This window comes from Arvicola amphibius, chromosome 9, assembly GCF_903992535.2.
Source record: "Arvicola amphibius chromosome 9, mArvAmp1.2, whole genome shotgun sequence".
Classification (NCBI taxonomy): Eukaryota; Metazoa; Chordata; class Mammalia; order Rodentia; family Cricetidae; genus Arvicola; species Arvicola amphibius.
Window position 1 is genome coordinate 63977372 of NC_052055.2, and position 144179 is coordinate 64121550.

General features: G+C 40.6%; 1 protein-coding gene and 1 pseudogene across 1 annotated transcript; one reads left to right on the top strand and one right to left on the bottom strand.

Moving 5' to 3' along the window:
• Nucleotides 1–31844: 31844 nt before the first annotated feature.
• On the top strand, nt 31845–110462 carry Efhb (EF-hand domain family member B). Its single transcript, XM_042055749.1, has 14 exons — nt 31845–32708; nt 44445–44507; nt 45331–45474; nt 47817–47997; nt 60948–61058; nt 64127–64271; nt 85040–85216; nt 88858–88941; nt 89601–89668; nt 94328–94482; nt 100623–100830; nt 104000–104212; nt 104719–104900; nt 110289–110462. Exons 1-14 carry the CDS (start codon nt 31845–31847, stop codon nt 110460–110462), a joined length of 2769 nt encoding a protein of 922 aa, XP_041911683.1.
• LOC119823546 lies at nt 83522–84891 on the bottom strand (annotated as a pseudogene).
• Nucleotides 110463–144179: the final 33717 nt, after the last annotated feature.

Genomic DNA, 144179 nt, shown 5'->3' on the forward strand with positions numbered 1-144179 from the left:
ACCATTTACTCCAGCAGGCAAGGGGTCACAGAAAATTAAGGGTTTGAGGGTCCACAGTCCCTAACAGCTCCCCCTTTTTATATAATCAACCTGTCCGGCTAGGGGATCAACAGTGCTAGCCACAACCACCATCTGACTGATGGCAATTCTGGCTGCTTTGGTGGGATCATAGCAGTGACAATAGTGTCACTATAGCCACGATGATCCCGAAGTCTGGTGGGGGCAGGTGAGATGGCTCTTGCACCAGCTGATTCACTGGGATAAGTACCAAGCCTGGAACCCAGACTACAGAGGGCAGTCAGTCGTCTTGTTCACCCAACAGCTGCTTAAATGACAGGAAACTTGAGAGCAGTTAGGGTCTGAATCATTCAAGGTATGATTAGTTACAGGCAGCTGTGTGAGAAGTCTTATTTTGGCTCCGGTTTAAACTGCAAGGTATTTTCAAATTTGTGGCATTCCATTTGCTATGCCATTAAAAAAGGTAGACTCCTGCACAGCCAAGGGGTCTGAAAACACAAACTGCCAGATTAAGTTCCATATACCAGTAATATTATTGTGCCCCAATTAATGGGAAATGGCTGGCTCTACCATAGCCCAATCAATGGATAGAAGGTATAACCATACGGGACTATCCAGGCCCACTGGCATCAGCAACTGTGGATTCTGATAGGGGCCCATCGTACCTGTTGGCTATGGCTGATGGTACAAGCCCAATGGCCTCCCGAAGCTGCTTCCCGATCCCACAACCTTCAGTAAACAATCATTTAGGGAACTTGGACAGAGTTCTCTCCAAACTCTGATTCCTGCTTTTTATTGGTAAAGTAATTTTTGAAGGTGTTCACAGTAACCTTTTGGGGATCTTGGTCCATAACATACCCTTAAACTCAAATCTTAAAGTCAAGATACCTTTATGCTGGTTTATCTTAGCAGTCCATACAATAGAATGCCTCTTCTGTGTATATTTCACTTATATTGGTGTAGCAGGAAAAAGGTGTTTCGTAGTAGGACCTCCTAAAAGAGCTGCAATGTGGCTGATTTTTCTTTATTTCTATTACTTTTTCGCAAGTTTTGCCATCCTCTTTAAAAACTTGTTTATATCCAGGTACCCTGATTTTTCAGTAGTACCTGCAATTCCTTTTTGAGAGCTAAACTTGGAAGAATCTGCTCACCCTCTCACCTTTACTTTATTACTTTTCTCTATTACGTTTCTGCTGGCCAGTCTTCTGGAGGGCCACTCTCAGAGTGTCCTAGTTCCCAGTCTTGCTGGGGCCTCCACCTGTAGTGCCTGCAACTACAGGACGGTTTGCAAGTCAGGCAAGGGACTGGAGATTAAAACACACAGAGACACGGCCTCTCTTGAAACAACAATGTCCATTTATTGTGTTTCAGGGCACAGCTTATATTGTGCTCTTCCCTGACCAATGGCCACGCACCAGCCCTGGGAATTTTTCAGCTGCAAGCTCACCAGAAACCACTCCCCTGCCATCTGTAATCCATGAGGGGTCTCAGTGCTCAGAGCAGTTGCAAGCACATGAAAACAAGCTGTTTACTCTGGCAGGCAAAGTTGTCATAGAAAATTCAGGGTTCTAAGGGTCCGTAATCCCCAACAATTTACTTTCTCAATACTTCTCTTCTTTCCTTAACCACTGGTGCTTGACCCTATATTAAAATAGGCTTATTAAACCCTACTCCACCCATAAGATAAAAAGCGTGATGAATGTTTTACTTAGATAACCTCACAGAGCCAAGAGATGTCTCAGAAGATAAGGATATTTGCTGCTAAGCTTAATCACCCTGAGTTTGATTCTTAGTACCCACATGATAGAAGGACAACTCTCACAAGTTGTCTTCTGACTGTCATATACTCACCTTGACATTTTATGCCTTCTACCCCAAAAAGAAAAGACATGTTTAAAAACTGAATTAAAATTTTATAAAACCCCACAAATAACATGTTAGACTACAGTTCATGAATTACTATGATATTTCTGTTATTCTAGAGCAGTAGTTCTCAAACTTCTTTGCTGTAGAATAATCCTTTTGTACACTGTGAAGATTTGTCACTCAGATTTGTTTAATAAAGAAGCTGACTGGCCAATAGCTGAAAAGGATAAGGTTAGGTGGAAGAATTAAACTGAGAATGCTGGAAGAAAGAAGGGTAGAGCTGGGGAGTCATGGGCAGACATAGAGAGAAACAAGATGTGAATGCCTTACTGATGAAAGGTACCAAATTATGTTGCAAAGCATAGGTAAGAAATATGGGTTAATTGAAAATGTAAGAGTAAGCTAGTAATAAGCCTGAGCTATTGGCCGAGCATTTGTAATTAAAGTTAAGCCTCCTGTGTTTATTTGGGAGCTGCTGGTGGAACAGAAAAACTCTGCGAACACTTCTAATGCTGTGACACTTTAAGGCAGTTCCTCATGTAGTAGTTACCCCCAATCATAAAATTATTTTTGTTGCTACTTCCTGTTATTTTGCTACTGTCATGAATAATAATGTAGATATTTGTGTCTTCTGGTGGTCTTAGGTGACTCTTGTGAAAAGGTTGTTTGACCCTCAAAGAGTTGCAACCCACAGGTTGAGAACTACTGTTCTAAAGTATTGCATACTCATTCATTTCTATCGGCTGATTTTGTCTTTATTTAGTTTGTCTAGTATTTATTGAGTTGATTCAATTAGAGCAGAGACTTCCACATGTTTCTAATGGGTTCTATCTAATAGTCATTTTAAAGAAAATGAAATGTCAAGATAAGGTTTTGCTGTTGAATTGCCACTCATACCATATCCATCTTTCCTTTTTTTTGGACCACAGATGACTAGAGAGAATTAACAATTGCCCATATTTTAGTATCTAATATGAAATTCTACTAATTAATAGAATTTGTTAAAGCAAGCTATAAAATGGATGGACCTCACTGCAGTTATAATGACTTAAAACACCAGGTTTAGTGTGTATACTGCCTTCAACTCTCCAGACAATCATAAATTCCCTGTTCCTGGGCTTCTATCAACTACTCAGAGCTTCCATTTCATTTTCTCTCTCTCTCTCTCTCTCTCTCTCTCTCTCTCTCTCTCTCTCTCTCTCTCCCCCCCCCCCCTCTTTCCCCCTTCTGCTTGCTTTCTTTCTCTCTCTCTCTCTCTCTCTCTCTCTTTCTTTTCTTTTCTTTCTTTTTTTTTTTTTAACAAGGTCTCACTATATAGCTCTGGCTGTACTAGAACTCACTATGTTAGACCAGACTGGTACCGCCTGTTTCCAGCCAAGTCTAAACCTTAACTGCGCTGTTATCATGGTAATTACGATAGTTCCTGCCTGAGGTCAGCACAGTTCAGCATGGCGGAGCAGAGCCAGAGCCGCTCCTGTCTCAGTCATTTGGTGCCCCTGAGCAGCACACAGTTCCAGGCACACAGCAGTCGACATTGGAGCCGCACTCAAGCAGTTTAATTCTGAGACTGAACATGCAGCACAGAACCTTTTTCATCCAAGTTACAGCCAAATCTGATGCGCAGTGTACTGCGCAGTCCTGAAACAATCTCTCTATGATGCGGCAGAAATCCCCCATGCCTCTCCCGATAGCCTAAGCCTGATTCTGCCATCTGCCCAGGTGCAGGACAGGGAGCAGGGAGCCATCGGCCAGGTCTCAGTGCACTCTCCTTCCGATCCCAAGGGGAACACAAATATCCAGGCCCATAAAAGCCACTGAAATGACTTTATAGCCAGAGTTTGCACTGGCAGCACAGCACCAGAAGCCGCGGTTTTAAAATGACTCAGCTTTTCCTCTGCTGCTATTGCTGAAACAGGGAAATCTCTCTACAGCACGTCCAGGCAAACAGCAAAAAGCTTGTGTTAAACTCTCTCTCTCTCTCCTTTATTTAAAAGCCCTCTCAGGTTTTTAAGTGGATTTAGTCACCACGTTGGAGCACCAATCTGTAGAATGAAGCGGTGGGCTGTGTCCCGCCACCCAGCTAGCTTTACCCAAAATAATTACACGGAAACTGTATTCATTTAAATACTGCCTGGGCCCATAGTTTCAGCCTCTCTTATTGTCTAATTTTCACATCTTCCTTTAACCCATATTTAGTAATCTGTGTAGCACCACGAGGTGTGGCTTACCAGGAGGAGATCTTAACCTGCGTCCATCTCAGAGAGAAGCATGGAGACTGCCTAACACGACTGCCTGAAGCATCTCCCCAACTCTCCCAGAATTCTGTTCTGTCTATTCCGCCTACCTAATTTTCTGTTCTCTTAAAGGGCCAAGGCAGTTTTCTTATTAATAATAAAAGTAACACACAAACACTCCTCCATCAGACCTGCCTCTCAAGTGCTAAGATAGTAGGTGTGTACCATTGTGCCCAGTTTTCTTTAATTTATCTTTACTTCCTGTTTAGCTGCAAAACTAATCTTTGCATAGAAGAAAATGAATGGTTGCATTTTTTTGTTGTTTTGAGACTGTTTTACTATATAGCCAACTGGGATTATTAGACATGTGTTACCATGCCCATTCACATTTACTTTTACTATTTATCTATATATTTTGAGGACAGCCTCAAGTACATAGCTTAAACGGAGCTGTAACTCCCCCAAACCCTGTTTTTTAACTTTCCTAGAGCTGAGGTTGAAGGTATGAGCCACCATGCCCAGGTGACTTATCTTCATCTTTTATTTTTTGTGACAGAAGTAATGAAGCTCAGGTCCTTCACATATTAGGCATTCTACAACCGAGCTAAACCTTTTTTTTTGGTTTATTTTTTTTATATTTAAAAATTTCCATCTCCTCCCCTCTTCCTCCCTCTTCCCTCCCCTCCCCTCCACCCATACCCCCCCCCCTTTCAGGCCAAGGAGCCATCGGGGTTCCCTACTCTATGTTAAGACCAAGGTCCTCCCAACTCCCCACAGGTCCAGGAAGGTGATCAACCAAGCTGAGAAGGCTCCCAGAGAGCCTGTCCATGCAGAAGAGTCAAAGCTCAGCGCCTTTGTCCTTGGCTTCTCAGTCAGCCTCCACCGTAGGCCACATTCAGAGAGTCTGGTTTGGTCTCATGTTCCATCAGTCCCAATCCAACTGGAGTTGGTGATCTCCCGTTAGTTCTGTTCCCACCGTCTCCATGGGTGAATGCACCCCTCACGGTCCCTGACTTTCTTTCTCATGTTCTCCTCTCCTTCTGCTCCTCATCAGGACCTTGGGAGCTCAGTCTGGTGCTCCAATGTGGGGCTCAGTCATTTTCTTCATCTATCGCCAGGTGGAGGTTCTTCATATTTTGTAGTTATTAGTCCTCTATTGGATATGGAGTTGGTAACAATCTTTTCCATTTGTAGGCTGCCACTTGTTCAAATGACAGTGTCCTTTGCTTTACAGAAGCTTTTCAGTTTCACAAAGTTGTAGTGAGCTGTGGGCCGGCTTCCTGCCACCCGGCTCCGGGCCACCGGCTAGCTTATGCCCCCAAAATAATTACACGGAAACTGTATTCTTTTAAACACTGCCTGGCCCATTATTTCTAACCTCTTCTTGGCTAACTCTCATATCTCTTGCTTTAAACCCATATCTAATAATCTATGTAACACCACGAGCCGTGTCTTACCGGAGAATATTTAGCATGTCTGACCTTGCGGCTGGCTTCATAGCATCTCTCTCACTGAGGAGAGGCATGGCAGTCTGTGCCAGAGAGGAGAGGCGGGGCAATTGTCTGAGCATCTATCTCACTTCCTTTTTCCTGTTCTGTCTACTCCACCTATCTAAATCTTGCTCTATCAAAAAGCCAAGGCAGTTTGTTTATTAGCCAATGAGAATCCTCCATCACAAAGTCCCATTTATTAATTGTTGTTCTTAGTGCCTGTACTACTGGTATTCTGGTCAGGTGTCTTTTCCTGTGCCAATGAGTTCAAGGCTATCCCCCACTTTCTTTTCTATCAAGTTTAGTGTACCTGCTTTTGGTTTCATGCGGAGGTTTTTTATCCGTTTGGAATTGAGTTTTGTGAGGGTGACAAATATTGATCTATTTTCATTCTTCTACATACAGTCATCGAGTTTGACCAAAGCATTTGTTGAACATACTACCTTCTTTCCAATTTGTATTTCTGACTTCTTTATGAAGAATCAAGTGTCATCTGGGCGATGGTGGTGCACACCTTTAATCCCAGCACTCAGGAGGCAGAAGCAGGTGGATCTCTGTGATTTTGAGGCCAGCCTAGTCTACAAAAGCTAGTTCCAGGACAGGGCCCAAATCCACAGATAAATCATGTCTCAGAACAACAACAACAACAACAAAATAATCAAGTGTCCATCAGTGTGTGGATTTACGTGGATTTATTTCATGATCTTTGATTGGAATTTTTTTGATCAACATTCCTGTTCATGTCCATACTGTACAGTTTTATTCCTATAGCTCTGTAGTACAACTAGAAATCAGAGATGGTGATACCTCCAGCAGTTCTTTCATTGTGCCGGATTGTTTTAGCTATTCTGAGTTACTTTGTTTTTCTATATGAAGTTGATATTTGTCCCTTTTAAATCTATGAAGAATTGTGCTGGAAATTTTGGTGATTATTGCATTGAATCTGTAGATTGCTTTTGGTAGGATTGTCATTTTTACTATGTTAATCCTACTGATCCATGAGTATCGGAGATCTTTCCATCTTCTGATACCTTCTTTAATTTCTTTCTTCAAAAACTTGAAATTTTTATCAAACAAGTCTTTCACACTCATAGTTAAAGTTACCCCAATACATTTTATATTATTTTGTTGGAGGAGGGCCTGCTTGTTTGGTTCCCAGCTGCCCGGCTACCTTATACTCAAAATAATCACACAGAAACTGTATTAATTTAAACAATGCTCAGCCCATTAGCTCTAGCTTCTTATTGGCTAGCTCGTACATCATGATTTAACCCATTTCCATTAATCTGTGTATCCCCATGATGTCATGGCCTACCAGCAAATTTCCAGCATGTCTGACTCTGGAGGTGACTCCATGGCATCCCTTTCTGCCTTTCTTCTCCCAGCATTCTGTTTAATTTTTCCCACCTTGCTCTGTTCCCATACAGCTCTGCTATAGGGCCCAAAGTAGTTCTCTTATTAACCAGTGAAAGCAACACATAGACAGAAGGACCTCCTATACTATTATTTGAGACTACTGGGAAAGGTGTTGTGTCTTTGATTTCTTTCTCAGTTCATTTGTAAATGGATGGCTACTGAATTTGATTTAGATTTACTGATTTTTGTGTTTAGCTACTATTCTGAAAGTACTTATCAGCTGTCCTTGGGTCACTTAAGTATACTGTCCATATCATTTGCAAATAAAGATACTTTGACTTCTTCCTTTTCAAGTTGCATCCCCCCCTTGATCCCTTCAGTCTGTCTTATTGCTCTAGTTAAACTTCATGTACTATATTAAATAGATATGGAGATAGTGGATAACCATGTATTTCTTATTTTATTTATTTATTTAATTTTGGTTTTTTGAGACAGGGTTTCTCTGTTTAGCTTAGGTTGCCTGTCCTGGAACTTGCTTTGTAGATCTAGCTGGCCACAAAACTTCACAAAGATCACCTGTCTCTGCCTCCCAAGTGCTTAGATTAAAGGTGTACACTGCCACCACCCGACCCATGTCTTATTCTGATTTTAGAAATTGCTTTGAGTTTTTTCTTCATTTAATTTGATGTGGCTGGAGGCTTGCTGTAAATTGCTTTTATTATGTTGAGGTATATCCCTTGTATCCCTAATCTCTCTAGGACTTTTACCATGAGTGGTATTGTATTTTGCAAAGGCCTCTTCTGCATCTAATGAGATGATCATGTGATTTATTTCTTTTAGTTTGTTTATACAGTGGATTATATTTACTGATTTTCATATATTGAATCTTCCCTGCATCTCTAGGATGAAGACCTATTTGATCATAATGGATGAACTTTTGTGATGTGTTTGTGGGTTTGTGTTTGTAAGTATTTTATTGGAAGTTTTGCACTTATATTCATAAGGAAGTTGGTTTCCAAGTCTCTTTCTTTGGGTTTTTCTGTGGTTTGGGTATCAGGGTAACTATAGCCTTATAAAATGGATTGGGCAATATTCCTTTGGTTTCTGTTCTGTGGAATAATCTGAAGAGTATTGGGTTAACTTCATTTTTTTTTTTTTTTTTTACAATCTGGTAGAATTCTCTTCTAAAACTAAGGTGCCCAGGGCTTTTTTTTTGGGGGGGGAAGACTTTTAATATCTTAATTTCTACTTCTATTTCACTGGGTGTTATAGATTGCATATAGATTGGTGTTTAAATTGTATATCTGATCTTGATTTATCTGTGGTAAGTGAGACCTATCAAGAAAATTAATTATTTCTTTTAGATTTTTTTCCCCAATTTGGTGCATTGTTTTTAAAATATGACCTTATGATTCTCTGGATTTCTTTATTGTCTGTTGTTATGTTCCCCTTTTCATTTTTGATTTTGTTAATTTGGGTATTCTCCATCTTTTAGTTAGTTTGGATAAGGATTTGTCTATCTTGCTGATTTTTCTCAAAGGACCAACTCTTTGTTTCATTGACTCTTTGTATTGTTTCTGTTGTTTCTATTTTATTTTTTTTTCTCATTTTTTTATTAAAGATTTCCATCTCCTCCCCTCCTCCTCCCCTTCCTTTCCCTCCCTTCCACCCATACCCCCACTCCACCCCTCTCCAAGACAAAGAGCCATCAGGGTTCCCTTCACTATGTTTAGTCCAAGGTCCCCTCCCAGCTACCCCTAAGTCCAGGAAGGTGAGCAACCAAACTGACAAGGCTCACAGTGAGCCATGTCCATGCTGTAGAGTTCATGTTCATTGCCGTTGTCCTTGGTTTCTCAGTCCTCCTCCACCATCAGCCACATTCAGGAGTCCGTTTGGTCCCCTGTTCCATCAGTCCCTTCCAACTGGACTTGGTGGTCTCTCCCGTTAGCTCTGTCCCACCGTCTCAATGGGGAAACGCACTCCTCATGGTCCTGACTTCCTTGCTCATGATCTCCCTCCTTTTGCTCCTCATCAGGACCTTGGGAGCTCAGTCCCGGTGCTCCTATGTGGGGCTTCTGTCAATTTCTCCCTCCAATGCCAGGTGAAAGGTTCTATGGTGATATGCAAGATATTCATGAGTATGGCATAGGATCTGGACATTTCTCGCACCCTCTCCTCAGCTGCCCAAAGGACCTAGCTGGGGGCATCTTCCAGGACACCTGGGAACCCCTCTAGAGTCCAATGTCTCTGCCACCCTAGAATGTGGCGCCCTTAGTACTAGATGATATATTTCCTTGTTCCCATATCCACCCTTCCTATATCCCAACCATCTATTCCCCAAGCTCTTCCCATCCTTCACTTCACACTTTTCTCTCCCCATCCCCCCTAGCCCCATCCCAACCCCACGCCCCATGTTCCCATTTTTTGTCCGGCAATCTGTCTACTTCCAGTATCCAGGAGGATAACTATATGTTTAAATTTGGTTCACCTGTCTTATATAGCTTCTCTAGAGATTTTTTACGAATTATTAGGCTCGATGTCCTTTATTTATGGCTAGAAACCAATTATGAGTGAGTACATCCCATGTTCATCTTTTTGGGCCTGGGTTACCTCACTCAGGATGGTGTTTTCTATTTCCATCCATTTGCATGCAAAAATTCAAGATGTCATTTGTTTTTTAAACCGCCGAGTAGTACTCTAATATGTATAATATTCCACACTTTCTTCATCCATTTCTTCCACTGAAGAGCATCTAGGTTGTTTCCAGGTTCTGGCTATTACAAATAATGCTGCTATATTCATAGTTGAACAAATGCTTTTGTAATATGATTGGGCATTCTTGGGTAAATTCCCAAGAGTGGGATTGCTGGGTCCTGGGATAGGTTGATCCCAATTTCCTGAGAAACCTCCACACTGCTTTCCAAAGCGGTTGCCACAAGTTTGCATTCCACCAGCAATGGATGAGATGAGGTACCCCTTACTCCACAACCTCTCCAGCAAAGGCTATCATTGGTGTTTTGATTTTAAAGCCATTCTGACAGGTGTAAGATGGTATCTCAACGTTGTTTTTAGATTTGCCATTTCCCTGATTGCTAAGGATGTTGAGCATGCCCTTAAGTTGTCTTTTGGCCATTTGAACTTCTTCTGTTGAGAATTCTCTGTTCAGTTCAGTGCCCCATTTTTAATTGGGTTAATTAGCATTTTTAAAGTCTAGTCTCTTGAGTTCCTTATATATATTTTGGAGATCAGAACCTTTGTCTGTTTGCGGGGTTGGTCAAGATCTTTTCCCAGTCAGTAGGCTGCTTTGTGTCTGTAGTGACAGTGTCCTTTGCTTTACAGAAGCTGCTCAGCTTCAGGAGGTCCCATTTATTCAATGTTGCCCTTAATGTCTGTGCTGCTGGGGCGATACGTAGGAAGCGGTCTCCTGTGCCCAAATGTGTAGAGTACTTCTCACTTTCTCCTCTAACAGGTTCAGTGGTGTTCAGATTGATATTGAGGTCTTTATCCCATTTGGACTTGAGTTTTGTGCAGGGTGATAGACACGGATCTACTTTCATTCTTCTACAGGTTGACATCCAGTTATGCCAGCACCATTTTGTTGAAGATGCTTTCTTTCTTCTCCATTGTGTGCTTTTAGCTCCTTTATCAAAAATCAGGTGTTCATAAGATTTGTGGTTTAAGATCTTTTGAAGTCAGGGATGGTAATGCCTCCAGAAGTTTCCGTATTTGTATAAGATTGTTTTTGGCTATCCTGGGTTTCTTGTTCTTCCATATAAAGTTGATTATTGTCCCTCTCAAGATTTGTGAAGAATTTTGATGGGATCTTTAAGGGGATTGCATTAAATCTATAGATTGCCTTTGGTAGTATTGCCATTTTTACTATGTTGATCCTCCCAATCCAAGAGCAAGGGAGATCCTTCCATTTTCTGGTGTCCTCTTCAATTCTTTCTTCAAAGACTTAAAGTTCCTTGTCAAGTAGGTCTTTCACTTCCTTGGTTAAGAGTTACCCCAAGATATCTTATGCTATTTGGTGGCTATCGTGATGGTGACGCTTCTCTGATTTCTTTCTCTGCTTTCTTATCCTTTGTATATAGGAGGGCGACCTGATTTTGGAGTCGATCTTGTATCCTCCCACGATACTAAAGGAGTTTAATCAGCTGTAGGAGTTCTTTGGTGGAGTTTTTCGGGTCGCTTATGTACACTATCATATCATCTGCCAAATAACGAAAGTTTAACTTCTTCCTTTCCAATTCGAATCCCTTGATCCCCTTGTTTTGTCTATTGCTATTGCTAGAACTTCAAGCACTATATTGAAGAGATAAGGAGAGAGTGGACAGCCTTGTCGCGTTCCTTGAATTAGTGGGATGGCCTTGAGTTTCTCTCCATTTAATTTGATGTTAGCTTGTCCGGCTTGCTGTAAATAGCCCTTTATTATATTTAGGGATGACCCCTGTATCCCCTAATCTCTCCAAGACCTTTATCATAAAGGGGTGCTGATTTTGTCAAATGCTTTTTCTTGCATCTAATGAGATGATCATATGGTTTTTATCCTTCAGTTTATTTATATGATGGATTACATTGATAGATTTTCGTATGTTGAACCAGCCCTGCCATCTCTGGGATGAAGCCCTACTGATCATAGTGGATAATTTTCTAATGTGTTCTTGGATTCTGTTTGCCAGTATTTTTATTGAGAGTTTTTGCATCGATGTTCATGAATGAGATTGGCCTGTAATTTCTCTTCTTGGTTGAGTCTTTGTGTGGTTTAGGTATCAGGGTAATTGTAGCTTCATAGAAGAATTTGGTAATGACTGTTCTGTTTCTATATTATGAAAATAACCTTAAGGAGTAGAGGTATTAGGTTTTCTTGGAAGTTCTGGTAGAATTCTGCATTGAACCCATCAGGTCCTGGGCTCTTTTTGGTAGGGAGGTTTCTGATAACAGTTTCCAATTCTTTGCGACTAACAGGACCTATTTAGAAGCATTTACCTGGTCCTGGTTTAACTTTGGTATATGGTACTTACCTAAAAAAGTGTCCATTTCTTTTACATTTTCCAATTTTGTGGCATACAGGCTCTTGTAGTAAGATCTAATGATTCTCTGAATTTCCTCTGTGTCTGTGGTTATGTCCCCTTTTTCATTTCTGATCTTATTAATTTGCATGTTCTCTCTCCTGTGCCCCGTTTGATTAGTTTGGCTATGGGTTTGTCAATCTTGTTGATTTTTCTCCAAGAACCAGCTTTTTGTTTCATTGATTCTTTGGATTGTTTTCTGTGTTTCTATTTTGTTGATTTCTGCCCTCAGTTTGATAATTTCCAGTCTTCTACTCCTCCTAGGTGAGTCTGCTGCTTTCTTTCTTTTAAAGCTTCAGGTGTGCTGTTAAGTCTCCAATGTGTGCTTTCTCCGGTTTTTTTTTTTTAAGTGGGCACTTGGTGCTATGAATTTTCCTCTTAGCACTGCTTTCATAGTGTCCCATAAGTTTGAGTATGTTTGTGTCTTTGTTTTCATTAAATTCAAGAAAGACTTTAATTTCTTTCTTTATTTCTTCCTTGACTCAGCTGTGGTTCAGTAGTTTACTTTTAGTTCCATGAGTTTGTAGGCTTTCTGGGGATAGCATGTTTTGTTGAATTCTAATTTTAATCCAAGGTGATCCGATCAGATGCAGGTGGTTACTAATATGTTTTTTGTAACTGTGGAAGTTTGCTTTGTTACCGAGTATGTGGTCAATTTTCGAAAAGGTTCCATGAGCCGCAGAGAAGAAGGTATATTCTTTCCTGTTTGGGTTGAATGTTCTATAGATGTCTGTTAAGTCCATTTGGTTCATTACCTCTATTAAGTCTCTTAATTCTGTTAGGTTTCTGTCGAATTGACCTGTCCATTGGTGAAAGAGGAGTGTTGAAGTCTCCCACTATCAGTGTGTTTTGGTGTTGATGGCTGCCTTGAGTTCTAGTAATGTTTCTTTTATATAAGTGGGTGCTTTTGTATTAGGGAGGGCATAGATATTCAGGTTGAGACTTCATTCTGATAGATTTTTCCTGTATGAGTATAAAGTGTCCCTTTCCATCTCTTCTGATTGATTTAGTTTGAAGTCAACTTTGTTGGAAATTAGTATGGCCACAACCAGCTTGTTTCTTAGGTCCATTTGCTTGATAAACCTTTTCCCACCCTTTACTCTGAGTAGATGTCTGTCTTTGTGGTTGAGGTGTGTTTCTTGTAAACAGCAGAATGTTGGATCCTGTTTTCGTATCCAGTCTCTTAGCCTGTTGCCCTTTTTATAGGTGAATTGAATGAGTCCATTGATATTAAGGGATATTAATGACCAGTGGATGTTAACTCCGGTTTGTCATTTTTTATTTGGTAGTAGAGATTGTATGTTTCCTTTCTTTGAGATGTGCTTGTGAAGGGGTACTAGATGTCTGAGTTATTTTGGGCAATGCTGGACTCCTTTGTTTGTGAATTCCTTCTATTACTTTCTGTAAGGCTGGATTTGTGGCTATGTATTGTTTTAAATTTGTTTTATCCGGGAATATTTTGATTTGTCCATTTATAGTGAATGAAAGCTTGGCTGGGTATAGTAATCCTGGGCTTTGCATCCATGGTCTCTTAGTTTCTGCAAAAACATCTATCCAGGACCTTCTGGCTTTCATGGTTTCCATAGAGAAGGTCAGGTGTTAGTCTGATAGGTTTACCTTTATATGTTACTGACCTTTTTCCTTTGCAAGCTCCTTAATATTCTTTCTTTATTCTTTTTTTTCTTTCTCATGGTTTATTTTTTTTTATATTTAAAAATTTCCATCTCCCCTCCCTCCTCCTCCCCCCTCCCTCCGCTCCTCCTCCCCCCTTCCTGCCCCCTTCTTCTCCCCCTTCCCTCCCCCTTCCCTCCACCCATACCTCCCCTCCTCCCTCTCAAGGCAAGGAGCCATCAGGGTTTCCCCACTCTATGCTAAGTCCAAGGTCCTCCCAACTCCCCCCCAGGTCCAGGAAGGTGATCGACCAAGCTGAGAAGGCTCCCACAAGAGCCCGTCCATGAAGAACAATCAGAGGCCCAGCGCCAATGTCCTTTGCTTCTCAGTCAGGCCCCGCTGTTGGCCACATTCAGAGAGACGGGTTTGGTCGCATGATCCATCAGTCCCATTCCAACTGGAGCTTGGTGATCTCCCTTTAGTTGCTGTCCCACCGTCTCCATGAGTGAACGCACCCCTCACGTTCCTGACTTCTCCCCCTCCATGTTCTCGCTCCTTCTGCTCCTCATCAGGACCTTGGGAGCTCAGTCCAGTGCTCCAATGTGGGGCTCAGTCACCTTCCCCATCTGTCGCCAGCTGGAGGTCCCTCACGGTCCTGACTTTCTTTCTCATGTTCTCCCTCCTTCTGCTCCTCATCAGGACCTTGGGAGCTCAGTCCGGTGGCTCCAATGTGGGGCTCTGTCATTTTCTTCATCTATCGTCAAGTGGAGGTTCTATGGTGATATGCAAGAAATTCATCAGTATGGCTATAGGAACTGGCCTTTCAGGCTCCCTCTCCTCACGGCCCAAGAACTAACTGGGGGCGTCTCCCGGAAAACCTGGGAACCCCTCTAGGGTCAAGTCTCTTGACAACCCTCAGGTAGCTCTTAAATTAAGATATATGCTTCCCTGCTCCCATATCCACCCTTCCTATATCCCAAGCATCCCATTCCTCCGAGGTCCCCCCATTCTCCCCTTCACATTTTTCTCTCCCATCTTCCCTTGGCCAGTCCTCGCCCACCCTCAAGTTCCCAATTTTTGCCTGGCGATCGTGTCTACTTCCAATATCCAGGAGGATTACTATATCTTTTTTGGGAGTTCACCTTCTTATTATCTTCTCAAGGATCCCAAATTTATAGGCTCAATGTCCTTTAATTATGGCTAGAAACCGATTATGAGTGAGTACATCCCATATTCATCTTTTTGGGTCTGGGTTACCTCACTCAGAATAGTGTTTTCTATTTCCATCCTTTGCCTGCAAAATTCAAAGATGTCATTGTTTTTTACCGCTGAGTAGTAATTCTAGCATGTATATATTCCACAGTTCTCTTCATCCAATTCTTCCACTGAAGGGCATCTAGGTTGTTTCCAGGATCTGGCTATTACAAATAATGCTGCTATGAACATGAGATGAGCAGTATGCTGTTGTTGTATGAGTTGGGCATCTCTTGGGTAGATTCCCAATAGTGGAATTGCTGGGTCCTGGGGTAGGTTGATCCCGAATTTCCTGAGAAACCACCACACTGCTTTCCAAAGTGGTTGCACAAGTGTGCATTCCCACCAGCAATGGATGAGTGTACCCCTTACCCCACAACCTCTCAGCAAAGGTTATTATTGGTGTTTTGGATTTTAGCCAATCTGACAGGTGTAAGATGATATCTCAAAGTTGTTTTGATTTGCATTTCCCTGATAGCTAGGGAGGTTGAGCATGACCTTAAGTGTCTTTTGGCCATTCGAACTTCTTATGTTGAGAATTCTCTGTTCAGTTCAGCGCCCCAATTTTTAATTGGGTTAATTGGCATTTTACCGTCTAGTCTAGCGACCCAAAAACTCCACCAAAGAACTCCTACAGCTGATAAACTCCTTCAGTACGTGGCAGGTTACAAGATCAACTCCAAAAAAATCAGTCGCCCTCCTATACACAAAGGATAAGGAAGCAGAGAGGGAAATCAGAGAAGTATCACCTTTCACAATAGCCACAAATAGCATAAGATATCTGGGATTATCTCTAACCAAGGAAGTGAAGGATTTATTTGACAAGAACTTTAAGTCTTTGAAGAAAGAAATTGAAGAGGATACCAGAAAATGGAAGGATCTCCCCTGCTCGTGGATTGGGAGGATCAACATAGTAAAAATGGCAATTCTACCAAAAGCAATCTATAGATTCAATGCAATCCCAATCAAGGTCCCATTAAAATTCTTCACAGAGATTGAGAGGACAATAATCAACTTTATATGGAAAAACAAGAAACCCAGGATAGCCAAAAAAATCTTATACAATAAAGGTACTTCTGGAGGCATTACCATCCCTGACTTCAAACTCTATTACAAAGCTACAGTATTGAAAACAGCTTGGTATTGGCATAAAAACAGAGAAGTTGACCAATGGAATCGTATAGAAGACCCGGATCTTAAACCACAAACCTACGAACACCTGATTTTTTTTTTTTTTTCTCATGGTTTATTTTTTTTTTATATTTAAAAATTTCCATTTCCTTCCCTAGGAATATCTTTCTTTAGGTTTGGAAAGTTTTCTTCTATAATTTTATTAAATATATTTTCTGGACCATTGAGCTGTAATTCTTCTCCTTCTTCTATGCCTATTATTCTCAGGTTTGGTCTTTTTATTGTGTTCCAGATTTCCTGAATGTTTTGTGATGAGAATTTGTTGGATTTGCTGTTTTCTTTGATCAGTGCGTTTATTTTCTCTAAGGTATCTTCAGAATCTGAGATTCTTTCTTCTATCTCTTGTATTCTGTTGGTTATGCTTGTTTCTGTAGTCTCTGTTAGTTTACATAGATTTTCCATATCCAGCTGGCCCTCGGGTTGTGTTTTCTTCCTTGCCTCCATTTCAGTTTTCAAGTCTTGCACTGTTTCCATTATCTGTTTGATTGTTTTTTCTTGGTTTCCTAGGATATCATTTACGGTTTTACTCAATTCTTCAACCTTTTTTGTTATTCTTCTCGTCCATTTCCTTAAGGGAGTTTTTCACCTCCTGTTTAAGGGACTCTATTACTTTCATAAAGTCAATTTTTTTCTACTTCTTCTTGATTAGTGTGTTCAAGTCCTCCTGTTATAAGTTCGCTGGGTTCTGGTGCTTTCATGTTGTTTTTCAAATTGTTGGAGGAATTCTTGCATTGGCACCTGCCCATTTCTTTCTCTGAAAAGTCCCCTTTGGGACTTCTTTTAGAAGTTCAATTCACCCCAATGAATTCAATTCACTCACCCCAATGAATGATGGATCCTCTGGCAGACTGTCAGGTCTCCTTGCAGGCCAAGCAGCTCACTGACAAAGGGCCTACCTTGCTGCTGGCAGACTAATGAAGGAGGGGACCTCCCACCGGCCTGGGCCTGGGTGCACTCAATTTCAGGTCCCTGGCGCCCAAACAGGCTGAGCTGTGGAATTTTGTGGCCCCAAAGACGGGAGGATGGGGGGGTTCTGGGTGCAAGCTGGGAAGGGACAGGAAGAGAGAGGCAATATCCGGGGAGAATAACCCCTGCAGGAAGAGCAGGAAGTGTGCGGGTGGGGGGGGGAGTTGGGGAATGTCGGTGGTCCCTCTCCGGGCAGCTGCCTCGGTTCAGGCACTCGCTCTTCACTCACCCCAATGAATGATGGATCCTCTGGCCGACTGTCAGGTCTCCTTGCAGGCCAAGCAGCTCGCTGACAAAGGGCCTACCTTGCTGCAAGCAGACTAATGAAGGAAGGAGGGGGTCCTTTGTTACAGTGCAGAGCTCACGAGGCTGTAAGTGTGGCTGGAAGGCCGCCGGGCGGGCTCCATTCGGTGGCGTGCTGGCCCGGCCGCTTCCTCCTCGCTCGGGCCTCTCCCTGTTTGTTTCTATTTTATTGATTTCCATCCTGAGTTTGATCATTTTCTGTGGTCTGCTCCTCTTGGGTGTGATTATTTCTTTTTGTTCTAGAGCTATCAGGTGCACTGTTAAGTCACTAGTGTGAGAGTTTTCTTCAGTTTTTTTTCTTTAAATGTAGGAACTTAGTGTCCTCTTAGCACCATAAGTTTGGGTATATTGTGTATTAATTTTCATCGAATTCTAGAAAGTTTTTAATTTCTTTCTTTGTTTCCATCTTTTTTTTTTTTTTTTTTTTTGGAAATTATCACTGTTAGCTCATTTTATTTTTTATTTTTCTCATGGTTTATTTTTTTATATTTAAAAATTTCCATCTCCTTCCCTCCTCCTCCCCCTCCCTCCCCTCCTTCTCCCCCTTCTCTCCCCTCCTTCTCCCCCTTCCCTCCCCTCCCCTCCACCCATACCTCCCCTCCCTCCCTCTCAAGGCCAAGGAGCCATCAGGGTTCCCCACTCTATGCTAAGACCAAGGTCCTCCCAACTCCCCCCAGGTCCAGGAAGGTGATCGACCAAGCTGAGAAGGCTCCCACAGAGCCCGTCCATGAAGAACAATCAGAGCCCAGAGCCATTGTCCTTTGCTTCTCAGTCAGCCCCTGCTGTTGGCCACACTCAGAGAGACGGGTTTGGTCGCATGATCCATCAGTCCCATTTCAACTGGAGTTGGTGATCTCCCATTAGTTCTGTCCCACCGTCTCCATGAGTGAACGCACCCCTCTCGTTCCTGACTTTCTCCCTCATGTTCTCGCTCCTTCTGCTCCTCATCGGGACCTTGGGAGCTCAGTCCAGTGCTCCAATGTGGGGCTCAGTCACCTTCCCCATCTGTCGCCAGCTGGAGGTTCCCTCACGGTCCTGACTTTCTTTCTCATGTTCTCTCTCCTTCTGCTCCTCATCAGGACCTTGGGAGCTCAGTCCGGTGCTCCAAGGTGGGGCTCTGTCATTTTCTTCATCTATCGTCAGGTGGAGGTTCTATGGTGATATGCAAGAAATTCATCAGTATGGCTATAGGAACTGGCCTTTTCAGGCTCCCTCTCCTCAGCTGCCCAAGGAACTAACTGGGGGCGTCTCCCTGGAAACCTGGGAACCCCTCTAGGGTCAAGTCTCTTGACAACCCTCAGGTAGCTCCTTAAATTCAGATATATGCTTCCCTGCTCTCATATCCACCCTTCCTATATCCCAAGCACCCCATTCCTCCGAGCTCCCCCCGCTCTCCCCTTCACACTTTTCTCTCCCCATCTTCCCTTGGCCCAGTCTTGCCCAACCCTCAAGTTCCCAATTTTGCCTGGCGATCGTGTCTACTTCCAATATCCAGGAGGATTACTATCTCTTTTTTGGGAGTTCACCTTCTTATTATCTTCTCAAGGATCCCAAACTTATAGGCTCGATGTCCTTTAATCATGGCTAGAAACCGAATATGAGTGAGTACATCCCATGTTCATCTTTATGGGTCTGGGTTACCTCACTCAGAATAGTGTTTTCTATTTCCATCCATTTGCCTGCAAAATTCAAGATGTCATTGTTTTTTACCGCTGAGTAGTATTCTAGCATGTATATATTCCACAGTTTCTTCATCCATTCTTCCACTGAAGGGCATCTAGGCTGTCTCCAGGATCTGGCTATTACAAATAATGCTGCTATGAACATAGATGAGCATATGCTTTTGTTGTATGATTGGGCATCTCTTGGGTAGATTCCCAATAGTGGAATTGCTGGGTCCTGGGGTAGGTTGATCCCGAATTTCCTGAGAAACCGCCACACTGCTTTCCAAAGTGGTTGCACAAGTGTGCATTCCCACCAGCAATGGATGAGTGTGTCCCTTACCCCACAACCTCTCCAGCAAAGGTTATTATTGGTGTTTTGGATTTTAGCCAATCTGACAGGTGTAAGATGATATCTCAAAGTTGTTTTGATTTGCATTTCCCTGATAGCTAGGGAGGTTGAGCATGACCTTAAGTGTCTTTTGGCCATTCGAACTTCTTCTGTTGAGAATTCTCTGTTCAGTTCAGCGCCCCATTTTTTAATTGGGTTAATTGGCGTTTTACCGTCTAGTCTCTTGAGTTCCTTATATATTTTAGAGATCAGACCTTTGTCAGTTGCAGGGTTGGTGAAGATCTTTTCCCAGTCAGTAGGCTGCCTTTGTGTCTTAGTGACAATGTCCTTTGCTTTACAGAAGCTGCTCAACTTCAGGAGGTCCCATTTATTCAATGTTGCCCTTAAAGTCTGTGCAGCTGGGGTTATGCATAGGAAACGGTTCCCTGTGCCCATTTGTTGTAGAGTACTTCCCACTTTCTCCTCTATCAAGCTCAATGTGTTCAAATTAATATTGAGGTCTTTAATCCATTTGGACTTGAGTTTTGTGCATGGTGATAGATATGGATCTACTTTCATTCTTCTACAGGTTGACATCCAGTTATGCCAGCACCATTTGTGGAAGATGCCCTCTTTCTTCCATTGTGTACTTTTGGCTCCTTTATCAAAAATCAGGTGTTCATAGGTTTGTGGTTTAAGATCCGGGTCTTCTATACGATTCCATTGGTCAACTTCTGTGTTATTATGCCAATACCAATCCGTTTTCAATACTGTAGCTTTGTAATAGAGTTTGAAGTCAGGGATGGTAATGCCTCCAGAAGTACCTTTATTGTATAAGATTTTTTTTGGCTATCCTGGGTTTCTTGTTTTTCCATATAAAGTTGATTATTGTCCTCTCAATCTCTGTGAAGAATTTTAATGGGACCTTGATTGGGATTGCATTGAATCTATAGATTGCTTTTGGTAGAATTGCCATTTTTACTATGTTGATCCTCCCAATCCACGAGCAGGGGAGATCCTTCCATTTTCTGGTATCCTCTTCAATTTCTTTCTTCAAAGACTTAAAGTTCTTGTCAAATAAATCCTTCACTTCCTTGGTTAGCGATACTCCCAGATATCTTATGCTATTTGTGGCTATTGTGAAAGGTGATACTTCTCTGATTTCCCTCTCTGCTTCCTTATCCTTTGTGTATAGGAGGGTGACTGATTTTTTGGAGTTGATCTTGTATCCTGCCACGTTACTGAAGGAGTTTATCAGCTGTAGGAGTTCTTTGGTGGAGTTTTTGGGGTCGCTTATGTATACTATCATATCATCTGCAAATAATGAAAGTTTAACTTCTTCCTTTCCAAATTGAATCCCCTTGATTCCCTTATGTTGTCTTATTGCTATTGCTAGAACTTCAAGCACTATATTGAAGAGATAAGGAGAGAGTCGACAGCCTTGTCGTGTTCCTGAATTTAGTGGGATAGCCTTGAGTTTCTCTCCGTTTAATTTGATGTTAGCTGTCGGCTTGCTGTAAATAGCTTTTATTATATTTAGGAATGACCCTTGTATCCCTAATCTCTCCAAGACCTTTATCATAAAAGGGTGCTGAATTTTGTCAAATGCTTTTTCAGCATCTAATGAGATGACCATATCGTTTTTTTCCTTCAGTTTGTTTATATGATGGATTACATTGATAGATTTTCGTATGTTGAACCAGCCCTGCATCTCTGGGATGAAGCCTACTTGATCGTAATGGATAATTTTTCTAATGTGTTCTTGGATTCGGTTTGCCAGTATTTTATTGAGAATTTTTGCGTCAATGTTCATGAGTGAGATTGGCCTGTAATTCTCTTTCTTGGTTGAGTCTTTGTGTGGTTTAGGTATCAGGGTAACTGTAGCTTCATAGAAGGAATTTGGCAGTGACTCTTGTGTTTCTATATTATGAAATACCTTAAGGAGTATAGGTATTAGGTCTTCTTGGAAGTTCTGGTAGAATTCCGCATTGAAACCATCTGGTCCTGGGCTCTTTTTGGTAGGGAGGTTTCTGATAACAGTTTCTAATTCTTCGCGACTAACAGGACGATTTAGAGCATTTACCTGGTCCTGGTTTAACTTTGGTATATGGTATTTATCTAAAAAACTGTCCATTTCTTTTACATTTTCCAATTTTGTGGCATACAGGCTTTTGTAGTAAGATCTAATGATTCTCTGAATTTCCTCTGTGTCTGTGGTTATGTCCCCCCTTTTCATTTCTGATCTTGTTAATTTGCGTGTTCTCCCTCTGCCATTTGATTAGTTTGGCTAAGGGTTTGTCAATCTTGTTGATTTTCTCCAAGAACCAGCTTCTTGTTTCATTGATTCTTTGGATTGTTTTCTGTGTTTCTATTTTGTTGATTTCTGCCCTCAGTTTGATTATTTCCAGTCTTCTACTTCTCCTAGGTGAGTCTGCTTCTTTTTTTTCCAGAGCTTTCAGGTGTGCTGTTAAGTCACCAATGAGCGCTTTCTCCGTTTTCTTTAAGTGGGCACTTAGTGCTATGAACTTTCCTCTTAGCACTGCTTTCATTGTGTCCCATAGGTTTGAGTATGTTGTGTCTTTGTTTTCATTAAATTCAAGAAAGACTTTAATTTCTTTCTTTATTTCTTCCTTGACCCAGGTGTGGGTCAGTAGTTAACTGTTCAGTTTCCATGAGTTTGTGGGCCTTCTGGGGGTAGCATTGTTGTTGAATTCTAATTTTAATCCATGGTGATCCGATAAGACACAGGTGGTTACTAATATTTTTTTGTAACTGTGGAAGTTTGCTTGTTACCAAGTATATGGTCAATTTTCGAAAAGGTTCCATGAGCCGCAGAGAAGAAGGTATATTCTTTCCTATTTGGGTGGAATGTTCTATAGATGTCTGTTAAGTCCATTTGGTTCATTACCTCCATTAAGTCTTTCAATTCTCTGTTAGGTTTCTGTCTGATTGACCTGTCCATTGGTGAGAGAGGAGTGTTGAAGTCTCCAACTATTAGTGTGTGTGGTTTGATGGCTGCCTTGAGTTCTAGAAGTGTTTCTTTTACATAAGTGGGAGCTTTTATATTAGGGGCATAGATATTCAGGATTGAGACTTCATTCTGAAGGAGTTTTCCTGTTATGAGTATAAAGTGTCCCTTTCCATCTCTTCTGATTGATTTTAGTTTGAAGTCAACTTTGTTGGAAATTAGTATGGCCACACCCGCTTGTTTCTTAGGGCCATTTGCTTGATAAACCTTTTCCCAACCCTTTACTCTGAGTAGGTGCCTGTCTTTGTGGTTGAGGTGTGTTTCTTGTAAACAGCAAAATGTTGGATCCTGTTTTCGTATCCAGTCTCTTAGCCTGTGCCTTTTTATAGGTGAATTGAGTCCATTGATATTAAGTGATATTAATGACCAGTGGTTGTTAACTTCAGTCATTTTTAGTAGTAGAGTTTGTGTGTTTCCCTTCTTCTAGTTGTGCTGGTGAAGGGTCGCTAGATGCCTGAGTTATTGTCGGCGTTGTTGGACTCCTTGGTTTGTGATTTTCCTTCTATTACTTTCTGCAAGGCTGGATTTGTGGCTGCGTATTATTTAAATCTGTTTTTGTCCTGGAATATCTTGTTTTCTCCATCAATGGTGAATGCAAGCTTTGCTGGGTATAATAGTCTAGGCTTGCATCCATGTTCCCTAAGTGTCTGTAGCACATCTATCCAAGCTCTTCTGGCTTTCATGGTTTCCATTGAGATATCAGGTGTAATTCTGATAGGTTTCCCTTTATATGTTACTTGACCTTTTTCCTTTGCAGCTCTTAATATCTGTTCTTTATTCTGTATGTTTTGTGTTTTGATTATTATATGGCGTGGGGATGCTTTCTTTTGATCCAGTCTATTTGGTGTTCTGTAGGCTTCTTGTACCTTCATAGGAACATCCTTCTTTAGGTTGGGGAAGTTTTCTTCTATAATTTTGTTGAATATGTTTTCTGGGCCTTTGAGTTGTAATTCTTCTCCTTCTTCTACCCCAATTATTCCTAGGTTTGGTCTTTTCATGGTGTCCCAGATTTCCTGAATGTTTTGTGTTAAGAATTTGTTAGATTTGTTTAGTTCTTTAATCTGTGAGTTTATTTCCTCTATAGTATCTTCAGAGTCCGAGATTCTTTCTTCCATCTCTTGTATTCAGTTGGAAATACTTGTCTCTGAAGTTTCTGTTCGTTTACTCAGAGTTTCCATTTCCAGTCGTCCCTCAGATTGTGTTTTCTTCAATACCTCCATTTCATTTATCAGGTCTTGTAATGTTTCCCTTACCTGTTTGATTGCTTTTTCTTGTTTTTCTTGTTTTTCTTGGGTATCTTTGAGAGATTTATTTATTTCGTCTACCTTTTTGTTTGTCATCTCCATTTCTTTATGGCAGTTTTTTACCTCCTGTTTAAGGTCCTCTATTATTTTCATAAAGTACTGTTTAATGTCGGTTTCTTCTATATCTTCTGGGGTAGGGTGTTCAATTCTTGTTGTTTCGGGATGTCTGGCTTGTGGTGATGTCATGTTGCCTTTCATGCTGTTGGAGGAGCTCCTGCATTGGCGCCTGCCCATCTCTTCCTTCAAAAGGAGCGCGGAGGTGTTTGGTGTCCCCAAAGAATGATGGATCCTCCTGCAGACTGTCAGGTCCCCTTGCAGGCCAAGCAGCTCTCAGACAAAGGCCTACCTTGCTCCGGGCAGTCAAATGAAGGAGGGGACCTCCCACCGGCCTGGGTGCACTCAATTCCAGGTCCCCAGAGCCCAAACAGGCTGAGCTGTGGGATTTTGTGGCCCCAAAGACGGGAGGATGAGGCAGGGGGAGGGGGGGGAGGATTCTGGGTGCAAGCTGGGAAGGGACAGGAAGAGAGAGGCAGTATCCGGGGAGAATAACCCCCCAAAGAATGATGGATCCTCCTGCAGACTGTGAGGTCCCCTTGCAGGCCAAGCAGCTCTCAGACAAAGGCCTACCTTGCCCCAGGCAGTCAAATGAAGGAGGGGACCTCCCACCGGCCTGGGTGCACTCAATTCCGGGTCCCCAGAGCCCAAACAGGCTGAGCTGTGGGATTTTGTGGCCCCAAAGACGGGAGGATGAGGAAGGGGGAGGGGGGGAGGATTCTGGGTGCAAGCTGGGAAGGGACAGGGAGAGAGAGGCGGTATCCGGGGAGAATAACCCCTGCAGGAAGAGCAGGAAGTGTGCTGGTGGCAGGGGGAGTTGTGGAGAGTCGGTGGTCCCTCTCCGGGCAGCTGCCGCGGTTCGGGCACTCACTCCTCACTCACCCCAAAGAACGATGGATCCTCCTGCAGACTGTCAGGTCCCCTTGCAGGCCAAGCAGCTCTCAGACAAAGGCCTACCTTGCTCCGGGCAGTCAAATGAAGGAGGGGACCTCCCACCGGCCTGGGTGCACTCAATTCCAGGTCCCCAGAGCCCAAACAGGCTGAGCTGTGGGATTTTGTGGCCCCAAAGACGGGAGGATGAGGCAGGGGGAGGGGGGGAGGATTCTGGGTGCAAGCTGGGAAGGGACAGGAAGAGAGAGGCAGTATCCGGGGAGAATAACCCCTGCAGGAAGAGCAGGAAGTGTGCTGGTGGCAGGGGGAGTTGTGGAGAGTCGGTGGTCCCTCTCCGGGCAGCTGCCGCGGTTCGGGCACTCACTCCTCACTCACCCCAAAGAACGATGGATCCTCCTGCAGACTGTCAGGTCCCCTTGCAGGCCAAGCAGCTCTCCCTTTGTTTCCATCTTGACACATTTTTCATTCAGTGGAAAGCTGTTCAGTTTCCACTAGTTTGTAAGCTTTCTTTTGTTGATACCCAGCTTTAATCTGTGATGGAATAATAGGATACATGGAGTTATTTAAATTTTCTTGTGTTTGTTGAGATTTACTTTATCTAAATATGTGATCAATTTTGAAAAAAGTTACATGAGGTGCAGAGAAGAAGATATATTATTTTGTGTTTGGGTGAAATGATCTATAAGTATCTATTAGGTCCATTTGGTTTATAGCATCTGTTAGCTCCAGTATTTCTGTTTAGTTTCTGTCTGGGTGACCTGTCCATTGGTGAGAGGGGGGAGTATGTCAATATGTGATTTAAGCTGTAGTAGTTCTCTCTCTTTTTCTGTTTGTTTTGACCGGGTGTCTCTACATATTTCTGGCTATCCTGGAATTCACTATATAGAACAAGCTTCAAATTTACAGAGATCCTCTTCCTCTTCCTCTGCCTCCCCAGGGCTGAGACTAAAGGTGTGCACCACTGTACCCAGCAGTAGTGCTTCTTTTACAGATATGGATGGCTTTGTGTTGGGGCATAGATGTTAAGAACTGAAATGTCATCTTCTTGGATTTTTCCTTTGATGAGTATGTAGGGTCCTCTTCCCTTTCTATTAGTTTTGGTTTGAAGTCTATTTTATTAAATATTAAAATGGCTACACTATCTTGTTTCTTAGGTACATTTGTTTGGAATGTGTTTTTGCAATTCTTTACTCTGAGGTAATTACTATCCTTAATATTGAGGTGTATTTCTTAGATGTAGCAGAACGGTGGATCCTGTTTTTGCAATCCTTTCTGTTAGTCTATGTCTTTTTACTCCGGCATTGAGACTCTTGGTATTGAGAGATATCAATGATCAATGATTATTAATTTCTGTTATTTTGTCTTTGTTGTTGTTGTTGTTGGTGGTGGTAGTTTATGTGTGTGTTTCCATTCTTTTGATTTTGCTGGTCTGAGATTATGTATTTCCCATGTTTTAATGGGTGTAATTAACCTTTTTAGTTTGGAGTTTTCCTTCTAGACCTTCTGTAGAGTTGGATTTGTATATAGATATTTTTTAATCTGACTTTATCATGGAATTAATTTCTTTCTTTCATATTTTTTTGTTTATTTTCAAGTCAGAGTTTCCCTGTATATCTCTGGCTATCATGGAACTCATTCTGTAGACCAGGCTGACTTTGAATTAACAGAAATCTGCCTGCTTCTCCCTCCTGAATGCTGGGATTGAAGGAATTTGCCACCACTGCCCAGATATCATGGAATATCCTATTTTATCTATCTATGGTGACTCAAAGTTTTTCTGGGTATAGTATTCTGGGCAGGCACCTGTGGTCTCTTAGAGTTTACAACACATTTGTCCAGGCCCTTCTGGTTTTTAGAGTCTGCACTGAGAAGTTGGGTGTAATTCTGATTGGTCTGGCCTTCATATGTTACTTGTTCTCTTTCCCTAGCAGCTTTCAATATTCTTTCTCTGTTCTGTATGTTTAGTGTCTTGATTATTATGTGCCAAGTGTATTTTCTTTTCATCCAATCTATTTGGTGTTTTGTATGTTTTCTGTACCTTTATAGGCATCTCCTTCTTTACGTTAGGTAAATTTTCTTCTATGATTTTATTGAAAATATTTTCTGGGCCTTTGAGCTGATCCTTCTCCTTCCTCTATTCTTATTATTCTTAGGTTGGTTGGAAGAGGGAGGCACTCCAACTTCTGAGCCAGTTTTTAAATAATGTAGAATACCATAAAGCAATATTTTAATATTAAGCATACCCTATAAAACTGAATCCAGTTACAGAGGGAGAGACAAAGCAAGCAGAGTACAAAGAAGTCTTAGAGATAAGAAATTTTGGATGCAGGCCAGGTGTGGCAGCACAGAGAGTTGCGGACAGCAGAATGGGGTTTATGGTGCCCGCCAGAGTTGCACATCAGACACCCACATCACCCCAGGCCGGCAGTTAGAGAGTAGCCCCAGCCAGACTTCTATAGACAGAGATCAGAGCCAGTTGGGAGATAGGGCAACCTGGAAAAAGACATCCTTCAGAAGCAGAGTGAAGGAAAAGTGTCTCAAACAGGAGGGCATAGAGAGGTTCCTGATGTAGCCATGCAACTTAAGTAGCAGCTTCCTGTGAGCCAATGAGAGGGAAAAGACAGAGTAAAGTTCAGTGGGGCTAGAGCTAGTGTAGAGGTAGCCAGGAACAGTCTACCTTACAGAAATCCTGAAGATTTCATGGAGCTCACAGAAAGTTTGGTTGTGCTGAGCTATATTCCCATCTCTGCAACAAAACTTGAAAACACAAATCCATCTAACAGACAACGGAGAACAATAGAAAAACACAGTACAGCAACACAATCGGAAACAAACAAACAGATGAACTCAGACATGGTGACCTCCTTCACTCAAACCAGAAGGACAGTCTGCCCCAGAGACTGGGACTACAGTGTTGTCAGAGCTTGCTTTCTGTCTCTTCAAATGTTTAGACTCCAAACAGAATAGAACAACTCACCAATTGCCCAAGCTTCAGTAGTATGTTGGCCGGCAATTCTTTTCAATTTGTAACTTTGGGCCAGTTGCAGTCTGGGATCCCCAGGGTATATCAAGTCCACCTTGGACATGCTCCCTCTGGAGCCTAGCTCAGACCCCTGGCCCTGAGTTTGGGGTTTCCCAGGGATCTCACTGGGACCTCCAAATGTTATGGAGTTTATAACCCCTGGGAAGACTGTAGACTCAATCCAATTGTAATTAAAAAATTTGTAGATTTTCTTCTAGCAGGATGAACAATCTTTGAGCCAAATTTGAAATTGCTGTGTAGGAGGAGTATGGGGAAGGACTTTTAAAGGGGAAAAACACACAAAGACCGTCACTATTTTTGTAAGTAAGTAAAACTGGATGTGTTCAGCCAAGTTAAGTGATTAAGGCAACTCAAAACAATCTTTGGGTGTCTGTGAAAGAAGTTGCAGAAGCCCCCCAAAAAACCAGTTAGTCGTATTGTAACAAGTAGATAGATTTCTGGATGGGGGTCCCTGAGTCAGGCAAGGTTACTGGGAACTCATCTTTCAGGGACTGGAGTCAGAGACAAACAGCCAGGGGGTACCAAGATGGAGCTTATTTAGCCATTGCAAAAAAAAATATTTTCTCAGACTTTGAGCTGCAATTCTTCTCCTTTTTCTATTCCTATATTTTCTTAGAATCCCAGATTTTCTGGATGTTTTGTGTCAGGACTTTTTTTTTAGATTTAAAATCTTCTCTGATAAATGTATTTGTCCATTTTTTTCTATTGTATCTTCAGTGCTTGAGATTCTTTCTTCCATCTTTTGTATTTTTTTGTTTTTGTTTTTTTCATCTTTTGTATTTTGTTAGTAAACCTTGCCTCTGCAATTCCTGTAAAAACTCTTAATTTTTTTATTTCCAGAATTCCCTCAGTTTTGGTTTTCTTTACTGATTCTTTATTATTATTATTATTAATTATTATTATAATTATTAAAAATTTCTGCCTCCTCCCCACCTCTCATTTCCCTCCCTCTTTACTGATTCTATTCCATTTTCAGGTCAGGTATTAAACAGTTTTATATATTTCCTTCTACTGTTTGTATTTTCCTGGATTTCTTTAAGAGATTTATTAATTTCTTCTTTAAGGACCTCTATCATCTTCATATAGGCAATTTTAAGGTCTTTTTTTGTGCTTTAGCTTTGTTGGAGCATTCAGGGCCTGCTGAGGTAGGATAGCTCAGCTCAAGAGGAGACATAGTGTCCTGGCCATTAATGACAGTTTTTACACTGACATTTAGGCATCAGGGGTAGAGATGATTATAGGTCTAGATAATGATTTTTAGATGTGTCTCTGTTGGGTAGGTGTTTTGTTCCTTGGTTTCTGTTTCTTGTCTGGATTTTTGGAGAGTATGATGGCTGTGCGCTTGATAGGAAATATTCTTTGAACCTGATAGTTTTGGCCACTGGAGGTTCAAGATAAAATGTGTTTCTGGGTATTGATAGTTGACACTTAGGAATGAGGTTATGCTATGGGTCTGAAGGGGTTTGCAATGGGGAGGAGAGCAAAGTGTTCAGTCAGGATCTGCTTATTTGTCTGCTTGGAATGGGAAGACAGTGAGTAGGGTGTGCTATAGAGATGAGACTGGGGTTTGACTCTAAAGGAGCAGAAGGAGAGGGGAAGATCTACAGGCAGCCCACCTGTTTTCCTGGCAGGAGTGGTCTGCCTGCTGGAGTTAGAGCAGTAAGGGAGAGGGAGATTAGGAGGGGAAGGTGTGTGGAATCCACAGGAGCTGTGGGTAGAGGGGAAGGGGAGCTGCAGTTGGTATTCTGTCTTCTTCCTTCTTTGTTTATTCAGTTAACAGTCTTTTAATTTTTTTGAAATTTAATTCATTTGACATGTGGGGTTTAGCATGCAGAGAAATAAGTTTCATCTTGACAATTTCTTCCATGTAAATTTTATCCTGGCCGGGAGATGGTGGAGTACACCTTTAATCCTAGTAGTTGGAGGGGGGCAGAGGCAGGCAGATCTCTGAGTTTGATGTCATTCTGTTTATAGAGCAAGTTTCAGGACAGCCAGGGTTACACAGAGAAACCCTGTCTTGAAAAAACAAAAAACTCAAAACAAAAGGGCAGTGTGTGTGTGTGTGTGTGTGAGGAGTTAGGGCGATGGTTCAGTGGTTAAACTTCATAGAGCTCTTGCAGCACATCCACGTTCCCAAGTCAGCAGCTCACAACTTCCTGTGACTCTAGCTTTGGAGGAATCCAAGACTCTCTTCTGGACTCTGCAGGTACCAATGTTGTACTCACAAGTATACACACACACACACTTAAACAAAAATCTTTCAGTCTTATATATAATCTTAGTTACTATAGAAGCCGAAGAAGCAGGATTACAAATTCAAGGCCAACATGGGCTACACAAAGAATTCAGAGCCACCTTAAGCAACTGAGACAGAGCTGGGTATAAAAAGGCTGGGGTATAACTTAGTGATTGAGTTCTAACCCCTTCTTCAGGAGAAAAGAAACTGATTGAAGCTCTGACAGCACATAAGTATAACCTTACTCCTCAGAAACTGATACAGAATTTTAAGGTAGAGGCCTGCTTGGATTACAGTATATCTCACTCTGAGGAAAAAAAATATGCAATTCTAATTAATGGACTATCCCACCTTTAAAAGCAGTAAAATAGAGCTGTCATGTTATAAAATACAGTATGTGTTACTGTGTTACAGCTCAACTGTTTTGGTGGAGATAGGGTCTTCCTATGCAGGTTAAGCTGGCCTTGCATGTGCAGCTACTCTCTTCTGAGTGCTGAAGTTACAGTCTTGTGCCACTATGCCTGGCCTTCAAACTTTAACAGAGACACTTAATATAATTTGAAGCCTAGTTGTCTAAGAACTTTGAAATGCTACTATAAGAAGAAGATATTTGTATAATCCTACTGTGAAATATAACTTTCTAGAATTTAAAATAGTTTAAAAATTTTTTATTACATTTTAATTTATTTTGGGGTGAGAAAGGTTGCATGGGGCCCATGTGGAGAGCAACTCTAGGGAGTCAGTGTGTGGGTCCTGCAAGCAGAACTCCGGGTGTCAGATTTGGTAGAAGGTGCTCTTATGTGGTGAGCTGTCTCTCTGGCCTTGCAGCCCTTCTTTAGCGCTGCAGATAGAGCTCAATAGAGGAGAGGCTGTCTGGCTGCAGTGTCAACAGTAGGGAGAATGAGTGTGTGTGTGATTTAAAATTTTTTTTTTTTGTAGGCATTGTGGTTATGAGATAGAGTATCACTCAGTAGCCAAGTAGCCTTGCTGGCCTGGACCTCCTTTGTAGACCAGGCTGGCCTGGAACTAACTCACAGAGATCCTCTGGCCTCTGCCTTCTGAATGTTGAGATTAAAGGCATGTGATAATTGGCAGTGCCCATTCCTGATTCTTTAACACTAAGATAACTCTAAGCACTGGAGATAATTGTGGGCAAGGGAACACCTAAAAGAAGCTATCGCCACAAAGTATTTAATCCCAGATCACCAGTGAAGAGGCCAATAGCCTTCAGAACTGAATCTATTTCTCTGTCTGTTTCTCGTTCCTCTTTCCCTATTTCTTTTACCCCAAGCTGGCCTTGAACTCATGACTATCCCTCTGCTTCAGTCTCCTGAGTTTTGCGATTGCAGTTATACACCATCATACCTGGCACAGTCTATTAAAACCACCCTAACAGGACTGTATAACTTGGGAAGCTGAAGAGAACTCCACAAACATTAGGTTTAGCATCCCAAAGCCACATCACCTCAAGTTTTTTTGGCTTTCTATAGTAAAAAGAAACCCGGAGGTGTGTGGATTCGGTATGGACACAGACTGATATTGGGGAGATGGCTCAGCGGTTAAAATCTTTCTCCTTTTGTGGAGAATTTGGTTGGCTCTTAGCTCTCTCACTTCCTTGTTACTTCAGTGTCTGAGTCCCCAAAGCATGTGGTTTCAGGGGACACACACACACACACACACCCACACACACACACACCCACACACACACACTCGCACACACATAATTTAAAATAATATTCTTAAAAAAAACGAAAAAGAAGCCGGGGTTTGGGGAAAGAAAAGGAGTGAGTCATTATGAATGAGAGTTGGGCGGGTTGGGTTACCGCGAATTACTCGCCAAGCCCCTCCCCGTTTGTTTCCCAGGTAACGAGGTAAACAAACTCTACTCTCCTTCCCTAAGGTATAACGCAGCAGACGGCAGGCAGTACAGGGAGAATGTGTTCATTCGTGAGAGTGGGGTCCCCTAAAGCTTTGCAAACTTCCCTAGAGCCAAATACAGCTTCCCCGTTAAAGATGAATTCCCTGGGAAGGATGAGGACACCAGAAATCATGGAGGTTGGACTCACCCAGGAAAAAAAGGACGACTTAATAGATAGGGCACTTGGGGATTCAAAATCTTCCACAGACCTGGGGCTTGGAATGAGACTAGGACAAAACCCAAGGTGGAGGGAGAGGATGGCATCACCAGAAACAAAATCGCCGCCTTGCCATGCTCTTGGAGTAGGATTGGAAAGACGTAATCTTTCTAGAACACCTATGGAGCCGGATAATTTAGGACGCCAGAGGGGCTCCCCTTTCCAGGGACCAAAACCTCTGGGTGTGTTACCAGGAAGAGTGGAGTCAGAAAAGGAGGGCCTTCTGCCTCGGTTTCCCTACGGAGGGACACTTCAGCCTCCTTTGGGTACAGAGTTTGCAAGTCCACAGGCGGCGGGAAGCACAGGGAGGCCTGTCACCTGTGGACCTGCAAGGACGGAGGCTATAGCAGAAAAGCAGCCTGTTGTGGGTTTGGAATTCAGAAAAGGACTGGAAAAAGAGCCCAGCTGTGTTGTGGTGAACCCCTATGCAGAGAAGCCCTCGGAGAAGGTAGACATTGGGTTGCCACAAACCCAGGAACCAGGTGAATCCAAGAATGCAGAGCCTCAAATAGGCTTAGTAACAGAACCTTGTGAGTGCCCCTTTGCCCAACAACCTGAGGAGGAAAAGGAGCCCACTGCCATGGAACCTGGAGTGGAGGCTCCAGCACACATCAGACCCATATATTCTGGAAAATTCTTTGACCGGATGCCTTGCTTGCCAAGTGTAAGTTCATGTTGTTGTGTTTGTTTTTTGTTTTTCCTAGAATTTCCCCTTGTATGTGTGGTAGCCATGTCTTACTGAAACGATACAGTGGTGAGGCCTGTTTGTGTTTGGAGAGACAAATAAAGTTTTCGCTGGGATTAATTAGGGTTTCTATTGCTGTGATGAAACATCATGGCCAAATGCAAGTTGTGGAGAACAGGGTTTGTTTTTCATATACTTTAATATCACAGTTCACTAGCAAAAGAAGTCAGGGCAGGGTCCTGGAGGCAGGAGCTGATGTAGGGAATGGAGAAGTGCTGCTTACTGACTTGCTCACCATGGATTGCTTAGTCTGCTTTTATAGAGAACCCAGGGTGACCAGCCCAGGGATGGCTGTACCCACTCTGGGCTGAGCTCTCCTCTAAACATCACTGAATAAGCCTTACGGACTTGACTACAGCCTGGTCTTAGCTGAAGCTCCCTCTGCTTTGAAGACTCTAGCCTTTGTCAAGTTGTCATAAAACTAGCCAGTTCAGAGTATTACTTTTTTTGGGGGGGGGTTGGTTGTTTTTCAAGACAGGGTTTCTCTCTGTTACAGTCCTTGCTCTCCTGGAACTAGCTCTTGTAGACCAGACTGGGCGCGAACTCATAGAGATCCGCCTGTCTCTGCAAGGTGTTGGGTGGCTGGGGGCAAGGGTTCCACCTTTGGTAGGCTTTCTGAGGGTGGGGACCTGGAATGGGAGGAGTGGGGCCAGGTGTCCAGGTGAACATCTTGGTGGGGTTTGGAATGGAGCCCAAAGCTGGAGATTCTCAACAAGCAGCACTCCTCCATGGCCTCTGTATCAGCTCTTGGTTCCTGCCATGTTTTAGTTCTTGTCCTGACTTCCTTCAATGATGAACTGTTGGAGGGAGGGCCCACTTGTTTGTTCTGGTCTCCTGGCTAGCTTAGCCCTGAAATAACTACACAGAAACTGTATTAATTAAATCACTGCTTGGCCCATTAGCTCTAGCTTCTTATTGGCTAGCTCTTACAATAATTTAACCCATTTCTATTAATCTGTATATTGTCGCCACGTGGCAGTGGCTTACCAGGAAAGATTTGGTGTGTCTGTCTCTGGTGGCTCCATGATGTTTCCCTGACTCTGCTTTCTTCCTCCCAGAATTCAGTTCCGTCTTCCTTGCCTACCTAAGTTCTGCCCTATCAACAGGTCAAGGCAGTTTCTTTATTCATTAATGGTAATTACAGAACACAGAGGAAATCCCCACATCACCTCCCCTTTTCTGTTTAAAAAAAAGGAAGGTTTTAACTTTAACATAGTAAAATTACATATAACAAAACAAGTATCAAATAAGAATTGCAGTTACAATATTTATATCTCATTTATATTTTATCTTAACTAAGGAGAACTATAACTATAAATTCTTCAGCTCCATCAAAGACTCTAGAAGGATATGATATTACCTAAGTAAACAGGAAGTACATTGTAAGCAACTTCTAAAAATCTAGAAATGACAGCGACATCTTGCTACCTGGACAATCACCCAAAGTTTTTCCGTACTGTTGGGGAATCCATCTTCAGCCTACAGGCCCATAGTATTCGGCAGACTTTTCCATGAAGCAGGACAAAAGACAGTTCAGTCATTTTCTTCTGTATCCTACAGAATGTCTTGCAGACTCTTTCATGATGCAGGAACTCCAAAGGATCATCTCACCTTTAGAAAAGTTCAGCAGTCATTTCTCTGTGGGTCCTCCATGTCCAGTGAAGCAGTCCAGGCAAGAGCAGTTTCTTGCCCAAATGGCTAAAAAACTCCATAGAGAGCCTCTTCAATGCCCATCATCCTTTTGAAGTAGCTTGGGAACCAGATGATGACATAAGTCACAAAACAATCCCACACCAGTTCAGAATTATGAATAATAAAAGGGTTATTTATTTAAGGGAAAACCTACAGATCACTGTCCTAGCAACAGTCCTCTGTGCGAATAGGAATAGAGTCTAGCAGCTGGAAGTAGGAACCGGAAGCAAGAGAGCGGGTACACATTTACCGCTGCTTTTACAGTATAAGAGACCATGCCCAAGTGGGCTGGTATCTTAAAGGCTATTGGCTGAAGGAGCAGAATGTGCTCCCACAGCACTATATATATTAATATATTATTAATATATTCAGCTGGTTTTGGAGTTGGACAATGGCTCTGTACTTCTCTAAATCCAAGCTTGTTGTTTAAAAGAACATTCAAAGTTTCTGTCTCATATGGCGGGGCATGTGGTATAGGGCAGAAGGAAGACTTTAGGAAAAATTTTACTTTCTCCATGCTTATTTTGTCTATATCGTATTCTTCATTGAATGTATGTTTATATGAATGATGTTTAAGTTTTTCACAATGAACAATAGATTTTTTATTGATATTTATTGAGCTCTACATTTTTCTCTGCTCCCTTCCCTGCCTCTACCTTCCCCCCTTCAATCCTCTCACAAGGTCCTCAAGATCCCAATTTACTTAGGAGATCTTGTGTTTTTCTACTTTCTACTTTCCATGTAGATTAGATCTCTGTATGTCTCTCTTAGGATCCTCATTGTTGTCTAGGTTCTCTGGGATTGTGGTTTGTAGGCTGGCTTTCTTTGCTTTATGTTTAAAAACCACCTATGAGTGAGTATATGTGATAATTGTCTTTCTGTGTTTGGGGTACCTCACTCAAAATAATGTTTTCCAGCTCCATCCATTTTCCTGCAAAATTCAAGCTGTTGTTATTTTTTTCTGTTGTGTAGTACTCCATTGTGCAAATGTACCACATTTTCCTTATCCATTCTTCAGTCGAGGGGCATTTAGGTTGTTTCCAGGTTCTGGCTATGATAAACAAAGCTGCTGTGAACATAGCTGAGCACATGTCCTTGTGGCACAATTGAGCATCCTTTGGGTATATACCCAAAAGTGGTATTACTGGGTCTTGAGGAAAGTTACTACCTAATTTTCTGAGAAATCACCACACTGACATTCAAAGGGGTTGTACCAGCTTGCATTCCCACCAGCAGGCAATGCAGAAGTGTTCCCTTTTCCCCACAACCTCTCCAGCATAAGTTGTCATCAGTGTTTTTGATCTTGGCCATTCTTACAGGTATAAGATGGAATCTCAGAGTTTTGATTTGCATTTCTCTGATGACTAAGGATGTTGAACATTTCCTTAAGTGTCTTTCAGCCATTTAGATTCCTCTGTTAAGAGTTCTCTGTTTAGGTCTGTATTCCTTTTTTTTATTAGATTATGTTTCCTTTTGGTGACCAATTTCTTGAGTTCTTTGTATATTTTGGAGATCAGACATCTGTCTGATGCGGGGTTAGTGAAGATCTTTTCCCATTCTGTAGGCTGTTGTTTTGTTTTGTTGACCATGTCCTTTGCTTTACAGAAGCTTTTCAGTTTTAGGGGGTCCCATTTATTAATTGTTTCTCTCAGTGTCTGTGCTACTGGTGTCATATTTAGGAAGTGGTCTCCTGTGCCAATGCGTTCAAGTGTACTTCCCACTTTCTCTTCTATAAGATTCAGTGTGGCTGAATTATATTATATTGAGGTGTTTGATCCATTTGGACTTGAGTTTTGTGCATGGTGATAGATATGGGTCTATTTTCATTTTTCTACATGTTGTTATCCAGTTATGCCAGCACCACTTGTTAAATATGCTTTCTTTTTTCTATTTGATATTTTTTTGCTTCTTTATCCCATAAATTTGGGTATGTTGTGTGGTCATTTTCATTGAATTTAGGAAGTTTTTAATTTCCCCCTTTATTTCTTCCTTGACCCATTGATTATTCAGGTGAGCATTGTTTAATTTCCATGTTCCAATTAGTATTGTTGTTGACTTCTACTTTTAATGCATGGTGATCTGATAAGGTACATTGGTTTATTCTATTTTTTTTGTATTTGTTGAGGTTTGTTTTGTTACTGAGTATGTGGTCAGTTTTTGAGAAGGTTCCATGCGGTACTGAGAAAAAGGTGGTTTTTTTTTGTTTGGATGGAATATTCTATAGATGTCTGTTAAGTCCATTTGAGTCATAACATCTGTAAGTTCTCTTATTTCTCTGTTCATTTTTTGTCTGATTTACCTGTCCAGTGGTGAGATGGGAGTGTTGAAATCTCCCACTATTAGTGTGTGGGCTTTAATATATGATTTAAGCTTTAGAAGTGTTTCTTTGACATATGAGGGTGTCCTTGTATTTGGGGCATAGATTTTCAGCATTGAAATTTCCTCTTGATGGATTTTTCCTGTGACTAATATGAAATGTCCTTCTTTGTCTCTTTGACTGATTTTAGCTTGAAGTCAATTTTGTTAGATATTAGGATAGCTACACCTGCTTGTTTCTTAGGTCCATTTGATTGGTATATTTTTTCCCAACCTTTTACTCTGAGACGATGTCTGTCTTTGAGGTTGAGATGTGTTTCTTGTATTCAGAAGAGGGATGGATTCTGTTTTCGTATCTAATCTGTTAGCCTGTGCCTTTTTATGGGTTAGTTGAGTTCATTTACATTAAGGGATATTAATGACCAGTGGTTGCTTGGTTTTCATCATTGGTGATGTTAATTCGAGCATTTTTTTTCTTCTTTGGGATTTGCTGTAATGAGATCATCAATTGTCTGTGTTTTTGTTGGTGTAGCCATCTTCCTTGGGTTAGAGTTTTCCTTCTAGTATTTTGTGTAGGACTGGATTGCTGGCTAGGTATTGGTGAAATCTAGATTTGTCATGAATATCTTGTTTTGTCCTTCTATGGTGATCGACAGTTTTGCTGGGTATAGTAGTCTGGGCTGGCATCCATGGTCTGCATAATGCTTGACCATGACCTTCTAGCTTTCATTGTCTCAACTGAGGAGTCAGGTGTAATTCTGATAGGTCTACCTTTATATGTTACTTGGACTTTTTCCTTTGCAGCTCTTAGTATTCTTTCTTTACTCTGTATGTTTAGTGTTTTGATTATTATGTAACTAGAGGACTTTTTATTTGGAACCAGTCTATTTGGTGTTCTGTAAGCTTCTTGTATCTTCATAGGCATATCTTTCTTTAGATAGGGAAAGTTTCCTTTTATGATTTTGTTAAATAAATTTTCTGTGCCTTTGAGTTGAACTTCTCCTTCTTCTATACCTATTATTCTAAGATTTGGCCTTTTCATGGTGTCCCATATTTCATGGATATTTTGGGTTAAGCTTTTGTTAGATTTAATGTTTTCTTTAACTGACAAGTCTGTTTTCTCTATTATATCTTCAGCACTTGAGATTCTCTCTTCCATCTCTTGTATTCTGTTGTTCATGCTTGCATTTGTGGTTCCTGATCTTTTTCTCATGATTTCTGTTTCTATAATTTCTTCCTCTTGTGTTTTCGTTTTATTTTTTTTATCTCAGTTTTCAAGTCCTGAATAGTTTCTTTTACATGTTTGATTTCTTTTTCTTGGTTTTCTTTTAGTGATTTGCTGATATCTTCCAATTTTTTGTTTGTTTTTTCCTTCATTTCCTTAAGATAATTTCTCATTTCATCTTTAAGAATTTCAAACATTCTCTTGAGGTTATTTTTTAGATTATTTTCTTCTGGTTCATCCATATTTGGTTGTTCAGGTCTTGCTTTTGTAGGGTCTTTAGGTTTTATTGTGTTGCTCTTTGTGGTGTAGCATGTGATCTTACCTTTTATACTCATCTTTTTCTCTAATAGGTGTGGTTGGGGCTGTCTGAGATTCTGTTGAATAATCTTTTAGGTGCCGCAGAATCCAAAGCTCAGATGGTTGTTCCTTGTGGTACAGTCAGTGTCACAGTTCTAGTTACCCGTTGATTACTCCTGTTCCTGGAGGTAGCTCAGTGCTCCTGTGCTTTGGTCTGCTCCCTTGGAATTTGCTGTCTCAGGTCTACTTTGGCCTAAGCTGCTGGCTTTGATCTGTTTCTGTAAATCTTGGTCTGGATATCCTCCTGTAGAAGTCCCTGGCTTGGAGTTGGACCTGTTGTGGTAGAGATCGCTGACTCTTGATCTGATTGCTGGCTCAGTCCTGATCCCTCGTGTCCCGGGACTGGGTTTGCTCCTAGCTTCTGCTCCTGGTGGAGCTTGTTCTCTGTGTATCTTAGGTAACTGGTTCAATCCCTAACAATAGATTTTCCTACAGATCCTTTTCCTGCAGTAATATTTGATGTTTCCAGGAAGAAAATGGGGCCCTACAGCAACAACTCCACCTAGTTGAGATGACATTGTGAAGCTGACAGTGCTTTTTTGGGTACCAGCTGCTGAAATGGTGCACCTTCTCATGACGTTCTGGCCAGAAATTCAAATAAGAACTTTGGAAAACAAAAAAGAAAAAAAAAACTTTATTAACTGCTCAGAAATTTTTGTAACTATACTAGACAGTAATTTTGGAATTTAACCACCACTTAATTTTCGCAGGATTCCATTAGGAGATATGACAGTGGGAAGCAATTCTAGAGAATGACATGCCCTATCCCAAAAAAGTTTGTTCTTAGGGTTCTGAACATTGTTTAGGGGTTGTTGATTATCACTAGTACTAGATAGAGAGTTGGGGTGAAAACTATGTTTGGAAAAAAAGGGATAATAATAGTGGGTAATAGACTGAATACTTGTGAGCTATTTTTATGGATAATTTACATTACATTGGTATTGTTTTTGTATATTAATACAAGTTCAAGTTTTATTTGTTAGTTTTGTTAACATTATTTGTACACCTATGCAAAGTTATTCTGTCAAATTTTATATATGCATGTTTTTAACTCTGTTTAGGACATTTTTGTACTTTGATACAACTTTTAGGATATACTTTCATATTGCATTATATATTACTCATACCTCTGATCAAGATACTTATAGTTTACATTTTGAGGTCATTTTCTTCATTTGTTGCACATTTGTTTACAGATTATTTAATGTTCTGACATGAAGTTTTAGTCTTTAAGTTATACAGATATTATTATAGTTCAATAGTTGTTCATGTTTGTTGTACATACAGTCAGATCAATTAGGTTTTTTAGCTACATAGAGATTATATTCTGTCTATATAGGTAATCTTCAACCACTTCAAGGATTTAAATAACTTAGATATTTAAATAACTTAGAGTTCTGTTGACATGAGACATGATTGCTTCTGACAGTACCAATCTATACCCGAGAGGATGTTGAGCATTGAAGACACTCCACTCAGAGTTTGTTTTCTTCTTGGCAAAACTGGCCTTTGGGCAAGGAATTGCCCATATTTCAGCCACTGACAAGGTACATGGTATCCAGAAATGGATAAGAAAGACTATCAAATCTTGCCAAGACAGGGTAAGATGATTTTGAATAAATTCCTGCCTCTGAAAATGGTCTGTCAGTTATGCTAGGCCTTAGCCAAAGTTGGTTGCTTCAATGTTGCAGATGAGACTTTGAGTGATTGCTCAGGTAGCCAATTGTCTCCATCATATATTGCTTGATTGTACTTCCTGCCTGCTCAAGTAATATTATCTTCCTTCTCAGGCCTTCGATGGGGTTGAAGATTAGATAGTCATAGTTACTGTACTCTTATGATCTAGCCAAGCCATTTCCTATACAATATAGAATAGATAGGATAGAATGTTTATTAAAATATTTAGCATATGTTCCTTGCTTAATGTTGTTTATGCTGGTTGTAATTTTAATTAAACTTATATCTGTTCCTAATGTATATAGTTTGTATTTGGTTTGGAACTCTCTTATTTAAACAAAAGGGGGAGGTGCTGTAGGAGTACATTCTGCCCCTTCAGCCAATAGCCTTTAAGATAACAGCCCACTTGGGCATGGTCTCTTATACTGTAAAAGCAGTGGTAAATGTGTGCCCACTTTCTTGTTTCCTGCTCCTGCTTCTGGCTGTTAGACTGTGTTCCTATTCATTCAGAGGACTGTTGTCTAGGACAATAATCTGTAAGTTTTCCCCTTAAATAAATAACCCTTTTATTATTCATAATTCTGAACTGGTGTGGGATTGTTTTGTGACTTATGTCATCAATGAAAAGCAATATGCAAGTGTAAGCTGAAATAAATCCTTTCCTCCCACTCTTGCTTTTTGGTCATGGTGTTTCAACAAAGCAATAACAACCCTAATGAAGACAGTTTCCAAAGTGATTAGTTCTAAAATGTCTGCTTCTGCCACCTTCCACCCTTCCCTCCACCCACTTACCCTTCCTTCATTCTTCCTTTTTCCCTCTTCTTCCTCCTTCTTCTTTCTTCTTCCGCATCCTCCTTCCTTCTTATTTTTCTTCTTTCTTCTTTTTCCAAGACAGGGTTTCTCTGTGTAACAGCCATGGCTGTCTTGGAAGTCACTTTTTAGGCTAGGCTGCCCTGGAACTCGGTTTGTAGACCAGAATGGCATCCAACTCACAGAGATCAACCTGTCTCTGCCTCCCTGGTGCAGGGGACTAAAGGCATACACCACCACCTGGCCTTTTTTTTTTTTTTAAATCTATCTGTTATTTGTTTGTCTGTCTAGTTTTTTTGAGTAGAATCTCATTTTACACAGAAGTGCAGGCTAGCCTGGAACTCAGTGTATAGCATCTCAAGCTTGTCTGGAACTCACAACATTGCTTCTGCTTCAGCCTTCCTAATTGACAAGATTATAGTTGCTAGCCATCATGTATGCATGGCGCATTCTCTCTCTGAACCTCTCTTCCCTGCCATTCCCTCCCCACTTACTCTCTCTGTAGCCCCTATTGTCTTCAAATTGGCAAGCTTCCTGACTTAGCTTCTTTAAAAGGACAAGAAAGAGGTTAAGGAGACAGTGACTAATTGGATGAGGTGGCTCAGGCTTGTAACCCCAGCTTTCAGGAGGCTGAAGCAGGAGGATTTCCCTAAATTTAGTATAGACTGGCTATAAGATGAGAAATTGTCTCAAAAAAACAAAAGAAAGCAAAGCAAACGGTGACTAACAGTGCTTAAATATAGCTAATAGGGCCTCAAATTTAGGGTAGTCTGACTATAGGAAAATAGTACCAGCAGGGTTTAAATGGGCCAACAGAAAGATGAAGCCTACACCTTTCTATGATTCTTCCACCAAATGTCCTTTTATACAGTTGTTTTTGAACATTAAAAAATGGTATTTGTTCCATTTAGCTAATAAAAACAAATTTCACTGTATAATACAGAACTTTTTTGTTTGGTGTGGGATAGAACCTCTACAAGATTGTTTTCACTGAATTATTGCAGAGGCAATCTTTTACAATGCTATTTTAGTTTATGAACTCCAGAAGTATGAATTCAATTATTAGAAGAAAGATTAACTAAGAATGTGGCACATCATTTATAGGCACAGAGGTTCATAAAAATAAGTGAGCCTCAGATTGATTATTAGACTCAGGGACACATGACTACTTAATGAAAGAGGTTGTGAAGCTGGCCACTGTTTCACACCTGTGAATCTCAGCTACTCAGGAATCTGAGGTAAGAGGATAGTAAATTCAGAACAGCTTGGTCACTGTAGAGATAGGAAAAGGAATTGGGGGAGAAGAAAGAGAAGATGGAGGAGGTAGGCAGGAAGGAGGCATACACACATAGGCAGAGAGAGGGGGTGAAACGGAGGGGATGGAAGTGGAGGGGAGGGGAGGGGAGAAGGGAGGAGAGGAGAGAGAGACTACAAGGAACAATAGATTGTGGAACATAACTAGGAAATATTTCAGGAGAAATAATGCAAGACACAGGTCATTTTGGTAGAATCTGTGCACACTTCACCTGTCAACTTGACACAGTCCGGAGAAATGTTTCTCAACCTTCTGAATGCTTTCACCTTTAACAAGGTTCCTCTTGTGGTGACCCCAACCATAAAATTATTTTGTTGCTACTTCATAAGTGTAATTTTGCTATTGTTATGAATCACAATGTAAATATCTGATTTACAAACTATCTGATATGTCACCCTTGAGAAAGGGTTGTTTGACACCCCCCTCCTCAAGGGGTTGCGACCTATAGATTGAGAAAGGCTGGTTTAGATTACCTTAGAAGGGAATCTCTGTTAAAGCATTGCCCAGATTAGATTGACCTGTAGTACCTGTAGTCACACCTGTAGAGGGGTTGTCTTGGTTGTTAATTGATGGAGAAGGACCCAGATCACTGTGGGCTGCTCCATTCCTTGGGTAAGTAGGAGGTTCTGGACTTCATAAGAAAGCTAAGCCTGAGCTAGTGGGCCAGCAAGCAGTATTCCTCCAGGGTTTCTGCTATACTGTCTTGACACTGAGTTGCTTGGTCAGAGGTAGTGGTGTGTAAAACAGCAGGCAGGTCTGCTTGGGTTTCTGCCCCAACTCACCTTGAGGATAGGTTGTCATCTGAGAGTGCAAGCCAAATAAACGCTCTTCTCCCATACATGGATTTGATCAGTGTTTTATCGCAGCAACAGAATGAACCCAGAAGTCTGTTTCTGCAGGGTCATCTCCATGGACTGTTCTCAGGTGCTGAGAGTTGCTCTTGCTGGGTTTGGGGATATTGCATAGGAGAAAGTCAATAGCCCACTTTTAAGCAGAGCAAGAGTAGGGAAGAGGACTTGATTTTTATTACCCTCTACTCAAAATACTTCAATGAGTATTTTGGGTGATTTATTTTGATTCTTAGAGGATATTTAATTTTTTTTAAAGATAATTTCTTCTGTATCCTAGGCTAGTCTTAGACTTTATGTAGCTGAGGATGACCATAAATATCCAGTCCTCCCGCCTTTACCTCTGAAGTACTGTAACTGCAGGTGTGTCCCAGCTTGCCTGGTTTCTGCATGACTTCATGGATGTTAGACTAGTACTATACTATCTGAACTACATCTGTAGCCCTTGTCCCTTTTATTTGTTTTGGACAGGATTTTGTTACTGTAACTCAGGCTGTCCTTGAACGCTTGGGAATGTCCCTGCCTCAGACTCTCAAGTGCTGGGATTACAGGAATGAATCACCATGCTGAGTCTCCAATTCTTTAAATTTTTAAAAGAGCAGTGTACATATAAAAATATCAGCTACTTTGAAATGAAAGGCAAAGGTGTGTGTGTGTGTGTGTGTGTGTGTGTGTGTGTGTTGTGTTTCTGGGAGTTCATTAGATAAAACCCAAGTTAGAAACAAGTGGGCAAAGCCAAGTAAGATTTTATTCTCTTTAGGGACTGAGCTACAAATAATATGCCTTCACATATCAAAAATGTCTTTTCTGGGTTTATGTGAGAGTTTGTGCAAGTCTAGAGGCTGAGGCAGGGGAATTGTGAATTAGGAACAGCTTGGGCTATGTAAGAAGAGCTGTATCTTAAAAAATTGTATTGGAAACAGACAGATACACTCATATATTTGGACATGAAAAAATTAACCTGTGAAAAATGTTAGGATTGTTTGTGGCCGAGCATGGTAATGCTTGTAATCCCAGCCCCAAGGAGATTCAGGCAGGAGAATTGCTATGAATTTGAGAGAAACCATCTGTCAAAAAACAGACAAAATGCCTTGTTGACATGATACACACGTGCAGTCCCAATCCCAGCACCAGGGAGGTAGGCAAGGATTAGGAATTCAAAGTCACCTAAACTATAAATCCAGTCCCAGACCTAAACAAAGCAGAAAAAGAAACCCTGTTGGAGGCAAGTAAATGAAACTGGAAATTCTATTTCTGCCTTTTGTTTGTTTATTAATTACTTAATTGTTTATTTATTTTATTGTGGTTTAAAACATCGTTTGTAGTATTTGAGGCACAGGCCTAGTTTGATGTAAAGTCGGTTCTTTTAAAATGACTTTTAAGCCCTAAAATGATCAATGTTTTCTCCCTCTAAGGCAGGAAAAGTTAAGCCAGTTGGATACAGAGTTGCAACCTGTTTGACGGAAAAACTTCCCAGGGTGAGCACTCCCCAGTCTTTCTTTGTACCTTGAGTAAGAGCTGCAGGAGACTGGACCGTCTTTCTCTTGAACCAGTGCACAGATTTAATGCGGTCAATTTTGAACTTCTACTGTATTTTATTGTATTTTGAAGATGTCTGTTGATTTTTCCCAAGAAAATGAAAAAGTTTACATTTCCTGTAGTTTACCAGAAAAACTCTAGGATTCAATGTGTATCAGTAGAAATAATGAGATAAACTGTAACCTGGATGTGGCCTGTTTACACATAGACACAGATGCACATACCTGCAATGATATATACCACATATATGCAGAGAGCAATGGAGGCCAGAAAAGGACATTAAATCATTTGGAGCTGAAATGGTAGGTAATTATGTCTGAGCACCTGATGTGGGTGCTGGGAACAGAACTACTCAGCCATCTCCAGCCACCTAAATTATAATCTTATAAAGTATTTTGAAGTTGATTTTTATTTTATGTGTATGAGTGTTTTGTCTGCATTTATGACTGTGTACCATGCGTGTGCCTGGTGCTTACAGAGGTCAGAATAGATTGCCAGATCTTCTGGAACTGGAGTTGCAGAGTTCTAAACCACCATATGGATGCTGGAATGGAATCTGGGTTTTCTATAAGAACAACAATGCTTTTCATGACTGAGCCATCTCTTTAGCCCCTCAAATTATAATGTTTAAAGTACTATATTTCCATCAGTAATCGGATTTTAGGGAACATGTCCTCATTTGGAGGTGATGTTCAGAGAATTTTTAATTGGTGTTTTAGAACTTGTGCTTCGTGGTCTTATTTCCTCTTTTACCTTTTCCAGCTTACTACTCCCCCAGAAGCAAAGAAATATTTCAATTTCAGATATCCACCTCCTGGAGAAGGAAGAGTATTTTATGGCAGAGCAAATGATCCCCAAATTGCACCTTATTTGACACATGGAATAAGAACTAAATTTTCAATACCGGTAAACCTTTCTTTTTCTTCCTTATTAATTTACATTGTATTATTAATTTACCAAGTTAGAAAGTTGCACAAATAAAGGTACAAGTGAAATTCATAATTCCTGTGGGTATTTTCTTTCCTCATTCTGTTCTCTAAAAACTCTAATCTTGTCCAATGAACTGGGTTTTCAAGCAGTAGCAACTAAGAATGTGTGAAAGAAACAGCAGTTAAACCTCAGACTTAACTGTTCCTCAGATGGTATGAGGCGGTGGCGTCCCATTTCCCCAGTAAAAAGAAAAGTCACACCTTGTTAGCCTTTAAGAGAACAGGACTGGCTGTTCTTGCCCAGAGGCACAATAGAGAGTATATATAGATCCTAAGTGGACATGGGATCAGAAAGTATTTGGTACTGACTGCCTGGTTATAATTGTCTAACTTTATTATTTGCCAGCCATCTTTCTTTCTGTATCTGTTATCTGCCTTTTATTTAATTTTATTTATTTATTTTTTTGGTGAGTCTAAAGCTGGAACTCAGGGTCTTTTGTGAGCTGGCTATATACTACTTACTATTGAAGCCAATCACCAACCTTCTATTTGATCACTGATTAAACTATTTTTTGTCTGTTTGTTTAAAAACCTTTCCCCACAATTGTGTGTATATGTGTGTAAGTGTGTAAGTGTGTGAGTGTGTGTGTGTGTGTATACATGTGCTACAGCGTGAGTGGAGTACATGCATGGAGGTCAGATGAGAACTTGGGGGAGTCAATTTTTTTCTTCCATCAAGTGATTTCTGGGGAATAAGCTCTGATCTTCCTTCTTGGCAACAAGCTCCCTTACCTTTAAAAAATTAATTAATTAATAATTATGTGTGTGTCACTGTAGGTGTGTGATATGTGTGTGGGCATGCATGTAGGGAGGACAATAGAGATGATTCTCTCTTTCCATTTTTTACATGGATCCTGGGGATCAAACCTAAATGGGCAGGTTTTTGTGACAAGTACTTTTATGTACTTTATGCTTTCTTGTGGGGATCACCAGTCTACAAATAAGAAGACTTATTATTAATTTTGAAAGCTGGGCTTTAGCTTATGTTGTCCCACTAGCTTTTATAACGTAAATCAACACATTTATAATTAATCTTCATTTTGTCTCATGTCTTTTTACCTTTCTTTCATTCTATATGTCTGCTCTCAACCCCTCCCCCATATTAATCTCCTCTCCAGCTTGATTAACTCCTCCTTTTACTTCTTTCCTCTGCCTGGAAGTCTTACCCCTCCTGTCTAGCTATTGGATGTTCAGCTCTTTATTAAACCAATCATAACAATATATCTTCACAAGATGTATAAATATCCCACAACACCTTTACTTGTGACTGCATCTCTAAGGCCATTTTTTTTGTTTGTTTTTGAGATAATGTACTGTGTCCAGCATCTCTCTCTTCTTTCTCTTCCTATCTCCCTGTTTCTTGCTTTCTATCTTCTTATATCTTTCTGTATGTTTGTTTTGTTTTGAGACAGGATTTCTCTGTGTAGCCTTGGCTGTCCTGGAACTAGCTTTGTAGGCCAGGCTAGCCTCGAACTCAGAACCACGTGTCCCTGTCTTCCGAGTGCTGGGACTAAAGACATATGCCACTATACCCTGGTGCTTTCTATTGTTTTATCTTTTGCTATTTGCATTTTTTTACTCTGTAGTCCAGGCTGGCCTCAATCTTCCTGTTTATACTACCCAAGTGCTGGGATTACAGTATTACAGTGTATTACAGTACTGTGTCATCAAGCCCAGTCTGGGATGCATATGGTTTGTGTCCTGTGATTGCCATGCCTGCTGTTCTTGAGTGTTTGAGTCAATCTCTTGGGAACTCCTCACATAAGCCTTTTAGTATTACTGTAGACTTTTTAAGTACTTTGAAAGATTTTATTTATTTACTTATTTATTTAGCACTGAGGATAGAACCCATGGTCTTGTGACTGTAGGCAAGTGCTATGTTGTTGAGCTATATCTCTATGTCTTTTTCTTTCTTTCTCTTTCTTTCTTTTTTTTTCTGAATCTAGGGCATGAACTTACAGTACCACGAATACTCTAATACTGAATCATATCTCCATATGGCCTTGAACTCTCTCTGTAACCTAGTCCATCCTGGATCTTGGTATCCTTGTGCTTCAGTTCCCCCAAGAACTGAGATTATAGTCCTAGCTGAATGTTCTAGATTTGGTATGTTAAAATTTTCATTACTGATTTTGAGGGTTCATAGGAAGGTGAGCAAATCCAATGATGATGACAAGATATCACTTTAATCATATTTTGTTCTCTTTTCATTTTTATATATACTTGTTTTGATACTTGTAAATTATATAATTTCTTTAGGTGAGCACATTGGTAAACCCACAGCCCATTACCACATTTCAACAGAAAATTAAAGACAAAAAAGAATCTATATATTTTAGCAATCAACGGGCACCACTGGGAAAATCTCATGATCAAACACCAGGATTGCCTAAAGGAATGGATATAATCAACACGACATTTGGGTCACCAATTATCAGAGGTAGTAAAACTAAGATGGGGGGAGGAGGAGATGGGAAAATATGTTGTATAAAATTGGATTAGCTATGTCACTTGTATATTTTTTGTTGATGGTATGAAGAATTGTTAAGAATGAAAGATGCGACCAGGCACAGGTGGTGGCCCTTGCCTTTAACCCTAGCACTTGGGAGGCAGAGGTAGGCGGACCAGGTTTATTACACAGAGAAACCCTGTCTCAACACACCCACCAAAAGACAAACAAACAAACAAAAAAGAAAAAGAAAGAAGAACAAAAGCTGCTCATCATCTTGAAACAGGCTCCGTTTTCTGGTTGGATCATTCTCATCCTTAGCTAGCCTTGTTTATGGTGGACATGACATCCTCTCTGCCCCTAACTACAAGCCCAATTTTGCATCTTTGCAGGGTAAAATCTCACTACCTAAACATACATATCTCCCTACTTCTCAGTATAATGGTAGTCCTGACTCACTTAAAAATCAAAGCTGACATTAGAGTTGGACGGTGACTCTATTTCTCTAAGTCCAAGTATGTTGTTAAAAAAGAAAAAAATTATGAGTTTCTGTTTTATATCAGGAGGAAGATAAAATCTAGGGACTAAGGTTACCAAAACTCTCCTTTCAAAAATCTTGCTTCTCCCTATACCTATTTTTGTCTCTATGGTACCTTTCTTTAAACACATGTCTATAGAAATTCAAACTTTCCATTTTGATATGAATAATGTTTAAGTTTTCCACAATGAACAATACATTTTCTAGAGTAATCTTTGAAGTCTTAAGGAAGAAGATGGGGCCCCACAACAATGATTTCACCTGGTTCATATGATGCCATTAGGCTGACAGCACCACTCTAAGATTGGTTTTGGGCTACAAACTGCTCAAGATGACTCTAAAGTGGCTAGCTGACATTGTGTACCTTCTTACAAAATTCTGGGCAGAACTTCAAATAAGAACTTAAAAAACAAAAACCCTACCAACTACTCAGATACTATCTGCAATTATATCAGACAGTAATTGTGAAATTTAACCACCATTTCAGTTTTTACAGGATCCCATAGACTTAACATTGCCCCTATGACAGTGGGAAGTAATTCTAGAAAATGACATCTCCTCTCCCAACAAAGTTTGTCCTCAGGGTTAGGGACAATTGTCATCTGTTAGGGGTTTGTTATAAGTTGTATGTGGTTGGGGGTAGAAATGAAGTAGGCTCAGGGATCCCTTTTGAAAAAAAAAGGAATAGATGGGAAAGGAATTTTAGGTAAATTAGTGTATCTACTTGTGATCTATTAGTTATAGGCAATTTACATTGGTATAGATTCTTGTATATTGATGCAAATTCAAATTATATTTGTTATATTTAATATGCTCCCATTTCTGTTTACAATATTTGTGCAAAGTTATTATGTCATAATGTATGCATACATGTTTCTAACTCTGCTTAAGATATTTTGTATATTGATGCAATCTTAGGATATTTATCATATTGCATTTCTATCTCTGATCAAGATATATATATATATATATATATATATATATATATATATATAATTTACAGTTTGAGGTCATTGTCCTCATTTGTTGCACATTTGTTTAAAGATTATTTAACTGTAATTTTTTAGGTGTTAAGAATTACAGGCCAGTAGTTACCCATGTTTATCATACTTAAAGTTAGACTATTCAGGTTCTCTAGATGCACAAAGGTTGTATTCCACATGGATAGGTAATCTTCAAACATTTCAAAGAACTATAGAGAATGGCATTTTAATAACTCAGGATTCTGTTGCTGTGAGACACAATTGCTCCTGGCAACACCGATTACTCTCAAGAGAATGCTGGGCACCAAAGACACTATACTTGGAGCTTGTTTTCTTCTTGGCAAAACTGGCCTTTGGGTAAAGAACTGCCCTTGCCTTGACTACTGACAAAATTGCACAGTGTCCAATCTGGACAAGAAGGATACAAGCAAAAATGACTGCTGAAACTTGCCAAGATAGGGTAAGATAGTCTTTCAAAATTTCCTGCCTCTGAAAAGGGTCTGTTATATATTGTAGGACTTAGCCAAAGTTGGTTGCCCCAATGTTGCAAATGAGACGTTGGGTGATTGTCCAAGTAGCTGGTTGTCTCTGTCATTTCTTGCACCATTTGGAAGTTAGTTGATATACTTCCTGCTTACTCAGTTAATATTATTTCCCTTCTCAGGTCTTTGGTGGGGTTGAAGACTAGATATTCATATTTACTTTCCTCTCATGACTTAGCCAAGCCATTTTTAATATAAGACTTAGACTTTTCAGGGTAAAATTATTGAAGTAATCTATGCTATTTGCTAATTACCTGAGACTGTACATCTAACATGTGTTTCTTGCTTGATATTGTTCATCCTGGTGGTTGTTCTAATTTTTTGCGTGTTTTTACCTCTTTTTATGTCTGAACAACACTTAATATTTGTTCTTATTGTCAATAGTTTTTTTTTAATTATAAATGATTGGCTGATAGCTTAGACTTGTTACTAACTGACCCTTTTTCACTTTTTTAAATTGATTTTTATTGAGCTCTACATTTTTCTCTGCTCCCTTCCCTGCCTCTTCTCTTTCCCCTTTAGCCCTCCCCCAAGGTCCCCAAGCCCCAATTTATTCAGGAGATCTTGTCTTTTTCTACTTTCTACTTCCCATGTAGATTAGATCTATGTATGTCTCTCTTAGGATCCTCATTGTTGTCTAGGTTCTCTGGGATTGTGGTTTGTAGGCTGGCTTTCTTTGCTTTATGTTTAAAAACCACCTATGAGTGAGTACATGTGATAATTGTCTTTCTGTGTCTGGGTTACCTCACTCAAAATAATGTTTTCTAGCTCCTTCCATTTTTCCTGCAAAATTCAAGATTTTTTCTGCTGTGTAGTACTCCATTGTGTAAATTTCCTTATCCATTCTTCAGTCGAGAGGCATTTAGGTTGTTTCCAGGTTCTGGCTATGACAAACAAAGCTGCTGTGAACATAGTTGAGCACATGTCCTTGTGGCACAATTGAGCATCCTTTGGGTATATACCCAAAAGTGGTATTACTGGGTCTTGAGGAAAGTTACTACCTAATTTTCTGAGAAATCACCACACTGACATTCAAAGGGGTTGTACCAGCTTGCATTCCCACCAGCAGGCAATGCAGAAGTGTTCCCTTTTCCCCACAATCTCTCCAGCATAAGTTGTCATCAGTGTTTTTGATCTTGGCCATTCTTACAGGTATAAGATGGAATCTCAGAGTTTTGATTTGCATTTCTCTGATGACTAAGGATGTTGAACATTTCCTTAAGTGTCTTTCAGCCATTTAGATTCCTCTGTTAAGAGTTCTCTGTTTAGGTCTGTATTCCTTTTTTTTATTGGATTATGTTTCCTTTTGGTGACCAATTTCTTGAGTTCTTTGTATATTTTGGAGATCAGACATCTGTCTGATGTGGGGTTAGTGAAGATCTTTTCCCATTCTGTAGGCTGTTGTTTTGTTTTGTTGACCATGTCCTTTGCTTTACAGAAGCTTTTCAGTTTTAGGGGGTCCCATTTATTAATTGTTTCTCTCAGTGTCTGTGCTACTGGTGTCATATTTAGGAAGTGGTCTCCTGTGCCAATGCGTTCAAGTGTACTTCCCACTTTCTCTTCTATAAGATTCAGTGTGGCTGAATTATATTATATTGAGGTGTTTGATCCATTTGGACTTGAGTTTTGTGCATGGTGATAGATATGGGTCTATTTTCATTTTTCTACATGTTGTTATCTAGTTATGCCAGCACCACTTGTTAAATATGCTTTCTTTTTTTTCTATTTGATATTTTTTGCTTCTTTATCAAAGATTAGGTGTTTGAAGATGTATGGATTGATATCCTGGTCTTCTATTTGGTTCCATTCGTCTTCCTGTCTGTTCTTATGCCAATACCAGGCTGTTTTCAGTACTGTAGCTCTGTAGTAGAGTTTGAAGTCAGGGATTGTGATGCCTCCAGAAGTTCTTTTATCATACAGGACTGTTTTGGCTATCCTGGGTTTTTTTGCTTTTCCAAAAAGTGTTCTTTCGAGGTCTTTGAAGAATTTTGCTGGGACTTTGATGGGCACTGCATTGAATCTGTAGATTGCTTTTGGTAAGATTGCCATTTTTACTATGTTAATTCTACCTATCTAAGAGCATGGGAGATCTTTCCACTTTCTGGTGTCTTCTTTAATTTCTTCCTTCAAAGATTTAAATTTCTTGTCATACAAGTCTTCCACTTGTTTGGTTCAAGTTACTCTGAGATATTTATGCTATTTGTGGAATTGTGATGGGTGTTGATTCTCTGATTTTTTTCCTCAGTCCTTTTATCATCTGTGTATAGGAGGGCTACTGATTCTTTTGAGTTAATCTTGTATCCTGCTACATTACTGAAAGTGTTTATGAGTTGTAGAAGGTCCTTGGTAGAATTTTTGGGATTGCTTATGTAAATTATGTAATCAGCAAACAGTGAGAGTTTGAGTTCTTCCTTTCTGATTTGTATTCCCTTGATCCCCTTTTGGTGTCTTATTGCTCTAACTAGGAACTCAAGAACTATATTAAATAAATATGGAGAGAGAAGACAATCTTGTCTTGTTCTTAATTTCAGTGGAATCACTGGGCGTTTTTCTCCATTTAGTTTGATGTTGGCTGTTGGCTTGCTGTATATTGCCTCTATTATGTTTAGGCATGTTCCTTATATCCCTGCTTGTAGTGAGGAGCTGTGGGCCACTTTCAGCCACCCAGCTCTCAGCCGCCTGGCTAGTTTATGCCCCGAAATAACATCACACAAATTGTATTCTTTTAAACACTGCCTTTCCCATTAGTTTCAACCTTTTACTCACACCTTGACTAACCCATATCTAATAATCTATGTAACACCACGAGTGGTATCTTACCGGGAAAGATTCAGCATGTCTGACCTGGTGGCTGGCTTCATTGCATCTGTCTCCCTGAGGAGAGGCATGGCGGTCTGCCCCAGAGAGGAGAGGCGGGGCAACTGTCTGAGCCATCTACCTCACTTCCTTTTTCCTCTTCTGTCTACTCCACCCACCTAAGGGCTGGCCAAGGCAGTTTCTTTATTAAAACAGAAGACCCTCCCACATCACCTGCTCTCTCCAAAACCTTTATCATCATGAAGGGATGTTGTATTTTGTCAAAAGCTTTTTTGGCACCTAATGAGATGATCATGTGTTTTTTTTTTTTTAGTTTATTTATATGGTGGATTAGTTTGACAGATTTTCATATATTGCACCCCTGCATCTCTGGGATGAAGCCGACTTGATCATGGTGAATGATGGTCTGATGTGTTCTTAGATTTGATTTGTCAGTAATTTATTTAGTATTTTTGCATCAGTGTTCATGAGTGAGATTGGTCTGTAATTCTTTCTTAGTGATGTCTTTCTGTGTTTTGGGTAGCAGGTAATTGTAGCCTCATAAAAAGAGTTTGGCAATGTTCCTTCTGTTTCTATTGTGTGGAATAATTTGAGGGGTATTAGTTCTTCTTTGAAAGTCTTGTAGAATTCTGAGCTGAAATCATCTGGTCCTGGGCTTTTTCTTGTTGGGATATTTTTGATGACTTTTTCTATTTCTTCAGCAGTTATAGGTCTGTTTAATTTGCTTATCTGGTCTTGATTTAATTTTGGTAAGTGATATTTATTCATAAAGTTGTCCATTTCCTTTAAGTTTTCCAATTTTGTTGGTTGTATAGGTTTTTGACATATGACCTGATGATTCTCTCTATTTCCTGCATCTCTGTTGTTATGTCCCCCTTTTCATTTCTGATTTTGTTAATTTGGATATTCTCTCTCTGTCTTTTCATTAGTTTGTGTATTTTGTTTAGGGCTGAGGTTGTGGCTAGGTTTGGTGAAATCTAGATTTGTCATGGAATATCTTGTTTTGTCCTTCTATGGTGATTGACAGTTTTGCTGGGTATAGTAGTTTGGGCTGGCATCTGTAGTTTCTTAATGTCTGCATAACGCTTAACCATGACCTTCTGGCTTTCATTGTCTCCAATGAGAAGTCAGGTGTAATTCTGATAGGTCTACCTTCATATGTTACTTGGCCATTTTCCGTTGCAGCTCTTAATATTCTTTTTTTACTCTGTATGTTTAGTGTTTTGATTATTATGTGGCAAGAGGACTTTTTTTTGATCTAGTGTATTTAGTGTTCTGTAAGCATATCTTCTTTAGATTGGGAAAGTTTTCTTCTATGATTTTGTTAAATATATTTTCTGTGCTTTTGAGTTGAACTTCTTCTTCTATACCTATTATTCTTAGATTTGGCCTTTTTATGGTGTCCCATATTTCCTGGATATTTTGTGTTAAGCTTTTGTTAGATTTAATGTTTTCTTTAACTGATGAGTCTATTTCCTCTATTGTATCTTCAGTGCTTGAGATTCTCTCTTCCATCCCTTGTGTTCTGCTGTTCATGCTTGCATTTGTGGTTTCTGATCATTTTCTCATGATTTCTGTTTCTATAATTTCCTCGGTTTGTGTTTTCTTTATTGCCTCTATTCAGTTTTCAAGTCCTGAATAGTTTCCTTCATATGTTTGATTTCTTTTTCTTGGGTTTCTTTAAGTGATTTGTTGATGTCTTCCATCTTTTGTTTGTCTTTTCCTCCATTTTTAAGGGAATTTCTCATTTCCTCTTTAAGAGTTTCAAACATTCTTTTGAAGTTATTTTTTTTGGTCATTTTCTTCTGCTTCATTCATATTTGGTTGTTCAGGTCTTGCTGTTGTAGGGTCTTTAGGTTTTACTGGTGTTGTGTTGCTCTTTGCGATGTTGCATGTATTCTTACCTTTTCAACTCATTTTTCCTCTAATAGGTGTAGTTGATGTTTGTCTGAGATTCTGTTGAATAATCTTCTAGGTGCCAGCGAATCCAAAGCTCAGATGGTTGTTCCCCATGGTACAGTCAGTGTCACAGTTCTAGTTACCCCGTTGTTTTCTCTGTGTTCATGGAGATAGCTTAGTGCTCTTGGGCTTTACTCTGCTCCCTTGGGGTTTGCTGTCTGAGGCCTACTTTATTCTAGGTTGCTAACCTTGTCCTGTTTCTGTAAATCCTGTGTCTGGGACCCCTACTGAAGAAGTCCCTGGGTTGGAGTTGGACCTGGAAAGGTTTCTGGCTCCTGTCTACTGCCTCAGAGGTCCCAGGCTCAGGCATGCCTGGAACCACCAAGGACCTGCTTATTCCCTCAGAGGTCCCAGACTTATGCTTGGACCCTCAGAGGTTCCAGGTTCCTGTCTATTCCCTTTGATGTCCCAGTTCAATGCCCAGACCCACAGAGGTCCTGTCTCAGGCCTACTTCCTCTGAGGACGCAGACTCATGCCTGACCCCACTGAGATCTCTGGTTCCTGCTTATTCCCTTGGAGGTTGCAGGTTCACTCATGCCCAGACTGGCAGAGGTCCTGGCTCAGGCCTAGTTCCTGGAGGTCCTAGACTCACACCCATACCCACCAGGGTCCTGACTTAGGTCTATTCCCTTGAAGGTCCCAGATTCATGTCTAGACTTTCAGTCATCTCTGGCTTTGGCACACTAGCTCAGTGGTTACTCCCCTGTACCTGTTCTGGTGAAGATCGCTGGCTCTTGATCTATTGCTGGCTCAGTCCTGACATGCCAGTGTCCCTGGACTGGGTTGGCTCCTGGGGCTGGATTTGCTCCTGGTTTCTGCTCCCGGTGGAGCTTGTTTGCTCTCTGTCCTAGGTAGCTGGTTCAGTCCCACTCCGGTTCCAGGGGAGATTGCTGACTCTGAGTCAGGTCGCTGGCTCAGTCCTGTTCTGTCAGTGTCCCAGGACTGGGTTGGCTTCTGGGACTGGATTTGCTCCTGGCTTTTGTTTCTGGTGGAGCTTGTCAATAGTTTTGTATTAGGTTTGGAACTCTCTTATTTAGACAGAAGGGGAAGGTGTTATGGGAACTCCTTCAGCCAATATCCTTGTATCTGCCCATTTTGGGCATGGTCTGAGGTATTATAAACACAGGCAAAAATTGTGCCCAGTACCTTTTTCTGCTGGATTTGGTTCCCAGCTTCCAGTGCACACAGAGGACTGCAAATCCCTATCCTTACTGTGAGTTTTATCCCCAAATAAATAGACCTTTGTTATACTCCATTCCAGGCTACTGTGGAACTCTTTACTATATTTACAACTGTCTCTATCATCATCATCATGCATATGTGCATGTGCATGATAGGCATGCCACTTTATATGGGCTCCCATGCTCTATTCCAGGTCTCCAGACTCGCATAAGTGCTTTAGTTTCTGATCCATCTAACTGGTCCATATAATTTTTAAAAGTTCTTATGAATAATGCTTTTGTTTCTGTTATTATTTTGAGACAGGGTAAATAACTTGTGATCCTCCTGCCTATACTTCCCGAGTGCTTGAATTACAGGTATGCACTACCCCACCGGCTTTGTGTGCTGCTGGAGGCCAACCAGGGCTTCTGCATGTTAGGCAAGTACTCTACCAACTAAGTTGTGTCCCCAGTCTATAAGTAGAATTTTTGTTTTGTTTTGTTTTGTGACAGGATTTTTCTGTGTAATAGCCCTAGCTGTCCTGAAACTAGCTCTTGTAGACCAGACTGGTCTTGAACTCACAGAAATCTGCTTATCTCTGCCTCCTGAGTGCTCTGATTAAAGGTATGTGTTACCACCACCTGGTATATGAATAGGATTTTTCATTCCTACTTTTTAATTATATATATTTGTATGTCTGTGTGTGGATATGTGCACATGAGTTCAGGTGTCCTATAAGGCCAGAGGAGTTATAAGTTTGAGCCACTCAATATGGGTTTTAAGAACCCAACTCAGGTCCTCTGGAAGATCAGTACATGCTCCTAATCACTGAGCCATCTCTCCAACCCCTCTTGGATTGCCTTTTTATGTAGTTCAGAACCACTTGTAGGGGTGGCACCACCCATAATAGACTTGGTTCTCCCACATCAATTATGAATTAAGAAAATACCCCCCCCCCCAGATTTGCTTGTAGGCCATTATGTCGGAGGTATTTTCTCAATTGAGTTTCTCTCTTCCCGATGAAAGTTGAAGATATACTCTGTTCTGTTAGATTAACACATAGGTATGCAAGGACCTGAGCTTGATCACCAGTAACTAAGAAAAAGACAGCTCGACATAGATAGTTATCCAGGGACCTCCAGTCAATCCTGATCCTGTTGCTGGATTATATCTGCTGTACTCAACTGTTTCTCCACTGCAAAACCTGGTTTTTACTGCCTCGGCTGTCTCATAGAAATCCTATAAGGGTTTAGGTTTAGAAAAAAACCTAAAAAGGAAGAAAAAAATGACAAAAAGGCAAGAAGGGTGGGAACTTGGAAGAGAGGGAGAGAGAAGAGAGGGAGGGAAGGAGATAGATCTTGCTATGATACCATCTTTTTACTTTTACATGCAGTACTTCAAGAGTCATTCTCTGTGTGCCTTTTTCTAGGTACTATGTCAAGGTACAGACTAACTAGAAAAAAATTAAGAGGTGATGGTTGAGAGATTGGATGCTTAAAAAAGGAATCCCACACTAGCTCAGAACTAAGAAATAGACATTTATTAAGGGGTAAAACTTACAAAAGCAGGATTCTCTGCTTGAATGATGGATGAAGATGAGATCCAAACCAAACTGAACAGCAAAGATGTTCAAATAGTATTAGTGTATGTTTTTTAAATAGAAAAAGTAGTCTCTAATACTTGTCTTGGTGTAATGGTAAACCCTTGTCATCCTAGCACTTAGGACGTCATTGATGCAGGAGGGCCAGGAATTCAAGGCCCTCTTCACCTACATAGCAAGGGAGAGATTAGCCTGGGCTGTACATGAGACCCCTTTTCAAACAAACAAAACCCCCAAACCAATGCTTCAAAATGTGTATCAATGGGTATAATGATTCATACATCCAAAAAGTACTGTTTCTGTTTGCTTCATTGAATCCCTGAAAGCAAAATAGGCCATTATTACTTCCATTGGAACCCTCTGTGAGAACCTTCCAGGGGTTTTCCAGATGTTTGTTTTGCTTTATTTTCCTTCCTTCCTTCCTTCCTTCCTTCCTTCCTTCCTTCCTTCCTTCCCTCCCTCCCTCCCTCCCTCCCTCCCTCCTTCCTTCCTTCCTTTTTTTCCTTTCTTTTTGAGACAGGCCCCCTTTCACTATGTAGCCTTGCCAGGCCTGGCACTTATTATGTAGACCAAATTGACTTAAAACTCTTAAAACTACATATGCTTCTTGCTCTGGAGTGCTGGGATTAAAGATGTGGAGCACCCCACTTGCACCCTCAGGATTTCCACTCTTGTCAGTTTGACCCTGAAATATGAACACAGTGTGCAGCATCTCTTTCAGAACACTTGAAGGCCGCAGTCATCATTGAGTTCAGCTAAGTGATCATCCTCAATTTAATTATTTTTTTGTGTGTGTTTTCAAGACAAGAGCTCTTACTTACTCTGGAGTCCAGCCTCAAACTCAAATTGATTATGTCTCTCTATTTCCCAAACACTAGGATTATAGATGTAAGCTACACTGATATCTATTCCATGAAAGAGACATACAATGTTTTTGTACATTAAAAATGAAACAAACATCTAAAAATCTTCAAGTAGTGTTTTATAGGACATTTTCCACTACTTGGGATTGAAATTGGGGCCTTGAAGTAGTAATGCAAGTGTTTTACCTCTGAGCTACACCCCTGGTATCTTTAATTTTTGTTAAGATAAGGTCTCACTGCATAGCCCAGACTGACTTGGACCTTCAGATTTCCTAACTCTGCCCAATGAATGCCGGGCTTGCTGGCATGTGCTGTCACAGTGGCTTTTATCATATTATTTTGAACATGATTTCTCTCTCTCTCTCTCTCTCCTCTCTCCTCCTCTCTCTCTCTCCTCTCTCTCTCTCTCTCTCTCTCTCTCTCTCTCTCTTTGTGTGTGTGTGTACATGTGTTCATCACATTGCTGGGGATTAGACCTGGGGTCTCATACAAGGTTGGCAGGTAGTCTATCATCCAGCTCTATCCCCAGCTTCTGACATTATTAGCTACTAGTTCACAGACTTCATTCAGTTCCTGTCAGAAAAGTCAAAACAGACTTTTGAGCTTAACATACTAATCTAGATTAACAGGCTGACAGGACATGGTGAAGAGGGAGTGGGGCTACATTTAAAAGATGATTAGGTAGTAGCCAGGCACTGCAACATTAGTCTTTAATAGCAGCATCTATGAGGCAGTGGTAGGAAGATCAGGAGTTTAAGGGCATCCTGTTGTAAGTAGAGCAGGCTGCATCCTGCCGCTCAGCTAGCTTAAACCCCGAAATAACCACATGGAAATTGTATTAATTAAATCACTACCTGGCCATTATATCTAAACTCTTCTTGGCTCTCACATCTTGCTTTAACCCATATCTAGTAATCTGTGTAGCACCACGAGGTTGTGGCTTACCGGGAAAGATTCTAACCTATGTCCATCTCAGGCCAGAGCTTCATGGCGTCTGCCTGACTCTGTCTGCTCTTCTTCCCAGCATCCAGTTCTGTCTTTCCCACCTACCTAAGTTTCTGACTTATCAAAAGGCCAAGTCAGTCTCTTTATTCAACCAATGAAAGCAACACATTCTACAGCAAGACCCTGTCTCAAACAAGAAATTTTTTTTAATAAAGTGTTTTGAGTAATCTGGGAATTTTGAATAATCCATTAGCTACCATTCTTGTTACAGTGTCAGGCAGAATAAGTGACAGAACCACTCAAGTTTTGAGAGGACATAGCTCCTTATGTTAGGGAAGGCATGGTGAAATTCATGGCAGCTGAGGCATGTAGCTGGCATGCCCCACATGTTCATGGACGAGGAAGTAGAGGGTAGAGTAGGGCTGGGCTTTAGTGCCCAGCAACCCACTTACCTGGTAGCCTACCCAAACTGTGCTCCTAGCAGGGTGATGACTCAAACATATGAACCTGTGAGAGATACTTTTAATTCAAACTGAGATGGAGAATATGCTTGTAGTCCTAGCGTTCAAGTGGCTGAGGGCAGACAATCTCAAGTGTTAGCTTAGCCTGGGAGATATGTCTATCAATCGAGGTCCTCTCTGGAAAAAAAACCAAGGGGAAGAGACTCAGCTTCATGATAGAGGGCATGCCTAGCATGCATAAGGTCCCACATTCAACCCCCAGCATTTGAAGACTAGTAAGTGAAACAAGACAGCCCATGGTATGCAGAATGAGGATTGGTTTGTGGGAAGAGGAATTTCTTCTCAATTCCATGAGTTTCTTGTTACTTATGGCTATGCTGAGAATGGAGATTCATATCAAAACAGATTGAATGTTTGTGCTCCAAGTTACAGCTGCCAAAATTTGTACATCAGTGCTGCTAATTTGTAATTCAAAATTGCTTGCATTCTCTTAAGAAGTTGGGAATATATGTAAGCCAAAATTGTCTAGAATCTCAGGAGTGAGAACTTAACTGGAGTTGAAGTATGGGGGAGGATAACTGGAATGGTTCTGGCAGAGTTCTGATCTTCAGAATTCTTAGGAATCTACAGCAAAAATGATACATAGACTCATTCTCTCCCCCTTTCTCCTCCCTCCCTTTCCTCTCCTCCCCTCTTCTTTCTTCTTCTCCTTCCCTCCCTTTCTCCCTTTCTCTCTTTTCCTCCCTTCTTCCTATCTCCCTCTCCACTCCTCTCTTTTAGGACAAGGTTTCATGTAGCCTAGGTTGGCCTCAAATTCACTATGTAGTTTAGCCTGGCCTTGAAGTCCTGATATTCCTCTACCTTCAAGTGCTAAGAATCTAGGCATGTGCCATTATGTCTAGCTCATCTTGTTTTTTGGTGATAAATATTTACTTATATTGGCTATGAGATCGCCAAGGTGTTCTCTGCAGCTTATGAAACTATCAGACTATACTTGTCATTTGATGTAGTTTCTATACACAACAAATAGATAGGAACCCTTAATATTGATCTTGTTGATTCTTTCTTCAGAGCTGTCTGCTAGTGGCATTGTGAATCCACCAAAAGCCTTCGAAGATGTGTTTAAAGAAGGACAAGAAGGACATGATTTGTACATTGTCTCTCACCATGATTATTTTGCAGGTAAGACTCAGTGTGAAGTGTGGCTGATGATAAGGGACCCTCAGATTTGTCAAGAAAAGGTCATAGCGTGTTTATGAAGTTAGACACCTGAGGGATGATGAGGATGATCAATAGGTGGTGATTTATTATTATTTGTAGCATCACAAATCTTGTTAGTTTGGAACATATAGACTAATGAATCAAGTTAATAAAATATAGAACTCGCTAAGCTGGTGTTACATGATTATAATCAAGATGCTGAAAGAGGATTGCAAGTGTGAGGTTAGCATAAAATAGTGAAGTTATATATTAAAAAAGAAGCAAACAAGCAATAAAAGAGCCAGGGATGGTGGCACAGGTCTTTAATCCTAGCACTTTGGAGGCAGAGGCAAGTAAATATCTGTGAGTTCCAGGCCAGCCTGTGCTGTATAGTGTATAGTGTATATATTATTTTCCTGTCTTGAAAATAAGTAAATAAATAAATAGAAAGAAAGGAAAAAATAAAGAGAAGAAATAGTGACTTACTCCTGTAATCTCAGCATTCAGGAGGCCAAGGTAGGACAACTGCCATAAGTTTGAGGACTCTGACCTATAGAGTGAATTCTAGATCATTCTTAGTTACAGTGAAATCTTGCCTCAAGACAGCAAGGACAACAATAAAAGAAATGAAGATATAAATATGTTATTAAAATGAAACATCAGTTGTAGTGATGGTTCATTAGGTAAGGAGTTTACCTTGCAAGTCTGGTGATCAGAGTTTATTCCCCAGGACCCACATAAAGCTTTTAAGAAAGCAGAGTATGGAAAGTTGTCCTCTGACCTCTACATGTGCACTGTGGTACATTCCCACATACACATGCACATACACAACAGTAATAAAGTGAAACACCAAATGAAAGGTTGTATGTTCTTATTTTAGTTAGTGGGTTTTAGCTTTAATGATTTCTTATTAGAATCTTAGCCCTACCCAGTTACCATATTTAAGGAAGAAACTGTGTGTTGCCCAGGATGGTCTTTAACTCCTAGATTTAAGTAATCCTTTCTTCTCAAACAGCCATCTAGCTGGGTCTGTGGGCATACAACACCAATCTTGGCCAAGTGTGCAGGTTTATGGATTGGATAGGTTAGGTTCACATCCTGTCTTAGAACTTGAGAATTTACATACCGGGTCATCAACTCTTCTTAGTTAATTAGTGGCATGGTAACCTTGTGAGAACTGAGTGCATACAAAAATTCTTGGCCTGGTACCTAGAATAATATTATCAGCTATTAAGTGTCCTTGTCTAATGGCATCACAGTACTAGAATAATTTTAAGGACCAATATATATTTGGCAGTTCTGTAAAATACAACTGATTTAAAAAATATGTAAATGCTAGTCTTATTAGAATAAAGAAGAGAACTAGACTCTGATTTGGGTCTTGAGAAAGCCCTGTCTGGAGTTTGCCATTCTCTCTCAGTTAATCTCTGCTGTTTCCTGTACTTCTTAATGTGTTACCAAGGCCTGATAATCTCTACCTGTGGCTCCAGCTGCTACTGTCCTTGCTCACTTGAACACAGCATCCTTCTCATGCTCTGACTCCTTTCCTTATCTGTCTCCATCTGCTTCCCTGACCTGCCTTTCTTTTTTCCTTTTTTCTTCCTGCCCTCCCATGTTTTTTATGAAAATCACATTTTGCCTCATTTACTCCCTAGCTGAAGATTGCCTTGATCTTCTGATTCTCCTGTCTCCAGCTCCCAAGTAATGGGCTTATAGGAAAGGGCCACTATGCCTGTTGTTGTGGGAATCTTTAATTTGGAACTGGCCATGATGACTTATGCAGGAGGATGCTAGGACTTCTAAGCTATCCTTGTACATAAGACTCTGTTTCAAAACAATGACCTACAACAAAACAGCAAAAACAGAAGATAGCCACCGCTAAATGTGTGTGTTTGTGTGTGTGTGTGTGTGTGTGTGTGTGTAAATTGGTGGATGTTTAAAAACTATTTATACCTGGGATAATCGGAGCTCACAGACTCTGGACCAATACCTAGGGAGCCTGCATGGTATTGACTTAGGCTTGTACATATGTGTGACAGTTGTGTGGCTTAGTATATTTGTGGGACTCCTAGTGCTGGGATTAAGGCTTATCCCTAATGCTTGAGCTGGCTTTTGGAAACCTGTTCTGTACCAAGTTGCCTTGCCCAGCCTTGATACAGAGGAAGGAGCTTAGTCCTATTTCAATTGATATGTTATGCTTTGTTGACACCCATGCGAGAAGTGGATGGGAGGGGAGCAGAAGGGAGGATGGGGGTGGGAGAGGAGAGAGGGGAAACTGCCATTAGGATGTAAACTAAATGAAAAAATTTAATTCATAAAAATAAAACTATTTAGAATAGGGCTGAATATATTGAGTAGGTCAAGTGCTTGCTGTACACATATAAAGAACTGTGTTTAAATCCTCAGAACTCACATAAAGCTGAGCAGAGGAATACATGTCTAGAACTTCAATCTAGAGGATTCGTGGAATATCACAGGCCACCTAGTCTGGCTATGCAGTGGTAGAAAATAGCAAGGAAACCCTGTTTCAGACAAAATAGAAGGTAAGAAACAACATGCAACCTAAGGTTGTCCTGTGACTTCCACATGCCTGCTATGTCACAGCACACCCCCATACATGAACACATGCACATATATATGAACACACATCATGCAATGCATCATACACATACATACATGCATTACATGTGTCATATGTACACATACACACATATGAGTATTAAAACTATACTAAGAACAACTGTAATGAACAATAACAAGTTCAAAATTGTCTTCATTTTGCTGATTTTTATGGAAAGTACATCAGTCTTTTGAAAGATACATAATTAAAGTTACCTTTTTTGGTGCTGAGGCTTAAACTCATTGTGAGAGTTTAGATATTAAAAATGAAGAAAAAGTAAATGTATTATATAGCTCAAGATAACCACAGCTGATAAACTGAGCATTTTTATAGCCCATATCCATTGAATACCTTTGAACTATGTAGGTTTGGGTAAATAGGATATGAAGCTTCATGGATTCTGATATACATTTAAAATTATTTATTTAAGGAATTGGAGAGTTGGATCAGTGGTTGAAAGTGTACTCTGCTCTTGCAGAGGGCCAGATTTTGGTTCACAGAACCCATATTGGGCAGTTCTTACCCACTTATAACTCAGGTTCCAATGGGATCCAACACTCCTTTCTGGCCTCCAGGTAACTGCCTTCATGTGCACTCACTCTCCTATAGATACATAATTAAAAATAATAAAAATAAGCTGTTCATGGTGGTACACACCTTTAATCCCTGCACTTGTGCAGCAGAAACAGGAGGATCTCTGTGAGTTGAAGGCCAGCCTGATTTACATAGTGATTTCCAGGAGAGCCAGAGATATATAGTAAGACCCTGTTTCAATAAATAAACATATAAAATGCAAAATAGTACATGTTCAAAATAGGGATATGTCCCAAAATAGGAACAATGTTCAAAGGCAATAAGATCTGTAACATCTTTAAAATCTTACCTTTTTCTTTTCTGTTTTGAGACAACAGTTTCTATGTGGTTCAGGCTGGTCCCAAAATCACTGTATAGCTGTCATTGAACTAGAAATGCTCTTGCTTCAGCCTCCCAATCAATGAGATTACAGGTATATGCCACCATGCCTGACATATGTATGTACTTTAGTGTAATATATATATGTACATAAATTTATATACTCCTGCTCGATTTATTTTGTATCATGGAACATTTTGTAATATTTTTCATATTAGTATGTACAGCACATATTCCACTATTCTGTATTGAAAATAAATTTCTTCCTACAACATATTGTGATCAACTCCCCTTTCAACCCCTCCACTGATCATCCCTGCCTCCCCATCCATTAAACTCCATGCCTTCTTTCTTTATCTTTAGAAAACAGGCAAATAAAAAACCAAAAAAAAACAGAATAAAAAGAAAAAGGAAAAATCAAAAGACACACACATTCACACATGCATAAAACAGAAAGTCATAAACCTTAATGTATAAACAAAAGACTCTAAGATTAAAAAATACCCAAGCAGACTAATATGAGACACAAAGTGTACAAAAATATCATTGAATTTATTTTGCTTCGCCGTCTTTTGCTGGGCCTGCCTTTAAGTGTAATTTATATACCCAGTGAGACTTCATTGGAGAAAGCTAATTGTTGTCAATTGGAGACAGCTTCTTGGTTATAAATGGGAACGTGTTTCTACTTTCACCTCTCAGCGCTGGGATCTTATTTGGCTTAACCCTGTATAGTCTTTGTGTATGCTGCCACAGCCTCTGTCAGTTCACTAGTCCCGCTGTGTCTAGAAGACACTGTTTCCTTGGTGTATTCCTTCCCCCTGACTCTTACAGTCTTTCAGCCTCCTCTTCTGCATAGATTGCTGATCCCTGAGTGGAAGGGTTTGATGAAGACATCCCATTTAGGCCTGAGTGTCCCCAAGTCTCACTCTGAACATTGTTCATTTGTGGGTCTCCATATTTGATCTCATCTACTGCAAGATGAAGCCTCTCTGATGATGGCTGAGTGAGAGACTGATCTATGAATATAGCATGATGTCAGTAGGAGCCATTTTGTTGTTAAATTTCTTTGGCCCAATCATAATATTTGATTTTCCCCTAGGCCCATGGCCAATCTTAGTTTCTTGGCAACTTTAGCAGTGTTAGGAGTGGGTTTCACAGAGTGGCTCTTAGATCCAATGGGACAGTGGTAGGCTACTCCCACAGCATTTGTCCCACTATTGCACAGTGGATTGTGCAGCAGGTCACCACTGTAGAGCTCAGGGTTTGAGCTCAGCTGATGTTTCCCATTGTCCTTTGGTACCATGCAGAGTACCTTCTAAGACCACGCCCACTAGTAAGTAGGGGCAAAGGCTCTAGGTAGTCACCATGTTCAGTGATTGTATATTTATTGTATTCAAAAATAGGGCTTTACCATCAGTTTGTGGAGAGCCAGTAGCCTTAGAACTTAGCTTGAGTTGTTTGGTGGTTTCCCTGGGGCTCTCTTGACCAACAATTCAATTAGATATTACCCATCCCTGACACTAGAGATTTCATTTGGTGACAAGAAAAGTCAATTGGGGCACTGTCTTCTCCATTATTTGGTGACACAATTTACATTTTTTCTTATGTGTGTTTACTTTAAGAAACTTCTATGGTATTAGGTGTAGAAAGAAGCAGCAGGGCTGTGTCCTGCCACCCGGCTAACTTTACCCCAAATAATTACACAGAAACTGTATTCTTTTAAACATGGCCTGGCCCATTATCTGTAGCCTCTTATTGGTTAATTCTCACATCTTCCTCTAACCCATATTTAGTAATCCGTGTAGCACCACGAGGTGTGGCTTACCAGGAGAGGTCTTAACCTGCTTCCATCTCGGAGAGGAGAAGCATGGCGACTCACTATGGCGACTGCCTGAAGCGTCTCCCCACTGCCTGCTACCCCTTTTCCCACAATTCTGTTCTGTCTACTCCGCCTACCTAATATTCTGTCTCTTAAAGGGCCAAGGCAGTATCTTTATTAAAAATGAAAGTAACACATAGACACTCCTCCATCATTTCCCCTTTTTCTGTTTAAACAAAAAAGGCTTTAACTTTAATATAGTAAAATTACATATAACAAAACAGTTATCATGCAAGAATTACACTTACAATATTTAAATCTATTTTATCTTTTATCATAACTAAGGAAAGCTATAACTATTGAACCATTCTTCAACTCCATCAAAGACTCCAGAAGGATATAAGACTACCTAAGTAAACAAGAAATATGCAACTTTCAAACTGTAGAAATGACAGAGACAACTCGCTGCCTGGACAGTCACCCAAAGTTCCTCTGCACCATAGGGGCATCCATCTTCAGCCTTCAGGCCCATAGTATTCAGCAGACATTTCCATGAAGCAGGAAATTCCAAAGACAGTTCAGTCACTTTCTGCTGTGTCCTGCAGAACGTCTCACAGACTCTTTCATGAATCAGGAACCCCGAAAGACCATCTCACCTTTAGGCAAGTTCAGCAGTCCTCTCTCTGCGGGTTCTTTGTGTCCAGTTTATGCAACAGTCCAGGCAAGAGCAGTTTCTTGCCCAAATGGCTATCAAACTCCATAAGGAGCCTCTTCGATGCCCATCTTCCTCTTGAAGTAGATTGGTGTTGCCAGAGCAGACGTGTCTCATTGTCATGAAAAACCCTAAGTTATTAAAACATTAAATGCCATGTTCTGTAGTCTTTGAAAGATATGAAGAATGCCTATCTGAAATATATCTATGTACATCTAGAAAATCTAACTAACATGACTACAAACTTGACTATTATTAATAATTATCCATTAACAACCTATATTTCCTAATTATACATTACATTCTTAAATGAACTACACAATCACAATACCTTAATCAAGAGCAGAAATACATATACATATAACAAAATTGACCTTAAAATCTATACCAATGCAAATTATTCATATCTATATCATCTCCCCCTTTAAATGTAAAAGAACATTTATAAACAATATTTGGGAATATGGGCGCAGTTATTTCTCTCCAAACTGCTTCCTGCTGAGTGGGGGCGCTGTTATTTAGGTCTTTTATGGTATAACCTGTCTGCTAGGTTCATCTCAGTCGGCAGTTGAGTGGAGTAATTTTTTGAGGGTGTTCACAGCAACCTTTCAGGAGGGCGTGGTCTATCATACCATATTGGGATAGAAGCAATCCACAGAGTCTCGTCCTCTGTGAAAACAAAAGAAGAAACTCTTTTCCAAAGCATCATGTTCTTAGATCCAAATCCTGAAGTCATACCGTTAAGATGTCCATTCTGGTCTAGCCTGGCAGCCCATATAATGAAATGTCTCTCTGTATTTAGCTCCTTTACAGTCAAAAATTTCAAAGAAAACACAATAAAATACATAATCCAGACTCTCTGTGAATTTTCCATTTTTACGTGGCTTATTTTTACTCTATCACTTTACTTTATTCTGTCTCTTTAAAGACTTTACCCTTTTTTTAGGCATTAACTTTATTTTTTATATTTTCTTCTTCTCTCTCTCTCAAGCCTACATACATTCATCCAAAATTGTGACTCATTTAAAAGTCTTTTATGTCTGAATCTGTCCTATTGTGAATCTGTGATTTTTTTTACTGTCGAGAAACATGTTTGATTTGCGCCTTTACATAGCTAAGCACTTGAGACTCTAAGCTGTGACATTCCTAGGTAAAAAACAGGTACTGTGGGCTTGCCACGCCCAGTCCAACATGGCTGAGCCGCTTGTGAGTCTGAATTGGTTGCACCTCTGAGCTGCAGAGCCGCTGTGCTGTTCTAGATGTTGGCTCCACCTCTCTCCAATTTCAAAATGGAGGATGTACCATTTTCTCCTAGCTCTGGGGCCTCCAGGTAGGAGCCACACTCAGCACTTTAATTCTGAAACTGAGTGTGCGGCACAGAAACTCTTTTCATCCAAGTTACAACCAAATCTGACACGCAGAGCACCACGCAGCCTGGAAACATCTCTCTGTATGGCGGCAGAAATCTGCCATGTTCTCCCACTCACCTAAGCCTGATTCTGCCATCTGCCCAGGTGCAGGCAGGGAGCAGGGAGCCATCGGCCAGGTCTCAGAGCACTCTCCTTCTGATCCCAAGCGGGAACACAAATATCCAGGCCCATAAAAGCCACTGAAATGCTTTATAGCCAGAGTTTGCACTGGCAGCACAGCACCAGGAAGCCGCGTTTTAAAATGACGCAGCTTTTTCTCTGCCTCTATTGCCCGAAACAGGAAATCTCTCTACGGCATGTCCAGGCAAACAGCAAAAAGCTGTGTTAAACTCTCTCTCTCCTTTATTTAAAGCCAACTCAGGTTTCTAAGTGGATTTAGTCACCACGTTGGAGCGCCAATCTGTAGAAAGAAGTGGCAGGGCTGTGTCCCGCCACCCGGCTAACTTTACCCCAAATAATTACACAGAAACTGTATTCTTTTAAACACGGCCTGGCCCATTATCAATAGCCTCTTATTGGTTAATTCTCACATCTTCCTTTAACCCATATTTAGTAATCTGTGTAGCACCACGAGGTATGGCTTACCAGGAGAGATCTTAACCTGCTTCCATCTCGGAGAGGAGAAGCATGACAACTCACTATGGCGACTGCCTGAAGCATCTCCCCACTGCCTGCTACCCCTTTTCCCACAATTCTGTTCTGATTAACAGCACCCCCATTCAGCAGGAAGCAGTTTGGAGAGAAATAACTGTGCCCATATTCCCAAATATTGTTTATAAATGTTCTTTTACATTTAAAGGGGGAATGATATAGATATGAATAATTTGCATTGGTATAGATTTTAAGGTCAATTTTGTTATATGTATATGTATTTCTGCTCTTGATTAAGGTATTGTGATTGTGTAGTTCATTTAAGAATGTAATGTATAGTTAGGAAATATAGGTTGTTAATGGATAATCATCGATAATAGTCAAGCTTGTAGTCATGTTAGTTAGATTTTCTAGATATATAGAGATATGTTTAAGTTAAATAGGCATTCTTCTTATCTTTCAAAGACTACAGAATATCGCATTAAATGTTTTAATAATGTAGGACTATTCATGACAATGAGACATGTCTGCTCCTGGCAGTACCAATCTACTTCAAGAAGATGATGGGCATCGAAGAGGATCCTTATGGAGTTTGATAGCCATTTGGGCAAGAAACTGCTCTTGCCTGGACTATTGCATAAACTGGACACAGAGAACCCTTAAAGAGAGGACTGCTGAACTTGCCTAAAGGTGAGATGATCTTTCGGGGTTCCTGATTCATGAAAGAGTCTGCAAGACATTCTGCAGGACACAGCAGATAGTGACTGAATTGCCTTCGAAATTTCCTGCTGCATAGAAATGTCTGCTGGATACTTATGGGCCTGTAGGCCGAAGATAGATGCCCCAACAATACAAAAGAACTTTGGGTGACTGTCCAGGCAGCGAGATGTCTCTGTGATTTCTAGAGTTTGGAAATAGCATATTTCTTATTTACTTAGGTAATATTGTGTCTTTCTGGAGTCTTTGATGGAGCTGAAGAATAGATAGTTATAGTTTTTTTCCTTTGTTATGATAACAGATAAAGTAGATACAAATATTGTAACTGTAATTTTTGCATGATAACTGTTTTGTTATATGTAATTTTACTATGTTAAAGTTAAAGCCTTTCCTTTTTGTTTAAACAGAAAAAGGGGAAATGATGGAGGCGGGTCTTCTATCAATCTGTTGATTTCATTGGTTAATTAATAAAGAAAACTGCTTGGCCTAATAAGTTAGAAAATAGGTGGGTGGAGTAGACAGAACAGGAATAAGGAAGTGAGGTAGATGGCTCAGACAATTGCCCTGCCTCTGCAACCAGATGCGATGAAGCTCCAGCACAAGATGGACGTATGCTAGAAGCTTCCCGGTAAGACACCGCTCATGGTGTTACATATATTATTAGATATGGGTCAGTCAAGATGGGAATAAGAGGCTGAAAATAATGGGCCAGGCAGTGTTTAAAAGAATACAATTTGTGTGTTGTTATTTTCGGTAAAGCTAGCTGGGTGGCCAGGAGCCAGGCAGCGGGAAGCTGGCCCACAGCTCATCACTACAATTAGGTTTCCATATGATCCCTCAAATGGTCCTTAGTTTCAGTTTTTCTTCTCTTACCCCCCCTTTCCTCACTGTCTCCATTTAATTCTCCCATTCAGATCACCCCTTGCCCATGCCTAACTAAATATTCTATTTCCCCTTCCTTGATTCTTCCCTTCCCCCAATCCCTTAGTCTGTAACTAACCTCCGTGATTATATGGATAGTAACCAATTATTGAGGACTTAATAGCTAGCATCCATAAATAAGTAAATACATAGTATGTTTGTTTATTGGGATTAGTGTTATCTCACTCAGGATGATTTTTTTTCTAGTTTCAGCCATCTATTTGAGAATTTCATGATTTCATTTTTAACAGCAGAGTAATATTCCATTGTGCAAATGCATCATATTTTCTTTATTCATTCATCCAATGATGGACATCTAGGCTGTTTAAAATTTCTGGCTATTCTCTAGAAACTACAGGGAAACCCTGTCTTGAAAAACCAAAAAAAAAAAAAAATTCTGGCTATTATGAATAGAGCAGCAGTGAAAAAGGATGAATGAGTGTCTTTGTAGTAGGATACAGAGTCCTTTGTATATATGCCCTGCAGTTGTATAGCTAGATCACCACACTGATTTCCATAGTGGCTGTACAAGTTTACACTCCCATCAGCAATGGATGAGTGCTCCCTTTTTCCCCTATCATTACCTACACTGTATAAATGACTACCCAGCACAAAACTGTCATTTGCTTTAATTATTCATTGCCATTCTGACTGGTGTAAGATGGAATCTCAAAGCAGTTTTGATTTGTATTTCCTTGATGGCTGAGGATGTTGAACATTTCTTTGTCAACTACTTGTGTTTTATCTTTCATAAACTCCATGCTTACTTCTGTAGTTCAATTTTTAATTGGGTTATTTGTTTTCTTGATGCCCCGTTTTTCAATTCTTTATCTATTTGAGGTATTGACTTAAGTCTGTTGTTGTAATTAGTAAAGAAATTTTTCCATTGTGTAGACTGCCACTTTGTCTGAGTGATGGTATCCTCGCCATACAGAAGATTTCTGGTTTCATGAGGTCCTATACATTAATTGTTGTTCTTAGTGCCCATGTGATCAGTGTTATGTTCAGAAAGTCTTTTCCTGTTCAGAAAATCTTTTCCTGCGCCAAGAACTTTAAGATTATTTCTCACTTTGTCTTCTATCAGAACAGGATATCTGGCCTTCTGTTCAGACCCTCAATTCATTTGAGTTCAGCTGTATACAGGGTGAGAAATATAATTCTATTTGAATTTTTTGATGTGCAACAATCCAATTTGACCAGCATCATTTTCTGAAGATGCTGTCTTTCTTTTTTTCCATGTATGTCTCTGGTCTCTTTATCAAATATCAGGTTTCCAGAAATATGTGGACTTATATCTGGGTCTTGGATTCAATTTTATTGACCAAAGTGTCTGTTTTTATGCCAATGCCATGCTGATTATCATTACTATAGCTTTATAGTACAACTTGAAATTGGGGGCTGGTGATACGGCTAGCAGTTCTTCTTATTATTTAGGGTTGTTTTTAGCTGTCTTTCTTTCTTTCTTTCTTTCTTTCTTTCTTTCTTTCTTTCTTTCTTTCTTTTCTTTTCTTTTCCTTTCTTTCTTTTTCTTTTTTTTTTTGGTGTGTGTTCCCATATGAATCTGAGAGTTGCCCTTTCAAGATCTGTGAAGAATTGTGTTGGAATTTTGATGGTGATTGCATTGAATTTGTAGATGGCTTTTGGTAAGATGGCTATTTCTCTATATTCCTCCTACCTTTACCTATTTATGAGCATGGGAGATCTTTTCCCTCTTCAGATACATTCTTTAATCTCTTTCCTTAATGTCTTAAAAAGTTTTTTATATGTGTCATTGCAGTTACATAATACTATCTCTCTATATGTAACACACACATATCTTTATAAATATATATGTATAGTGTGTGCATGTGTGTGAGAAAAAGGTATTGTTTTCCTTAATTCTTTCTCAATCTGTCATTGGTATATAGAAAGGCTGCTGAAATTTTTGTATAACTTTGTATCTTACTACTTTGCTGGAAGTGTTTATCAGTTGTGGTCCTGATGGAGATTTTAGAGTTTTTATATATACTATATCACTTGAAAATACTGCTACTTCCCATTTCTTCTAACTTTTCCAGATTTTGGAGTCTAAGTCGGTGTCACTTATGACAACTCTTGTTTTGTTTTTTTTTGTCATGAACTAAATTTAACTTATTATTACTTTTGCTTGGAGTACTGAGGATTGTACCTAGTGCCTCAGCATTTTAGGCAAGTGCTCCATTACCAAGGTGCTCTTCTCTTTTACCATTTTATTAATTTTTATGTTCTTTTTCTTTTGGTTTGTTTGTCTAGGGACCCATCAATCTTGTTGACTTTTACAAGTAATTAATATTTGGTTTGGTTAATTCTATATATTCTTTTCATCAGCATTTCATTAATTTTGTTATTTCTTGATGGATTTTATTTTTTGGGGGGCTAGTTGCCTTTTTTTAAACTTTCCTCTAGAATGTTGAACTGTATTTTTTGACTCTGAATTCTCTTTTCTTTTGATACAAAGTCTTGTTCTGGAGCCCTGGCTGGCCTACTTGCTGTGTAGACTTGGCCTCTGTGTTCCAAGTGCTGGACTGCATCATACCATCCAGTCATGATTTTTTTAAATATAATCTTTGTGGCTACAGATTTACTTCTTAAGACAGCTATATCTCAGAGATTCTGGTAGTCTATTCTGTTATGTTAATTTGATTCTAGGAATCTAAAATTTTGCTCCCTAGTTTTTTCAATGAATCACTGATCATTTAAAAGCATATTGTTTGGTCTCCAAGTATTTGTGTCATATCTGAGATTAGTCTTTTGTTGATTTCTAATTTCATATAACTGTGGTCTGGTATGAAGAAGGGAATTATTTCAATATTTTTGTATTTGTTAAAGCTTGGTTTGGGGTCTAAATTGTGACCAACTTTAGAAGTAGCTCCATGTATCAGAGAAGAATGTCTATTCTCTATCTCTTTGAGGTAATATTTTTTTCTGTGGGGATGTTGCTAAATCCATTTGACTGTTACTTTTAGACAAGGTCTTACTATGTGGCTCAGGTTGGTTTCATACACACATTCTCCTTGGCCTCCTGAGTACTGTGATTTACAGGCTTGAAACTTCACTTTCCTTATACCTCTCCCTTAGCCAGTAGTACATATCTCGTTTTGTTGAGAAAGGTCTTGCTGTCAGGCTAGACATAAACCTATGATAATCCTTCTGCCATTGCCTCCTGATGATGCGATTGCAGTAGCACCATTATACTTTGCTTTTGTGTCTGTTTATCTATCAATTCCATACTGTTTTGATTGCTACTGCTTTTTTGTAATATAATTTTGTTCCATTTTTATTATACGCTGTTGCTGGGAATTGACAAGTAGGCTTTGCCCTTTCAAAGCACAAGCTCTAATATCAGGCTACTCTTCCAGCCTTTGCCATACACATAATTACATTTATATATTTATAGAGATAGGGTCTTATGTATCCCATGATGCTTTCAACTTGCCATGCACCCAAAGATGATCTTAAAATCCTGATCCTGGGGCTGGGAAGGTGGCTCATCAATTAAGAGTCTGTATTGCTCTTTAGAGGACCCAGGTTCCATTCGTAGCACCCCATGATGACTCACAGCTATCTGTAACTTCAGTCCAGTGAGCTGATGGTTCTGATTTCTTTCATGGACACCTGCACATACAACACTTCATACACATAATTAAAATATATTAATATATTATTAATTAATTAATTAATTTAATATATTAATATATATTAAATTCCTGATCCTTGGGCTGGAGAGATGGCTCAGCCATTAAGAATGTCTGCTGCTCTTCCAGAGGACCTGAGCTTGGTTCTCAGCATCTACATCAGATGGACCACAATTGCCAGGAGATCCAATGTACTTTTCCGGAGTACAAAGGTATTCAAACACATGTGGCAGATGCACAGATACATAGAAATGCACATAAATAAAAATAAGAATGTTTTAAAATGTTCTGATTCTTCTGCCTCAATCTAAGTACTAGGTTATTAAGATTGGGCACTTGGATTATACCAGAGAGATGCCAGGAGACAAGAAGTTGGACATACAGGACAGAACAGAGGTAACTGAGCCACACAACAGAATGCAGATTAATAGAAACAGGCTAATTTGAGTTGATGACAAGCATAAGCTAAAAGGTAAAACTTTCATAATAATAAGTCTCTGTGTCAACATTTGGGGGCTGTCCACCAAGAAAACTTGCTACAAATAAATGCAAACAAAATTTTTTAAAAAAGAGATAGAGTCTCACTATATTGTTTAGGAAAGTTCCAAACTCCTGTTTTTTTTCTTTCTTTTTTGTTTTTTGTTTTGTTTTGTTTTGTTTTTACGAGACAAGGGTTCTCTGTAGCTTTGGAGCCTGTTCTGGAACTACCTCTTGTAGACCAGGCTGGCCTCGAACTCACAGAAATTCTCCTGCCTCTGCCTCTGGAGTGCTAGGATCCCAGATTAAACTCCTGTTTTCAAGGGATCTTCCTGCTTCAGTCTCCCAAGAAAGTGGATTTATAGTATCACTACAATGTCCAGCTCAAGAAATATCTTTTTTTTGGTTTTTTTTTTATTTTAAAATTTCCATCTCCTCCCCTCCTCCTCCCCCTTCCCTCCCCTGCCCTGCACCCATACCCCCACTCCCTCCCTCTCTAGGCCAAGGAGCCATCGGGGTTCCCTACTCTATTTTAAGTCCAAGGACCTCCCAAATCCCCCCAGGTCCAGGAAGGTGATCAACCAAGCTGACAAGGCTCCCACAGAGCCCGTCCATGCAGAAGAATCAAAGCCCAGCATCATTGTCCTTGGCTTCTCAGTCAGCCTCCACCATAGGCAACATTCAGAGAGTCCGGTTTGGTCACATGTTCCATCAGTCCCATTCCAACTGGAGTTGGTGATCTCCCATTAGTTCTGTCCCACCGTCTCCATTGGTGAACGCACCCCTCACGGTCCTGACTTTCTTTCTCATGTTCTCCCTCCTTCTGCTCCTCATCAGGACCTTGGGAGCTCAGTCCGGTGCTCCAATGTGGAGCTCGGTCATTTTCTTCATCCATTGCCAGGTGGAGGTTCTATGGTGATATGCAAGAAATTCATCAGTATGGCTATAGGAACTAGCCTTTTCGGGCTCCCTCTCCTCAGCTGCCCAAGGAACTAGCTGGGGGCATCTCCCTGGAAACCCAGGAACCCCTCTAGAGTCAAGTCTCTTGACAACCCTCAGATGGCTCCCTTAATTAAGATATATGCTTCCTTGCTCCCATATCCACCCTTCCTATATCCCAACCAGCCCATTCCTCTGAGCTCCCCCCATTCTCCCCTTCATGCTTTTCTCTCCCCATCTTCCCTTGGCCCCATGTCGCCCCACCCTCAAGATCCCAATTTATGCCCGGCGATCGTGTCTACTTCCAATATCCAGGCGGATTACTACATGTTTTTATTTGGGTTCACCTTCTTATTATCTTCTCAAGGATCCTGAATTATAGGCTCGATGTCCTTTAATTATGGCTAGAAACCGATTATGAGTGAGTACATCCCATGTTCATCTTTTTGGGTCTGGGTTACCTCACTCAGAATAGTGTTTTCTATTTCCATCCATTTGCATGCAAAATTCAAGATGTCATTGTTTTTTATTGCTGAGTAGTATTCCAACATGTATATATTCCACAGTTTCTTCATCCATTCTTCCTCTGAAGGGCATCTAGGTTGTTTCCAGGATCTGGCTATTACAAATAATGCTGCTATGAACATAGTTGAGCAAATGCTTTTGTAGTATGATTGGGCATCTCTTGGGTAAATTCCCAAGAGTGGAATTGCTGGGTCCTGGGGTAGGTTGATCCCAAATTTCCTGAGAAACTGCCACACTGCTTTCCTAAGTGGTTGCACAAGTGGGCATTTCCACCAGCAATGGATGAGTGTACCCGTTACCCCACAACCTCTCCAGCAAAGGTTATCATTGGTGTTTTTGATTTTAGCCAATCTGACAGGTGTAAGATGGTATCTCAAAGTTGTTTTGATTTGCATTTCCCTGATAGCTAAGGAGGTTGAGCATGCCCTTAAATGTCTTTTGGCCATTTGAACTTCTTCTGTTGAGAATTCTCTGTTCAGTACAGCGCCCCATTTTTTAATTGGGTTCATTAGCATTTTAAAGTCTAGTCTCTTGAGTTCCTTATATATTTTAGAGATCAGACCTTTGTCAGTTGCAGGGTTGGTGAAGATCTTTTCCGAGTCAGTAGGCTGCCTTTGTGTCTTAGTGACAGTGTCCTTTGCTTTACAGAAGCTGCTCAGCTTCAGGAGGTCCCATTTATTCAATGTTGCCCTTAATGTCTGTGCAGCAGGGGTTATACGTAGGAAACGGTCTCCTGTGCCCATTTGTTGTAGAGTACTTCCCACTTTCTCCTCTATCAAGCTCAGTGTGTTCAGATGAATATTGAGGTCTTTAATCCATTTGGACTTGAGTTTTGTGCATGGTGATAGGCATGGATCTACTTTCATTCTTCTACAGGTTGACATCCAGTTATGCCAGCACCATTTGTTGAAGATGCCCTCTTTCTTCCATTGTGTACTTTTGGCTCCTTTATCAAAAATCAGGTGTTCATAGGTTTGTGGTTTAAGATCCACTATATAATCGTCTTCTATACGATTCCATTGGTCGACTTCTCTGTTTTTATGCCAATACCAAGCTGTTTTCAATACTGTAGCTCTGTAATAGAATTTGAAGTCAAGGATGGTAATGCCTCCAGAAGTACCTTTATTGTATAAGATTGTTTTGGCTATCCTGTGTTTCTTGTTTTTCCATATAAAGTTGATTATTGTCCTCTCAATATCTGTGAAGAATTTTGATGGGACCTCGATGGGGATTGCATTGAATCTATAGATTGCTTTTGGTAGAATTGCCATTTTTACTACGTTGATCCTCCCAATCCATGAGCAAGGGAGATCCTTCCATTTTCTGGTATCCTCTTCAATTTCTTTGTTCAAAGACTTAAATTTCTTGTCAAATAAATCCTTCACTTCCTTGGTTAGAGTTACTCCCAGATATCTTATGCTATTTGTGGCTATTGTGAAAGGTGATACTTCTCTGATTTCCCTCTCTGCTTCCTTATCCTTTGTGTATAGGAGGGCGACTGATTTTTTGGAGTTGATCTTGTATCCTGCCACATTACTGAAGGAGTTTATCAGCTGTAGGAATTCTTTGGGGGAGTTTTTGGGGTCGCTTAATGTACACTATCATATCATCTGCAAATAACGAAAGTTTAACTTCTTCCTCTCCAAATCGAATGCCCTTGATTCCCTTATGTTGTCTTATTGCTATTGCTAGACCTTCAAGCACTATATTGAAGAGATAAGGAGAGAGTGGACAGCCTTGTCGTGTTCCTGAATTTAGTGGGATGGCCTTGAGTTTCTCTCCATTTAATTTGATGTTAGCTGTCGGTTTGCTGTTAATAGCCTTTATTATATTTAGGAATGACCCTTGTATCCCTAATCTCTCCAAGACCTTTATAATAAAGGGGTGTTGAATTTTGTCAAATGCTTTTTCAGCATCTAATGAGATGATCATATGGTTCTTTTCGTTCAGTTTATTTATATGATGGCTTACATTGATAGATTTTCATATGTTGAACCAGCCCTGCATCTCTGGGATGAAGCCTACTTGATCGTAGTGGATAATTTTTCTAATGTGTTCTTGGATTCGGTTTGCCAGTATTTTATTGAGAATTTTTGCGTCAATGTTCATGAGTGAGATTGGCCTGTAATTCTCTTTCTTGGTTGAGTCTTTGTGTGGTTTAGGTATCAGGGTAATTGTAGCTTCATAGAAGGAATTTGGTAATGACTGTTCTGTTTCTATATTATGAAATACCTTAAGGAGTATAGGTATTAGGTTTTCTTGGAAGTTCTGGTAGAATTCTGCCTTGAACCCATCATGGTCCTGGGCTCTTTTGGTAGGGAGGTTTCTGATAACAGTTTCCTAATTCTTTGCATGACTAACAGGACTATTTAGAGCATTTACCTTGTCCTGGTTTAACTTTGGTATATGGTACTTACCTAAAAAAGTGTCCATTTCTTTTACATTTTCCAATTTTGTGGCATACAGGCTTTTGTAGTAAGATCTAATGATTCTCTGAATTTCCTCTGTGTCTGTGGTTATGTCCCCCTTTTCATTTCTGATCTTATTAATTTGCGTGTTCTCTCTCTGCCGTTTGATTAGTTTGGCTAGGTGTTTGTCAATCTTGTTGATTGTCTCTAAGAACCAGCTTTTTGTTTCATTGATTCTTTGGATTGTTTTCTGTGTTTCTATTTTGTTGATTTCTGCCCTCAGTTTGACAATTTCCAGTCTTCTACTCCTCCTAGGTGAGTCTGCTTCTTTTTTTCCAGAGCTTTCAGGTGTGCTGTTAAGTCTCCAATGAGTGCTTTCTCCGTTTTCTTTAAGTGGGCACTTAGTGCTATGAACTTTCTTCCTCTTAGCACTGCTTTCATTGTGTCCCATAGGTTTCAGTATGTTGTGTCTTTGTTTTCATTAAATTCAAGAAAGACTTTAATTTCTTTCTTTATTTCTTCCTTGACCCAGGTGTGGGTCAGTAGTTGACTGTTCAGTTTCCATGAGTTTGTGGGCTTTCTGGGGATAGCATTGTTGTTGAATTCTAATTTTAATCCATGGTGATCCGATAAGACACAGGTGGTTACTAATATTTTTTTGTAACTGTGGAAGCTTGCTTTGTTACCAAGTATATGGTCAGTTTTCAAAAATGTTCCATGAGCCGCAGAGAAGAAGATATATTCTTTCCTATTTGGGTGGAATGTTCTATAGATGTCTGTTAAGTCCATTTGGTTCATTACCTCCATTAAGTCTTTCAATTCTCTGTTAGGTTTCTGTCTGCTTGACCTGTCCATTGGTGAGAGAGGAGTGTTGAAGTCTCCTACTATTAGTGTGTGTAGTTTGATGGCTGCCTTGAGTTCTAGAAGTGTTTCTTTTACATAAGTGGGAGCTTTTATATTAGGGGTATAGATATTCAGGATTGAGACATCATTCTGAAGGATTTTTCCTGTTATGAGTATAAAGTGTCCCTTTCCATCTCTTCTGATTGATTTTAGTTTGAAGTCAACTTTGTTGGAAATTAGTATGGCCACACCAGCTTGTTTCTTAGGTCCATTTGCTTGATAAACCTTTTCCCAACCCTTTACTCTGAGTAGGTGTCTGTCTTTGTGGTTGAGGTGTGTTTCTTGTAAACAGCAGAATGTTGGATCCTGTTTTCGTATCCAGTCTCTTAGCCTGTTCCTTTTTATAGGTGAATTGAGTCCATTGATATTGAGTGATATTAATGACCAGTGGTTGTTAACTCCGGTCATTTTTTTTGTAGTAGAGTTTGTGTGTTTCCCTTCTTCTAGTTGTGCTGGTGAAGGGTCGCTAGATGCCTGAGTTATTGTGGGCGTTGTTGGACTCCTTGGTTTGTGATTGCCCTTCTATTACTTTCTGCAAGGCTGGATTTGTGGCTACGTATTGTTTAAATCTGTTTTTGTCCTGGAATATCTTGTTTTCTCTATTGATGGTGAATGCTAGCTTTGCCTGGTATAGTAGTCTGGGCTTGCATCCATGTTCCCTTAGTGTCTGTAGCACATCTATCCAAGCCCTTCTGGTTTTCATGGTTTCCAGTGAGAAGTCAGGTGTAATTCTGATAGGTTTCCCTTTGTATGTTACTTGACCTTTTTCCTTTGCAGTTCTTAATATCTGTTCTTTATTCTGTATGTTTTGTGTTTTGATTATTATATGGCGTGGGGATGCTTTCTTTTGATCCAGTCTATTTGGTGTTCTGTAGGCTTCTTGTAGCTTCATAGGAATATCCTTCTTTAGGTTGGGGAAATTTTCTTCTATAATTTTGTTTAATATATTTTCTGAGCCTTTGAGTTGTAATTCTTCTCCTTCTTCTACCCCAATTATTCTTAGGTTTGGTCTTTTCATGGTGTCCCAGATTTCCTGGATGTTTTGTGTTAAGAATTTGTTGGATTTGTTTTGTTCTTTAATCTGTGAGTTTATTTCCTCTATAGTATCTTCAGAGTCTGGGATTCTTTCTTCCATCTCTTGTATTCGGTTGGAAATACTTGTCTCTGAAGTTTCTGTTCATTTACTCAGAATTTCCATTTCCAGTCTTCCCTCGGATTGTGTTTTCCTCATTACCTCCATTTCATTTTTCAGGTCTTGTACTGTTTCCCTTACCTGTTTGATTGCTTTTTCTTGTTTTTCTTGTTTTTCTTGGGTATCTTTGAGAGATTTATTTATTTCATCTACCTTTTTGTTTGTCATCTCCATTTCTTTATGGCAGTTTTTTACCTCCTGTTTAAGGTCCTCTATTATTTTCATAAAGTACTGTTTAAGGTCGATTTCTTCTATTTCTTCTGGAGTAGGGTGTTCAGTTCTTGCTGTTTCGGGATGACTGGATTCTGGTGATGTCATGTTGCCTTCCGGGTTGTTGGAGGAGTTCTTGCATTGGTGCCTGCCCATCTCTTCCTTCAAATGGAGCTAGGAGAGACTTGGTGACTTGTTCCAATCCTTGCTCTGACTGAATCTGGGTGGATCTCCTCAGTGCCAGAGCAGGAGCTATTCCTTGCAGCACAATCTGAAGGAGCCCGCACTCCCTTGCTGGGTTCCTCAGACCTGCCTGGAGGGCAGCCTCTCCCCCCCTCTGGTTAGGTGGCCTTGGTACATGGTCAGGACACTTGAATACACTAGGGAATGCCGTCCAGATGGGCCTCCACAGCTCTGAATCAGGGATTCTTTGTAGCTGAGGGAAGCCTCCCAGATGTGTCTTCCGGTTTTAAGATCTGGTGTCTTTGCTCCCAGATGTGTCTTCTGGTACGAATATCTGGTGTCTTTGCTCCCAGATGAGTCTTCTGGTGCTAGTATCCGGTGTCTTTGTTCCCAGATGTGTCTTCTTGTCCTCCTAGATGTGTCTTCTAGTCCTCCCAGATGTGTCTTCTGGTCCTAATATCCAGTGTCTTTGCTGGCCAGGCAGTTCTGGAGAGGCCCTACCTTGCCATAGGCAGGCTATTGAAATAAAGAAACTCTGGCTCACTGGTTGCACTCCCTACCCAGTCCCAGGTCCCTGCTTGGGTCGAGCTGGAGATGTTATGAACCCGAGGAGGGGAGGAAGAAGGGATGGTTTTTCTGGGTGCAAGCTGCATGGGTTCAGAAGATGGAGGCAGTAGCCAGTGAGACTAGCCCCAGCCGGAAGACTAGAGAGTGTAGCCGGTCAGGGAGTGGCTATGATCCATCTCCCAGGCTGCTGCCGAGGGGGCAGGAAGTCACTCACCTCCCAGATGTGTTTTCTGGTTCAAATATCCAGTGTCTTTGCTGGCCAGGGAGTTCCGGAGAAGGCATACCTTGCTGTAGGCAGGCTAATGAAACAAAGAAGCTCCTGCCTGCAGGTTGCACTCCCTGTGCAGTCCCAGAGCCCTGCTTGGGCTAAGCTGGAGATGTTATGATCCCGAAGAGGGGAGGTAGAAGGGACGGTTTTTCTGTGTGCAAGTTGGGTGGGGTTGGAAGATGGAGGCAGTAGCTAGTGAGACTAGCCCCACCCGGAAGACTAGAAAATGTAGCCGGTCAGGAAGTGGCTGTGATCTGTCTCCCACATTAAACCAAATTTGACTGCCAGTCTTGGCCACCTCTGGAACACAGCTTCTGTGTGCTGACTCTGAGAAAACACTTCCCAGATTTTCCTCCCCCTCCTCCTCCTCCTCCTCCTCCTCCTCCTCCTCCTCCTCCTCCTCCTCCTCCTCTTCCTCCTCCTCCTCCTCCTCCTCCTCCTCCTCCTCCTCCTTCTCCTCGTCTTCTTCCTCTTCTTCTTCTTCTTCTTCTTCTTCTTCTTCTTCTTCTTCTTCTTCTTCTTCTCCTTCTGTCAATATTTATTGACAACATTACAAAAGAAACTAACACTGAAAGCTGCCATTTAACAGGAACAGATATATTAGTGTAGTTTTCTTCCTGGAGAGGGCGTGCATTCAACTCATCAGACCTAAGATAGAACAAATACTAGACTGTCAACAGCTCACTAAAGACTGTACTTCACCTATTAATAGGAAAAAGTTGCTAAAGGCAAAACGAGACATTTACAAATTTTTTTTGATGCTAAGTTCACAGAAGTAGGCAAAACAAGCTATAATTACAAGAACTTCAGACACAGGATATAGATGTAACATGACTATTTAAATCTTTTCCATCAGCCATAATCTGCTCTATCTTCCACTCACTTGTGCTACAATTACATGCTTACTGCTTCCTCCACTCTACTTGTGCTACGATTACATGCTTGCTGCTTCTACACTACAGAGTCAACAGTTATCACCAACAATGCTAAACAGTTAGACCCGGACAAGACTTTGTGTGTTTCTGCTCCACTCAAGCTAAGCTGCTCTAAGCCAGGATTAAGAACACCTGTTGATTTTAGCCCCTGTACCATTTTCTCTTGTGTCATACAAAGTTAAGTCCTTACGTTGCACTTGCAATGTTCTTGCTACTGTCTTTTACTGAGACATTAACTTGTGAAAACTGCAAAAAACAATGAAATTGTACTTCTGATTCTGAGCCTGCAGTCTTATTCCTGCTTAGACACACTACACTCGAGTGTACTCTGTAGTGCATCCCACCAGCACAGAGACCCTTTTCCTTGTTCTCTGCTCCTTTGCCCTGAAGGCACTTCTGGATAGCATAATACGTGTGCTTTGGCTGCCTGGACAGTCAGGACACCTATGGCCATTGGGACTTCTCACTCCTCTCCTCTTTCTTTTCTATGGCTACTGCCACTTTCCTGCTTTCTGTCCACTGGGGAATATCCAGGCTTGATTTTGTCATCAGGTGGACAGAGTTGATTTCGGCTTCGAGCTCCCAATTGGTACAGCTGCATTGCTGGACGATCCTTGTTCCTTATGTGATCTCTCTTAACCACTTCTTCTTTCTTTTCAGCTTTTTCTGAGGTGCATATTGATTCTGTATTCTCACTCTTCTTCCTTTTATCTTGAAGTGCTTCTTTTTCTCTCTTCAGTTCCTCTTCCTTTCGTTTGAAAGCCTTCTCTTCTCATAGTGCTCCTTCTGCTTCTGCCTCCGGCATTCTTCTTTTTACCGCTTCATCCTCTCTCATAATCCCAATCCCTGTCCCTGTAATCTCTGGCATTCTCATCATCAGGCCTTTTTGGTTCTTCATCCTTCCGTTCGACATCAGAATGGGGGGCAGAGTACAGCTTTGCCCACTGGTTCTTTCTTCGTTCAGATTCTCTTTGCCCATTTTCTTGGCTTTGTCTCTTTAACCAAGGTCTTTTTCATCTCCCTTTTCTGGTTTCTTGAGCAGCTTAATCTTTGGTTCATCCTTTGTGTTTTTGCTTTCTGGAACTCTATCTTCTTTAGCTTTTTGTTTCTCCTCTTCTTTCCATTTTCTTCTCTCTTCTTCTCATCACCTTTTCCTTTCTATTTCTTGTCTCCTCCTTTCCTCCCTCCTTTCTTCTCTCATTTGCTACTTGTTCTTCAGAAATCTCAAAAGTTGGGTTGTCTTTTTAGCTATTAATCTTCAATTTTTGGCTTTTATTTATTTCCTCCCGCAATTTCTCTGGAGTAGATGTCATTTTTTTCATTGTCTGTGGTGTACCTCTCCAAAAATTTTCTGTACTCTGGATCATCATCAATAGTCCCAACTTTTGCATCTCTTTCCTTAATCTTCTCTTTTGCAGCTTTTTGAAAAGGTGCAAATTCTACTATAGCATGATATTCCTGACCTTTGTTGTCGAGGAATACAAAGTCACGACATCGGTCCCTGAATAAAATAATGCCTTCTTGGTTTTTAAAGTTGATATATGCTCTGGCATACATATGAGGAGATAGACTAGTATCATTGGAAAAAACACTCAAAATGATCATACTCAGGCATAGGTTGAAGATGTTCCTGAAGTCGCTCCTTGGTCAAAGTGGGAGGTAATCTTCAAATTACCACCTTGCTTAAAGCTTCTTCCTTCTCCCTGTTGCGATCTTGCTTATCTTCCCCTTTGGCGCCTTCAGCAGTAGCTTCAGTGCTGCGCCTGTGGCATCCTGAGGCATTAACAGGATCACTTGCTTCTCCTTAGGCCTGTGATCTTTCTCTTCCTTCATGGGCATGGTTGTAACCAAGAACACCAGCAATACCAGCAGACATGGAGGAAATATGACCATGCTAAACCTCCTGATTCCACAACAGCCTACAGAGCTGTGAGAGAACACAGCTCTGTTGTCTGATGCTGTTTGTGGTAACTTGTTATAGCATCCGTAGGAGAGCAATGCTTGCAGCCAGCTTTCCCAACTCTCAAGGAAGACCTGGCTTTACTCTGCTTTCTGCCATCTTTAGGGAGTATGCAGCTGGGCATCTAACTGCCTACTCTTCTGCCAGTGTTGTTCCTATTGTTAGCAGCCACAAAGGCAAAGTCTCATTCTTTGCTAGGCAAGTCAAACAATTTTTTTCCCTCTTTCTTTTCCTGTGTGCTTGTGTGTGTGGCACATGTGTTAATGTGCAGAGTGCGCATGTATGTGTATGCATATGTGAAGCTCTCAAGGTGGTGTTGATAATGTTTTTTGATCATTCTTTGAGGCCTGTGCTCCCTAACAGTTTTCTTAGTTAGCTTCCTTTAGGGATCCTGGATCCTGTCTCTCCCTTCAGAAACTAGTGTTATAGGCATGTTGACACATTCATTCTGAACACCTGAACTTCAGCTTCAAGTTTGTACAACAAGTTCTTTAACAACTGAGCTAGTTCCCCAGCCCTCAGCTAATGTGTGTTGGCATGTGTGTGTGTGTGTGTGTGTGTGTGTGTGTGTGTGATATAAATGTTTTCTTTTCTTTTCTTTTTTTTAAGAGAGACAAGCTCTGCTTCTGTTTATTGGATTGGCATGTTCCCCTGCTATAACCTCCTGACTAACTAATCATAGTTGCTCCACTGCTCCAGCTTTCTACATTAAAAATGATTTTATTAGCATTTTTTATGTATATGGTGTTTTGCCTATATGTATGCCTGTGTACCATGTGTATGTAGTGTGCACAGAGGGCAGAAGAAGGATTTAGATCCCTGGGAACTGGGGTTACAGACAGTTGTGAGCCCCTGCATGGGTTCTGAGGGGTCCTCTGCAAGAGCAACAAGTGCTCTTAACCTGGAGCCATCTCTCCAGCCATGCTTCCCATATTTCTAAACACTGTGTGGACTGCTTCCTTACTATTGATTCTTAGGTGGAGATAAAAAGGCATAAACATGGTAGGGATGGGAGTGATGCAGCTATACACACACACACACACACACACACACACACACACACACCTGCCTGAAGAGTTCTTTTCTGAGTGAAGTTGCTATTTTTGGCATTGCCACAGAAAAGAATTTCAGGATGATTTCGTATGAGAAGCAGAGTTTGAACTTATTAGCTGAGATTAAAACATTTTTTATAATATTTATTTATTTGTTTATTATGTATACAGTATTCTTCCTGCAGGCCTCATTACAGATGGTTGTGAGCCACCATGTGGTTGCTGGGAATTGAACTCAGGACCTTTGGAAGAGCAGGCAATGCTCTTACCCGCTGAGCCATCTCTCCAGCCCCAGAGATTAAAACATTTTAAACTGTTATGGTTTTTATGTGTATTGTCTGTGGGGTATGTATGTGTGTTTGTACATGTGTAATGTATGCACAAAACTGTCCAAGTGCATGTGGAGGCCAGAGGAAGACATTGTCTAGTATCTTTTCTTGTCGCTCTCCACCTTACTCCCCAGAGGCAGTGTCTTTCTCTGAAACAGAAGCTTACCATTTTTGGCAAACTAGCTGGCCAGAGGGAGCTCATGGGATCTGCCTCCCCACCTGTCACGTGTTCACAGAAGGTACTTATAACCAGACCCAGCTTCTTTATGTGGCTGTTTGGAATCTGAATCCAGATCCTCCTGCTCTCATCCTCTGAGCTGCTTCTGTCGCCCCTAAGAAGATACTTTAACATAAATACAAGTGTGTGTGTGGTGCGGGGAGAGGAGGGAACTTATAGGAAAGGAAGGCAGTACTCACTCAGGTGTGGGTGAAAGAAAGAATCTTGCCTAAATCTCTTTACAATGTTTGTATATGTGACTTGGTGGCTTCTAAAGTTCTGCCTCAAAGGGTTGCTGCGGAACTCTCTCTCTCTTCCTTTTCCTCCAGTAAATGAGGTCAGGGACCCGAGGAGGCATTTGAGTAGGGCAACAGCAGACAAAGTAAAATCATGGGTGGCAAAGAAGCAACTGTGCTTCTCTTTAAACATTTATTTAGTGTGTGTGGGTGTTAGGTGAGCTTGCTCCCAAGACATATTTTTATGTAAACATTTATAGTTTTCTTAGTGACATTCTCTGAACTAAGCACTTGACAACTGGAAAAGGAGTAAGGCCGTATACACGTAGACCTTAAGAGTAGTTCATTATTATTTTACATCCTAAGTGCTATAGGACTAAGGCTGTATATGGGTATACAATTAAGTATGGTTCACTATTATTTTAACATTCTTATTTGAGATATCTTTACATCAAAGGAACTTTGATCCTATGGGGAGCATCTTTCCCTTCACATGTTCCATATTGTAAGCATTGCGGCTCAGATGGAAAGGGATCCTGGCAGTCAGGAGCCATGGAATATTGAGTGTTACGGCCTAGAAGGAAAGTATTTTGACCTGGGCCAGGGAATACTGAGTGTTACAGCTCAGGTGGAAGAGTATTCTGGTGGTTGGGGACCAGTAAATACTGAGTGATATGGCTTGGATTCTGGCACTGGTGAGCCAGGGAATAACATAGGTCACAGTAAGCATAGCAGTTTATTGCTCTGCTCTGGGTAAAGTTTCCCCAATGTAGCAACTCTATCTTGGCAGGGAAGGGCTTCCCCAGAAAAGTTGTTACAATTTGGCTCCAGTGCCTAGGAGTGTAACAGCTCTGCTCTATCAGAGGAAGGTTTCCCCAGCTAAAGTATTACAGCCCTGCTCTGCTCTGTCTCTGCTCCAGGGAAAGAAGGTCTCACCCAAACCTACTTCAAGAGATTTATTGGGAGGGAACAACCCAGGAGAGTGGGTGTCTCAGCCAGGGTGGAAAAAGGGCAGCCTCAAACGGAACCAGGGCTTATATAGGAATTCTTAGGGGCAAAGTTTTTCCAGGGAGAAGATTTTCAGTGTGGGAATAGGTTAGATTTCAGTCCCTTGGGCTCAGATTGGCTAGATCTCTGCTCAGGGATTGGTTTGTTTCCCTGCACAGGGATTGTTTGGTTTTCTGCTTAGTTAATCAAGGGCAGATTTAGCTCTGGTTTCAGGGTCAAACTGTTTTTTATTTTATTTTAGCTTTTTGGCTATAGTTTTGAGGCCAGGGCATATTTCTTTCACTGACTCTGATCTTCCCCTACCCCCATTTACTGTGTTAAGGACAGAACTGCATACATGCTAGGCAACTGTTCTTCCACTAAGCTACATCTCCAGACTGCCAGGTCCAAAAGAACAAGGGACAAATGGTGAACTGAAGTGCCTATTAGCATATGAAAGTGAATTGGGGCCTCTAAGATGACTCGGTACCCACAGCTTCTCTCAGCTCTTCTCACCCATCCCCTACCCTAAACCGTTCCAGATTATGGGCTTCCCTTGCCCCAGCTTTTGATTTTTATATAACCCTGCCATTTTTTTTTTTTTTTTTTTTTTAGTTTCCTTTGCCTGAACTCTTCCTCATTCTCTCTTTCTCTCTCTTTTTCCTCTCATGGACCTGGTCAGTCTGTGGGTCATGTTTAGTTCACTACTTTCTCTCGTTCTTCTGGACTCTTCTAGAAACCTCTGTCTGTACTCTTCCTCATATCTACTATACAAATCTTCCTCTCAACCATACCCCCACTTTCTATACAGATCATGCTGTCTACTATCTTCCAAATGTATTTTTATTACAGATTTTGTGATAGAAGCATCAATACATGGTAATGTTAAGCATGGAATGTCTTCTGAGACTTGTTCATTGAAGGCACAGTGATATTATGATACCTTTTACTGTGTGAATATTTTATAGCTGATGACATTTTAATAATAAAGATGCCTGGCAACTTTCTCATTTTGTAGGAAACGAGGAGCTAAAATTACATCCCAAAGGGTTGATGACTTCAAGGAAAAGTTTCAACACAAACTTGGAAGAGTTTTAGACCCGTGAGTTTGAATTTGAGGCCTCATCAGCTCTCTTGCTTCCATGTTGAGTGGTCCTCTGGTCATCTGGATAGGCTTAATGGCACACATCTGTGATCTTAGTACTGAAAAGTAGAGGCAGGAGGACAGGAGCTTAAGGTCATTTTTACCCATATTATTGAATTGAGGTCAACCATTGAAAACCAGTGTTGGTTTGCATTTTACTAAATTTCTTTTATTGAATAAGAAAATTATTCTTTTGTTGTTTATCAGTGGAATACTGTCACTGCCTACAGCAGTAGGCTTGTACACATTTGGAGAAGCTTAATTTCTTGTGTATCAGAAAAAATTATTTTGACCATATTTGATTTGAATCCTGTCTCCCCCACCTCCACCCCTCCTTCCCATAGAGTGATCTGCTGGGAAAACCTTCAGCCATTGTTAATGTAAATGCACACTTGTGCCTTCCCTTTGATTTTTCACAGTCTATAGAAGAGTCTATAGACTATAGTCTATAATCTATCTATCATCTATCTATCTATCTATCTATCTATCTATCTATCTATCTATCTATCTATCTATCTATAGTCTATGGTAGTTTGTTAAGGGCCTAAGGCAAACATATATAATGTTGAGCTTCAGATGGTGGGAACTTTAACTAAAGAGTCTGCTTTCTCCTGTAGAATTGCAGAAACTATGAATGTTGACCCAGGCCACACATTTGGAGCTTGCCTTAAGCCTGAGGACTATGGTAAATATGTGAATTTTCTTCCTGACAAATTAATACATCCCCATTAACGGAGTGGTTTTCTTAGAGACGCCCACACCCAGGTCCTGGGTGTGACTTTCTGAGAGTCTCGTTTTCTATCAACCCCCATGCTTTTAACCTGTATTGAAATATCTGAAATAATCTCTTTCCCCCAAATCCCCGTAAAGGGCTGCAGGTGCTGGGGTCTTGTTATTGCTCAGCATGCTGACCCTGGATGCATACTAAATAAACTGTTGAAAAACATAGCCAGAAAGCTATGCTGCTGCATCCACCATGGACGCAGATACATATGTACATTTTTGTAGTGCTAGAGGTTGACCCACAGCCTGATGCATGCTAGATACAGCACTCTACCATTATGATGTTTCCAGTCCCTCAAAGCTTCTGATGTGAACACACTAACGCTTTATAACATTAGTGATGTATGAGAAAGATATTTTTTATGTTATATGTGAACTAATACAGTTTAAAGGTCCTATCATTAATACTATATATGGACTTTTACGTAGAAAATAAATATAAACTTATTAAGCAAACTCAATGAGATAAGCTAGCTTTTCATTTAATTTCAATGTACTTACATCATGACAGGGAGGTCTCTTGGTGCCTCTTAAAAATACAAATTCTGGCTGGGCTGTGGTGGTGCACACCTTTATTCCCAGCACTTGGGAGGCAGAGACGGGAGGATCTCTGTGAGTTTGAGGCCAGCCTGGTCTACAGAGGGAGTTCCACGATAGCCAGGGCTGTTACACAGAGAAACCCTGTCTTGAAAACAAACAAACAAACAAAACAAAAAATATTGCAAAATCTGGTTTGGCAAGATGACTCAGTGCCAAACTTGGGGCCCATAATGTGGAAGGACAGCCAGCTCCCAAGTGTTGTTGTTTGACCTCCTCATGAGTGCCATGGTGCAATTGTGAGCCTCTAAGTGCTCATGCCTGTGCACATGTCCCCCATGTACCCTATACACAAGTAAATAAGTATATGTACATGTGTGTGCAGGTACCCTGTAAATCAGAGGAGCTGAATCCTTTGGACTTAGAGTTACAAATGGTTGTGAGTCATCTGATGTGGGTGATGGGATGTGAACTCAGGTCCTCTGGAAGAGCATTGCATGCTCTTAATCACTCAGCCATCTCTCTTGTTCAGTTAGTATATATTTGTAGCATGATTGATAGAAACCCAGAGACAGATATTGGGGTTTAACCCAAAGGTCAGGAAAGCAAAACAGCTGGCCACTGACTCTTCCCTCTACCTCAGTCTGAAATGGTGATCCTGCCTCTAGGAATCTTAGAATGAGACTATGTCTGAGAGCTGTCTCCTTCTGTTTTATAGTCCTCTTTAGTTATGGGATTAAAAGTGTGCACCACTGGGTTTAAAGGCATGCATCACCCAGTTTTCATGGCAACTAGTGTGGCTACTGGGATTAAAGATGTGTGTTACCACTGTATGGTCTGCAAGGCTGACCAGTGTGGCTGTTTTACTCTCTGATCTTCAGGCAAGCTTTATTTATTACAATACAAATAAGATGCTGCTACATATTATTTCCTTATTGAGTCTCTGAGGGAGTTGAAGAATAGATAGTTACAGTTATAGTTTTCCTTGTTTACCTGAGGCAGAAAGCAAATTATGATAGAAAGTAAATTAGGTACAAGATTTTGGATTCACCAAGATAGAATAGAAATGGCATATTTTCTCTGAATTTGTCAAATGCAAATGGACTAAACATTGTTGAAGTGTTTATTGCCTATATATATTGAATATAGTCATTGTACTTATTGCATATAGTTTTTTTTGTATTAGTTATAGTCTCCTTTTTATTTTAGACAAAAAGGGGAAAAGTAATGGTATTTCATTTGTATTTTAATAAGTAAAGCTTTTCTAAAGATCAGAAAGTAAAACAGCCTCATTGTTCAGCCTTACAGAACAGGCAGTGGTGACACACACCTTTAATCCCAGTAGCCACACTAGTTGCCATAGAAACTGGGTGGTAGTGGTGCACACCTTTAATCCCAGCGCTAGAAAGGAATACAAAATGGGAGGGACAGCTCACAGACACAGTCTCATTCTGAGATTCCTGGAGGCAGGATCACCATTTCAGGCTGAGGTAGAGGTAAGAGCCAGTGCCCAGATGTTTTGCTCTTCTGACCTTCATGTTGAACCCCAATATCTGTCTCTGGATTTTTATTAATTGTGCTATACATATTAAATAAAGAAATAAAGGCTGCAGAGATTGCTCAATGGTTAAGAACACTTGATCTTCTAGAGGACTGGGGTTCAATTCCCAGCACTCACATGGTAGCTCACTTCACTTCCAGGAGATGCAATGCTCTCTTCTGGCTTCTGTGAACACTAGGCACACATGTAGGACACAGACACACATGCAGGCAAAATATTCATATACAAAAAATATTAAAAATAAAGAGGAGAAATGTATATTTTAGGCCACACTATAAATTTACAGAATAAGAAACTGTTTTGCGATATTTGTTTTTGAGGCAGTACAACTTGCTATATGTCTTATCTATTTCTGCCAATCCTGGGATTACACTGTGCACAGCAACACATTTGTTTATCCATGGGACCCATCTTGAAACACATTTAAATTGTAATGTACCCTCGTCAGGGTTGGTGACTCATTCTGTAATCCCAGCATTTGAGAGACTAAGACTGTATAGTTGCTTGAAGTTTGAGGATATCTTAGAGTAATAGAGCAAGAGAACATGCCTAAAATTTTTTTGATTGTTATTTTCAGTATGGGATTGAACCCGAGCTTTTCGCAATGTGAACAAATGCTTACCTCCATCTAGATCCTTAGCCAAGAGAGATCTTGCCTCAAAAAATGAGAGAGAGAGAGATCATAAGCCCTCTGTTTTTACACAGCTGCATAATTTAGAATCACTCTCAGCCAGCCAGCCAGCCAGCCAGCCAGCCAGCCAGCCAGCCATTCAGTCAGCCAGCCAGCCAGTAAATCATTAACCAATCTGTAGGTGGCAGAAGACATTTGTTAGGAGGTCTTTCTTCTAGTTTGTCTTTAAAATTTTTTTTTAAGTTCTTCATGTTTGAGCTCGAGCTTTCTATATAAGAGCCTTGAACTCCTGATTCTCCGATCACAGCCTTCTACATGGATTACATAACCGTGACAACATGCCCAGCTTTTGTTTTGGTTTAGTTTCACTGAATAGCCCCGGCTGGCCTCAGGTATATGTTAGTTTGTTTTCTATTATGATAAACACCCTGACCGAAAAAGCAACTTGGGAAAGAAAGTGTTTATTTCAGCTTACATTTTATACTCCACCCAGGAAAACCACATCAGGAACTCTGAAAACAGAAACTGAAGCAGAGCCCACCGAGGAGCACTTCTTACTGACTTGTTCCCCAGGGCTTGCTCAGCCTGCTTTCTTATATAGCACAGGACCTCCTGCCCAGCGATGGCACAATCTCCAGTGGAATGGGCCTTCCCACGTCCATCACTAGTCAAGAAGTGCCCCAAAGGCTTGCCTCTTTTCAGATAATTCTAGCTTGTGTTGAGTTGACAAAACATTAGCCAAGACAAGGTAGGTGTGTGCTCCACTTTTGGCTAAGGCAGTCTTTGTTTTATAAATAAGAACAGAAAGACCTGGAGCTAGAGCTTAGAGGTAGAGTACTTGCCCAGCATGATGTGGCCCATGGTGGAGTCCTCAACACTGTAAACAGAAAATAAGAGGCATACTTCAAAAGGGAAGAAATACGCTAGTGTTTATAAGCATATTGGATTTGGTTGATTTTGCTTCTTTTTTTTGTATTCTGAGACAGGGTCTTACTATGTAACTAAGGCTCACTTGAAATTCAGTGTGTTGCCTAGTCTGGCTTTGAACTAGTGATCTTCTTCACTTAGTAAACTAGTGAACTTCTTCAGCTTCCTTCGTGCTGGAATTGCAGGCACAATCCACAATGCCTAGTAGATGTTTTCATGATCAGAGACTTGCGGGTACGGAGATGACTCAGAAGAATGCTTGCTGTAATAGTCTGAGGATCTGTGTTTGAATCCCTAGCACCCATGTACAAAGCCAGGAATGGTTCTCTACATTTGTAACTTCAGCATTGTGGGTCAGAGATAAGTAAGTCCTTGGAACTTACTGACATCTGTCCTGAAAATGTGAGCTGCCTGCCCACTGAGAGACCTTGGCTTAAGGCAGTTACTGGGAAATGATAGAGGAAGATACCTGAAGTTCTTCTCTGGCCTCTTGCCTGCACTTTCTTGAATGTGCACTCCTGCATACAGCTGTGCATGCACTACATCCTTATTGAAAAAGACCAAACAGAAACATTAACTTTTATGTCTATTTTTTATACACAGAAGTATTCTGCATAATAGTATCAGAGCGAGTGTGCTCTGTACACCTGGAATTCCAGTTCTTAGGAGACTGAAAGGATTGCCATGAGTTTAGTGAGGCCAGCCTGAGCTACATGAGACCTTGTCTACAAAACTGAAGTAGTGGTGGGAAGTGCCAGCATTAGATATGATTGGTTTTTGTGTTTTTCATTCCTAGAGGTTTCTAGGTCTCTCTGCTTTTATCTATCTCTGCCTCTGTTTCTTTCTCTGTAAACACTAGGGGCATATTTTAGATTCACATGTAAGACAACTTCTTTCTTCAATAGGAGCTGGTGATCTCATCCATTACAGACGCCCTGGTGAATATCTTCGTGGCAAAGACCGCCAGCGAGCCGTGATTGCCGCTGCTCGTCATCACTTGAAGAAATTTAATTACCAGCACTTTAACACTTTGCTGTCGGCTTTCAGGCACTATGACAAGGCCAGTAGTCCTGCAGAACAAGGGGGTTATGATGCATAGGTAAATTCCAGCAGACTGGTGCAGATAGGGGGTTAGTAAACTATGACCTGTAGGTCATAGCCAGCTCATTACTTGTTCTTGTGAGTGCAGTTTAGTTGAAACACATTTATGACTGTGTGGTTTGAAGCATGGTCAATGGCTACTTTTGTCCTCCACATAAGCAGAACTGGGTAAATCTCAGTGTTCTGAGAACAAGGGAAAGTGTAGCTCAGTGGATCTGCAGGGGACACTGGACAGTCTTATACTTAAGTTTTGGTGTCTATACACAGAAACGTCAATCTATATCTAACTGAATCATAGAATGCCATCGACTTGGGACTGATATCCAGCCAACGGGTGCAAGATCATTTGATTTTTTTTTTGTTTTGTTTTGAGACAGGGTCTCTTGTAGTTCTTGTGTTGTAGCACAAGATGTAAGGATCAAAGACTTTACATAAACCACATCTGGTTTATGTGGTACTGGGGATTTAGCAACTGGCTTTGAGTGTGCTAATCAAGCACCATATCAATTGGGCTGCACCTCCATGCCAAGATTAAAAAAAAATAAATTACTGTAAATGTAATTTGTTGTTTAGTTTTGGGTGCTGGGGGTTGACCCGGGACTTTACACATGCTAAGCATGTGGCATTCCCTGACTTGCACCTCCAGTTCCTTTTTAAAAATTTTGCCCTGCTTTTCAGGAAGCTCACAGCCCATTGAATAATTTCAGAGTCGACTTTGTGGGCATTTGAATTTATGTTTCATCCCTACTTTGCTTTGATTTTCCTCTACTCCCTTTTGTGCCTCATTGTATCTGGTTTTCTAGGCAGTTTAGAAACCATTTTAAGAGGATTTAAAAAGATTCTTGTGGGATACGGGGATTAAACTCAGGTCATCAGGTCTGGCATGAGTGCCCCTACCCACTGAGCTTTTTTGCTGATCCTACAAACCATTTTTGAATGAGTGTGATATCAATACATATGATGTGTGTTGGTATAGAGCATAACAACCATTTTTAATTATGAATTTAGTTTTTATTAAAAATTAAATAAAAATTTTAAGAAATCTGTGTACATTATTCATATAAAAGAAAGTTAATAGAGACAGCCACAAGTTTGCAATAAATAATTATAAGGAATCCAGGGCAACATGAATATAAATCATGTCACTGCATAGTGATCTAACTGAGATATGAATAAGGCCGAGTGAAATACAAAACAAATCTTAAAAGTCTTTACAAAACCTTAAAGTCAGCTGGGTGGTGGTGGCGCACGCCCTTAATCCCAGCACTCGGGAGGCAGAGGCAGGCGGATCTCTGTGAGTTCGAGGCCAGCCTGGTCTACAAGAGCTAGTTCCAGGACAGGCTCTAAAAAAAAGCTACAGAGAAACCCTGTCTCGAAAAACCAAAAAAAAACAACCCTTAAAGTCTTAGCTCTGCATTAGCTTCTCTTCCTTCTGATCCTTAATGGGTTTATGTACTATGTAATTTCCTAAGTAAAAGTATCTCGTTAAATTTTAAATTACACTCTGTGTGTGTGTGTGTGTGTGTGTAGAATAATTTAAAAAAGAGAAAAAATATTCCTGTCTCCTTTTCTATGCTGATCACAGTGTTTGTGTGTGCTTTTTTCATTTTAAAAATTAATTAAAAATATCCATTCCCATTGGCTAATTTATTTAAGAACAACTACTTTGGTTTTAGGCCCGGGAATTACATAATTGTGCACTAATGAGTAATACTTCTCATTATCAGTAAAATAAAATATAAACAGAAAACAAAACATATTCACTTAAAATTGTACTACTTCGAGGCATCAAATGTTGGACTGGTTAGTATTTCATGGTTGATGCAAGAGAATCAAGTTTTTTGAGGCCGGTTAATAGGGCTGTCTAGCAAAACCCTGTTTTGTCTTTGTCTCCCACCCTCTGTAAAGAAGTTATGATAACCACATAGGTGACAACAGATGTCTACAAGTCACTGCTTTGCCCTCAAAAATGTGTTTTAAGAAAGTATAAGTGAGTCAAGGTAGTACCTTCCTTTAATCTCATCATTGGGTAGCCAGGCATAGGCATATTTCAGGTGAGTTTGAGGTCAGGCTGATCTACATAGCAAGTTCCAGGACAGCTAGGACCCTGTCACAATAGAAGAAACAAACAAACAACAAACAAAAAAAGGAAAAGAAAAAGAAAAGAATGAAAAGTAAATAAAATGTATGTGTGGTTGTGGAGATGGCTCTTAGTTCTTGTAGAGGACCTGAGTTCATTCCCAGTATTTGCAATTGGTTCACAATTACTTTTACCTCCAGGGAATCTGATGCCCTCTCCTCTTGACTCACTGGGCACCTGCACAATGTGCACATTCCCTCATATGGACACATACACAAAATTACAGATTAAATTAAGAAAGAGAAAATATACTTTGTCTGGTTTTTAATGACTACTGGGTATCCTCAATTTCAAGATAATTTTCAATATAAAATATGTCAGTTAAAGTAATCAGATTTAAAATTTTATTCATATACACATAGAGACAGACAGACAGACAGAGAAAGAGATATAGATAGACTGACAGAGCACCCCCACACCCGTACAAACTTGTCTAGATAAGGTTACCTGCAGCAAGGCTGCCCTTGGATTCTGAGCCTCCTGTTTCCACTTCCAAGTTGAGATTACAGGCATGCACTATGATACCTGACTCAAATCTGTTGTAATTTGTGTGTGTGTGTGTGTGTGTGTGTGTGTGTGTGTGTGTGTGTGTGTACTGTTGGGATGAAACTCAGGCATCATACTTCCTAGACAAGTGCTTGGTCACAGAACTAGACTCTAGCTCCCTTCAGTCAGTTTTAAACAGCTCACAAATACGAATAACAGAATCTGCTGTGCTGGCTAGTCTTAATGGCAACTTGACACAAACTAGAGTTATCTGAAAGGAAGGAGCTTCAATTGAGAAAACGCTTCTAGCAGATATAGGAAAATTCTTAATTAGTAATTGATGTGGGAGTGACCCAGCCTGTTGTAGGTGGTGCCATCCCTAGGCTGCTGGTCCAGGCTTCTGTAAAACAGGCTGAGGAAACCATGGGAGTAAGCCAGTAAGCAGTGTCTCTGTGGCCTCTGTATCAGCTCCTGTCTCTACGATCCTGCCATGTTTGAATTTCTTTTTTTTAAGTCATTTTTAATTTTTTTAGGTTTTTTTAAATATTTATTTATTATGTATACAATATTTTGTCTGTGTGTATGTCTGCAGGCCAGAAGAGGGCACCAGATCTCATTACAGATGGTTGTGAGCCACCATGTGGTTGCTGGGAATTGAACTCAGGACCTTTAGGAAGAGTAGGCAATGCTCTTAACCTCTGAGCCATCTCTCCAGCCCCCATGTTTGAATTTCTATCCTGACTTCCTTTCAAGATGAACAGCAATATGGATGTGTAAGCCTCTCCACCCCGTGGTTTTTTTTTGTCATGATGTTTCATCACAGCAGTAGAAACCCTAACTAAGACATCTGCCTTTGCTTTTTAAAAGTTCATTTTGAATGCAGTTACAAGAAATACGATCTTAATAGCTGCTGGTTATCTAAGTCAGACACGAGGCAGGCTCCTTAAGATGACATCACATCCCTGAGCATTGTTTAATGATGATGCATCTTTTAAACCATCAACTTTTAATCTGTACAGTGTAGTGTTTGGCATCCTTAAGGAATGTTTTACTGAGAAGCCAGGACAATGTGGATCTAATGCAGTGGAATCCAAAACTATTGAATGCCCTGATTCAGTTTCATAGAAAAATAATCAAGACAGCAAACAAACTTTGGTCTTCTAAATGAATATTCTTGCTTATAAGTATCATTCATTGAGTGCATATTGTCCCATTAGGCATTGTTCTGGATATTTGTAGACATTAAGTTACTTAGAACCTGAAAATGTAACCATAAATTTGAGTGACGGCATTATGCCACTTGAGCATAATCAGGCTTGAGAGAGCATACCATCAAGTTTGTAAGCCAAAGGGTATCATATTGGCAGCTACAAAATAGTTCCAATGAAAGAAAAGAATCGTACCATGGAGTGTAGCAACTGTTACAACTCAGGGCTTTCTGAGGAGTGTGGTAGTACATGTCTAAGTCCCAACATTTGGGAGCCAGGGCCAGGAAGATTGATGATAGACACAAGCCTGGGTGAGGCTCTGTCTCAAAAAACCAAGACCTGAACAACTCTCACCCTAAAAAAGGAATCAGGATTTCTTTATTCTCCACCTACCTGAGAGCCAGCTGTTAAACATGCACAGTACACAGCACTGGACTAGAAGGACAGCTAAGAGTTTGGCGGAACTAAGAATGTCTATCATTGTCCCTATACATCATAAAGCAAATTTTTATGCTTCCTGTAGCCCCACCATTTTCTTGAGCTTTGAGTAACAGGAGTTTATTGAAAATAAAATGCCTGTGCTTTCAGTGGATACAAGCCTTGTATTAGGCAGCAAAGCTGTCAATATTAATAACATCTATTTTAGCTCTGTGAACTCTTTGATTCCATTAGTAGCTACTACATTGCTTTCCTGACAGGATAGCAGGTTTATGGTTGGGTTGGCTTGGGTCTACCATAGAGATATTTATAAAGGAGTTTACATTAATCTAGGCCATTTATAACTCCATTGTCAAGGTAATATGTGTTAACAACAGGAGGCATAGAGAACTTCTACAGGGCCACAGTGATTTATTTAGAATTCACTTGGTCTGTCTTACTGGGCCATTTCTGCAGGGATTTATCTTCAACGGCACTGAATTCAACTTTGAGCAGCTACAGCCCCAGTAATGCTCAATGATTCATTCGTATGTAGTTTCTCTTGCAAATTCTTTCCCTAAATCTCTCTAATGGGCTAACACATTCATATATTCTTTTTCCTCTTTAATTTAATTTTTTTCAGTGCTGGGTATAGAAGTTAGGGCCTCACACAGTTGGGGCAAATACTCTACTCTTGAGCTATATTCCCACCTATAGCACCCAGAATTCACCGCCCAAAGCCACCTCCCACAGAGGTGGAGCACAAAATGAAATTCTTAGCTCCTTAGCATCATCTCTAAGTGCTTCTAAGGTTGGCTTGAGGAATATATGAGGGACTGAGTGGTTAAGATGTCCTAGCTGTGGACTTTCTTCCTTAACAAGAACTATCTACTCTGCCCCCTCTTCTCCCAAGGGAACCAGTCAAATTTCTCTTTACTCTGTCATCAATTTCCCTCCAGTAACACTTAGTGTAGTCATTTATGCCTTTAACTATTACATGTAAGGAGACTAAGCGTTTTCCCTCTCTGGAAGAATGAATCTTAACAATGTTACAATGAGGGTAGACTTGAGGTAGCTTCTCTCCTTTGTTAGCGGGAGTAATATCAAACAAAACTAGGCCTCCTTACTCTTTGCTTTGTAATATCATCTCTATTTTCCTTGTTGGTAAGCAATGAAGAAGAGGACAATTTATGGCCCTGGTGAGAAAATAGAAGGTGTTAACTCTGTCAGCATGAAAAATTGTAATGAGCTGTCAGGCATGCAAAAACATTGCTCAAGTGAAATACCAAGTGTGTTTTATGATTATGACAGCTACATTCCAGGGCACACAGTTTGGTTTAAAGGATATGATTAAGCAGGGTGTGTGAGAGCAAGCCTGTCATTCCAGCACTTGGGAGGCAGAGGTACGAGGACCAGAATTCATGGCCATTCTCAGCTACATAGTTGACCGTGAAGCTGGTCTAGACTACATGAGACCTTGCCTCAAAACAACAATAAAATACTAAAATAAATAAGTAAATAAGAGGAAGAAAATAAAATAAAAAGGTGATTAAAATAAGTGGAATTGTGAGCATAGCTCATATGTGTTAAGTGTGTGCAAGGGCCTGGAATCAATCATCAGGACCATTACAAAAGGGTTCTGAATTATATTCTGCTTTTACTAGGATCACAAACTGCAAAGTGTGTCTATCAGGTTGAGTCCATGAGGATAACTCTTGCTTTACATACATAATATTTTATTCTTCTTAGTGGAGGTTGGAATTTGCTATGTGTGTGTGCGCCAGAGCCATTTTTTTTTTAAATCAGAGACCACACTCATATTACCCTCCTTTGCTTACTGGTTGACAGAAAGGAGATGGGATGATTGACAGAGAAGAACTGCATGAAGCTTGTGATCAGGCAAACCTGCATCTAGACAAGGTGCTCCTGGACCAGCTGTTTGATTACTGTGATGTGGATCAGGATGGCCTGATTAGCTATCTGGAATTTGCCAACTTCCTTAACTGGAAAGACAAAGTACCTCTCACAGAGTATGAGAAGAGGGTCATTATTAAAGGTATGGTTTGAAAACTTGCTGAATTCTTAAGTAGAGTTTTATATTTTTGTAGTTTTTAGGATCTCAACGTTAATATTATGTGTCCTAGTTAGCTTCATCAGTCAGTTGGACATAGCTTAGCATCATTTGAGGGAGTCTTAACTGGGGGACTGCCCACAGATCAGAATCTGTGAGAGATTGTCTTAATTGATGATTCATGTAAGAGGGCCCAGTCTGTGAAGAAGAACTCAGTCCACTGAGGGAGGACTCAGTCTCTGTAGGTAGTACCCTCCCTAGGTAGGTGTGTCTGGGCTGTATTAGAAAGCTATCTGAGGGGCTAAATGTTGGGGACTGGCCTTGACAAAAATACATCTTACCAGGGTAGGGGCAGAAGGATTTAGAAATATTAGTAAAGAATATGAAGCCACGTGAAAATAATAAAAACAGAAACCCTAGAAAGTACCAGGAGGGCATTCCAGTGAATACTGAAATCCATCTGTGTTTAATTTTCCATATACTTTTATACCCCAATACAAAAGGGAAGAAGGCAACAAAAGACTTCTTTAACATAATATGAAGGACAACTTGAATAATTAATTGCTTTAACACTTCGAGGCACCAAATCATTAGCATTCTGTTGTTTAGGCAGTGAAGTCACACTAGACCAAGTATCCTGAAGGCACTCACTCCCCAGGTAACCTCATAATACAAAGGAAGGAGCAGAAATATGTTTGCATATCCTGACCATCTCTCAGGATGAAATGGATCTACCTGTATGAGCCATCTTAATGTCAAGAGAACCAAGTAATCACATCCTGAGTTGGGATGTGCAGCTATGCTTGTCAACTATTTTGAGCAACCTCCAAACTCTGACCATCAGACAAGGTGGAAATAGGCTCACATTTTTGGTCCTCCACACTGGAGAGATGGCTCAGTGGTTAGGAGTATTTAGTGCTTGCAAGAGGCCAGTTCCCAGCCAATTGAGGTTCAGTTCCAGCATCCACATCAGGTGACTCTCAGCTGCATGTAACTTAAGTTCCAGGGGACTCACTGCCCTCTGGCCTCCACAGGCACCTGTATGAATGTGGTACACATAAACTCATGGAGACTCACTCAGAATCACTTAGATAAAAATAATAAGTAAACCTTAAAAAAAAAGGTAGCTGAGCATGAGCAAGAGAAACCAGTAAACAATGTTCCTCCATAGTTTCTGGTTCTGTTCCTGCTTCAATTCATGCTCTGACTTCCTCCAGTTTTTCATAGCAACATGAAGGGAACTAAGACAGTGTGCACATGTGTTTGCTCATGTAGGGGATGTATATGGAAGGAAAGAAAAGAATGTGAGAACACTCAGGAAAATGTAAATGTGTGGCTGAGGGGAAGGGCAGCAATGAGATTTGCCTTTTTGGTTTTTAAGATTTATTTATTTATTTATTAGAAGAGGGTGCCAGATTTTATTACAGATGGTTGTGAGCCACCACATGGTTGCTGGGAAGTGAACTCAGGTCCTCCCCTTCCCTTCCCTCCCCTTCCTCTTCCTCTTCTACTTTTTTTTTTTTTTTTTTTTTTTTTTGAGACAGAGTTTCTCTGTGTATCTTTGGAGCCTGTCCTGGAACTCATACTGTATGTAGACCAGGCTGGCCAAACGATGTAGTTTTCTGCTTTTAGAGGTGTGTTTGTGTGTGTGTGTGTGTGTTGGGGGAGGGGGGACAGGGATGGGGGGTAGAGTCTCGGGAAATTTCAAGGCATGCCTTCTGAAACGTTAGATCCACTAGAACTATCCCTTAGAGCTCATTTGTAACCCTTGCGTGGATTTCAGGAGCTGTCTTCTGTGGCCGTGGAAGCACCACAGTGCCCTCCAGTGGTGTCTGTGGAATAGCGAGATCTTCGCTTTCTGAAGTGACAAGTCAGTCAGTCAGCAGGCTCAGTTCTACTTCACTGTTTTCACATTTTGGCAGTTGGATCGGGCCCAGTGCCTGATGCACACTAACTGCACGTGCTCCCGCCTTGTCATTCACAGTACTGGGTTTTGTTTTGTACACTAACTTGTAGGAAGTTATTTAGAGATAACTAACTAAACACCTGACACACCCTAGCTCACAGTATGTTCTTATCCCTTCTCTGGATAAGGCATGCTCTGCCCTCCCAGTCCAAGAATATGTGGGACTATGTTTTAACTTTTTATACTGGGGGGTGGAGAGATGACTTGGTGGTGTAGGTTCTAATCCTAGCACCCGCATGCTGACTCACAACCATTAGGAACTCCAGTTCCAGGGGAGCTGATGTCCTGATCTGATCTCTAGCAGCACCAGTCCCACACCTGATATACATACATATCAGGCAGAAAACATGTGTGCCACAGGTCAGAGGACAGAATGGAACAGTTGTCTCTTTACATGTGGGGCCCAGAGATTGAACTCAGGCTTACTCAGAGATCGATTGTCAAGCTTATTGGCAAATACCTTTACCCACTAAGCCATCTCCCTGGCTCATGTGTGAATGTCTCAGTTCCCCCTTTAGTACTCAGTCTTGGGGGAAGCTGCATAGTTCAAGCTAAACAGGAGGCCAAGCTCTAGTGAAGAGAGAGCTGGTGCTCTCGTCTGCTTCTATGAGACTCTGTGTTTACTCTGGTATAGGAATTAAAAACCGTAAAAGATCCTATGTTTCTGGTTCTCCAACTGGAAAGACTTTTGTTTTGGAATAAAGTCCATGGAATAGCAGAAAGTGACACTAGGTCATATTGGGATCACACCTGACATTGACCTGAACTTGCTGTTCCACACTGGAGCATTGGCAGTGGCAACAGCTTCACAGGTGCTCAGTTCAATTGTTAGGAGGAGGTTACAAAGTAAATTAATCTTTAAAAATCACTACATTTATTATTGTTATTATTATTATTATTATTATTATTATTATTACTCATGTGTACTACATATGTGGCTGCACATGTTGCAGTGCACACATAAAGGCCAGAGAACAACTCGAGGGAGCCCGTTCTTTCCTTCCACAATGTGGGTCCCTGGGCTCCAGCTTAGGCTGCCAGGTCTGGTGGCAGGTGGCAAATGCCTTTACCCACTGAGTGACCTTGCAGGTCCAAATAATCCAGCTTGTTACAGAACAGCAAGCACCAAGAAGTGACATCTTCCTGTGCCTTCTTGTCCTCTGGCTCTGGTTTTGCTTCAAGGTCAAGGTACTAAACCAGACTGTGAAAACATTACTGAGACCAGCATGGGAGAGGCTGAACCAACCCTTCTGATACGGCCTGAAGATATTGTCCCAAAGGAACCAGGAAGTTCTGAAGAGACTCTCCGGGTACTCCTGAGACCAAGTGACAAAGTTTCAAAACACTACAAGACAACTTCTTCTGAGATCAGTGCAACTGTTGGAGCTGTTCCTTCTATATGTAAGCATGTCACCTTTTCTGTCAAGTTAAGTAATTAGTACACCTGGAAGTGCAATGTTCATAGTGTGTCTTTGCACTGTTTCTAGCCTCTCTCTGCGCAGTAGATTATACATTTCTCATGGCCTTGGGACTTATGTTTAACTGTGTACTCAGGGGTCTCACAGATATGTCTTACAGATCTGTTCATGATGGCCCAAGTTAAAAAAAAAACTATATTAAAAAAATTGAGACTGATGGATGAGCATGTTGAATGCTTTCCTAACTTGTGCTTGGTCTTCTGGGCTCCAGCATTATCCCTCCTGCCTCAGCTTCCCATGTCCTTGGAACCAAGGTGTGTCCTGCTGTGCTTGGCCACACTCTGATTTTGCATAGTCTTTGAACTTTACATATAAGCCATTGTAGTTTGACCATTTACATTGCAAGTGCTGAGTGGTCAAGTGTAACTGGTGGCTACTGTTAAATAACTGAATTTCAGGGTGTCTTTTTCGCCCTCACTGATGACCTAGGTTATCCCATATATGGCGTTCCGACCGTTCGATCTGACATTCCTGCTCCTCGGATTCGTCGAATCAGTGACAGAAATAACTATGGTGAGGACGGCAATGCTTACTCCCTGCTGCATCCCTCCATCTTCTCCCAGAAAGGCGTGTTTGAGAGGGACTTCTTCAAGGCCAGATCAAAGGAAGAGGTACAGAAATCACCCCAATTCTATGCAAATATACAAAGACAGAAGTTTTGACTTAGCAGTGACTACTATTATTATTGTGTTCAGTTTTGTTCTTTTGTTTTTATTTGAGATGGCATTTCAATTCTTACCCCTACTCTGGCCTGGAACTTACTTTGTAGCCCATACTGGTCTATAACTCTTGGTGGTTTTCCTGTCTCAGCTTCCCAAAGTATTGCATTTATAGGAATGAACCAACATTCTTGGCTAGTATTTTATTTATTTTGTTTTGAGACTGAGTTTTGTAACTGAACATTTCTCTCCTGCCCTCCAGTTCCCAAATAACCACTCAGAGGCTTAATATTAATTGCAAACTGTTTGGCCAAAGGCTTAGGTTTCTATTAGCTATATCTTACAAGTTAAATTCACCCATTTCTCTTAATCTATGTATTGCAACATGGCCATGGTGTTACCTTATTTTCAACATGTCTTGTTTCCTCAACATCTGGCTGATGTCTCCTCACTTGGCTTTCTTTCTCCTTCTGTCTCTGCTTGGATTTCCCACATAGCTATATACTGCCCTGCATTAGGCCAAAGAAGCTTCTTTACTAACCAATGGTAGTAAACATATTCACAGTATACAGAGAGACACCCCACATAATCTCCCCCTTTCTGTCTAATCAAAAAGGAAGGTTTTACCTTTAACACTGTAAAATTAGATATAACAAAACAGGTATCAAGCAAGAATTACAGTTATAATATTTAGTCTATTTGGCAAAATTAAAGAAAATAATATAGCATCTACTCTATCTTTGTGAGTTTCATATCTGATTTATCTTTTATTATAACTAAGGAAAACTACAAATATAGTTATCTACTCTTCAACTCCATCAAAGACCCTAAAAGGATATAATATTACCTGAATAAATAGAAAGTGCACTGCAAGCAACTTCCAAAACTGTAAAAATGACAGAGACGTCCAACTGCCTGGACAGTCACTCAAAGTTCCTTGTAACATTGGGCCCATGGCAACTGGCAGACTTTTCAGTGAAGCAGGAAATTTTAAGGACTGTCCTGATTATATTGGCAGTTTGTCAATCACTTTCCTCTTTGTCCTGCAGAATGTCTGGCAGTTTCTTTTGTGAAGCAGGAACCCTGAAGGACTGTCCCATTTTGTTTTGGCAAGTTTAGTGGTCATTTTACTGTGGGTCCTGTATGTCAGCTTACATACAGCCCAACAGTGCTCATCTCATCTCAGTACGCCTGGTATTTTCAGAATCAATAAAAAAACAATAAAAAAATAAAAGTTTATACAGCATATTGTAATTAATCCAGGAAAGAGAAGTTTCTTGCCCAAATGGCCAGCCTTGCCACACTGAAAGCAAACTTCATACAGAGCTTCTTCAATGCCCATCTTTCTCTTGAAGTAATTAGCACTGCCAGGAGCAGATATCTCATGTCCAACAAATTCTAAATTATTAAAACATTTTAAATGCCATATTCTATAGGTTTCAGTGTTTGAAGATTACATATCCATCTGAAATATCTCTCTGCATATCTAGAAAACTTAATTAACATGTGACTGTTATAGATGACTATTAATCTGTATTTTTAATTATACATTGCATTTTAAATGAACTGCATAAACATAATATCTTAAACAAAAGTAGAAATATATATATATATATAGTATAAAAATTGACCTTAAATTTGTATCAATAAACCAAAATCCATACCAATGTAGTTTTAGATTAACATTTGTTATTGTATTAAAGTAGATTTAATAATCTACCCCCCTTTTTTTTTACCTCATTTCTATATCATATATCCCTTTTTTCTTTAGAAAGAGATTGACTGTAACCATTAACTATTTCTAACAAATTCCCTTTAAATGAAAACAAACATCTATAAACAATAATTTCAGAATTTGTACATAATTTTTATACTACTTCCTGTTGATTGGGTGCATTTGTAATCTTATGGGGATCCATAGAAAATTTAGAATTATGGTTAAATTAAGCAGTAGTCCGTGAGGCTGCATCATTCCAGCCATTTGCCTTAATGTTGTTTTAGATATTGGATAACCTGGGTTATCACTCTTATTGGAGACATCTCAGGGAAGTCTTCCTTGTTTAAACCATATTAGCCTTCAAAGAAAACACAAAAGTGTACATAATCCAGTCTCTGTGTATTTTCCATCTTTTTATCTTTATGTGACTTATTACTGTTTAGAGGTTTTTTTTTTTGTCTGAATCTGTCTTTATTGCATATCTGTAATCAGTTTTTGATTACTGTTTAAAAATGCGAAGCAAGCATGACTACAACCAGAGCAGCTGCTTTGGCTGTTGGTTCTGCCCCACTAGGCTTTCCATCATGACGGATGTCTCACAGACATTTTCATGAATCAGGAACCCCGAAAGACCATCTCATCTTTAGGCAAGTTCAGCTGTCCTCTCTCTGCGGGTTCTTTGTGTCCAGTTTATGCATCAGTCCAGGCAAGAGCAGTTTCTTGCCCAAATGGCTATCAAACTCCATAAGGAGCCTCTTTGATGCCCATCTTCCTCTTGAAGTAGATTGGTGCTGCCAGGAGCAGACATGTCTCATTGTCATGAAAAGCCCTAAGTTATTAAAACATTTAAATAACATATTCTGTAGTCTTTGAAAGATATTAGGAATGTCTATCTAACCGAAATATATCTCTATATATCTAGAAAATCTAACATGACTACAAGCTTGACTATTATTGAGATTATCCATTAACAACCTATATTTCCTAATTATACATTACATTTTAAAATGAACTACACAATCACAATACCTTAATCAAGATCAGAAATACATATACATATAACAAAATTGACCTTAAAATCCATACCAATGCAAATTATTCATATCTATAGCATATCCCCCCTTAAATGTAAAAGAACATTTATAAACAATATTTGGGAATATGGATGTAGTTATTTCTCTCCAAACTGCTTCCTGTTGAATGGAAGCACTGTTAATCAGATCTTTCATGGTGTAACCTGTGTGCCAGGTTCATCTCAGTCATCAGTTGGGTAAAGTAATTTTCTGAAGGTGTTCATAGCAACCTTTCAGGAGGGTGTGGTCTATCATACCATATTGAGATAGAAGCAATCCACAGGGTCTTATTTTCTGTAAAAACAAAAGAAGAATCTCCTTTCCAAAGTATCATATCCTTATATCGAAATTCTGAAGTCAAGGTATTTTCAAAATATCTATGTTGGATTAGTTCAGCAGCATTTATAAACAAATATCTTTTAATAGCTGTTGCTCTTTCCTCAGCATTCAAACAATTCAAAGAGAGCATAATAACATACAATATCAAGATTTTCTATGTATTTTCCATCTTTGTGTGGCTTTATTTTAACCTCTATTTTGTTTATTTTTACTTTTACTTTTTGAAACAGGTTCTCTGTATATCTTTGTCCTGGAATAAATCTGTAGACCAGGCTGTCCTTGAACTCTCAGAAATCCATCTGTCTCTGCCTCCAAGGCATTGGGATTAAAGGCGTGTGCTACCACACCTTGAAGTCACAGAGGTCAATCTACCTCTGTCTCCCAAGTGTTGGGATCAAAGGTGTGTATCACCATACCCAACTACTTTCTTTCTTCCTTTTTCACCCTAAGAACTTTAACCTTTAGCCTGCATATATTTTTAACAGATTGCAAACCATTTAGACATTTTCTTCGACTTTGAATCTTTCTTTTACTATATATCTCTCTTTTTGTGACCACATGAGTCTTTAATTTACCAAACAATATCGGTAGGACTAAAGCCATGGCTCTGACAGCTAGATCCAGCCCATTCCTTAGCTTTCTGCGATTCCAGCCTTGTGGCTGAGACACCGGCCAGAGTCATGTTCATTGCCACAACTCTACAGTGTTTCAAGGTCCCTGCCAGCAAGCAAGCTGCAGCATTCTGCTCACAGACCACACTCATTCGGACTGCCTGTCTGAAAGAGTCAGAGTTTGACCTGGCAGGATGGCCAAGAAAGCCAGCATTTTAAAACAGCGCAGTTTTGTTCCTGCTATGGCTGAAAACCGAAAAGCATGCATTTAGCTTTTCATCAACACCGTTTAAGTGTTTTGTGGCAGGACCTCTTAAAAGAGCTGCAGGGTTTTGCAGCTAAAGCTGAGTCAGGAAGCCTCTCTTAGATGAGAGCGCTTTCTTGCCTCTAGCAAGCAGAGCAGACCCGAGAAATTGCTGCTACCAAGACTACATGCTTTACTCTATTCTCTCCCAAGCTTTCTCAACCTTTCTGTGGATTCAGTTATCCACGTGGGCACCATTCTGTAGTGAGGAGCCATGGACTGTGTTCCTGCCACCCTGATCCCAGCCGCCCGGCTAGCTTATGCCCCGAAATAACAACACACAAACTGTATTCTTTTAAACACTGCCTGTCCATATTTAATAATCTGTGTAACACCACGAGTGGTGTCTTACCAGGAAAGATTCAGCATGTCTGACCTGGCGGCTGGCTCCATCGCATCTGACCCAGAGAGGAAAGGCATGGCGATTAACTAACTTCCCATCTTCCCAGCATTCTGTTCTGTCTACTCCACCTATCTAAATCCTGCCCTATCAAAAAGCCAAGGCAGTTTCTTTATTAACCAATGAGAGTCCTCCATCACAGTCCCAGCCCTAACCCTAGTCCTAGCCCCAATCCATGACTACCATATTTGACTTTTCGGAATTATAGCTTTTATATAGATCCTCAAACTTAGGAATCTTGATAAATTATATTCAGTTTGGTTGTAACAGGTTGCTAAGCTTTTCTTTTTATTTCTTTTTGGGTGTATAGTATAATTCTTTTCCATCTCCCAAAGGGTCTCACTGTGTAAACCAGTAGGGCTTCAACTCTAGAGCATCTTCCTGCCTTTGTCTCCCAAGTACTGTGATGAGAGATGCAAACTATCATGCCCAGCTGCTTTTATTCATTTAAGTTTAGTTAATTTTTATTTGGTGGGTTAAATTTAAAATATACATCTATTTATCATCTATTTATATTTTGTGTGTGTGTTTCATGTATGCCTGAGTATATGTAGATGCCAGAGGACAACGTGTGGGAATTGGTTCTTTCCTTCTACGATGTGGGATGAAGGAATCAAACCTAGGCCATCAGTCCTGGCAGCATGCACCATCCATCACGGGCTGAGCCACCATCACTGGCTCAGGGCTACAGAAATGCCCTACCTCCCATGCCTGAAAAGTCCTAGAATTTTGATACATATAGGCACATAGGCATATGTGAACACACATACTTTGGGGGAGTGTCCATTGTATTAAATGTTATAAATTATTTTAAATATAATTTTATTTTTCTTAATTGTTTAAAATACAAAATTAAAAAATATGTCTTGATCTGGCTTTAAATTTGTTGTTTCTAGATTTCAAATATATTAACTAACATTGGAGTCAAGCTTTCTGATGAAGAATTTGAAAATGTATGGAACCTCGCATCAAAAAAACACCACAGAGGAGAAGTTTGTGTTGAGACCATCAGAAATGTTCTAGATGAGCTGCAGCATGCAGGCCTAGTCAAGTGTAAAACGGTCATGTGATATTTTGGAAATTCACACATTTAAGAAAAAGTGTCATTAAATCTGTTTTCATCTAAAGTGTTCTGGCTTTGCTGTTATGTTGGAACATGGCAGTCAGTCTGGTGTATCTCATGTGCCTGTCTATAGCACTGATAAATTAGATCTTGTGGACTTCATCTTCTTGTGAATTCTAAAGCATCTAAGAACTTGACAAGTGTTGTGAGAATGTTAAGCCTCGCCATGTTCACAGCTTAGAATGATGTTGAAAGTTAATGTTTAGCAGGCCTAATAATCCCACCATTTTAGCACATCTGAAATTTGGTTCATCTGTGATGCCAAGTTCATATAATTTTGTTACTAGTGCTTTGTTATTGTGCTCTGTTATGAAAAGTCACCTTCTTAGGGTGTCTTAGGACTCCACAGAACCCAAGAAAAGGAGGTTATTGAAAGAACAGGATGTAAGAAACAAAGTCTCAAGACCTAACAATTGATTGCTTAATGGCCACTAGGTTAATATCTTTTTAGTTCTTTTTTAAATTTTGAGACAGGGTCTCATTAATGTAGCCAAGTTTGGCCCAAGCTTAAGACCTCCGGCCCTGCCTTAGTTTTTCTCACATCTGGCTCTTAATACCTTCTTATGAACAAAGAACACACTGTCCTTGATGCTCCGAAGAGGACATGGCTGCCCCACGACAGACACAGGCTTTAGAAGGGTACCAGCAGCAGACTCTACTCACCCATTCCTTCACTCAGACAGACCATGGCTCTTGATACACAATCCATGCACAGGCCAGGATGGGTCAGGGATGGTGTGACGGTTGATTTTCCTTGTCAGCTTACATAGTAGATTTAGAACTACATGAACACGTGTCTCTAGATGTGTCTAACAGTCTGTTTCCAGAAAGTTTAACCAGAGAGTAAAGACTCAACCAGACTCTGAGCAGCATCTTCCTGCTTCTTTGCTTCCTGATCATGGATGCAGTCTGGAGAATGATTCCTAGTTCAAGACCACTCTTGGATACATAGTAACTTCCTGGCCATGCTAGGCTATCAAGTAAGATCCTGTTTCATAAACAAAAACAGAAAAAATATTTTGGAGTAATTTAAGAACTGCAGAAAACTAACAAAAGTAGTAACCAGTAATAACTACTACACAGGAGTGTGCTGGAGCCTGCCCTTCACACACACACACACACACACACACACACACACACACACACACACAAAATCAGCCCACAAAAGTCAAATGTGAATCTTTCTTTCCGGTGCTGAATTCATTGGTAGCTTGATAGCAGCTGTAGCGAGATTATTCTACTAAGTAAACACCAAATATTACTGCTTCTACCCAGCCAGCTACTTATATGTCTCCACCTGCCCACTCTGTGTCAGAGCAAGCTGCACCTATTGTGCTCCACTTCTCAATACCAAGAAAACAGCACAATGGTGCCTATCTCTCAGCTTCCTCTTTACCTTCTTCCTCCTTCTCTAGGTGCGGGGGGGGGGGGGGTTTAACCCAGGACCTTTTGTACACCTGGATGGCCAACAACGACAGAACCACACTCTCAGCCATCAATGTGGAAGTTCCAAAATCAGGAAAACTCTGGCATAATAGTCAGAATTCTCAGGAAAACAAAACATATACAATGAACTTTCATTATATTAGAAAGGGGATTTCTTAGAATGATTTCCAGGCTGCAGTCCAGCTAAGTCAGCAATGGCTGTGAATGGAAAGTCCAGGAATCCAGTAATTGCTCAGTTCATGAGGCTGGATGTCTTAGCTAGTCTTCAGTATATGCTGGAATCCTGAAGAATTAGGCTCTAATGTCAGGAAAGGAATGGCCTTGCTAACAAGGCAAGAGCAAGCAGGCAAAGAACAAAAGCTTCCTTATTCTGTATTCCGAAGGTGTGACCTAGATTAAAAGTGTGTTTTCCTGACTCAAGATCTAGGTTGTGGCTCAAAGATTAGACGTGAATCTACCTACTTCATGTTAAACAAACAAACAAACAAACAACCCAAAACAAACAAACTCCTCACAGGTGTGCCATCCACATTTGCATTTTAGTTAACTTTCAATGTAATCAAGCTGACAACCAAAACTATCCATTGAATCTGGAATTGTTATCTAATCTACAGAACTCATTTAAATTCCTCTAATGTTATAGCAACCATTTTTCTCTTGATTTAGGGCAGATTCAATCTTAACTATATGCTGTATTTAGTAGTTTACTTCAGTTTCCATTAATCTGAAGTAATCCTGTATCCTTGAGCTTTTTAACTCTTTATTTTGAGACAAGGTTTCACCATGTAGTCCTGGCTGCTTTAGAATTCACTAGGTAGTCCAGGCTGTCCTGAAACTCATAGAGATATGCCTGACTCTGCCTCCTAAATGCTGGGATTAAAGTCATGCACCATGAAACCTGGCTAAGTTTCATAACTCTTGATGCTTTTTATGAATTGTCAGTTATTTTGTATACTGTGTCTTAATGTAGTGATTCTTGGTGGCACAGATCCATGATTCCAGCTACTCTGTAGGCTATGATGATCCCAGGTTCAAGGGTCTGCCTTAATTACAACCTGAATTCAAGTTCAACCTAGGAAATTTATTTACTATGACCTGTCTCATAGTCAAAAATAAAAAGTAGGGGTGGAGGTATAGCTCATACAATGACATTGCTATTAAGAGTGCCATTCTCTCTTTGAGGTTTAATTTCCTGGCTAACTTTCTCTCCATATGATGAGACAATCTTTTTCCCCAGCATATTCAAAGCCCCTGATTCAGTCCTGAGTACTGACTCCCCCATCACACCTTTTCTAAATTGTTGCAGTTTATTACACTATAGAGGTGGAATCATACAAGACACTTGGGGTTTTGCTTACTGAAAACCCCTTTACAAACATACCAACTCTAATCCAAATATTATGAGAAGACAATGTGAACAGAAAGATAATTCTCATTTGAAGTGGGCATTTAAGCATACTTGTCTATTCTCCTCCTAGTGAAAGAACCCTAGCTCTTGAACAACCCCCTTTGTTTTGTTTTAGTGGATGTGGCCTGCTAAGGATAACCTTTGCTACTCCAGGTCAGGGCATGTGATGTCAGCTGGATGTGGGTATATGAGCTCTTCTTTGGATGACTGTGAGTGCTTCAGGGATGGCCATCTGAGTACAGACTATATTTTTCCTTTATTTTTTGGATTATGATATAATTGTATTATTTCTCCATTCTCTTTTTTTGACGGTTTTTAAAAGTTCTTTATTTTGATGTGTATTATTTTTTTAATTAATTAATTCATTTTTTAAATTTCTGCCTCCTACCCACCTCCCATTTACCACCCCCTCCCCACCTCTACTCCCCCTCTCTCTCCTCCCCCTCCGTCTCCTGTCTGAAGAGCAGTAAGGGTTCCTTCCATCCAGGTCTAGGAAGGTGAGCATCCAAACAGGCTAGGCCTCCCCAAAGCCAGTATATGTAGTAGGATCAAAATCCGGTGCTATTGTCCTTAGCTTCTCAGCTGCCCTAAATGTCTACCATGTTCAGGGAGTCCGGTTTTATCCCGTGCTTTTTCAGTCCCAGTCCAGCTGGCCTTGGTGAGCTCCAATTAGATCAGCCCCATAATCTCGGTGGATGGGTGCACCTCTCGTGGTCCTGACTTCCTTGCTTATGATCTCCCTCCTTTTCCTCTTTATTTGGACCTTGGGAGCTCAGTCCAGCGCTCCAGTGTAAGGCTCTGTCTCCATCACCATCCATCGCCAGGTGAAGGTTCTATGGTGATATGCAAGGTATTCATCAGGCCGGGCGGTAGTGGCACACGCCTTTAATCCCAGCACTCGGGAGGCAGAGGCAGGCGGATCTCTGAGTTCGAGGCCAGCCTGGTCTACAAGAGCTAGCTCCAGGACAGGCTCTAGAAACTACAGGGAAACCCTGTCTCGAAAAACCAAAAAAAAAAAAAAAAAAAAAAAAAAAAAAAAAGATATTCATCAGTATGGCTATAGGATCTGGCCCTTTCTGGCTCCCTCTCCTCAGCTGTCCAAGGAGCTAGCTGGGGGCATCTTCCTGGATACTTGGGAACCCCTCTAGAGTCAAGTCTCTGCCAACCCTAGAATGGCTCCCTTAATTAAGATATATATTTCCCTGTTCCCGCATCCACCCTTCCTATATCCCAACCATCCCATTCCCCCAAGCTCTCCCCATCCTCCCCTTCACACTTTTCTCTCCCCATGCCCCCTTACCCCCATCCAACCCCAGCCAAAAGTTCCCAAATTTTGCCCAGCAATCTTGTCTACTTCCAATATCTAGGATGATAACTATATGTTTTTTCTTTGGGTTCACCTTCTTATTTAGCTTCTCTAGGATCACGAATTATAGGCTCGATGTCCTTTATTTATGGCTAGAAACCGATTATGAGTGAGTACATCCCATGTTCATCTTTTTGGGTCTGGGTTACCTCACTCAAAATAGTGTTTTCTATTTCCATCCATTTGCATGCAAAATTCAAGATGTTATTGTTTTTTATTGCTGAGTAGTATTCTAATATGTATATATTCCACAGTTTCTTCATCTATTCTTCCACTGAAGGGCATCTAGGTTGTTTCCAGGTTCTGGCTATTACAAATAATGATGCTATTAACATAGTTGAACAAATGCTTTTGTAATATGATAGGGCATCTCTTGGGTAAATTCCCAAGAGTGGAATTGCTGGGTCCTGGGGTAGGTTGATCCTGAATTTCCTGAGAAACCGCCACACTGCTTTCCAGAGTGGTTGCACAAGTGTTCATTCCCACCAGCAATGTATGAGTGTACCCCTTACCACACAACCTCTCCAGCAAAGGCTATCATTGGTGTTTTTGAGTTTAGCTAATCTTAAAGGTATAAGATGGTATCTCAAAGTTGTTTTTTTTCTGTTTTTTATTTTTTATTTTTATTCTTTTTTATGTTTTTAATATTTAAAAATTTCCATCTCCTCCCTTCCGCCTCCCCCTTCCCTCCCCTCCCCTCCACCCATATCCCCCTCCCTCCCTCTCCAGGCCAAGGAGCCACTGGGGTTCCCTACTCTATGTAAAGACCAAGATCCTCCCAACTCCCCCCAGGTCCAGGAAGGTGATCAACCAAGCTGACAAGGCTCCCACAGAGCCCGTCCATGCAGAAGAATCAAAGCCCAGCGCCACTGTCCTTGGCTTCTCAGTCAGCCTCCACCATCGGCCACATTCAGAGAGTCCGGTTTGGTCTCATGTTCCATCAGTCCCATTCCAACTGGATTTGGTGATCTCCTGTTAGTTCTGTCCCAACATCTCCATGGGTGAACACACCCCTCACGATCCTGACTTTCTTTCTCATGTTCTCCCTCCTTCTGCTCCTCATCAGGACCTGGGGAGATCAGTCAGGTGCTCCAATGTGGGGCTCAGTCATTTTCTTCATCCATTGCCAGGTGGAGGTTCTATGGTGATATGCAAGAAATTCATCAATATGGCTATAGGAACTGGCCTTTTCAGGCTCCCTCTCCTCAGCTGCCCAAGGAACTAGCTGGGGGCATCTCCCTGGAAACCCAGGAACCCCTCTAGAGTCAAGTCTCTTGACAACCCTCAGATGGCTCCCTTAATTAAGATATATGCTTCCCTGCTTTCATATTCATCCTTCTTGTATCCCAAGCATCCCATTCCTCTGAGCTCCCCCTATTCTCCCTTTCATGCTTTTCTCTCCCCATCTTCCCTTGGCCCCATGTCGCCCCACCCTCAAGATCCCAATTTTTGCCCGGCGATAGTGTCTACTTCCAATATCCAGGCAGATTACTATATGTATTTCTTTGGGTTCACCTTCTTATTATCTTCTCAAGGATCCTGAATTATAGGCTCGATGTCCTTTAATTATGGCTAGAAACCGATTATGAGTGAGTACATCCCATGTTCATCTTTTTGGGTCTGGGTTACCTCACTCAGAATAGTGTTTTCTATTTCCATCCATTTGCATACAGAATTCAAGATGTCATTGTTTTTTTACCGCTGAGTAGTATTCTACCATGTATATATTCCACAGTTTCTTCATCCATTCTTCCACTGAAGGGCATCTAGGTTGTCTCCAGGATCTAGCTATTACAAATAATGCTGCTATGAACATAGTTGAGCAAATGCTTTTATAATATGATTGGGCATCTCTTGGGTAAATTCCCAAGAGTGGAATTGCTGGGTCCTGGGGTAGGTTGATCCCGAATTTCCTGAGAAACTGCCACAGTGCTTTCGAAAGTGGTTGCACAAGTGTGCATTCCCACCAGCAATGTATGAGTGTACCCCTTACCCCACAACCTCTCCAGCAAAGGTTATCATTGGTGTTTTGGATTTTAGCCAATCTGACAGGTGTAAGATGATATAAAGTTGTTTTGATTTGCATTTCCCTGATAGCTAAGGAGGTTGAGCATGACCTTAAGTGTCTTTTGGCCATTTGAACTTCTTCTGTTGAGAATTCTCTGTTCAGTTCAGCGCCCCATTTTTTAATTGGGTTAATTGGCATTTTACCGTCTAGTCTCTTGAGTTCCTTATATATTTTAGAGATCAGACCTTTGTCAGTTGCAAGGTTGGTGAAGATCTTTTCCGAGTCAGTAGGCTGCCTTTGTGTCTTAGTGACAGTGTCATTTGCTTTACAGAAGCTGCTCAGCTTCAGGAGGTCCCATTTATTCAATGTTGCCCTTAACGACTGTGCAGCTGGGGTTATGTGTATGAAACGGTCTCCTGTGCCCATATGTTGTAGAGTATTTCCCATTTTCTCCGCTATCAGGCTCAGTGTGTTTAGATCAATATTGAGGTCTTTTATTCATTTGGACTTAAGTTTTGTGCATGGTGATAGATATGGATCTACTTTCATTCTTCTACAGGTTGACATCCAGTTATGCCAGCACCATTTGTTGAAGACGCCCTCTTTCTTCCATTGTGTACTCTTGGCTCCTTTATCAAAAATCAGGTATTCATAAGTTTGTGGTTCAAGATCTGCGTCTTCTATTTGATTCCATTGATCGACTTCTATGATTTTATGCCAGTACCAAGCTGTTTTCAATACTGTAGCTCTGTACTAGACTTTGAAGTCAGTCTTCATGCCTCCATAATTTTTTTTGGCTATCCTGGGTTTCTTATTCTTCCATATAGAGTTGATTATTGTCCTCTCAAGATCTGTGAGGAATTTTGATGGGACCTTGATGGGAATTGCATTGTATCTATAGATTGTTTTTGGTAGAATTGCCATTTTTACTATGTTGATGTACCCAATCCAAGAGCAAGGGAGATCCTTCCATTTTCTGGTATCCTCTTTAATTTCTTTGTTCAAAGACTTAAATTTCTTGTCAAATAAATCCTTCATTTCCTTGGTAAGAGTTACCCCAAGATATTTTAGCTATTTGTGGCTATCTTGAAAGGTGATGCATCTCTGATTTCCTCCTCTGCTTCCTTATCCTTTGTATATAGGAGGGCACCTGATTTTTTGGAGTTAATCTTGTATCTGGCCACATTACTAAAGGAGTTTATCAGCTGTAGAGGTTCTTTGGTGAAGTTTTTGGGGTCGCTTATTTACACTATCTTATCATCTGCAAATAATGAAAGTTTAACTTCTTCCTTTCCAATTTGAATCCTTTTGAGCCCCTTGTGTTGTCTTATTGCTATTGCCAAAACTTCAAGCACTATATTGAAGAGATAAGAAGAGAGTGGACAGCCTTGTCGTGTTCCTGAATTTAGTGGGATGGCCTTGAATTTCTCTGTTTAATTTGATGTTAGCTGTTGGCTTGCTGTAAATAGCCTTTATTATATTTAGGAATGACCCTGTATCCCTAATCTTTCCAAGACCTTTATCATAAAGGGGTGTTGAATTTTGTCAAATGCTTTTTCAGCATCTATTCAGATGATCACATGCTTTTTTTCCTTCAGTTTATTTATATGATGGCTTACATTGATAGATTTTCATATGTTGAACCAGCTCTGCATCTCCGGGATGAAGCCTACTAGATCATAATGGATAATTTTTTTAATGTGTTCTTGGATTCGGTTTGCCAGTATTTTATTGAGAATTTTTGTGTCGATGCTGATGAGTGAGATTGGCCTGTAATTCTCTTTCTTGGTTGAGTCTTTGTGTAGTTTAGGTATCGGGGTAACTGTAGCTTCATAAAAAGAATTTGGCAATGACTCTTCTGTTTCTATATTATGAAATACCTTAAGGAGTATAGGTATTAGGTTTTCTTGAAAGTTCTGGTAGAGTTCTGCATTGAAACCATCTGGTCCTGAGCTGTTTTCGGTAGGGAGATTTTTGATAAAAGTTTCTAATTCTCCTTTTGTCCGGGCAGCGTCCCTGGGCTGCCTGGAATCCCTGATCCTGTGCCCTGAACTTCCATCTGGACTGGTGAGTTAGTGCAGACCCTGGGGCAACCTGCCTTGGAAGAGAGCACAGAACCCCTCCCCCCAGCTCCCTCTGCAGACTTGTCTTTGTTTCTCATGTCCCTGCCTCTCCCAAGCCTTCCCTAGTGTTTTCAGGCATCCTGCTCCTGTAATAAGGCCATCACCCAAAGGGGTCAGACTCTGGCCTCCAGGCAGGTCTGAGGATTCCTGCAAGGGAGTGCAGGCTCCTTCAGATTGTGCTGCCAGGTTCGCTGTGTGATATTCCATCCCGCCCTGCCCCCACCTTGGCCCTTTTGTCCGGGCAGCGTCCCTGGGCTGCCTGGCATCCCTGATCCTGTGCCCTGAACTTTCATCTGGACTGGTGAATGATTGCAGACCCTGGGGCAACCTGCCCTGGAAGAGAGCACAGACCCCCCTCCTTCCAGCTCCCTCTGTAGGCTTGTTTTGCTTCTCAAGTCCCTGCCTCTCCCAAGCCTTCCCTAGAGTTTTCAGGTGTCCTGCTCCTGTACTAAGGCCATCCACCCAAAGGGGTCAGACTCTGGCCTCCAGGCAGGTCTGAGGATTCCTGCAAGGGAGTTGAGGCTTCTTTAGATTGTGACGCAAGGAATAGGTCCTCCTCTGGCACTGGGGAGATCCAGCCAGTTTCAGTCACAGCAAAGATTGGTCTAGGACACCAAGCGCCTCCATGCTCCTTTTGAAGGAAGAGATGGGCAGGCACTAATGCAGGAGATCCTCCAACAACATGAAAGGCAACATGCCATCACCACAATCCAGACATCCTGAAACAACAAGAATTGAACACCCTACTCCAGAAGATATAGAAAAAACCGACCTTAAATAGTACTTTATGAAAATAATAGAGGACCTTAAACAGGAGGTAAAAAACTGCCATAAAGAAATGGAGATGACAAACAAAAAGGTAGACGAAATAAATAAATCTCTCAAAGATACCCAAGAAAAACAAGAAAAACAAGAAAAAGTAATCAAACAGGTAAGGGAAACAGTACAAGACCTGAGACAAGTATTTCCAACCAAATACAAGAGATGGAAGAAAGAATCTCGGACTCTGAAGATACTATTGAGGAAATAAATTCACAGATTAAAGAACTAAACAAATCTAAAAAATTCTTAACACAAAACATCCAGGAAATCTGGGACACCATGAAAAGACCAAACCTAAGAATAATTGGGGTAGAAGGAGAAGAATTACAACTTAAAGGCCCAGAAAACATATTCAACAAAATTATAGAAGAAAACTTCCCCAACCTAAAGTAGGACGTTCCTATGAAAGTACAAGAAGCCTACAGAAGACCAAATAGACTGGATCAAAAGAAAGCATCCCCATGCCATATAATAATCAAAACACAAAACATACAAAATAAAGAACAGATATTAAGAGCTGCAAAGGAAAAAGGTCAAGTAACATACAAAGGGAAACCTATCAGAATTACACCTGATTTCTCAATGGAAACCATGAAAGCCAGAAGAGCTTGGATAGATGTGCTACAGACACTAAGGGAACATGGATGCAAGTCTAGACTACTATACCTAGCAAAGCTTGCATTCACCATTGATGGAGAAAACAAGATATTCCAGTACAAAAACAGATTTAAACAATACGTAGCCACAAATCCAGCCTTGCAGAAAGTAATAGAAGGACAATCACAAACCAAGGAGTCCAACAACGCCCACAATAACTCAGGCATCTAGCGACTCTTCACCAGCACAACTAGAAGAAGGCAAATACACGAACTCTACTACAAAAAAATGACCGGAGTTAACAACCACTGGTCATTAATATCACGTAATATCAATGGACTCAATTCACCTATAAAAAGGCACAGGCTAAGAGACTGGATACGAAAACAGGATCCAACATTCTGCTGTTTACAAGAAACACACCTCAACCACAAAGACAGACACCTACTCAGAGTAAAGGGTTGGGAAAAGGTTTATCAAGCAAATGGCCCTAAAAAACAAGCGGGTGTGGCCATACTAATTTCCAACAAACTTGACTTCAAACTAAAATCAATCAGAAGAGATGGAAAGGGGCACTTTATACTCATAACAGGAAAAATCCTTCAGAATGATGTCTCAATCCTGAATATCTATGCCCCTAATATAAAAGCTCCCACTTATGTAAAAGAAACACTTCTAGAACTCAAGGCAGCCATCAAACCACACACACTAATAGTTGGAGACTTCAACACTCCTCTCTCACCAATGGACAGGTCAATCAGACAGAAACCTAACAGAGAATTGAAAGACTTAATGGAGGTAGTGAACCGAATGGACTTAGCGGACATCTATAGAACATTCCCAAACAGGAAAGAATATACCTTCTTCTCTGCGGCTCATGGAACCTTTTCAAAAATTGACCATATACTTGGTAACAAAGCAAACTTCCACATTTACAAAACAATATTAGTAACGACCTGTGTCTTATCAGATCACCATGGATTAAAATTAGAGTTCAACAACAATGCTACCCCCAGAAAGCCCACAAACTCATGGAAACTGAACAGTCAACTACTGAACCACACCTGGGTCAAGGAAGAAATAAAGAAAGAAATTAAAGTCTTTCTTGAATTGAATGAAAACAAAGACACAACATACTCAAACCTATGGGACACAATGAAAGCAGTGCTAAGAGGAAAGTTCATAGCACTAAGTGCCCACTTAAAGAATACGGAGAAAGCACTCATTGGTGACTTAACAGCACACCTGAAAGCTCTGGAAAAAAAAGAAGCAGACTCACCTCGGAGAAGTAGAAGACTGGAAATAATCAAACTGAGGGCAGAAATCAACAAAATAGAAAAACAGAAAACAATCCAAAGAATCAATGAAACAAGAAGCTGGCTCTTGGAGAAAGTCAACAAGATTGACAAACCCTTAGCCAAACTAATCAAACGGCAGAGGGAGAACACACAAATTAAAAAAGATCAGAAATGAAAAGGGGGACATAACCACAGACACAGTTGAAATTCAGAGAATCATTAGATCTTACTACAAAAGCCTGTATGCCATAAAATTGGAAAATATAAAACAAATGGACCTTTTTTTTAGATAAGTACCATATAGCAAAGTTAAACCAGGACCAGGTAAATGCTCTAAATCGTCCTGTTAGTTGCGAAGAATTAGAAACTGTTATCAGAAACCTCCCTACCAAAAAGAGCCCAGGACCAGATGGTTTCAATGAGGAATTCTACCCGAACTTCCAAGAAGACCTAATACCTATACTCCTTAAGGTATTTCATAATATAGAAACACAAGAGTCACTGCCAAATTCCTTCTATGAAGCTACAGTTACCCTGATACCTAAACCATACAAAGACTCAACCAAGAAAGAGAATTACAGGCCAATCTCACTCATGAACATTGACACAAAAATTCTCAATAAAATACTGGCAAACCGAATCCAAGAACACATTAGAAAAATTATCCACTATGATCAAGTAGGCTTCATCCCAGAGATGCAGGGCTGGTTTAACATACGAAAATCTATCAATGTAAGCCATCATATAAATAAACTGAAGGAAAAAAACCACATGGTCATCTAATTAGATTCTGAAAAAGCATTTGACAAAATTCAGCACCCTTTTATGATAAAGGTCCTGGAGAGATTAGGGATACAAGGGTCATTCCTAAATATAAAAAAAGCTATTTACAGCAAACCGACAGCTAACATCAAATTAAACGGAGAGAAACTCAAGGCTATCCCACTAAATTCAGGAACACGACAAGGCTGTCCTCTCTCTCCTTATCTCTTCAATAAAGTGCTTGAAGTTCTAGCAATAGCAATTAGACAACATAAGGGAATCAAGGGGATTCGTTTTGGAAAGGAAGAAGTTAAACTTTCGTTATTTGCAGATGATATGATAGTGTACATAAGCGACCCCAAAAACTCCACCAAAGAACTCCTACAGCTGATAAACTCCTTCAGTAACGTGGCAGCCTATAAGATCAACTCCAAAAAATCAGTCGCCCTCCTATACACGAAGGATAAGGAAGCAGAGAGGGAAATCAGAGAAGTATCACCTTTCACAATAGCCACAAATACCATAAAATATCTGGGAGTAACTCTAACCAAGGAAGTGAAGGATTTATTTGACAAGAACTTTAAGTCTTTGAAGAAAGAAATTGAAGAGGATACCAGAAAATGGAAGGATCTCCCCTGCTCATGGATTGGGAGGATCAACATAGTAATAATGGCAATTCTACCAAAAGCAATCTATAGATTCAATGCAATCCCAATCTAGGTCCCATTAAAATTCTTCACAGAGATTGAGAGGACAATAATCAACTTTATATGGAAAAACAAGAAACCCAGGATAGCCAAAAAAATCTTATACAATAAAGGTACTTCTGGAGGCATTACCATCCTTGACTTCAAAGTCTATTACAGAGCTACAGTATTGAAAACAGCTTGGTATTGGCATAAAACAGAGAAGTTGACCAATGAAATCGTATAGAAGACCCGGATCTTAAACCACAAACCTATGAACACCTGAATTTTGATAAAGGAGCCAAAAGTACACAATGGAAGAAAGAGGGCATCTTCAACAAATGGTGCTGGCATAACTGGATGTCAACCTGTAGAAGAATGAAAGTAGATCCATATCTATCACCATGCACAAAACTCAAGTCCAAATGGATTAAAGACCTCAATATTCATCTGAACACACTGAGCTTGATAGAGGAGAAAGTGGGAAGTACTCTACAACAAATGGGCACAGGGAACCGTTTCCTACGCATAACCCCAGCTGCACAGACATTAAGGGCAACATTGAATAAATGGGACCTCCTGAAGCTGAGCAGCTTCTGTAAAGCAAAGGACATTGTCACTAAGATACAAAGGCAGCCTACTGACTGGGAAAAGATCCTCACCAACCCTGCAACTGACAAAGGTCTGATCTCTAAAATATATAAGGAACTCAAGAGACTAGACGGTAAAATGCCAATTAACCCAATTAAAAAATGGGGTGCTGAACTCAACAGAGAATTCTCAACAGAAGAAGTTCAAATGGCCAAAAGACACTTAAGGTCATGCTCAACCTCCCTAGCTATCAGGGAAATGCAAATCAAAACAACTTTGAGATATCATCTTACACCTGTCAGATTGGCTAAAATCCAAAACATCAATAATAACCTTTGCTGGAGAGGTTGTGGGGTAAGGGGTACACTCATACATTGCTGGTGGGAATGAACACTTGTGCAACCACTCTGGAAAGCAGTGTGGCGGTTTCTCAGGAAATTCGGGATCAACCTACCCCAGGACCCAGAAATTCCACTCTTGGGAATCTACCCAAGAGATGCCCAATCATACTACAAAAGCATTTGCTCATCTATGTTCATAGCAGCATTATTTGTAATAGCCAGATCCTGGAAACAACCTAGATGCCCTTCAGTGGAAGAATGGGTGAAGAAACTGTGGAATATATACATGGTAGAATACTACTCAGCGGTAAAAAACAATGACATCTTGAATTTTGTATGCAAATGGATGGAAATAGAAAACACTATTCTGAGTGAGGTAACCCAGACCCAAAAAGATGAACATGGGATGTACTCACTTATAATCGGTTTCTAGCCATAATTAAAGGACATCGAGCCTATAATTTGGGATCCTTGAGAAGATAATAAGAAGGTGAACCCCTGAAAAAAGATATAGTAATCCTCCTGGATATTGGAAGTAGACACAATCGCCAGCCAAAAATTGGGAACTTGATGGTTGGGCAAGACGAGGCCAAGGGAAGATGGGGAGAGAAAAACATGAAGGGGAGAATGGGGGGAGCTCGGAGGAATGGGATGCTTGGGATACAGGAAGGGTGGATATGGGAGCAGGGAAGCGTATATCTTAATTTAGGGAGCCACCTGAGGGTTGTCAAGAGACTTGACCCTAGAGGGGTTCCCAGGTTTCCAGGGAGACGCCCCCAGTTTGTTCATTGGGCAGCTGAGGAGAGGGAGCCTGAAAAGGCCAGTTCCTATAGCCATACTGATGAATTTCTTGCATATCACCAGAGAACCTCCATCTGGCGATAGATGAAGAAAATGACTGAGTCCCACATTGGAGCACTGGACTGAGCTCCCAAGGTCCTGATGAGGAGCAGAAGGAGAGAGAACATGAGAAAGAAAGTCAGGACCGTGAGGGGTGCGTTCACCCATGGAGACGGTGGGACAGAACTAACGGGAGATCGCCAAGTCCAGTTGGATTGGGACTGATGGAACATGAGACCAAACTGGACCCTCTGAATGTGGCCAACGGTGGAGGCTGAAGGAGAAGCCAAGGACAAAGGCGCTGATCTTTGACTATTCTGCATGGACAGGCTCTATGGGAGCCTTCTCAGCTTGGTTGATCACCTTCCTGGACCAGGGGGTATTGGGAGGACCTTGGGCTTGACATAGAATAAGGAGCCCCGATGGCTCCTTGGCCTGAAAAGGGAGGGAGGGAGGGGGAGGGGGAGGGGTAGAGATGGATATTTTTTAAATAAAAAAAAAAGAAAACAAAAAAAGTTTCTAATTCTTCGCGATTTACGGGGCTATTTAGATTGTTCACCTGGTCCTGGTTTAACTTTGGTATATGGTATTTATCTAAAAAAAGTCCATTTGTTTTACATTTTCCAATTTTGTGGCATACAGGCTTTTGTAGTAAGATCTAATGATTCTCTGAATTTCCTCTGTGTCTGTGGTTATGTCCCCCTTTTCATTTCTGATCTTATTAATTTGCTTGTACTCTCTCTGCCATTTGATTAGTTTTGCTAAGGGTTTGTCAATCTTGTTGATTTTCTCCAAGAACCAGCTTTTTGTTTCATTGATTCTTTGGATTGTTTTCTGTGTTTCTATTTTGTTGATTTCTGCCCTCAGTTTGATAATTTCCAGTCTTCTACTCCTCCTAGGTGAATCTGCTTCTTTTTTTTCTAGAGCTTTCAGTTGTGCTGTTATGTCTCCCATGAGTGCTTTCTCTGTTTTTTTTTTCCATGGTTTATTTTTTTATATTTAAAAATTTCCATCTCCTCCCCTCCTCTTCCCCCTTCCCTCACCTCCTTCTCCCCCTTCCCTCCCCTCCTTCTCCCCTTTCTCTCCCCTCCCCTCCACCCATACCTCCCCTCCCTCCCTCTCAAGGCCAAGGAGCCATCAGGGTTCCCTACTCTATGCTAAGACCAAGGTCCTCCCAAATCCCCCCAGGTCCAGGAAGGTGATCGACCAAGCTGAGAAGGCTCCCACAGAGCCCGTCCATGCAGAAGAATCAGATCCCAGCGCCATTGTCCTTTGCTTCTCAGTCAGCCTCCACTGTTGGCCACATTCAGAGAGACGGGTTTGGTCGCATGATCCATCAGTCCCATTCCAACTGGAGTTGGTGATCTCCCATTAGTTCTGTTCCACCATCTCCATGAGTGAATGCACCCCTCATGTTCCTGACTTACTTTCTCATGTTCTCTCTCCTTCTGCTCCTCATCAGGACCTTGGGAGCTCAGTCCAGTGCTCCAATGTGGGGCTCAGTCATTTTCTTCATCTCTTGCCAGGTGGAGGTTCTATGGTGATATGCAAGAAATTCATCAGTATGGCTATAGGAACTGGCCTTTTCAGGCTCCCTCTCCTCGGCTGCCCAAGGAACTAACTGGGGGGCGTCTCCCTGGGAACCTGGGAACCCCTCTAGGGTCAAGTCTCTTGACAACCCTCAGGTGGCTCCCTAAATTAAGATATATGCTTCCCTGCTCCCATATCCACCCTTCCTGTATCCCAAGCATCCCATTCCTCCGAGCTCCCCCCATTCTCCCCTTCATGTTTTTCTCTCCCCATCTTCCCTTGGCCTCGTCTTGCCCAACCATCAAGTTCCCAATTTTTGGCTGGCGATTGTGTCTACTTCCAATATCCAGGAGGATTACTATATCTTTTTTCAGGGGTTCACCTTCTTATTATCTTCTCAAGGATCCCAAATTATAGGCTCGATGTCCTTTAATTATGGCTAGAAACCGATTATGAGTGAGTACATCCCATGTTCATCTTTTTGGGTCTGGGTTACCTCACTCAGAATAGTGTTTTCTATTTCCATCCATTTGCATGCAAAATTCAAGATGTCATTGTTTTTTACCGCTGAGTAGTATTCTACCATGTATATATTCCACAGTTTCTTCATCCATTCTTCCACTGAAGGGCATCTAGGTTGTTTCCAGGATCTGGCTATTACAAATAATGCTGCTATGAACATAGTTAAACAAATGCTTTTGTAGTATGATTGGGCATCTCTTGGGTAAATTCCCAAGAGTGGATTACTGGGTCCTGGGGCAGGTTGATCCCGAATTTCCTGATAAACCGCCACACTGCTTTCCAAAGTGGTTGCACAAGTGTTCATTCCCACCAGCAATGGATGAGTGTACCCCTTACCCCACAACCTCTCCAGCAAAGGTTATTATTGGTGTTTTGGATTTTAGCCAATCTGACAGGTGTAAGATGATATCTCAAAGTTATTTTGATTTGCATTTCCCTGATAGCTAGGGAGGTTGAGCATGACCTTAAGTGTCTTTTGGCCATTTGAACTTCTTCTGTTGAGAATTCTCTGTTCAGTTCAGCGCCCCATGTTTTAATTGGGTTAATTGGCATTTTACCATCTAGTGTCTTGAGTTCCTTATATATTTTAGAGATCAGACCTTTGTCAGTTGCAGGGTTGGTGAAGATCTTTTCCCAGTCAGTAGGCTGCCTTTGTGTCTTAGTGACAATGTCCTTTGCTTTACAGAAGCTGCTCAGCTTCAGGAGGTCCCATTTATTCAATGTTGCCCTTAATGTCTGTGCAGCTGGGGTTATGCGTAGGAAACGGTTCCCTGTGCCCATTTGTTGTAGAGTACTTCCCACTTTCTCCTCTATCAAGCTCAGTGTGTTCAGATGAATTTTGAGGTCTTTAATTCATTTGGACTTGAGTTTTGTGCATGGTGATAGATATGGATCTACTTTCATTCTTCTACAGGTTGACATCCAGTTATGCCAACACCATATGTTTTTTTTCCTTCAGTTTATTTATATGATGGCTTACATTGATAGATTTTCGTGTGTTGAACCAGCCCTGCATCTTTGGGATGAACCCTACCTGATCGTAGTGGATAATTTTTCTAATGTGTTCTTGGATTCGGTTTGCCAGTATTTTATTGAGAATTTTTGCGTCAATGTTCATGAGTGAGATTGGCCTGTAATTCTCTTTCTTGGTTGAGTCTTTGTGTGGTTTAGGTATCAGGGTAACTGTAGCTTCATAGAAGGAATTTGGCAGTGACTCTTGTGTTTCTATATTATGAAATACCTTAAGGAGTATAGGTATTAGGTCTTCTTGGAAGTTCTGGTAGAATTCCGCATTGAAACCATCTGGTCCTGGGCTCTTTTTGGTAGGGAGGTTTCTGATAACAGTTTCTAATTCTTCGCGACTAACAGGACGATTTATAGCATTTACATGGTCCTGGTTCAACTTTGGTATATGGTGTTTATCTAAAAAACTGTCCACTTCTTTTACATTTTCCAATTTTGTGGCATACAGGCTTTTGTAGTAAGATCTAATGATTCTCTGAATTTCAACTGTGTCTGTGGTTATGTCCCCCTTTTCATTTCTGATCTTATTAATTTGTGTGTTCTCCCTCTGCCTTTTGATTAGTTTGGCTAAGGGTTTGTCAATCTTGTTGATTTTCTCCAAGAACCAGCTTCTTGTTTCATTGATTCTTTGGATTGTTTTCTGTTTTTCTATTTTGTTGATTTCTGCCCTCAGTTTGATTATTTCCCGTCTTCTACTTCTCCTAGGTGAGTCTGCTTCTTTTTTTTCCAGAGCTTTCAGGTGTGCTGTTAAGTCAACAATACGTGCTTTCTCCGTTTTCTTTAAGTGGGCACTTAGTGCTATGAACTTTCCTCTTAGCACTGCTTTCATTGTGTCCCCATAGGTTTGAGCATGTTGTGTCTTTGTTTTCATTCAATTCAAGAAAGACTTTAATTTCTTTCTTTATTTCTTCCTTGACCCAGCTGTGGTTCAGTAGATGACTGTTCAGTTTCCATGAGTTTGTGGGCTTTCTGGGGGTAGCATTGTTGTTGAACTCTAATTTTAATCCATGGTGATTCAATAAGACACAGGTGGTTACTAATATTTTTTTGTAACTGTGGAAGTTTGCTTTGTTACCAAGTAAATGGTCAATTTTCGAAAAGGTTCCATGAGCCGCAGAGAAGAAGGTATATTCTTTTCTATTTGGGTGGAATGTTCTATAGATGTCTGTTAAGTCCATTTGGTTCATTACCTACATTAAGTCTTTCAATTCTCTGTTAGGTTTCTGTCTGATTGACCTGTCCATTGGTGAGAGAGGAGTGTTGAAGTCTCTAACTATTAGTGTGTGTGGTTTGATGGCTGCCTTGAGTTCTAGAAGTGTTTCTTTTACATAAGTGGGAGCTTTTATATTATATTTTAATATAGATATTCAGGATTGAGACTTCATTCTGATGGATTTTTCCTGTTATGAGTATAAAGTGCCCCTTTCCATCTCTTCTGATTGATTTTAGTTTGAAGTCAAGTTTGTTGGAAATTAGTATGGCCACACCCGCTTGTTTTTTAGGGCCATTTGCTTGATAAACCTTTTCCCAACCCTTTACTCTGAGTAGGTGTCTGTCTTTGTGGTTGAGGTGTGTTTCTTGTAAACAGCAAAATGTTGGATCCTGTTTTCGTATCCAGTCTTTTAGCCTGTGCCTTTTTATAGGTGAATTGAGTCCATTGATATTACGTGATATTAATGAACAGTGGTTGTTAACTTCGGTCTTTTTTTTGTAGTAGAGTTCGTGTATTTGCCTTCTTCTAGTTGTGCTGGTGAAGGGTCGCTAGATGCCTGAGTTATTGTGGGCGTTGTTATACTCCTTGGTTTGTGATTTTCCTTCTATTACTTTCTGCAAGGCTGGATTTGTGGCTACATATTGTTTAAATCTGTTTTTGTCCTGGAATATCTTGTTTTCTCCATCAATGGTGATGCAAGCTTTGCTGGGTATAGTAGTCTAGGCTTGCATCCATGTTCCCTTAGTGTCTGTAGCACATCTATCCAAGCTCTTCTGGCTTTCATGGTTTCCATTGAGAAATCAGGTGTAATTGTGATAGGTTTCCCTTTATATGTTACTTGACTTTTTTCCTTTGCAGCTCTTAATATCTGTTCTTTATTCTGTATGTTTTGTGTTTTTTATTATATGGCGTGGGGACGCTTTCTTTTGATTCAGTCTATTTGGTCTTCTGTAGGCTTCTTGTACCTTCATAGGAACGTCCTTCTTTAGGTTGGGGAAGTTTTCTTCTATAATTTTGTTGAATATGTTTTCTGGGCCTTTGAGTTGTAATTCTTCTTCTTCTACCCCAATTATTCTTAGGTTTGGTCTTTTCATGGTGTCCCAGATTTCCTGAATGTTTTGTGTTAAGTATTTGTTAGATTTGTTTAGTTCTTTAATCTGTGAATTTATTTCCTCTATAGTATCTTCAGAGTCCGAGATTCTTTCTTTCATCTCTTGTATTCGGTTGGAAATACTTGTCTCTGAAGTTTCTGTTCGTTTACTCAGAGTTTCCATTTCCAGTCGTCCCTCAGATTGTGTTTTCTTCAATACCTCCATTTCATTTATCAGGTCTTGTACTGTTTCCCTTACCTGTTTGATTGCTTTTTCTTGTTTTTCTTGGGTATCTTTGAGAGATTTATTTATTTCGTCTACCTTTTTGTTTGTCATCTCCATTTCTTTATGGCAAATTTTTACCTCCTGTTTAAGGTCCTCTATTATTTTCATAAAGTACTGTTTAAGGGCTGTTTCTTCTATATCTTCTGGGGTAGGGTGTTAAATTCTTGTTGTTTCGGGATGTCTGGATTGTGGTGATGTCATGTTGCCTTTCATGTTGTTGGAGGAACTCCTGCATTGGCGCCTGCCCATCTCTTCCTTCAAAAGGAAGCCGGAGGCGCTTGGTGTCCTAGACCAATCTTTGTTGTGACTGAAACTGTTTGGATCTCCCCAGTGCCAGAGGAGGACCTATTCCTTGTGTCACAATCTGAAGAAGCCCGCACTCCCTTGCAGGAATCGTCAGACCTGCCTGGAGGCCAGAGTCTGACCCCTTTGGGTGGATGGCCTTAGTACAGGAGCAGGACACCTGAGATCACTAGGGAAAGCTTGGGAGAGACAGGGACATGAGAAACAGAGACAAGCCTGCAGAGGGAGCTGTGGGGAGGGGGTCTGTGCTCTCTTCCAGGGCACGTTGCCCCAGGGTCCGCATTCACTCACCAGTTCAGATGGGATGTCTGTGCACAGGATCAGGGATTCCAGGCAGCCCAGGGTCTCCGCCCAGACAAAAGGGCCAAGGTGGGGCAGGGCGGGATGGATTATCACACAGCGAACCTGTCAGCACAATCTGAAGGAGCCCGCACCCCTCCGCAGGAATCCTCAGACCTGCCTGGAGGCCAGAGTCTGACCCCTTTGGGTGGATGGCCTTCGAACAGGAGCAGGACACCTGAGAACACTAGGGAAAGCTTGGGAGAGAAAGGGACGGGAGAAACAGAGACAAGCCTGCAGAGGGAGCTGGGGGAAGGGAAAAGGCTTCAACTTTGACATAGCAAAATTACATATAACAAAACAGTTATCAAGGAAGTATTACAGTTACAATATTTAGATCTATTTTATCTTTTATCATAACTAAGGAAAGCTATAACTATTTATTTATTCTCCAACTCCATCAAGGACTCCAGAAGGATATAATATTACCTAAGTAAACAAGTCATATGCAAGTTTCAAATTCTAGAAATGACAGAGACATCTCACTGCCTGGACAGTCACCCAAAGTTCCTCTGTACCGTTGGGGCATCCATCTTCAGCCTACAGGCCCATAAGCATCCAGCAGACATTTCTATGAAGCAGGAAATTCCAAAGAGAGTTCAGTCACTTTCTGCTGTGTCCTGTAGAACGTCTCGCAGACTCTTTAATGAATCAGGAACCCCAAAAGGCCATCTCACCTTTAGGCAAGTTCAGCAGTCCTCTTTCTGTGGGTTCCTTGTGTCCAGTTTATGCAACAGTCCAGGCAAGAGCAGTTTATGCCCAAATGGCTAACAAACTCCATAAGTAGCCTCTTCAATGCCCATCTTCCTCTCGAAGTAGATTGGTGCTGCCAGGAGCAGACGTGTCTCATTGTCATGAAAAACCCTAAGTTATTAAAACATTAAATGCCATATTCTGCAGTCTTTGAAAGATATGAAGAATGCCTATCTGAAATATATCTATGTACATCTAGAAAATCTAACATGACTACAAGCTTGACTATTATTGATGATTATCCATTAACAACCTATATTTCCTAATTATACATTACAGTTTTTAAAATAATCTACACAATCAAAATAGCTTAATCAAGATCAGAAATACATATACATATAACAAATTGACCTTAAAATCCATACCATTGCAAATTATTCATCTCTATATCATATCCCCCTTTAAATGTAAAAGAACATTTATAAACAATATTTGGGAATATGGGCGCAGTTATTTCTCTCCAAACTGCTTCCTGCTGAATGGGGGCGTTGTTATTTAGGTCTTTCATGGTATAACCTGTCTGCTAGGTTCATCTCAGTGGGCAGTTGAGCGAAGTAATTTTTTGAGGGTATTTACAGCAACCTTTCAGGAGGGCATGGTCTACCATACCATATTGGGATAGAAGCAATCCACAGGGTGTCATCCTCTGTGAAAACAAAAGAAGACCCTCTTTTCCAAAGCATCATGTTCTTAGATCAAAATTCTGAAATCATACCATTAAGATGTCCATTCTGGTCTAGCCTGGCAGCCCATATAATGAAATGTCTCTCTGTATTTAGCTCCTTTACAGTCAAAAATTTCAAAGAAAACAAATAAAATACACAATCCAGACTCTCTGTGAATTTTCCATTTTTACGTGGCTTATTTTCACTCTATCACTTTACTTTATTCTGTCTCTTTAAAGACTTTACCCTTTTTTTTAAAGGCATTAACTTTATTTTTTATATTTTCTTCTTCTCTCTCAAGCCTACATACATTCTTCCAACATTGTGACTCATTTAAAATTCTTTTATGTCTGAATCTGTCCTATTTTGAATCTGTAATTTTTCTACTGTCGAGAAACATGTTTGATTTGCACCTTTACATCGCTAAGCACTTAAGACTCTAAGCTGTGACATTCCTAGGTCAAAAACAGGTACTGTGGGCTTGCCCCACCCAGTCCAACATGGCTGAGCTGCTTGTGACTCTGAATTGGTTGCACCTCTGAGCTGCAGAGCCGCTGTGCTGTTCTAGATGTTGGCTCCACCTCTCTCCAATTTCAAAATGGAGGATGTACCATTTTCTACTAGCTCTGGGGCCGCCAGGTAGGAGCCGCACTCAGCACTTTAATTCTGAGACTGAGTGTGCAGCACAGAAACTCTTTTCATCCAAGTTACAGCCAAATCTGATGCGCAGAGCACCACACAGTCTGAAAACATCTCTGTATTGTGGCAGGAATCCGCCATGCTCTTCCGCCTGCCTAAGCCTGATTCTGCCATCTGCCCAGGTGCAGGCGGGAAGCTCTGAGCCATTGGCACGGTCTCAGTGCACTCTCCTTCCGATCCCAAGCGGGAACACAAATATCCAGGCCCATAAAAGCCACTGAAATGCTTTATAGCCAGAATTTGCACTGGCAGCACAGCACCAGGAAGCCGCGTTTTAAAATGACTCAGCGTTTTCTCTGCCACTTTTGCCGAAACAGGAAATCTCTCTACAGCACGTCCAGGCAAACAGCAAAAAGCTGTGTTAAACTCTCTCTCTCTCCTTTATTTAAAGCCCTCTCAGGTTTTTAAGTGGATTTAGTCACCACGTTGGAGCTCCAATCTGTAGAAGGAAACGGCGGGCTGTGTCCCGCCACCCGGCTAGCTTTGCCCAAAATAATTACACAGAAACTGTATTCTTTTAAATACTGCCTGGCCCATTGTTTTAGCCTCTTATTGGCTAATTCTCACATCTTCCTTTAACCCATATTTAGTAATCTGTGTAGCACCACGATTAATATTCTTTCTTTATTCTGAGTGTTTTGTGTTTTGATTATAATATGGCGAGGGGATTTTTTTTTTTGATCCAGTTTAGTTGGTGTTCTGTAAGCTTCCTGAACCTTCATAGGAATATCTTTCTTTAGGTTGGGGAAGTTTTCTTCTATAATTTTATTTAATATATATTCTGGACCATTTAGCTATAATTATTCTCCTTCTTCTACCCCTATTGTTCTTGGTTTGGTCTTTTTATTGTGTCCCAGATTTCCTGAATATTTTGTGATGAGAATTTCTTTGATTTGCTGATTTCTTTGATCAGTGCATTTATTTTCTCTATGGTATCTTCAGAATCTAAGATTCTTTCTTCTATCTCTTGTATTCTGTTGGTTATGTTTGTTTATGTAGTCTCTATTTGTTTATGTAGATTTTCCATATCCAGCTGGCCCTCGGGTTGTGTTTTCTTCCTTGCCTCCATTTCAGTTTTCAAGTCTTGCACTGTTTCCATTATCTGTTTGATTGTTTTTTCTTGTTTTCCTAGGATATCGTTTATGGATTTACTCATTTCTTCAAACTTTTTGTTATTCTTCTCATCCATTTCTTTAAGAAAGTTTTTCACCTCCTGTTTAAGGGACTCTATTACTTTCATAAAGTCAATTTTTTCTGCTTCTTCTTGATTAGTGTGTTCAAGTCCTCCTGTTGTAAGTTCACTGGGTTCTGGTGATTTCATGTTGTTTTTCAAATTGTTGGAGGAATTTTTGCATTGGTGCCTGCCCTTTTCTTCCTCCCAATTATTCCCTATGGGTCTTCTTTTAGAAGTTCAATTCTCCTTGCTGGCCAGGCAGCTCACAGACAAAGGGCCTACCTTGCTGCAGGCAGGCTAATGAAACAGAGGACCTCCCTCCCGCCTGTGTGCACTCAATTCCAGGTCTCAGGCTCCCAAACAGGCTGAGCTGTGGGATTTTATGGCCCCAAAGACAGAAGAATGAAGGGGGGGTGTTCTGGGTGCAAGCTGGGAAGGGATAGGAAGAGAGAGGCAGTATTCGGGAGAATAGCCCCTGCAGGAAGACCAGGAAGTGTTGGGGGCAGTTGGGGAATGTCTGTGGTCCCTCTCCGGGTGGGCGGCTGCCGTGGTTCAGGCACTCACTCACTCCAATGAATGATGGGTCTTCTGGTAGACAATCAGTCTCTTTGCTGGCCAAGCATCTCTCTGACAGAGGGCCTACCTTGCTCTAGGCAGGCTATTGAAACAGAGGACCTCCCACCCACCTGGGTGCACTCAATTCCGGGTCCCAGCACTCAAATAGACAGAGCTGTGGCATTTTATGGCCCCAAAGATGGGAGGATGAATGGGGGGTTCTGGGTGCAAGCTGGGAAGGGACAGGAAGAGAGAGGCAGTATCCAGGGAGAATAACCCCTGCAGGAAGACCAGGAAGTCTCTCCATTCTCTTTATGTCATAAATACTCATACTTGTTTTCTTTCAAGTTTATGGTCTTTTTTCATTAGTTGTGGTTACATGTATATATGTATATGTATATTACTAAACATAAACATACTCAGTATGTATAATATTATTTATACTCATGTTTTTGGGACTGACCAATTGGTATTAGATGATCAGTTGTTGTGCTTTTCTCCAGGGAAGACTATTTCTCCTACTCTGATCATTTTAGTGACCCATAGTTTTTTTTTGTGTGGGATTGAAGATTGTGGTATTCTTTAGCATGCCTGTTGCTATCCTTGTTCAGCTCATGATGAGCATAGGGCTCTAAATATTGAAATATTGTCAGGCTGTTGAGAAAGTAATGCTGAAAAATTCAATTGCTAGTCATGGCTGCGAGTAGATCTTCCTGTTTTAAGGAGAGAATGGATGCTGATGGGACAGGAAGAAGAGCTCATGTGGTCTGTGAAGATCAGTATTGTCTTCTGAAGACTATGCCATTGTAAACCCCTTGTCTTACTTTTACTAGCTAGCTCTACCTCTAGACATTTTAGCTGTTCAGCATAATGTGTTATTCTTGTTAATTCAGTCATTTTTAACTGTACTACATTACAGGTATTAAAAAAGTGCTTGTACATTATTGATTATCTACTGGACTGAAAATTAAAACCGTAAAAACAAAGCCTTGTGGCTGAAGAGATAGCTCAGCTATGCAAGCATGAGGACCACAATTCAGTCTCCAGCAGCTGCAATGTGGTGTGCATTTGTAAATCTAGTGCTGGGGAAAGGGAGACAAGTAGAACCCTGGGTCTTAATGTAATCAGAAAGCTTCAGGTCCTCAAAAGTGACCTCTCCCAAAACAGGGAAGACAGCACCTGAGGAATGACAGTTGAAGTCAACCCCTAGTACATATGTTCTCTCTCTCTCTCTCTCTCTCTCTCTCTCTCTCTCTGTCTCTCTCTCTCTCTGTCTCTCTCTCTCTGTCTCTCTCTCTCTTTCTGTCTCTCTCTCTCTGATCTTACTCTGTAACCTAAGCTAGATTGTACCAGGTTGGCCTTGACCTCACAGGAGTCTTCTTGCCTTAGCCTCTGGGGTGCTGAGATCACAAGTGTGAGCCACCATACTCAACTTCCTTCCTCCTTTTCATTAAAAAAGTTATCAGAACTGAATGATACCTCAGTGGGTAAAGGCACTTGACTTGCAAGTTTGGAGACCTGAGTTTGATTTCTGTAATCTATGTAAAGGTGGTCAATGGCATGTGTGGCATCCCATTATATATATATATATATATATATATATATATATATATATATATATATATATATATATATACACAGTAATTATATATATAAATAAATATTTATTTATTTATTATGTATACAATATTGATGTGGGAGAGTCTTCTGTTTGTGTTGATTTCAATAAAGAAACTGCCTTGGCCCATTTAATAGGCCTGCCCTTAGGTGGGTGGAGTAGACAGGACAGGAAGAAGGAAGTGAGGTAATGCTTCAGGCAATCACCACGCCTCTCCTCTCTGAGACAGATGCCATGACTCTCCTCAGCGAGACAGACGCGATGAAGCTCTGACCCAAGATGGACGTATGCTAGAATCTTCCACAGATTATTAGATATGGGTTAATCAAGATGTGAGTAAGAGGCTGAAACTAATGGGCCGGGCAGTGTTTAAATGAATGCAGTTTGTGTGTTGTTATTTCGGGTTTTAAACTAGCCAGGCGGCTGGGAGCCGGGTGGCAGGAACGCGGGCCCGCAGCTCATCACTACACAACATTCTGTCTGTGTGTATGCCTGAGGGCCAGAAGGGGGCACCAGACCCCATTACAGATGGTTGTGAGCCACCATGTGGTTGCTGAGAATTGAACTCAGGGCCTTTGGAAGAGCAGGCAATGCTCTTAACCTTTGAGCCATCTCTCCAGCCCCAATAATTATATTTTAAATATTATTTATTTTTGAATGTGGAAGTTCACACTGTGATTGCAGCATGCAGAGACTGAAACAGAACTGAGTCTAAGGTTAACCTGGGCTTCGTAAAGATCCTGTCTGAACAAAATGCAACAAAGTGAAGCAAAACCTTCTCATCCTCTCTCCCTCTTCCCCTCCTTCTCTCCTTCCTTCCTTCCTTCCTCCCTTCCTTCCTTCCTTTCCTTCCTCCTTTTTTTTTCCTTTTTGGAGAGCTGGTTTTATATAGCCCAGACTGACTTTGAACTTGTTAAGTACTGAGGATGACCTTGAACTCCTAACCTTCCTGCTTTAGTTTCCTGGAATTACAGGTGTGTGTCACATGCCTGGATACCTTCCTACTTTCTTGACTGTCTTGCTATGTAGCGTAGTCTGGCCTCAAACTCTTGATCTTCCTGCAGCAGTCTCATGAGTATGTGCCCAAGCCAGGTTATGTTGAGTCTGACTAAATCTTGGCAACTTTCAATGAGCTGATGTTATTGCTAGGCATAGGATATACCTACTGTTTTAACTGGCATTTACAGTTAAGCTGTACCTAGTGTTAAGGAACTCAAATCCACTGGGAAAGACCAAAGACTTGATTTAAATTAAATTAGCTGGACTTTTATTTAAGCTGAAGGTGACCTTAGTTCCCATGGTCAGATTTAGAACTAAGGCCCATCTACAAGGGAAGAAGGCTTTTAAAGACAGGGTACAATTACTTCATTCCTGTAGAATTTACAGCTGTGTGAGGAATTGCCTTACTCCCACATTCATAGAAACAAGCAGAGTTTACAGAAACCAGAGCAAGTAGTTAACAATTTCGTAACTGTTTTACAATTCTGGGGTTTGGGCAAGGAGTCAGAGTTGCTAGGAGGTTGTCTAAGAATTTAGAATGGGTATCTAGCACAAAATGGATTCTTCCTCCACCATCATACTGCCAGTGCCTGGTAAATCCATTTGTCTGTTGAAGACCTGTTTATTGTCACCTGGCAGATGTCTGACCAGAAATCTCACCATTCCTTACTGGGTGTCTTTATTAATGTCCTATCAATTGAAACCTTTTAGCCTATCTTTAGTGAAGATTAGTATCTTTGTTCTTTGCTGATCTCTTATGTTTGCACATGTAAGATTGAAGAAACAATCTTTAACTTGTGAACCAAGCTAACACAAACTGCAGCCATGTTTGACCAGGGCTTGGTGAAATGTTAAATGGCCTGGTGGAAATTAGCCTCAGAGCACCTGGACCACTGATGTAAGACACTTTCTTATGGCTGCACACTGACTTAGCCCATGACAAGGTATGTAGTGCAGAGAATTACATGAACATCTTATGACTCATGCTTCTTGTCTTTGAATTAGTAAAGAACAGCGAACACAATTCCAATCAAACTTTGTGCCTTCAGTGGTTCCTAACTCATCATTTACTTCTTTTCAAGTCACTTGCTGCAATAACATACCCTTTCAAAACTGTACTGATTCTGATACATAGTGCTGATTTTTTTGATTTTAATTGCAGCCAATCACAGTCTCCAGCATGGTACATTCTGCCAGCCCCATGCTTCACTTATTCTAACTGCAAAACATTAGTAATTTTGATTCACCAATCAGACCCCTCCTGGGAGCAATCTAGGAGAATTGGATATGAATAATAAATTTGCTGTTCTCTGGGTTTGTGACCTTGAAAAGACATTTAACCTTAAAAGCTGTGACCTTTCAAAATGGAGATAAGGCTATTAATAAATGTGTAAGTTTATTTTGCTGTTTTTGAAAAAGTATGTTAAGTACACAGCATTGTTTTAGATCAATAAATCTTAATCAGAAGGGATCATTCACATTATCTTCTCCATTTGCTGGCATAGTCGGATTTCTTGGCTCTCCTTCATCCCTGGCATTCTTATTTTATAGCAGATGACTATTGCTGACAGTTAAATTTGACAGTTCTCTCTACTTTACTGCTCAACTTATTCTAGATTTTAAGATCAACTTTTAATTTTATTGTTTGTTTCTGTTTGTTAAAAATGTGTTTAAAAATTTTATTCCATTTATTTATTGTGTGTGTGTGTGTGTGTGTGTGTGTGCACATGTGTGCACTCATGCAAAAATACTTGTCTGTGGAGACCAGAAGCAACCTGTTGGGGTCATTTCTCTCTTTCCAACATTGCAGGTCTTAGAGATTTAACTCAAGTCACCGGTATTGCCATCTAGTGCCTTTATTCTCTGAGACATCTTACTGATCCCTAATTAATAATAATTTTATAGATTAAAAAAGGCAAACAGGGTTGGAGGTATAGCTTTGTGGGTAGCATATACATATTTGTTTTTAAAAATTAACTTTTTTGAGATTGAATATCAAGCAGCTCAGGCTGACTTTGAACTCACCATGTAGCCAAGGATAACCTGAACTTTTGAATGTCCTGCTTCCACTTCTTTTAAAATTGCCTATTTATTTATGTAATATATATGAGTGTTTGTTTGCATGTATGTGTGGTGCCCACAGAAGACAAAAGAAGAATGCAAATCCCTTGGAATTGGAGTTACAGGGAGTTGTGAGGTGCCTTGTGGGTGCTCGAGAATCTGAACCTAGGTTCTCTGCAAGAGCAGGCAGTGCTCTTAACTGCTGAGCCATCTCTCAAGCCCATGTCCCAACCAGCAGAACTGAATTCATCCTGGAGGGGAGGAATGGGAGGGCAAGAGACACAAGAAATGACAGCAAGTCTGGCTTTCTGATCAAGCTGTACTTTATTATTTCTCAGGAGCTGTTATATAGCAAACAGGCAGTGGGGAGGGAAGGCAGGTCTGGAAAGTCAGGTCTGCTGGAATGGTACTGATCTAACTGCAATGTCAGGTCTAGAGACTCCCTGGCTGATAAGGAAATACTGAGGTCTGTGACTGTTAACTAACAAAGGAAATGTTAATTGCTTCTAAAGCCTGGGCCTGCTGGTCTCACTAGGTTAACTTCCTAGGTCCAGAACTTGCCTTACTTAACTTGTGAACTTAAGATAAACAAAATACAGGTATCAAAATACAGGTCTTTGCTTCTGGCAACCCATCATCTGTTTTAAAGTAGTGGTTTAAAATCTAATTTTGCCACTGTTTTTCCAGAAGGAAATTATATAATTTTTTTGTGTGAACTAACTTAATTCCTCCTGTACCTTCATAAAATGACAAGCATTCTGCATATTATATAACTAGCTGTAAGTAAGTGATCCTCCTCTCTCTCTGTAGTAGAGTTAATTCTTTTGAGGATGGAGTATAAATTAGACCAATCTAGTCCATTATCTGTATTATTGTAGTTTCTCAAAAAGTGTGGGTGAATTAAGGAAAAGTATTCTGATTAAACAGTGATAATCTCAGAGGACTGGAAGAATAAAGACTGTCATCCATGTCAGATCTCCACTAAGATATTTATCCACATGCATAGAACAGGTGAAGAAGCTAGCCCTCCTCTTTTCTTCCAAGTGTTCACTGGGGTATTGGCGATTAGTTCTGCATTTAGGAGTTTTTAGTGTAGACACTTAGAAAGTCCTAAGCCAAGTGAAGATTTGAGAAAGAAGGAAATGACACATGGAGGCAAATAAAGAACTTCTACAGCACACATGTCTCTGGTGACACTGACAAGGGCCCCTCTGCTGTCCGAGGAGGCAGTCATTGTTTCAAGCAATTGGGCTAGCAAAGATGCTATGTGCCTGCTGGAGAACGTGAGTCCAGAATAAACACTTCAATAGGCTTTAAAGAAGGGAAACAATGACTTCCAAGTGTTCTCCAGAGGTGGTACAGTCCACTTGGTATGGGAAGGGATTTGAGTACCCGAGAGAAGAAAGTTATAATACAGAAGCCACAGAAAGTGTCTGTGAATGGGACAAGGCCCAGGACTGGCTGCATTGAATAGAGATGGAGGAGGCAGATGGTATCAGCCCCAACACACTCACCTGAGAGTGAGTGGAAAAAAGAGGAAGGGAGCATGAGAAAGAAATGCAAGTCTCAGTGGATAGCATCTTGCCAGATGAAACTGCTAGACCCCTCCTGTTTGTAATCATGAGGCTGGTCACTCAATTTTGGATGTTTCTATTTTCTTTTCTTTCTTTTTTTTTCTTTTAGTTTATCTTATTAATTTTTTTTGAGACAGGATCTCATATAGTCCAGGCTGACCATGAACTATTTGTATAGCCAAGGATAACCTAAAACCCCTATTCCTCCAGCTTCTCACTCTGAAGTGCAAGCAATACAGATCTGATTCACCATGTCCATTTAATTCATTTTCTTCATGTGCTTCTGTTAGATTTGAAAAAGTAACTTTTAGGAATGGCATTTTGTTTGAATATGGTAAAAAGGATGGGCAAAGGAGCTGAGTTCACACAAAGGACACTACTGGAACAATTTCCATGGAAAGGTGCATCGGAGGAAATTGGTATGGAGGATGACACTGAGTGGAATGGCAGGACAGTGGTTTGGGTTGTCCCAGTGAAGCAAAACACCCTTAGGTATGGTTGTGAAATAAATACAAGCTGAAAAGATAGGCATTGGACTAGAGTCCAGTGAGTTTGTAAGTGAGTTTCTAGAGCTGGCATAGTTGTTATCACAATTTTGGGCTTGACAAGCCTGCATGATGAGAACATGGAGAACAGGATTATTGAAGATGAATTCCTGGAGTTTTGACAGATATTGGTATCATCCAATCACCTATTGCCAGAAGAGAGGGAAGACAGAGAAAGAAAAGAGATTCGGAGATGTAGAGAGAAAATGGGGAGAGAGAAGGGGAAGAAGATGATGGAAGGGTGGAGAAGATGGAGAGAGTGGGGAGAGGGGGGAAAAGGAAGAGGGAGAGAAGAATGGGAGGGAGGAGAGGGAGAGATACATCTGGGTCTAGAATTTATATTTCATTGAAATTGTGATTAAATTGAATATGACTTTAGAAAATGCATGTACATATATTTTGTCATGTAATATACAATTCCCTCACTCACAGATAAATTTCTAACTAGTTGAATGTTAAATTAGCTCCTAACCCCCAAACATTTTATTCACAGTTAGACTTACTATAGACCATTATTGTCCCTCCTTTCCTCCTCTCCTCCTTGCCTGTCTCTATCTTTCCTCACTTCTCTCTGTATGTATTCTATGCAACTAATTATTATCAACTTTAGTTACATATCCTTCCTTTGTGGGAAGAATTCTCTTTTCTGAATGGAGGGCCAAAGAGAAGTGCTTCTTATTTTTAACAGTAGGGGGCACCCTAGCATTTCCAAACTTACTTATGAACCTTAGTTGCTTGTACAGAATGGATGCAGTCTACTCAATTTTACTTTCTGATAAAAAGTGAATGCTTAAACAGGAGGAAGGCCTGTTTTACACCACACTTAGAAAAATACAGTTTGATCCATGAAATTTACTTAAAAGTTATTGTTGGTAGTAATTAGTGCATAAATGAACATTTAAAATAAGAAAGTAAAGAGGCAGACCTGGAGTTCATTATATAGATCAGGCTGTCCTTGAACTTATCTGCCTCAGTTATCTGAGTGCTTGGAAATAATGCTTTTATAGCATTCAGGATAGCTTTGTTAATAGTAAAATATATTGAACTGACAAAACCTCTAAGAAGCCATTGTTTCTTATCTCAGGCAAATATATAATGCATTCTTTTCATACCATACTAACAAGATGGGGAATTTGCTAGAAATGTCATGTGTCATGGAAAGGATACTTTGAATTTATGTAATAATCACTCATGAAAGCCCACTGTGGTAGGCGTGAAGAACTGGGCTAGCTGGAGGTTAATACTCTAATCATAAACTAGAAGGGCATTTTTTCTCTGATGAAACATTTACAATAATAACCCTGTAAAAAATAATGGGATCTATTTAAAGCTTATTTATTTCCCAGCTAAGTCATAATTTCCCATCACTCAAAATGCTAATATTTCTTCCTAACACCCTAAGGGATAAGCCAACTCATGTGTGCTCATTAAAAAAAGTGGTTAAAATAAGCAGGTGAGTCTGTTTTTAATAATCTCTGTTCTGCCAGCAATAAGACAGTCTCAGTTGCAAATAAATACATCAACAAAGAGACTTTCTTTAAAGCACACAGGGTCCCATATCGTTCCCAAATTAGCCAATTAGCATGATGCTATTGGAGGATCTAATTAAGAAGTGTGTTTAGACTAGGAAATGTTTCCTCTGAGTCATGTAGAGCTCAGCTTGTATTCCACCTGTAACCTCGCTGCTAGGTTCCCTTTCTGTAGGCTGGGTGAAGGTACTTCCACCTGAACTGAGGAAGAATTGTATTCAGTCCCTGGAATGAACTCAGATGCCATGCCAGTATGAAACTCTTCACTGTACATTTGTCTTTTAAATTAGGCATTCCCCATAGCTGTATTAGTAAAGGTTCACTAGAGGAACAGAACCAAAGGGATGGGAAAAGAGTCTATAAGAATTTATTCTCATTTACATTAAAAACAACATCATTTGTGTCATACCTGAGAGGCTGAGAGCCCTGTAGTTCTTGAGGCTGGGTTCCTCAGCAGATGGGAGAGTCCCACAGAATCTGTCTCTCAAGGGGGACGTTAACTACCTGGAAGTTGATCAGTCCTCTAGAACCCTGAAAAGTTCCTAAAGAACAGCTAGTAATTTGTCCACAGTGAAAATGTAGGCATGCTGGTTTGGATAGCAGTAAGGGAATTATCATCACATTAACTTGGTGAAGGCATAAGTCACAAACAATCCCACACCAGTTTGGAATTATGATTAATAGAATGGTTATTTATTTAAAGGGAAAAAAAAACTTACAGATGACTGTCCCAGACAACAGCCCTCTGCATGATCAGGAAAGGAGTCTAGTAGCTAGAAGTGGAGCCGGAAGCAAGAGAGCGAGCACAGGGCTACTGCTGCTTTTTAAAGCAAACGAGACCATGCCCAAGTGGGCTGGCATCTTAACGTCTATTGGCTGAAGGAGCAGAAGGAGTTCC

Bases quoted from the DNA above. Each gene is read 5' to 3' on its own strand.
- Efhb (XM_042055749.1), top strand. From the start codon at position 31,845: ATGTGTTCATTCGTGAGAGTGGGGTCCCCTAAAGCTTTGCAAACTTCC. The intron at 88,942-89,600 runs GTGAGTTTGAAT...TTTCTCCTGTAG, and splicing joins CTTGGAAGAGTTTTAGACCC to AATTGCAGAAACTATGAATG. The intron at 100,831-103,999 runs GTATGGTTTGAA...TTCAAGGTCAAG, and splicing joins GAAGAGGGTCATTATTAAAG to GTACTAAACCAGACTGTGAA.